This window comes from Pistacia vera, unplaced genomic scaffold (genome assembly GCF_008641045.1).
Source record: "Pistacia vera cultivar Batoury unplaced genomic scaffold, PisVer_v2 Contig177, whole genome shotgun sequence".
NCBI lineage: Eukaryota > Viridiplantae > Streptophyta > Magnoliopsida > Sapindales > Anacardiaceae > Pistacia > Pistacia vera.
In genome coordinates, this window is record NW_022195866.1 from 839,982 (window position 1) to 976,860 (window position 136,879).

A 136,879-nucleotide genomic window follows, 5' to 3' on the forward strand; every position below is an offset into this window, starting at 1 on the left:
ATACAAGTAATGACAAGAGACAATTTTTAAAGTGGTTCTGTAAGTTTGAATCTTGAGCTTATGTCAACTATTTTTCTCATTGAATGAGAATTACAAACGATAAATATTTTCCTAAAATAATTGTCCCGCCTCTTGAAAACAAGTTCTAATGGGTTTATATAGCACCTATTTATATAATAGAGTTGAGATAAGATTCAAATACGTAGGATCAGGAAGTTGTATGATCTTTGGCTACCTTAGTTAGAATCCAAGTCAATTTGAATATCTTCCTTTTAAGTTAAACAAATCTAAATATCTTCTCTCCTGATAGGGAATTATCCTCTCCAAATTCCTTGCACAACATTTTCATTACCTCCATTAGTAACACAGCCAAGTTTTGTTCATACAAATTAGAAAAGGACAATCAATTGTTGTATCCTGGCTGTTCTAAATTAATTAATAAAGCAAAGGAAGTCTACTACTGTTCTTTTATTTATTTTGTTTGGATAGTCAAAATTTCCCATTTGATTAAGACGTGACGTCTAACGAAAATTAAGCAACTGGGTGATTTCCACGACAAAATCCAAAAACAAGAATGTCTAATTCAATCAAAAAGCGATTAAACAAGAAGAAAATCCCTGGAAAAATTAAAAGCAAAACAAAACAAAGGGGAGGGGAAATAGCAGAGCAGCTGCTCATTTTGGAACTTTGATGTGGACCCACACCTCTCTCTCCACCCACGACTTGGTACATACTAAACACCGGCTTTTTGTAATATAACCTGCATCAATATTTTATCTTCCAAATTCCGCTTTAAAAACCAAGGAAGGAGCCCCAGTTCAAAAGTCATCAGATCGAACCGCATACAATAGATATAGGCTCAACATTCAACAGTTATGACGACCACCACCTTCTTGCTAAATCTAACGGTGATGGCAGTCCTCATCACCACAGTCGCATCACAACAATATACCAATCACACCGTCGGTAGCTCCATGGGCTGGTTATTCGACGCCAAAAACAACATCTCTGCCACTAATTACTCCTCGTGGGCCTCCAACCAAACCTTCAACCTCGGAGACTATCTCAGTAAGTTATAATTCTCAGTGCATTTATATCCATTCTTTTATTTTATTTTATTTTTCTTATTGCTTACTTTGTGATCTACTTAGTTTTCAACACGACCACCAACCAGACCGTGATCCTAACATACAATGACACCACATTTAATAATTGCACTACCGACGATGCATCAGATGATGATACCTTCCAGTTCAGCGGTGGTAACAGTGAGTTCGGTAAATCGTTGACAATTGCAGTTCCGTTGACCGTTGTGGGTCCCAACTTCTTCTTCTCGGACGCTGAAGATGGCATCCAGTGCCAGCGTGGCATGGCATTCCAGATCCTCGTCAATCATGGCCTGGGCTTGCCTCCTAGCCTCAATCAACCGCCTCCACCACCTTACGTCGCCCCGCCTAGCCCCGACACTGCTCAGTCGCCGCCGGTTACAATCGCCGGTGGGTCACCGTCCCTGGACAATGGTGCATCAAGTAGGCTTATTAATCTGCGCTTTTTGTTGCCTTCGTTACTACTCTGTCTTGCGAGTGTTCTAGTGTGAAACCGGATTGGTATTTTTGAATTAAGTGAGGGCAGTTTGGACTTTGGATATTGTGGCCATGTCTGAAAGTCAATAATATAGGGGCTATTTTTGAGATTACAGACGTTTTGGTTGGGATATGTTTGGATATAGGATTAGGGTGAGCTTTGCGACGGATGGACTCATATTCATGGTCGGGTGGGTTACAGATTCTTTTGTATTTGGTCAAATAAACATTGAGAAATAAGAGGGGAAATGATTAGAGCCCCTAAAATTTTATTTGTTTTTGATAAATCTGAGAGAAATCAAAAATCAACGCGTGATATGGATATAGCCATCCTTATCAGAGTCTTTAATGGTTTAACGGGTCATTAATGATTTTGACTTGCAAACGGGCGGTTTAATATTTGTTTGTAACGTGGTTCCTGACTTCTTTCACCGTTTATCTCGATCATGTGCGTTGCATGTTCTGTTATCTTTTAAACAAAATAAATTAATGATTCTTTATTGATTAACAATTTATTACAAACAAAAAAAAGAGATTGCCTCCACTTCAAGCCACTTTGTAAAAGTTTGCTTTTGAACGGATAGACTGTAGGGTTTTGTTGCAACGGCCAAACGGATGAAACTAATTCGTTTTGCAATAGCAAGGGTGTCATTCTCACCTTTTTTCAACCGTTATGGAAGCAAGCAAATTGTCTTTAATAGGGTAGTACATAAACGGTCCAAATGCTAGCCCAAAGAAGAAAGAAAGAAATAAGTAATCATATCCGGAGTAAAAGACTTTTTCCCACGTATATAATGGTTTAGTGGTAGTTTTTCACTTATAAACTTTTAAAATATCATTTTATTACTTAAATATAATGGTTTAATAACATTTTTTCATCCATATACTTTTAAAATATCACTTTACTACCAAAATTTATATTCTGTTTTCAACTTCAGTATCGTTACGATCCTACACTATTACTATTCTCTTTTCTGATAATTATTCACCAAAATCTTTCAAACTTTACTCTCATTGATCCTGTCAATCGCCAATAATCGAGCGATTAAAGTTTGCGTAACCGCTCTTACGTCAAATTTCTATTAATTCCAATTACCAAAATCCACTCTACCATCGGTGAAAGACTAATTGGCGTCCCTTCTTCAATGACCCTAACAACTTGGACCATTTAACCCCAAAATATATAAATATACAGTGAAAGGGCTACAAAATCCGTATTTTAATGGAAAATTTAGGATGAGATTGAGATATTTCCAAGTGTACAGTGTACAGTAACGGACAGACGTGCGTTAAGTAAGTAATAAAAGCGGAAAATTCAATGTGACAGACGGACATGTAATTTGGAAATAGAGAGTTTCTATCTGCTCTGGTCTGGCCTACACCACTTGAATGCTTTCATCTCTTGGAACAAATGCCGACGCTTAGAACTAGAAATCCATCCTTATGACGTTCACAATCACAAAAACGTAACGAAACTTTACGTCTAGTGAGAGAAACGTGGATAATTTAGAGAGAGATGGAGACAAATTTATAAAGTGTTGTGGGATCAACGTTTCCTTTACCTGCACTAGTTTAATTTCTGTCTCACATCTGATCCACAAATTATAATTCACTCCTTTACCCTACTCTTCAATCGGGCTGTAACTTCCTCTCTCTCTCTCTCTCTCGACAATACATTTCTTCGATTTTCTTGATTTTGCCTTTTTAATCAAAATTCTGTTTGGATTCCAGGAAAATGGGGTTGATTTCCGGGATTTTAATGGGGACGATCTTCGGGATCGTATTGATGGCTGGATGGCGGCACATGATGAGGTACCGAAGCACCAAGCGAGTTGCAAAGGTACGCTACTTTTTTTTGAATTTTTTTTGGAAACCATTTTATTCCGTTTAGTTTGTTTTCATTGACTGCTTTTTTTTTTTTTTTTTTTTTTCCTTTGGAATTTCTCGCAGTTAGTTAGATATAGAATTAATGTCGTGGGGATTAGAGAATTAAAACAAACATTAGGATTGGCCGACTGATTTTTTCCACCACGTATAGCTTATTTTTCTTGTCTTTTGGTGTCTGGATCAAAACTTTAAATAGTAGAGTAGCAAACACTGTTAGTTTTGCATCGAGTTTTTGAAGAATTATCTTCCAAACGAACATAATACCATTCTTCACATCATCAGAGGCACTTCATCAATGTAAATATTAGTCATATTCTTGTAATCTTAATGAACTTTGGATATTAGAAAGAGTTCTACCCCTTGTTGGTGATTTATTCATATAGGTTAGAACTTTTGACTTGTTTCTACTTTTCTCAATGTCTGTTATTCATCCCGCGTATTTTGCTTCCACAGGCAGTTGATATTAAACTTCTTGGGTCACTCAACAGAGATGATTTGAAGAAAATCTGTGGTGACAATTTTCCTGAATGGATATCATTCCCTGCGTATGAACAGGTTGGCTTCTTCTTTTTTTCTCTTTCTTTATTCTTCTTCTGCTTTTTTTGTTGGTCAAGTGTGTATATATATATAATATGTATTTTTAAGTTGAAACACAAAGGCAACAAAAGACTTGTAAATTATCTTTTGTTTGTCTTAGTAAATTGCCTTCATAAAAGTTTCGGAATATGATCTGAAGACTTCTGGGTTTTCTAAAAGTTGTTTTGCTAGTATACTTTTCTTTGTTGCCAATATTAAAGGAAGAGTATCATCTACTAAATATTTGAGGGATGAAACACTCAATTTGCTTCACAAATTATTTAAGAAAATTTTTCTTATCTTTAATAATGCATTTTTGTGCCGTTCTTTCAAATTCAAAGGCAATTTTGTGGGTAATATCTGGTAAAAATATGCCATCTGAAATTCTTTGACCACTATGTTTTCCTCCATTGTCCAGTGTAGCTTATTATGCATACTTTGGTTGGTTGTCTCAGGTGAAATGGTTGAACAAGGAATTGAGCAAATTATGGCCGTTTGTTGCAGATGTAAGCTCCTTGTTTTTCTTACCATAAAATTTTAAACATAAAATAAGATGACCCAGTGGACCCATTAGTAGTAAACGAAGAATAAAGAATTTTCACTTATGAGATTATGCAAATAAAAGGGTATACAAATGTGAATGAATTACTTGACAGAAGGCATGATTCTATTATGGGATATTGGTTTCTACTTTCTAGGGTGTTTAACTATTTCAGTAGATATTTAAGATATTTTTTGTGAAGAAAAATATTAGTGAAGGTAGAGGAAGACAAAGGATAAATGGATCTAAACATGGAGGGAGAACTAGAGACCAGAGAAAATTAAGCAATATTTATGTGTTTAAATTGTTTTCAGGCAGCAGAATTGGTGATAAAAGAATCTGTCGAACCTCTACTGGAAGAATATCGACCTCCAGGAATTACTTCATTAAAGTTTAACAAGTTGTCTCTTGGCAATGTGGCACCCAAAATTGAAGGTATGCTTCAGTTTATGGTATTTGCACATCTTTTCTGCATTTTTTTCCATTCTCTTTTCTAACTTCTGTATCATATTTCATGGAGATTTCAGTAAATCACAAAGTAGCCTTCTCGGATTTTTACTAAATTTATTTTGAAACATAATGTCTTGAAGACATCAGGGCAGATTTTCTGGAAGTAGGTCTTCTAAGATCATTGCATATTACAAAAACCCGAATTCATATAAAATTGAATTAAGATTCAAATTTCTTCTAAATTTATTGCTGCCATAGGGATACTTAGAGGGGTGAATGATTTCCACTTGTTTTCGATTTCTTTAGTTAACAACTGAGAATTTCATTTCCTGTTTCCTGGAAGGTGCACTTTTTCTTCTTCAATATTAAAAAAAAAAAAAATAATTATTTTCATGTTTATATTTCTCCTTTCCACATTTAGTGAGTTTCTTTGTCTCATGTGCCTATTCTTATATTGTCATTACCAAAATTTGATCATTGTCATGAGTCTTGGGCCATAACATGAGAGTTTTGATGATATTGTCACTGTCGAAGAATGTTTCACTACCTTACTTGATTTTTGGCCTCAGACTTGGGCCATAATTGTGCGAATATTAATGATATTGTCACTATCAAAGTTCGTTTCTTTCCTTTTTTAGTTACATTGGTAGCTTTTGAAGTACTTGTATAATTACTTATCTAATGCAGGTATCCGTGTTCAGAGTCTTAAGGAAGGTCAAGTTACAATGGATATTGATTTCCGTTGGGGTGGTGATCCAAGCATCATTTTAGGTGTTGAAGCTGCACTTGTTGCTTCAATACCGATTCAGGTTAGTGCATCGACTTTGAGTATTTTTATTTTTCTCATTATGACTTTTGCTACATTTAGGTGCCATATTATTTTTTCTTCTCTTTCATTTAGAATTTTGTGAATCAAGAGGTAATTGATTTGAGTATTTCCATGGTGTCATATGCTACAGTTGAAAGACCTTCAAGTTTTCACCGTTATTCGTGTTATCTTTCAACTCGCTGAAGAGATACCATGCATTTCTGCTGTTGTCGTTGCTCTACTTTCTGAGGTACATTTCAACAAATTTTCGTATGGTGTGCAAATATGAAGTGGCTTCAGTAGTTTTTCATCTCTTCTACCAAAGGCCTATGTCAAAGAGGAACAAAAAAATCAAATTAAAAAGTTGTGTGCCACTCATGATGTGAAAAATTAGAATATATTTAAATGTTTTCAATTCATGTCAGTTTTCTTTTACCTTGAGCAGAGCACATCTGTACAAATGAACATCTGCCAACCTGTTAAGTTATATCCAGATTGTTGGGACTGTTGTGAGTCATTCTTAGTGCTGTTTTCACACTCTATCAGTTTTGACTTTTTGTTTACAGAAAACTTTCTCATTTGTAAAGATGAAAGTTGTTTTCACTGGGAACTTTTAAGAAGATAACCATTTTAGTGATTTACTCATAGTTGGTACAAAGCCAATAGATATCTGAGTTAATGGGTTTGAGCACAATTGGGTGTTTATTTGATTTTTTTTTTTTTTAACTATGATTTGCCTGCTTATGTCATATGATTTTAATGGATGAGGATTCCAACATAGTTGATTTTAGGGCTGTCAGAAATTCATACTGCAACGTAATGAGTGGAGCTACTGTTTACTTGTTAAACTGTCATGAATTAGAGTTGTTGCATATTGACTAATTCTCATATACATTTAATCAGCCAAAGCCAAGAATTGATTATACTCTCAAGGCTGTTGGTGGAAGCTTAACAGCCATTCCTGGAATTTCGGATATGATTGATGTAAGTTTTGTCTTGGTATTTGAATAATTATTATTTTGATTAAACAATCCTGTTTGATTTGAGACCGTTGCTTGAACTCATCATTCTGCTTTTATCACATTTCTTAGGATACTGTGAATACAATTGTCACAGACATGCTTCAGTGGCCCCATAGGATTGTTGTCCCAATAGGCGGTATACCTGTTGATACAAGGTAATTCTTAATCTACTGATTCTGGTTGTCAGTTGTTGGGATTCTTTTTTGCTGTGCTCTATGTACGAGTGCAACCCCTAGAAAATATTGAATTGAGCCACAGTGGATATGTAATTTAATTCATTACATATGTTAAGAGTTATTTATTTCATTTCATTACAAAGATACTAGGTAGTTACTTTATTCTGTTTTCTTTAATGGTCTTATATAGCCTTTCTTTTCTGTATGCAGTGAATTAGAGCTTAAACCACAGGGGAAAGTTACAGTTACAGTAGTGAAAGCGAATAATTTGAAGAACATGGAAATGATTGGAAAATCTGATCCTTATGTGGTTCTTTATATTGGGCCACTATTCAAGGTTAAAACACACGTGGTTGACAACAACCTGAATCCTGTTTGGAATCAATCATTTGAGTTGATTGCTGAAGACAAAGAGACACAGTCAATTGTTTTTGAGGTTTCAATCTGCAAACACTTTTTATCACTCATGTAATCTATTTTGTGCTCTTTGCAAAATTTTGCCTCTTGATTTATATATGTGTATGCATGTTAGTATCTTTGCATTCACACTACCAGTGGGGAATTATTATAATTATCATGTGGATTTTGGACATTTGTTCATCCCTAATGCTACACAATAATTTGTCTGAACCGTGAGACACAGTTAGGTCTGCAGTACACAGTCATTCACATAGCTGGGCTTACCCCGGTACATTTGAGCATGTTCTGTGTGAATTTTGTTTTAGTTGGAGATTGATTACTAAGCTCAAGTTAGTGGACCTCTATAATTCAACTCGACAAAGCCTTGATTCCATGTATCCGGTGTTGATTACATCTTTCATTTTTTTTTTTTTTTTTTGGGGGGGGGGGGGGAAGGGGTGTTGAAGAAGAAGAAAATTGTTATGTGTTTCTAGACTGTTGCCTTATTATTGCTCTTAATGTGATTTTAATTATGGTTTAAGGATGGCTAGATCAGTTTCCCTTACTGCAAGTAATATTCTTAAACCTCTCATACAGGTTCGCGATCAGGACATTGGTCAAGATAAGAGATTGGGAATAGTAAAATTGCCTTTAATTGAGCTCGAAGCGGAGACTCCAAAAGAGTTTGAATTGAGACTTCAACCATCACTTGATATGATGAAAATAAAAGATAAGAAGGACAGAGGAACCATTACCGTAAAGGTAGACACTTTGCTCAGCTTGGTTTTACCATTTTGAAGTTGGTGATTTCAGATATAGTTATAACATTGTAGTTTATAATGCGTATAAAACATATATAATCTGTTTCATTCTGTTGTTTATCAGATTATGACATGTCCTGTTTGCTTGTTTGTGTCCCATGTATGTGGGTCAGGCAACCATTAGTGTTTTGTTACTTACCTAAAAAACCACCTTATGATATGTCTTATTTAATTTCTTTTGATTGTGGGGAAGGTTTGCAATAGGAATTTACTGTTATACTGTTGCATGTCGACATGTCGTAGAATGATTGGCCTTGCGTAGCCCATTGGTATTTGTATCCTTTGCCAAGTTGGAGATTTTAATTTAGGATGCTACACTGAACTATATTTTCCTTATTGTTTATTATTTTCAGTTTTAATAATATCTTGGTTGTAATTTCAGATATTGTACCATGAATTTAATAAAGAGGAGCAGTTGGCCGCACTAGAAGAAGAGAAGATGATCCTGGAACAAAGAAAGAAACTGAAAGCAGAAGGTGTTATTGGGAGTACGATGGATGCGCTTGATGGAGCAGTTGGTGTGGTTGGTTCTGGAGTTGGGCTTGTCGGATCAGGCATTGGTGCTGGAGTTGGGCTTGTTGGAACTGGAATTGGTGCTGGAGCGGGGCTTGTGGGCAGTGGTGTTGGTGCTGGCGTTGGAATCGTTGGGAGTGGTCTTGGGGCTGTAGGCAGCGGCTTGAGCAAAGCAGGAAAGTTTATGGGCAGGACTATCACAGGGCAATCCAGCAAAAAGAGTGGCAGCAGTACTCCAGTGAATAGCATCCAAGAAAATGGTGGTGCAAAGCCATTACAGTGAATAGCTATGGAAAGTATGTGAATTTGAATTTGTAGTTATCTTATTTCCTTGTTAGTTTCTGCAAATGCTATTCTTTCTATGAGCGTGGGAATTGGTTGCATAAAAATGTTGGTATTCTCCAACTTAACCCGAATTATCTTTTCTTCTGTTTCGGTCATTGTATAATTGTAACTTTGAATGTGCAATAGATCTTCAAACATTGTACAAAACTCTGTTTGTTAGTCCTAAATCCCGTCATTTGTTTCTGATTCCTAAATCGTTTGCAACTACTTCTGGGTTTTTGGTAGGAAAATTGTTGCCGAAATCATATCACTAGGAAATTCGGTTTCATGTGTAGAAAAAACCTGATGTTGACCAAATTTATTGTTTGTTTGTTTTTATATTTGGTTAAGCTCTCGTTTATATTTTTTATATATAAATAATAAATTCACCAATTTTAATTTCTCTCCATTTCACAGGTCGCGTGTTTATTTAGGTATGTAAAGGTAAGACTTAACACGGTTTGTTAGACGCCGTAGATTACTTCAAAGTCTACACAATACTCTGGGCGACTTTTATTTTTCCTCCGTTTTGAGCTGTATTTTAATTTATAATCTATGGATTTATACATATCAACTGCTGGGTTGCCGATTAATTTATTTCTTTAAGCAGTTTTGGCGTATGGGATGCATCTAAAATTTTTCATTAATAAATTGAATTCTATGGGTGTATATTCCTGATTAAACATCAAAAACAAGAAATTTCTCCCGTGAACTAGAATCCTTTACAAGAACAAACAACCTGTCATGTCTAAGATCTATGTACTGTATTAGACAACACAAAAACAAGCCCCTAGTCAGACGTCAGTACACCACCCAACTGAAAACCACCATAGCATATGGACGATCTAACGTAATTAAGAACAAAACAAATGGAGCGGTGCATTTCTTGTGCCGTATCGTAAACAATCTTTGAAAAGGAATAATGTCATGTTCAAATAGTTGTTTATTATATATAGGCTTAGGGGTCTTGTATTTTAATAGCATAAGCACATTCTTTAAGATCATTATCACACACTAGTCTGGGAAATATCACTCACGGGTCAGCCCCTCCCGACAGGCGTGGGCTGTAAGACTTTGATACAGTCAATAAGAGTTGAGAGAGAACAAAAGTGGGACTCACATGATTTCCCTCACTTCTTCTTCTTCTTCTTCTTCTTCTTGTTTTATTATATAACCTTTTTTTCTCTCGTAAGTTTCACACAGATTCCTTTACGAAGCTACTACTGCACAAAGTCAATTAATTTTACCCTTCGTATTTTACCCAAACACACTTTTTTATATGTTACGTTNTTTATTAATAAATTGAATTCTATGGGTGTATATTCCTGATTAAACATCAAAAACAAGAAATTTCTCCCGTGAACTAGTATCCTTTACTAGAACAAACAACCTGTCATGTCTAAGATCTATGTACTGTATTAGACAACACAAAAACAAGCCCCTAGTCAGACGTCAGTACACCACCCAACGGAAAACCACCCTAGCATATGGACGGTCTAACGTAATTAAGAACAAAACAAATGGAGCGGTGCATTTCTTGTGCCGTATCCTAAACAATCTTTGAAAAGGAATAATGTCATGTTCAAATGGTTGTTTATTATATATAGGCTTAGGGGTCTTGTATTATAATAGCATGAGCACATTCTTTAAGATCATTATTACACACTAGTCTGGGAAATATCACTCACGGGTCAGCCCCTCCCGACAGACGTGGGCTGTAAGACTTTGATACAGTCAATAAGAGTTGAGAGAGAACAAAAGTGGGACTCACATGATCTTACTCTCTTCTTCTTCTTCTTCTTTTATTATATAAACTTTTTTCTCCTGTAAGTTTCACACAGATTCCTTTACGAAGCTACTATTACACAAAGTCAATTAATTTTACCCTTCGTTGGTTACCCAAGCACACTTAATTTATATGTTACGTTTATTATTTTTATAATCATTTGGTACTCTGGTCTTTGCCTTGCCTGAATGGAAAAAGGCACTTTTTACTGTTGGCAAAGAGACTCTATCCTCTAGGTCAAACCTCACATTTTACTACGATATCGACATGCAGAAGAAAACAAAGAACCAATAACTCAATCACGCATCTCCAAAAGCGCGTTGGGAGAAAGCTGCATCATCTCCATGCCCTTCTCAGTTTACAGCTCTAGCCTCTAGATCTTGATCCACATTCTCACTCCACGTTTACCACGCGCATCATAAAGTGCGTGATCACCCTTCTCAACCGCAGAACGACATACTAACCAGCTCATTAAATGATCACTAAATGACAACTAAATCTCTCACATGGCAGTTACAGCGAAGAATAATATTACACCACCCAAGCACCCATCTTCTCTCACAACTTTTCTTTCGTAATCCTCATATGCAATTGTTGATGTTTAGTTTTTGACACCGTTTATGAAATGCTAAATGGACTTAGTGGTTACATGTAATATATAAATATTTAGTTAAATAAAAAATAAATGATAATGTTTAAAGTAATTCGGATACTTAAAAGTAAATTTTACATTCACTATTATTGTATTAATAAGAGGATAGAAGTCAGATTATGTTGAATTACTATTTAAAGAGAGTACAAGAGAGAGAGAGAGAGAGAGAGAGAGTGCTATTTTAAAGTAAAATTAACCCATCCTACAAACAGGAGGGAAGGCCTTGTAAATTCTTCTTTACGTCCCATTACTCATCTATCCGAGTGATTTTTTTTTTACTTTTGTAGGGTTTGGATACAGGGACGATTTTTAACCACTTATTAACCTAGCACTCATCCACTACATTGATAGGGGCATGTCACTTACGCCATTACGCGACGTGACTGCATCTGAATGGTTACAGAACCTTTTTAAGTTCTGACCATCTCATGCTAACAAGACTCTATATCAATCCTGTCTTTTTAGGCATAACAACAATTAATCAATTTACGATAGGTCTCGTATTAGTCTTATTAATTAACTGCGAGTGACACGTGTGGGAGTGGGAGAAAGTTTGTGAGCAAAGACAGTAGGTGCAGTATCACTTTACAGTAAAACAGTAACCAGCCAATGAGATATCACCACGTCTGCAGAAAAAGTCAAACTAATTGCCTCCTCAGCATGCATATCCGAAAGTTCCACGTCACTCAACACTTGTCTTATCCTAACCAATAGAAAAATAAAAAGATTGGGCCTACTTTTGTGTTCAGAACCAAGGAAACACTTATCAGGGATTCAGAGAACATAAAACACTTTCAAAACAGAGTGAGAGAGAGAGAGCTCTCTATTCTTCTTCAGCTAAGTCAGTCACTCATGACTTACTAATATTGTTACACTAACCTCGCCTCCATTTTCCATGCTATTTACAGCCATGCCATCACGTTCCTTGCTCTCATTACTACCCCCACCACCATTGCCGGTGGCGCCACCGCTCATCCACCATCACCACAACCCTCATTTTCATGCCCTTCCCGCAATCCTCGCCGGAACCCTTGTCCTAGTCTTTCTCATCTTGCTCATTGCAACCATTCTCTGTTACCGTAAACTTTCGCGCAACCGTACGGCTCCATCAGACCTCAAATCTCCGAACCACCACCACTGTCGGCGGTTCTCTTACAGTCTCATCCGCCACGCAACGGCGTCGTTCTCTCCATCTAACCGGCTTGGCCACGGTGGCTTCGGCTCAGTTTACAAAGCCATAGTACCGTCGTCTTCACAACCACTTGCGGTCAAAATACTTGACTCTTCAGGTTCACTCCAAGGCGAGCGAGAGTTCCACAACGAACTGTCTCTGGCCTCCTCTCTGAACTCACCTCACATTGTTTCTCTTCTTGGTTTCGCTTCGGATCGGCGTGGGCGTAGGCTTGTTTTAGTTTACGAGCTGATGGAGAACCGGAGCTTACAGGACGCGTTATTGGATCGCAAATGTGAAGAACTTATGGAGTGGAAGAAAAGATTTGAAATTGCTTTTGATATTGCCAGGGGGCTCGAGTACCTACATCATTCTTGTGACCCGCCTGTGATTCATGGCGATATTAAGCCCAGTAATATTTTGTTAGATGGTGATTTTAATGCAAAGATTGGAGATTTTGGTCTTGCGAGGTTGAAAACTGAGGATCTTGTGGAAGGTGAAGGTGGGAAGAAGATGGATGTTGTGGAGGATAATGGGTCGATCTTGGAGGAGACTGAGAGCGTGGTGACTGCTTATGAAGAGAGTGGTGGTGTTTGCGGTGGCGGTGGTATTGATCTGTCGCCGGACAGTTGCGTTGTTAGGGTGTTTGATCCTGAAGTTTCCCCTGAGACTGTTGTGTTGTCCCCTGAAGTTGGGGCTGATAAAGGGAGTGTATCAGAAGCGGGTTTTGATCATGTTAGTATTGAGAGTGGAAAGGATTTGATTGGAAATGGTAAAAAGTGTAGTTCAAGGAGAGATTGGTGGTGGAAACAGGACAATGGAGGAGGGTCAGAGTCGGGGAGAGTGAAAGATTATGTTATGGAATGGATCGGGAGTGAAATAAAAAAAGATAGACCCAAAAATGAATGGATAGCTTCTCCGAGTTCCACTGAAAATAATGGTTCGGGCTCCAAACTTGAGTTAAAGAAGGAGAGAGTTCGAAAGAAAGAAAAGAACCGAAAGCCAAGAGAATGGTGGAAAGAAGAGTTCTGTGAAGAGCTGACAAAAAAGAAGAAGAAAAGAGGATTCAATTCCAGTCATGGTGGTGAAATGTGGTGGCAAAAAGACGAGGAAGTGATGCAACAGAGAAAAAAGAGAAAGAATAAGTCCAGTAGAGGTAGCATTGATTGGTGGCTTGATGGGTTTAGTGGCGAATTAAGAAGTGGAAGAAGAAATAGTCAAGATTGGGCTAGTGGAGACATACCCAAGAGTGGTGGTATTAGTAGTACTCCAAGCATGAGAGGAACAGTTTGTTATATCGCCCCTGAATATGGTGGCGGCGGCTTGTTATCAGAAAAATGCGATGTTTATAGCTTTGGTGTTCTTCTTTTGGTTCTGATTTCAGGACGAAGGCCTTTACAAGTTACAGCTTCCCCAATGTCAGAATTTGAAAGGGCTAATTTGATTTCTTGGGCTAGGCAATTGGCATACAATGGGAAACTTTTGGATCTTATAGACTTATCAGTTCATTCCTTAGATAAGGATCAAGCATTGCTTTGCATTACCATTGCACTTCTCTGTTTGCAGAGATCGCCAAGCAAGCGACCTACAATGAAAGAAATTGTTCAGATGCTTTCTGGTGAAGCTGAGCCACCACATTTGCCATTTGAATTCTCACCATCCCCACCAAGTAATTTTCCGTTTAAATCTCGGAAGAAAGCACGATGAGTTTATTGGATTTCCTGTAACGTTTAATTATCATTGACTGTAGAGTGTGTACTGTGGTAGGTCATTTCTAATTATTATGTTTTTGTAGAAATTGATTTAAGAAATGAAAAAAACAACTATTTGTTTCATGACTTTAGGGTCTATCCAAAATTTTGCTTGGTTGTTTAGATGTTTTCTTGGGCAATTGGGCCTACGATTTCTGTTTCAGTATCATCTTTTTCTCAAGAACAATGATTTTTTTATGTACAACCCCACTTGACTTTTGCTCCCACAAATTGTTGAATTTTAGGAATCCCAAGTTTAACGGTAAATGTAAAGATATATGGAGATAGCTTTTGCTTTCCAGATGTTGATGCCATCTTTCTTTTAAGGCTTGTTGACTGTTGATATATGTATTTGCGAATTGTTCTGGGGCATAAATCAATGCTTTGCCTTTGATGTCTTCTGGACGTCTTGGGCCCAGAAGATATTTCCATTTTTGTTGTCTGCTAGTTTGCAAAAGTCGGTGATTTTTTAGCTGAAGTAACATGAAATTCAGTTGAAGGAACCCAGTTTTGGTCCCATCTTTTATCTTTTGAAAGATGACTATGCAGCACATTAATACTGTATATTTGCAGGCTCTTTGTGAACACAAAACTTCTGTTGGGAACAATAGTGAACATTGTGCTCGACGATGTCATGAATTGCTGTTATAAATTAATGTACAAGGCTCTTATTGATAAGGCCATGAAATAAACATCTTGTAGTTTTAATCAATTTTCTTCTCGGTGAGATGACAGCACTAATTACTGACAACTTGCCAGCGAGCCCTACCACCATACCATCCCTATTACTTTCTATTTGTCAAGCGCCTGTTAAAACATTTTAATGGTGGATGCTTTTCTCTCTTTAATCTTATACAATTATTGTGCTCCATCTGTAAATTGCATGAATTAAAACTTAGCCAGATATTGTACTTTTTATGCGATTCTCTGATCTGTACAACTAAATCTAAAACTACGATGCATTTGAAGAGAAGAAGAATTAGAGTCTGCTCAATAGTGGCTGGACAAGTGGAAATGTAACTTTAGGAGTATCTGAATCACTTGAGCATCGGATTTACTGAGTTTTTAAGTTCAAATTCATATGATTTATGATTTTGAAATTCAAAAGTTGGATTAGTTTTATGGGTTTGATAACATTTTCTTTTAAAAATAATTGGATGGATGGATTGTTTTATTCTATCTGGTACTAATCTAATGAACCTAATTACAAATGACATTGTTGACGGCACGGCGGTACTACTATGCTCCATAAATTTACGGTAAAATTTCAATAAAGATTGGTTCACAATCTAATCTTATTAACTTTTTCTCTTACACAGTCACGTTTTAATTGGTCAGCTCGTAATTGGGTAGGCGGGATCCATTTTTAGACAAGTGAAACCATTACGAGCTAACTAATTACAAACTGTTACGTCAGAATTATGATAAAAAAGTTTATGAGATTAGGTTATAAGTACAGTATTACCTATAAAATTATGCATTAGCCACGGGCACTCGGTACATGCACCTTTGATTCGTTATTTAATGTTTTCGTTTAGCCGCTATCACCTAATTGGGCTCCTAACCAACCTACCCAAGGTTGGGCTTCATTCATGACCCCGAACTTAATAGGCAAACAAGTTCACTGGACCAGGTCCAAATTGTTCATGTTAAAATCATGGTCATGACTCGTGTTTGTTATTGTGAACGAGTTTCAAGTTATATTCTCCTAATAACACGTTTTGGTTAACATTATGATCAACCAAAATAATTAACTTTACACCAACTGAAAGAGCAGCTCATCACAACCGCCGAATACATTTATTACTCTACACCAACCAAGTTTTTATTAAATGCACTTAGTTGATCACTTATTGTCAGCAATTGCTACCACAAAACCCTTACAGCATTCACCTTTCTCATATATAAAATAAAATATGCAAACACACTTGTGTTGTGTGCATAAAAACACTGTCTATCTCTCTCACTGACTCTTCAAAATGGCAGATCAATCTTCTCCTGCAACTGCAACAACTTCCATAGATCCCTATAAACTCCTTAAAATCGTCCCTAACCCAGATGGTTCACTCACCAGACTCCTCACAATTCCCACTGCACCTCCAAATCCAGAAACCACTGATTCAAACTCACCCCAACTCGCCCTCTCCAAAGACATTCCTCTAAACCCGGCCAATAAAACTTTTCTTCGCTTATACAAGCCTGAAAATATTCCCCTCAACACTAAGCTCCCTCTCATAATAGACTTCCATGGAGGGGGCTTCATTCTCTACAGTGCTGCCTCTCTAATTTTTCATAACTCCTGCAATCGCAAGGCAACTTATTTCCCTGCTTTTATCCTGTCAGTTGATTATCGTCTCGCCCCTGAACACCGCCTTCCAGCAGCCTACGACGATGCTATTGAATCCATCATGTGGGTCCGCAAACAGGCGCTTGATATCAACGGCTGTGATCCATGGTTGAGAGACCACGTTGACTTTACACAGTGCTTTATCTCGGGTTCTAGTGCTGGCGCCAACATTGCTTACCATGCATGTTTACGTGCCATCGATATTGATCTTTCACCCCTTCAAATCAAAGGGCTTATGCTCATTCAGCCATTCTTTGATGGAGTCCAGAGGACTGAATCCCAGAAAAGACTGATCAACGATCGGATTTTGCCGTTGACTGCTAATGATCTTATGTGGGACCTATCATTGCCCAAGGACGCGGATCGTGATCATGAATATTGTAATCCAATGATCGCCGCATCGAAAAACAAAATCGAACAATTACCAATGACTTTGGTGAGTGGGCATGAAGGGGATCCACTAATTGACAGACAGAGGGAATTTGTGAAAATGTTACAGACACGTGGAGTGCTCGTGGTCACAACATTTGACGATGGATTTCATGGCTGTGAACTGTTTGATCCTTTGAAGGCCCAGGCTTTGCACAAATTTCTCAAGGAATTTATTAACACTTGTTGTGCAGCTCAGGATAATGCTCTTCCTGCTGCTAACAAATCAACTTTGTGAAGTTTGTTACTTGCTTGTAAGAGAAACAGACGTATCTTGTCTTGTTTTATTATTTAATTTCTCACTCTGTAATCTATATCCTATGTTTAGCTGCTTTCAAAATGAATAAAAATAATATGTTATTGAGAAAATGAATTTTTGGATCCCTGATTTGGGGTGGGAGACCTCTACTGGTCTTGTTCAAGAAGTCGCATAACAGGTGGCCTGATAAACCGTCATGATTGGAGACTTAACACCGAAATAATCCTCTTATAATGTGTCATGCGACTTAGGTAATGATTCAGCTATGAGCCTTACAGTTAAAACAAACCCTGACAATCTTACATAAGAAGCCACCACTTTTGATATAACATTGAAGTTTAAACAAATGAAGTAATATAATACAAGAATCTGAGAGAAAAAAATACAATGATACAACATTTTCATACTTCTATCAGAGATAGAATTTTGGGTAAATGTGATGAGTAAATTTTGAGCAAAATCTTCTTTTAATTTTTTTTATTTTTGGTTTCTAAATATTATAATATAAATGTTTATGACTTTGACCAGACCTAACCTTAGCTAAAGCCAACAAAAATTTAAATCAAGTCAATGTTATATTGGCTTTTGTTGACGCTTGATTTTGAACGCCAATGACTCGCACGTGAGAAGCGCTAAGCAGACTTAGAAATCACACATGATGGATCCATAAGATTTGAATATGGAGCTGAGATTATATATGTTGCAGAAAACATAAATAATAGGCTGACAAGAGAGGTTTTTATAGTGGTTCGGATGTTCAACAAGCGACTCCTACATCCACTGTTATTTTATTGATCTCTGACTATTTCTATGATTTTGTCCGTAAGGCATACAAAGATGAAGAAATACAGTGTTTACATAGAGAGAATGAAATGAAGCTCAAATCTCAGTCCAGCCTCCTTCTTCGAGAAGAGGAGTGCTCATTTATACACCTTTGCACTCAATGTAACGAGTGTTTTGCAAGTTGCTTTGACACATGGAAGGCTTTCGTCCATTCATTTCTTGAAATTAGATAGAGTTGGTGTGAATATCTTTGAGGAGATATGAGATTGACAGCACATTTATTAGGTTGACATAAGCGTGACTTTTGAGGCATAACAACTTTTAATATGAATTAATAAAAAAAAAAAAGATTTTTTTGGATATAAATATAGATAGTAACTCAAATTTCTTTAATAATTTTAAGCAATTGAACGGTGACGTTTGAAATATAGGAAAGTGGTGGGTGAATGATGAAAAATAACGTCATTTGAAATATAGTTAATGTTTTAATTTGAGAAAGCAGATCCATTCTTAGACACAAAACACAAAATAAACTGATAAAACCCATGTCTTTTTCCTTTAAATTAGAATAAAAAACTTCCAAAAAACAAGTATGATTCAATTCTAAAATAAATTAAATTGAAATGGGCAATACACATACCTAAAATTGATAAAACAGAAAATTAAGCTAATTGTAGAATCTTAAGTAGTGAAAACTTTAATAATTTCAGTCTTCAAAAGTTCTAAAAATAAATAGCATGAGAAAAATAATAAAATAGTAAAGAATTTTAGAGATAAATAAAAAGCAAGTAAAATCATAGAAAAAAGAGTAAAAAGAGTTTTTTAATATGACGTAGGTTTAAAATATATATATTAATAACAAATTTTTTTCATCTATTTTTAAACCTGGAAGTAGACCTTTTATATATATTAATAACAAATTTTTTTTTTTATAGATTTATACATATTATTATTATTTTTTTAATCTGAATCAAAGGGATTAGATCACTCCAGGGCTATAGGACACGTGTCAAGATTTCATACCAGTTGAATTTATCGTAGAGTAAACGACATATTGCCACCCAAGGTTTGACGAAATCTCAAGTGAGTACCACAGGTTCAATTTATTCCAGATTCCCACCCTTAAAGTGACGGAAAAACGTTTGATATAACGGTAAAGGGGTAAATTGGTCATTTTACATGGGCGGCGCACGTTAGCAGACCATCGCCTGTAACAGTCCTCTGGCGCACGTTAGCAGACCACCGTCGGTAAACTTTTTCGCTCTTTTTCCGGCGATTTTTCCACCCAAAATCACCCTTGTCACCACCATTTGACTCCTCCAATCCTCGCCTACAAAACCCCTAACGTTTCTAGCCACGGCAGCTCACCGTTTTTCGTCCACCGCTTCATCGAAAAAGGGCCGAAGAACACGAACTCTTGGTCGGCGAATGACGACGAGACGGCAGTTGGGGACATGGGGGTTTTATAGATCTGGATACGGTGGTTTCATTGGTGGTGTCCAATTGGATTTTCACCGCCGGAATCGACCGGAATCCGGTGAAGAACATCAAAACCCTAAGTCTAACGGTGCCGGCGATTGGAGGGGCAAATGAGTCGGGAATGAGAGGGGTTTTGGACGATGGAATACGGGGAAGGTGATGGAGTGACCAGGACGTTCGATGTCGTCGGAAACAGCCCAGATCGGGCTGTTTCCGATGAGGGTGTGTAATTATCGGGGGTGTTTTTGATATAATTTAAAAATAAACTGGTAAGTTTTATAATTCTAATAAATTAGGGGTTAAAACATAATTTATTAATTTAGGGTTAGGGCATTATGGTAATTGCACGTCCTAAACCCTAAAAATTATAACACTGTTACTTTAAGGGTGTGAATCTGGAATAAATGGAACCTGTGGTACTCACCTGGGATTTCGTCAAACCTTGGGTGGGAATATGTCGTTTACTCTTTATCGTATAACAAGGTGTAAGTGAAACTTGTACCTTACTTTTCTAGAGGGAAAAAATAATGTGTCGGTTCGGCAGCAAGTACCAGCTCAGGTTCATAGACATACATGTTTCATTACATTTTCTGTATTCTCCCCGGAATCGGACAGTTGTCCGTGAGTCATTTGTTTGATCAAATATTAAAGAGTAAAGGACATATTCTCACCCAAGGTTTGACAAAATCTCAAGTTAGTACCATAAGTTTCATTTATTCTAAATTCATACCCTTAAAGTAACAGTATTACAAATTTTTAGGGTTTAGAAGGTGCAATTACCATAATGCCCTTAACCTTAAATTAATAAATTATATTTTAACCCCTAAATTAGTAGAATTATAAAACTTACCATTTTATTTTCAAATTATATCAAAAACACCCTTGGTCACTACACACCTTCTTCGGAACAGCCCGATCTGGGCTGTTTCTGACGACGTTGAACCCCCTAGTCACCTCCATCACCTTCCCCGTAGTCTGTCGTCCAAAACCCCTTTGCTTTCCAACTCATTTGCCCCTCCAATCGTCGGCGTCGTTAGGCTTAGGGTTTCAGTGTTCTTCACCAGATTCCGTTCGATTCCGGCGGCGAAAATCTAAATTGGACACCACCAATGCAACCACCGTATCCAAATCTATAAAACCCCTATGTCCCCAGCAACCGTTTCGTCATCATTCGCCGGCCGAGAGTTCGTGTTCATCGACCGTTTTTCGATAAAGTGGTGGATGGCAAACGGTGAGCTGCCGTGGCTAGAAAGGTTAGGGGTTTTGTAGGGGAGGATGCGAGGAGTCAAATGGTGGTAACAATGGTGGTTTTGGGTGGAAGAATCGCCGAAAAAAGAGCGAAAAACGTTGGGAATGCCGACTGCTAATGTGTGTCGGAGGACTGTTACAGGCGGTGGTCTGCTAACGTGTGCCGCCCATATAAAATGACCAATTTACCCTTTTACCATTATATCAAATATTTTTTCATCATTTTAAGGGTAGAAATTTGGAATAAATGGAACCTATGATACTCAATGGGAATTCTTCAAACCTTGGGTGGGAATATGTCGTTTACTCAATATTAAATTGTACTAATTGCAAACAGCTAGCTGAGCATGACCGAGCTACCCGCATTAACAATACCTCACTTTTATTTATGAACAATGCAGTCAGAAATTTTGTGAAGAGTTGTCCAACAACATTATCAAATTAAATGATAATTATATAGTACCCTTCATTTATACTCGGGCCATCAGATGTTACCTAAGAAATTAAAGATACAAAAAAATTAAAAAAAGTCTAGCCTAACTGAAATAAACCAATTATATCATACAAACTGCACATGAAAAATAAATTTAAACATTAGGCAAGTGTTTGGTAAATTTAATAAAATTAGTAAAGAAGATTAAAAGATAAAGTCTTTGGTCATCTTAAGCACCGCAAGAGCTCGTCGCTTGTCTACGACATCCACTGCATGAAACCCAACTTCATTAAATTGTGCTTCCACGTGGACTCCGTTTAGTTCCAGCAATTGCACAAATTGTTGCTGACGATCGATGGTTGGGTCCCCACAAAACCCAATCACCAAAGATCGCGGTAATGAACTGATCTTGATTTTGTGTGGGCCATCTAAAATTGGATTAGAAAATCGATGGTCACGATCAGCCCCTTTTGGCAGTGATAGGTCCCACAACACATCTAGTACCTGCAATGGCAAGACGGGATCCGCAGCCAATTTAATCTCACTTTTTGTTCTTTGGACGCCACCAAACAAAGGCTGATTAAAAAGCAGTCCACGAATTTCCATAGGCCCTAAATTATAATCCATTGCTCGTAAAGCTGCATGAAACACAATGTTAGCGCCATTACCACGACCACCAAGATAACACCGTGAAAGATCTCCAAAATTTTTAATCCATTTCTCGCCTTCTGGATCAACGGCTTGTTGCTTAACCCATAGAATGGCGTCAACGGCGTCCTCATAACAAGCAGGGAGCCTATGATCAGGAGCAAGACGGTAATCAACAGAGACAACAATGGCAGGGATTTCACTTGCCATTAGGGAACAGTTTTGGTTACACACAACATCACAGGCAGAGTAGAGGATAAATCCACCTCCATGGAAGTAAATTATAATGGGAAGGCGAGCGACAGTGTTGTCATTGGAAGGTATCTTGACTGGCCTGAAAATGCGAATGCACGTATTAGTTTTAGGATTGATAATAATATCTTTGGAAACAGTGGGGTTGTCTGGAACAGGATCAGGGTTTGGTTCAACTTTGGGTAAGCTGAGGCGGCGAGTTATGGAGCCATCTGGATTGAAGACAATGCCGAGGTGGGCATAAGGATCGAAATTAGATTTGGACATACTGATGATAGTGTTGATTGAATTAACATAGAGGTGGAGCTATGAGTGTGAACATGTCCGATACATTGTTGACGTTTATGTATTGGTTATGCGTAGGTTGCATGAAATAGTTGTTGACGAAATGGGGTCATGACTTAATTGAAAAAAATATAAGAAAATAAAATAAAAAGCAGGTTGGCTTAACTGAAAGTCCTTAGAACTTGGATTTGTGATATTGCGGTAACCATATAATCATGTTGTTTGAGCAGAATTTCAGGGCTTTTTGTTGACAAGATATGGTGTATTTTAAGGCTTCATTCATTTCAATGTATAGCTTATTAATTAAACTTTTTGTTCCGTTTTCAAAGTACTAGTAAATATATTACCGAAAAGATTATCAAAAGAAAATAAACTGATGAATGAAATTACTAAAAGCATCATGGATGTATCTATTGAATTGATAATATATTATTAAGGAAAAAATAATGAACTCAAATAGTGTAATGCACAATTTTTTTTTTTTGGTGATCGGAGGTCCGGACCAGTTTGTGTATATCTCAACTAATCTAAATACTTATGATCCATTGATGACCCTACAAGCCCAATAAACCAGGTAAGTCACAAACGTCTTAATAATCTAAGATCTTGCCATCCGACTACAAACCAAATGGTTATGTAATGCAAAGTTGCTTAATATTTCTTTCCCTAATTATACTGCTCCTCCATCAACACCTCTTATATTTTTTTCAATATGATAGGGTTAAAATATTTAGGTTGAATGAACTAGACATGGGCTTGATAGCAGCGTCTGGGTTACAATTAAAAACTAGCCCAAAAGAGAATTACCAACAAGTCCATTATGAGACGGATAGGAACAGTTCTGTTATCGGGTCAAACCCAATTAAAGTTGCACTGAGTTGCTTCCATGGTAAGCAAGAAGCAAGGACCAGACAAACTAACAAAACAAATAGTCACATTGTAAAAGGCAATCCCAAATAAAACAGGCTTGTGATTTTTAACGGTTGAGATTTTGATACAAGTAAATATTCCAAATAACTTCCTAAGAAAGGAATAAACAGTAATACGAATACTAAAAGGAAACGGCTTTTCTAAATTCGATAAAAAGGAAAAAAAAAATAAAAATAAAAATAAAACATGAAACACTAGCTACTGATACGGGCTCTTAGTCAAACTTCTAAAACCTCACTCAAGTGGTCGCAACTACCATGACCGGCGGTGGCGGTGACGCGCAGCCACCTATACCTTCAAGTAACGGCGGCGAGTTTCTTCTCTCGTTACTTCAAAAATCCCAACAGCAACAGCAACAGCAACCACAAACACAATCTAATGTTCATCAATTACCCTCTTCACCCATTCCAATTACTCCTCCACAGCAACCGTATTTGCAGTTGCCTAACGATCCGGCCGTTGCGGCTGTGGGTCCTTCTATAAATTTTCCTGTACAGTGGCCATCCAACGGATTCGATCTTCCTCCACCATGGTCCCACACTCTCTCCCCTCCTTTTCCCCACAATTTCCTAGGGTTTCCTCAAAACCCTTGGCAATCCCCTCCGGGAAATCAGAGAATTTTGAATGAAGACTTTGGCAGATTAGGGATTTCGAACGCCAATTTTGCAATTCAAAACCTTGTTCATCAGCAGCAAAACCTTCAAGAGCAACACCAAAATATCCTATTTGGTTCTCTACAAGCCCAAATCCGATCCGAGGGTTTACCTCCCAATTTGAATTCTTCAGATAACTTGAAATATAATTTCCCAAACGGATTAGATAGGAACCGTCAATTCGAGGTGCGAAAAAGTCCTGTTCCAAATCCAAGTTTTATTCAACCTTCGGAGAATTCAGTTGGCAAACAGCATTATAGGTCAGCGCCGCCTCCAGGGTTTTTGAACAAGGCAAGAGAAGGAGGAGGAGGAAACAGTAGGAGGGGTCCTGACTTTAATGCGGATAAGGACAAGGTAAACTACAGTGTTGAAGATGGGAATGGGAGAGTGAGGAGATTGCCATCTGAACGTAGCAATGGACTGGGGCTCACTAGACAGCTTGATCATCCTGGTCCACCCTCAGGAAGTAACCTTCATTCGGTTTCGGCATCTGATATTGAAGAGTCTATGTTGGATTTGCATAGAGAGGATGGAGAAAGGCATAGGATGCAGGAGAAGGTGAGGAGGGAGACTGGTCCTGGGTATGGTCGAGGAGGTGAAGATTTGGATGATTTTGGTGAAGAACTTGTGGATTTTTTATTGCCTGACGATGAGTCTGATTACAAAAATGACCGTAACGACAAGAAACAACACCGTCGGGATAAGGTAGACATTGTATTATTTTCTACTATAGTTTTGGTTCAATGCTTCTTGCCAGACAACTACCTTTTTGAGTGATTATTTATGGAAAAATGTTCACTTTTGCATGGATTGGATAAATTGTTTAAATATGGGATTTGCTTGTCTTGTTTTGTCATCAGGAACTCAGATCAGATAATAGAGGAAAAAGGTTACTTAGTCAAAGGATGAGAAGCTTAAAATGGCAGCTTCAATGTCGCAGTGATATAGGTAGATTGAATGCTCCTTTTCTTGCAATTTACGAATCTTTAATACCACCAGAGGAAGAGAAGGCAAAGCAGAAGCAGCTGTTAACGTTATTGGAGAAATTAGTTTGCAAAGAATGGCCTGAAGCTCGGTTGTATCTTTATGGATCCTGTGCTAATTCATTTGGAGTTTCTAAGAGTGACATTGATGTTTGCCTTGCGATTGATGATTCTGATATCAACAAGTCTGAGGTGTTGTTAAAGTTGGCTGATATCTTGGAATCAGATAATCTCCAGAATGTGCAGGTAAATTGAATTACTTTTGTTCTGCCATTCTTGAAGCATGCTGTATCTTTTATAACATATTTCTATCATGGTTGGTTGGTTTGTTTACCTTTTATGGATGCATTATACTGCTGGTTTTAAATTCTAATGCAAATTTCTTTTACATAAGTTTCTTTACAGGCACTTACACGTGCAAGGGTTCCCATAGTAAAGCTCATGGATCCAGTCACTGGAATTTCTTGTGACATATGCATAAACAATCTCTTGGCTGTTGTAAATACTAAGCTTCTTCAGGATTATGCCCAAATAGATGTGCGACTGCGGCAATTGGCATTCATTGTTAAGCATTGGGCAAAAAAAAGAGGAGTTAATGAAACTTATCAAGGAACCCTGTCAAGCTATGCGTAAGTTATCTATTAAGAATATTACCAATTTTAGCAAATAAATATATATTTAATTAGATGCTAGTCATGTTTGTCATTAGACTGCTTTTTCTGATTACAACTTTTTCTGCTATATTGTAATCACAGTTGTGTAATAGTATTTATGTTATATGTTGGTGTTTTCAGTGAGCATGCATTTTTTTCATAACATTTGTTTTGTATCTGCTTTTCAGGTATGTTTTGATGTGCATTCATTTCTTACAGCAGCGTAGACCTGCTATTCTTCCGTGTTTACAGGTGTGTTTTTTTCCTTCTTTAATTGTGGTATGAAAGACAGCTTTGTCAGTTATTTTCATTTTGGTTTTGGAGCTCTATTCTTATATGTTTTGGGAATTTACTTTCCGTGATAAAGTTATTGGTTATTTGGATGTCGTGTTAGAATTCCGCACTGACACCTCACTCTCCTCCTAGTTGGGGTGGGTTGTGCCTGATTCAGGTATTTGGCGCATTAGTTGATGGTACTGATAAAAGTTCAGAGTATTTTGAACACTGGTATTGATTTTGAATGAAAAGGAATATACAAAAACAGCATGATTCAACTAAATTGTTGAATCACATTTTTTAGTTGACTCAGTGGACTATGTATCCTGTCCAGATGGAATACTTATGTTAATGAAATGTAGTCTCTGTCAAGTGAATGAAATTTCTGTCAGGAAATGACTTGTGAAAACAAAGCTTTTCAGTGCATGAGGATTGGTTTTTCTTTTTTTAATTCAGTTGTAAATCATAGCACTATTATGTATCTATTAATCATGTTGCTAATTGTGTAGTCTCTCTTTGGATTTTGTATTGATTTGATTTTTGCTTCAATATTGGTAAATTGTGTGGAGGACAGCTGACATGATACATTCTTGTCATACTTTTTGCAATTGATGCTAGTATTAGTTTTGAACATTCTTTGTGTATTTTATAATTTTGTGCTTGGTGAATTTTCTCATTAGGGAATGGAGAAAACATACTCTGTGATTGTGGATGATATCGAATGTGCTTACTTTGATCAAGTTGAAAAACTACGCGACTTTGGATCCCGTAACAGAGAAACTATTGCTCAGCTTGTGTGGTCGTTTTTCAGTTATTGGGCATATCGTCATGATTATGCAAGTTCTGTGATATCCGTACGCACAGGAAGCATAAAAAGGTAAGTTGAAATGTCATTCATCATTTTCATGATTGGTACCTCACTTACCAAACATGCTATGCACATATTTCATGTCATTACTTTCACTAAAGAAGGCATGCATGTACAACAGTATTAGCATTTTGTTTAGTATATAATTCTGGTAGTTGTGCTGTTCTTTTTGTTTCAAAATTTTCAAGGCGGAAATGATTTTAAAGTGGATAGCCAAAGTAACGTCTATATTACCTGTTGTGTCACACAATTTTCTTTTTCTCATTTACACTGGTTGATTTCTTCCGTGCAATTAGCTGATTGGTAGCTATTGTGTTTACTGTACAGCAAACAAGAAAAAGACTGGACGAGGAGGATTGGGAATGATCGTCATTTAATATGCATAGAGGATCCCTTTGAGACATCTCATGACCTTGGTCGAGTGGTGGACAAGTTCAGCATAAAAGTCCTAAGGGAGGAGTTTGAACGTGCTGCTGATATAATGCAGTATGATCCAAATCCTTGGGTGGCACTCTTTGAACCCTATGTTCCTGGTCGACTTATCTAAGGCTTGGTTGTGATTGTTAGATGTATTTATGGTTAAAGATTTTGATAAGCTTATAGGCTCTGTTCACTCATCCTTGTGTTCCTCGTTTTCATCCTGCTGTTTATATAGCATTTATGTATTTAGTGGTTCAGGCTTTTATATTTATGCGTTCAGCAGTGTAAACTGTAAAAAACTTTTGATTGATGCACCTCTTTTGAGCAATTTTAATTCGCAATTGTATGCTAATTTCAATTATTTATTTTATTTCGGGGGTTAATATTAATTTCCAAGTGGTTCGTATGTACATAATATGAATCAAAGAAGTGGTGCAGAAATGACGCTGTTAAGTGATAGTTTCAATTCAATATTAAGTGTTTTCTTGTCTCTCTCTCTCTCGGGCCTACGATTTCTGTTCAGTATCTCTTTTTCTCAAGAACAATGATTTTTTTATGTACAACCCCACTTGACTTTTGCTCCCACAAATTGTTGAATTTTAGGAATCCCATGTTTAACGGTAAATGTAAAGATATATGGAGATAGCTTTTGCTTTCCAATGTTGATGCCATTTTTTTTAAGGCTTGTTGAATGTTGATATATGTATTTGCGAATTGTTCTGGGGCATAAATCAATGCTTTCTTTTGATGTCTTCTGGACCTCTTGGGCCAGAAGATTTTCCATTTTTGTTGTCTGCTAGCTTGCAAAAGTGGTGATTTTTTAGCTGAAGTAGCATGAAATTCAGTTGAAGGAACCCAGTTTTGACCCCATCTTTATCTTTTGAGAGGACTATGCAGCACATTAATACTGTATATTTGCAGGCTCTTTGTGAACATAACACTTCTGTTGGGAACAATAGTGAACTTGTGCTCGACAATGTCATGAATTGCTGTTATAATTGTCAGGGCTCTTATTGATAGGCCATGAAATAAACATCTTATAGTTTTAATCAATTTTCTTCTCAGTGAGATGACAGCACTAATTACTGCAACTTGCCAACGAGCCCTACCACCATACCATCCCTATTACTTTCTATTTGTCAAGCGCCTGTAAAAACATTTTAATTGTGGATGCTTTTCTCTCTTTATCTTATACAATTATTGTGCTTCATCGTAAATTGCATGAATTAAAACTTAGCCATATTTTACTTTTTATGCGATTCTCTGATCTTTACAACTAAATCTAAAACTACGATGCATTTGAAGAGACGAAGAATAAGAGTCTGCTCAATAGTGGCTGGACAAGTGGAAATATAACTTGTAGAGTATCTGAATCACTTGAGCATCGGATTTACTGAGTTTTTAAGTTCAATTCATATGATTTATGATTTTGAAATTCAAAAGTTGGATTAGTTTATATGGGTTTGATAACATTTTCTTTTAAAAATAATTGGATGCATGGATTGTTTTATTCTATCTGGTACTAATCTAATGAGCCTAATTACAGATGACTTGTCGATGGCACGGCGGTAGTACTATGCTCAGTAAATTTACAAAAGCTGCCTTACAGTGAAATTTCAATAAAATTTGCTCATGATTAAATCCTACCAATTTTTTCTCGTGTTTAATTGGTCAGCTCACAATTGGACAGATAGGGTCTATTGTTAAGCAAATTGAAACTATTAAAAGTTAACTAATTACATTATTATGTCAGAATTGTAAGAAAAAGTTTGTAAGATTAAATGTAAGTTCAGTATTATCTTAAAATTATGCAAGCCACGGGCACTTTGGTACATGCACCTTTGTTTCGTTATTTAATGTTTTCGTTTAGCCGCTATCACCTAATTGGGCTGCTAACCAACCTACCCAAGGTGGGCCTCATTCATGACCTCCAACTTTATAGGCAAACAATTCACTGGACCAGGTCCAAATTGTTCATGTTAAAATCATGGTCATGACTCGTGTTTGTTTTATGAATGAGTTTCAAGTTATTTCTCCTAATAACACTTTTGGTTAACATTATGATCAACCAAATAATTAACTTTACACCAACTGAAAGAGCAGCTCATCACAACCGCCGAATACATTTAACTCTACACCAACCAAGTTTTTATTAAATGACTTAGTTGATCACTATTGTCAGCATTGCTACCGCAAAACCCTTACAGCATTCACCTTTCTCATATATAAAATAAATATGCACACACCTTGTGTTGTGTGCATAAAACACTGTCTATCTCTCTCACCTGACTCTTCAATGGCAGATCAATCTTCTCCTGCAACTGCAACAACTTCCATAGATCCCATAAACTCCTTAAAATCGTCCCCCCCCAGATGGTTCACTCACCAGACTCCTCAAAATTCCCACTGCACCTCCAAATCCAGAAACCACTGATTCAAACTCCCCCCACCTCGCCCTCTCCAAAGACTTCCTCTAAACCCGCCAATAAACTTTTCTTCGCTTATACAAGCCTGAAAATATTCCCCTCACAACTAAGCTCCCCTCATAATAGACTTCCATGGAGGGGGCTTCATTCTCTACAGTGCTGCCTCTCTAATTTTTCATAACTCCTGCAATCGCAAGGCAACTTATTTCCCTGCTTTTATCCTGTCAGTTGATTATCGCTCGCCCCTGAACACCGCCTTCCAGCAGCCTACGACGATGCTATTGAATCCATCATGTGGGTCCGCAAAAAGGCGCTTGATATCAACGGCTGTGATCCATGTTGAGAGACCACGTTGACTTTACACAGTGCTTTATCTCGGTTTCTAGTGCTGGCGCCAACATTGCTTACCATGCATGTTTTACGTGCCATCGATATTGATCTTTCACCCCTTCAAATCAAAGGGCTTATGCTCATTCAGCCATTCTTTGATGGAGTCCAGAGGACTGAATCCCAGAGAAGACTGATCAACGATCGGATTTTGCCGTGGACTGCTAATGATCTTATGTGACCTATCATTGCCCAAGGACGCGGATCGTGATCATGAGTATTGTAATCCAATGATCGCCGTATCCAATCACAAAATCACGGTTACCAATGACTTTGGTGAGTGGACATGAAGGGGATCCACTAATTGACAGACAGAGGGAATTTGTGAAAATGTTACAGACACGTGGATGTGCTCGTGGTCACAACATTTGACTGATTTCATGGCTGTGAACTGTTTGATCCTTTGAAGGCCCAGGCTTTGCACAAATTTCTCAAGGAATTTATTACCACTTGTTGTTGCAGCTCAGGATAATGCTCTTCCTGCTGCTAACAAATCAACTTTGTGAAGTTTAGTACTTGTAAGAGAAACAGACGTATCTTGTCTTGTTTTATTATTTAATTTCTCATTCTGTAATCTATATCCTATGTTTAGCTGCATTTCAAAATGAATAAAAATAATGTTATAATGCCTAATAAAATGTGTTCTTGTGATATTTCACACCAGCGAGAACTACATGATCCTTCTTAGGGAGTTCGACAAAGGGATTGTATGAAACCATGAATATGATGCTGAATCCGGGGTAGTAGTAATAATAATATGAGAAATAAAATAAAGAAGAGAAATGGTTTTTAAAGCGGTTCAAGATGTAATTCTACGTAAACCTTATCTTATAATAGGTTTACAAAAAAAAAAAAAAAAAAAAAAAAAATTGCTCTTTAAGAGATACAATTGCTTCATAGTTATTAAGAAATGGATTTTTGGATCCCGGATTCGGGTGGAAAACCTTATTTATGTGTTGTATGGGTGGTCTTGTTCAAGAAGCAACCCTTCTTATAGCATAATACATTATGACAAACCGTCTTGATTGGAGACTTCACAGTGAAGTATTCCTCTTATAATGTGTCATCAACTTAGGTAATGATTCAGCTATGAGCCTTACTGTTGAAACAAACCCTGACAACCTTGCAGAAGACAACCTTGCAGAAGAAGCCACCATTTTTTGATATAACATGTGCCCCAAACACTTCAATGGTTATAGTAGCGGCGGATCCAGAATTTTGTTTAGGAGGTTGGCACCGTTATTATTTGTTAAACATTAGTGAAAACTTTAAAAAATTATTAATCTTAAGCAAATAAAATAATACAATATGAAGAACTTATAAAAAATAATGCACACAATACTTTCTTACTTTAATAATTCTATGAAAAGGCAAATTTTAGTAAATATATCGAGTACCTTGAGTAAAACCTTTTTTTTTTTTTTTTTTGGCTTCTAAAGATTATAATATAAATGTTCATGACTTTGATTAGACTAGCCTAAGTTAAAGTCACAAAATTTAAATCAGTCAATGTTTGTTGACTTTTAATATGAATTAATAAAAAAAAATAGAATTTTCTTGGTATAAACATGATAGTAACTCAAATTTCTTTAATATTTTAAGCAGTTGAACAGTGACGTTTTGAAATGTAGAAAGTAGTGGGTGAGAGGTGAAGAATAACAGTCATTTGAATGTAGTTAAAGTTTTAATTTGAGAAAGTAGGTTTTTCTTAGATACAAAACACAAAATAAATTGATAAACCCATATCTTTTTCCTCCAAATTAGAATAAAAAACCTCAAAAAAACAAGCATGATTCAACTTTAAATAAATTAAATTGAAATGACAATACACATACCTAAAATTGATAAACAGAAAACGAGCTAATTGTGATACCTTAAATAGTGAAAGCTTTAATAATTTCAGTCTTAAAAAATTCTAAGCGTGAATAGCTGAGAGAGAATGAAAAGTAAAAATTTTTGGAGATAAATCATAAAAAAAAAAACAAGTAAAGCTATAGAGAAAAAGATTGAGAGAGTTTTAAATTTTAATACGTAGGCTTATATATATATATATTAATAACATTTTTTTTGTAGGTTTATACATATTAAATTTTTTTAAATCTGAAGGTAGGCATAGGCCTATGACCTACCCTCAAAGGGGTTAGATCTGGGCTATAAAACACGTGTCAAGATTTCATACAAGTTGAATTATATCATATAACAAAGTGTATGTGAAATTTGTACCTTACTTTTCTAGAAGGAAAAAATAATGTGTCGGTTCGGCAGCATGTATCAGCTCGAGTTCATAGACATACATGTTTTATTACATTGTCAATAGAGTTACTATACTTACAAAAAATTTTACAAAGATCTTCATACAAAGTGAGATGAAAAAAATGAATGGTAGAATGATTTAATAAGTTTGATTTTTTGTTTCACTCTTCACTCATTTTTTATCATCTCATTTTGTATAAAATTTTTGTAAGATTTTTTTGTAATATAGTATTATTATTGTCAGTATTCTCCCCGGGATCGGATAGTTGTCCGTGGGTCATTTGTTTGATCAAATATAAATTACTAATTGCAAACAGCTAGCTGAGCACGACCGAGCTACCCGCATTAATAATACCTCACTTTATTTATGAACAATGCAGTCAGAAACTTGTGAGAGTTGTCCAACAACATTATCAAATTAAGGATAATTATAGTACCCTTCATTTATATTCGGCGATCAGATGTTACCTAAGAAATTAAAGATACAAAAAGTCTAGCCTAACTGAAATAAACCAATTATATCATACAACAACCATGAAAAAAAATTTAACATTAGGCAAGTGTTTGGTAAATTAATAAAATTAGTAAAGAAGATTAAAAGATAAAGTCTTTGGTCATCTTAACACCGCAAGAGCTCGTCCTTGTCTACGACTCCACTGCATGAAACCCAACTTCATTAAATTGTGTCTCCACGTGGACTCCATTTAGTTCCAGCAATTGCACAAATTGTTGCTGACGATCGATGGTTGGGTCCCCACAAAACCCAATCACCAAGATCGCGGTAATGACTGATCTTGATTTTGTGTGGGCCATCTAAAATTGGATTAGAAAATCGATGGTCACGATCGCCCCTTTTGGCAGTGATAGGTCCCACAACACATCTAGTACCTGCAATGGCAAGACGGATCCGCGCCTTTAATCTCACTTTTAGTTCTTTGGACGCCACCAACAAAGGCTGATTAAAAAGCAGTCCACGAATTTCCATAGGCCCTAAATTATAATCCATTGCTCGTAAAGCTGCATGAAACACAATGTTAGCGCCATTACCACGACCACCAAGATAACACCGTGAAAGATCTCCAAAATTTTTAATCCATTTCTCGCCCTGGATCAACGGCTTGTTGCTTAACCCATAGATGGCGTCAACGGCGTCCTCATAACAAGCGGGAGCCTATGATCAGGAGCAAGACGGTAATCAACAAGACAACAATGGCAGGGATTTCACTTGCCATTAGGGAACAGTTTTGGTTACAACAACATCACAGGCAGAGTAGAGGATAATCCACCTCCATGGAAGTAAACTATAATGGGAAGGCGAGCGATAGTGTTGTCATTGGAAGGTATCTTGACTGGCCTGAAAATGCGAATGCACGTATTAGTTTTAGGATTGTAATAATATCTTTGGAAACAGTGGGGTTGTCTGGAACAGGATCAGGGTTTGGTTCAACTTTGGGTAAGCGAGGCGGCGAGTTATGGAGCCATCTGGATTGAAGACAATCCCGAGTGGGCATAAGGATCGAAATTAGATTTGGACATACTGATGATAGTGTTGATTGAATTAACATAGAGGTGGAGCTATGAGTGTGAACATGTCCAATACATTGTTGAAGTTTATGTATTGGTTATGCGTCGGTTGCATGAATAGTTGTTGACGAAATGGGGTAATGACTTGATTGAAAAAAAATAAAAGAAAATAAAAGCAGGTTGGCTTAACTGACAGTCCTTAGAACTTGGATCTGTGATATTGCGGTAACCATATAATCATGTTGTTTGAGCAGAATTCAGGGCTTTTTGTTGACGATATGGTGTATTTAAGGCTTCATTCATTTCAATGTATAGCTATTAATTAAACTTTTTGTTCCGTTTTCAAAGTATAGTAAATATATTACCGAAAAGATTATCAAAAGAAATAAACTGATGAATGAAATTACTAAAGCATCATGGATGTATCTATTGAATTGATAATATATTAAGGAAAAAATAATAAACTCAAATAGGTGTATTTCAACTAATTCTCATAAACTAAAAATTGTCATTGATGACCCTACAAGCCAATAGACTAGATAAATCACAAACGTCTCTAAACATCTAAGATCTTACCATCTGACCACAAGCCAAGTGGTTATGTAATGCAAAGTTGCTTAATATTTTCTTTCCCTAATTATACTGCTCCTCCATCAACACCTCTTATATTTTCATATGATAGGGTTAAATATTTAGGTTGAATGAACTAGACATGGGCTTGATAGCAGCGTCTGGTTACAATTAAAAACTAGCCAAAAGAATTACCAAGGAGTCCATTATGAGACGGATAGGAACAGTTCTGTACGGGTCAAACCCAATTAAAGTTGCACTGAGTTGCTTCCATGGTAAGAAAAGAAGCAAAGACCAGACAAACTAACAAAAAAACAATAGTCACATTGTAAAGGCAATCCCAATAAAACAGGCTTCTGATTTTTAACGGTTGAGATTTTATACAAGTAATATACCAAATAACTTCCTAAGAAAGGAATAAACAGTAATACGAATACTAAAAGGAAACGACTTTTCTAAATTCGATAAAAAGGAAAAACAAAATAAAAATAAAACATGAAACACTAGCTACTGATACGGGCTCTTAGTCAACTTCAAAACCTCACTCAATGGTCGCAACTACCATGACCGGCGGTGCGGTGACGCGCAGCCACCTATACCTTCAAGTAACGGCGGCGAGTTTTCTCTCTCGTTACTTCAAAAATCCCAACAGCAACCACAAACACAATCTAATGTTCATCAATTACCCTCTTCACCCATTCCAATTACTCCTCCACAGCAACCTTATTTGCAGTTGCCTACGATCCGGCCGTTGCGGCTGTGGGTCCTTCTATAAATTTTCCTGTACAGTGGCCATCCAACGGATTCGATCTTCCTCCACCATGGTCCCACACTCTCTCCCTCCTTTCCCCCACAATTTCCTAGGGTTTCCTCAAAACCCTTGGCAATCCCCTCCGGGAAATCAGAGAATTTTGAATGAAGACTTTGGCAGATTAGGGATTTCGAACGCCAATTTTGCAATTCAAAACCTTGTTCTCAGCAGCAAAACTTCAAGAGCCACCCCAAAATATCCTATTTGGTTCTCTACAAGCCCAAATCCGACCGAGGTTTACCTCCCAATTTAATTCTTCAGATAACTTGAAATATAATTCCCAAACGGATTAGATAGGAACCGTCAATTCGAGGGCGAAAAAGTCCTGTTCCAAATCCAAGTTTTATTCAACCTTCGGAGAATTCAGTTGGCAAACAGCATTAGGTCAGCGCCGCCTCCAGGGTTTTTGAACAAGGCAAGAGAAGGAGGAGGAGGAAACAGTAGGAGGGGTCCTGACTTTAATGCGGATAAGGACAAGGTAAACTACAGTGTTGAAGATGGGAATGGGAGAGTGAGAGATTGCCATCTGAACGTAGCAATGGACTGGGCTCACTAGACACTTGATCTCCGGTCCACCCTCAGGAAGTAACCTTCATTCGGTTCGGCATCTGATATTGAAGAGTCTATGTTGGATTTGCATAGAGAGGATGGAGAAAGGCATAGGATGCAGGAGAAGTGAGGGAGACTGGTCCTGGGTATGGTCGAGGAGGTGAAGATTTGGATGATTTGGTGAAGAACTTGTGGATTTTTTATTGCCTGACGATGAGTCTGATTACAAAAATGACCGTAACGACAAGAAACAACACCGTCGGATAAGGTAGACATGTATTATTTTCTACTATAGTTTTGGTTCAATGCTTCTTGCCAGACAACTACCTTTTGAGTGATTATTTATGGAAAAATGTTCACTTTTGCATGGATTGGATAAATTGTTTAAATATGGGATTTGCTTGTCTTGTTTTGTCATCGAACTCAATCAGATAATAGGAAAAAGGTTACTTATCAAAGGATAGAAGCTTAAAATGGCAGCTTCAATGTCGCGTGATATATTAGATTGAATGCTCCTTTTCTGCAATTTACGAATCTTTATACCACCAGAGGAAGAAAGGCAAAGCAGAAGCAGCTGTTAACGTTATTGAGAAATTAGTTTGCAAAGAATGGCCTGAAGCTCGGTTGTATCTTTATGGATCCTGTGCTAATTCATTTGGAGTTTCTAAGAGTGACATTGATGTTTGCCTTGCGATTGATGATTCTGATATCAACAAGTCTGAGGTGTTGTTAAAGTTGGCTGATATCTTGTAATACTTTGCAGCAAAACAGTAACCAGCCAATGAGATATCACCACGTATGAAGAAAAAGTCAAACTAATTGCCTCCTCAGCATTCATATCCGAAAGTTCCACGTCACTCAACACTTGTCTTATCCTAACCAATAGAAAAATAAAAAGATTGGGCCTACTTTTGTGTTCAGAACCAAGGAAACACTTATCAGGGATTCAGAGAACATAGAACACTTTCAAAAGAGAGTGAGAGAGAGAGAGAGCTCTCCATTCTTCTTCAACTAAGTCAGTCACTCATGACTTACTAATATTGTTACACTAACCTCGCCTCCATTTTCCATGCTATTTACAGCCATGCCATCACGTTCCTTGCTCTCATTACTACCCCCACCACCATTGCCGGTGGCGCCACCCCTCATCCACCATCACCACAACCCTCATTTTCATGCCCTTCCCGCAATCCTCGCCGGAACCCTTGTCCTAGTCTTTCTCATCTTGCTCATTGCAACCATTCTCTGTTACCGTAAACTTTCGCGCAACCGTACGGCTCCATCAGACCTCAAATCTCCGAACCACCACCACTGTCGGCGGTTCTCTTACAGTCTCATCCGCCACGCAACGGCGTCGTTCTCTCCATCTAACCGGCTTGGCCACGGTGGCTTCGGCTCAGTTTACAAAGCCATAGTACCGTCGTCTTCACAACCACTTGCGGTCAAAATACTTGACTCTTCAGGTTCACTCCAAGGCGAGCGAGAGTTCCACAACGAACTGTCTCTGGCCTCCTCTCTGAACTCACCTCACATTGTTTCTCTTCTTGGTTTCGCTTCGGATCGGCGTGGGCGTAGGCTTGTTTTAGTTTACGAGCTGATGGAGAACCGGAGCTTACAGGACGCGTTATTGGATCGCAAATGTGAAGAACTTATGGAGTGGAAGAAAAGATTTGAAATTGCTTTTGATATTGCCAGGGGGCTCGAGTACCTACATCATTCTTGTGACCCGCCTGTGATTCATGGCGATATTAAGCCCAGTAATATTTTGTTAGATGGTGATTTTAATGCAAAGATTGGAGATTTTGGTCTTGCGAGGTTGAAAACTGAGGATCTTGTGGAAGGTGAAGGTGGGAAGAAGATGGATGTTGTGGAGGATAATGGGTCGATCTTGGAGGAGACTGAGAGCGTGGTGACTGCTTATGAAGAGAGTGGTGGTGTTTGCGGTGGCGGTGGTATTGATCTGTCGCCGGACAGTTGCGTTGTTAGGGTGTTTGATCCTGAAGTTTCCCCTGAGACTGTTGTGTTGTCCCCTGAAGTTGGGGCTGATAAAGGGAGTGTATCAGAAGCGGGTTTTGATCATGTTAGTATTGAGAGTGGAAAGGATTTGATTGGAAATGGTAAAAAGTGTAGTTCAAGGAGAGATTGGTGGTGGAAACAGGACAATGGAGGAGGGTCAGAGTCGGGGAGAGTGAAAGATTATGTTATGGAATGGATCGGGAGTGAAATAAAAAAAGATAGACCCAAAAATGAATGGATAGCTTCTCCGAGTTCCACTGAAAATAATGGTTCGGGCTCCAAACTTGAGTTAAAGAAGGAGAGAGTTCGAAAGAAAGAAAAGAACCGAAAGCCAAGAGAATGGTGGAAAGAAGAGTTCTGTGAAGAGCTGACAAAAAAGAAGAAGAAAAGAGGATTCAATTCCAGTCATGGTGGTGAAATGTGGTGGCAAAAAGACGAGGAAGTGATGCAACAGAGAAAAAAGAGAAAGAATAAGTCCAGTAGAGGTAGCATTGATTGGTGGCTTGATGGGTTTAGTGGCGAATTAAGAAGTGGAAGAAGAAATAGTCAAGATTGGGCTAGTGGAGACATACCCAAGAGTGGTGGTATTAGTAGTACTCCAAGCATGAGAGGAACAGTTTGTTATATCGCCCCTGAATATGGTGGCGGCGGCTTGTTATCAGAAAAATGCGATGTTTATAGCTTTGGTGTTCTTCTTTTGGTTCTGATTTCAGGACGAAGGCCTTTACAAGTTACAGCTTCCCCAATGTCAGAATTTGAAAGGGCTAATTTGATTTCTTGGGCTAGGCAATTGGCATACAATGGGAAACTTTTGGATCTTATAGACTTATCAGTTCATTCCTTAGATAAGGATCAAGCATTGCTTTGCATTACCATTGCACTTCTCTGTTTGCAGAGATCGCCAAGCAAGCGACCTACAATGAAAGAAATTGTTCAGATGCTTTCTGGTGAAGCTGAGCCACCACATTTGCCATTTGAATTCTCACCATCCCCACCAAGTAATTTTCCGTTTAAATCTCGGAAGAAAGCACGATGAGTTTATTGGATTTCCTGTAACGTTTAATTATCATTGACTGTAGAGTGTGTACTGTGGTAGGTCATTTCTAATTATTATGTTTTTGTAGAAATTGATTTAAGAAATGAAAAAAACAACTATTTGTTTCATGACTTTAGGGTCTATCCAAATTTTTGCTTGGTTGTTTAGATGTTCACTTGGGCAATTGGGCCTACGATTTCTGTTTCAGTATCATCTTTTTCTCAAGAACAATGATTTTTTTATGTACAACCCCACTTGACTTTTGCTCCCACAAATTGTTGAATTTTAGGAATCCCATGTTTAACGGTAAATGTAAAGATATATGGAGATAGCTTTTGCTTTCCAGATGTTGATGCCATTTTTTTTAAGGCTTGTTGAATGTTGATATATGTATTTGCGAATTGTTCTGGGGCATAAATCAATGCTTTGCTTTTGATGTCTTCTGGACCTCTTGGGCCCAGAAGATATTTCCATTTTTGTTGTCTGCTAGCTTGCAAAAGTCGGTGATTTTTTAGCTGAAGTAGCATGAAATTCAGTTGAAGGAACCCAGTTTTGACCCCATCTTTATCTTTTGAAAGATGACTATGCAGCACATTAATACTGTATATTTGCAGGCTCTTTGTGAACATAAAACTTCTGTTGGGAACAATAGTGAACATTGTGCTCGACAATGTCATGAATTGCTGTTATAAATTAATGTACAGGGCTCTTATTGATAGGCCATGAAATAAACATCTTATAGTTTTAATCAATTTTCTTCTCAGTGAGATGACAGCACTAATTACTGACAACTTGCCAACGAGCCCTACCACCATACCATCCCTATTACTTTCTATTTGTCAAGCGCCTGTTAAAAACATTTTAATTGTGGATGCTTTTCTCTCTTTAATCTTATACAATTATTGTGCTTCATCTGTAAATTGCATGAATTAAAACTTAGCCAGATATTTTACTTTTTATGCGATTCTCTGATCTGTACAACTAAATCTAAAACTACGATGCATTTGAAGAGACGAAGAATAAGAGTCTGCTCAATAGTGGCTGGACAAGTGGAAATATAACTTGTAGAGTATCTGAATCACTTGAGCATCGGATTTACTGAGTTTTTAAGTTCAAATTCATATGATTTATGATTTTGAAATTCAAAAGTTGGATTAGTTTTATGGGTTTGATAACATTTTCTTTTAAAAATAATTGGATGCATGGATTGTTTTATTCTATCTGGTACTAATCTAATGAGCCTAATTACAGATGACATTGTCGATGGCACGGCGGTAGTACTATGCTCAGTAAATTTACAAAAGCTGCCTTACAGTGAAATTTCAATAAAAATTTGCTCATGATTAAATCCTACCAATTTTTTCTCGTGTTTTAATTGGTCAGCTCACAATTGGACAGATAGGGTCTATTGTTAAGCAAATTGAAACTATTAAAAGTTAACTAATTACAAATTATTATGTCAGAATTGTAAGAAAAAGTTTGTAAGATTAAAATGTAAGTTCAGTATTATCAGTAAAATTATGCATCAGCCACGGGCACTTTGGTACATGCACCTTTGTTTCGTTATTTAATGTTTTCGTTTAGCCGCTATCACCTAATTGGGCTGCTAACCAACCTACCCAAGGTTGGGCCTCATTCATGACCTCCAACTTTATAGGCAAACAAGTTCACTGGACCAGGTCCAAATTGTTCATGTTAAAATCATGGTCATGACTCGTGTTTGTTATTATGAATGAGTTTCAAGTTATATTCTCCTAATAACACGTTTTGGTTAACATTATGATCAACCAAAATAATTAACTTTACACCAACTGAAAGAGCAGCTCATCACAACCGCCGAATACATTTATTACTCTACACCAACCAAGTTTTTATTAAATGCACTTAGTTGATCACTTATTGTCAGCAATTGCTACCGCAAAACCCTTACAGCATTCACCTTTCTCATATATAAAATAAAATATGCAAACACACTTGTGTTGTGTGCATAAAAACACTGTCTATCTCTCTCACTGACTCTTCAAAATGGCAGATCAATCTTCTCCTGCAACTGCAACAACTTCCATAGATCCCTATAAACTCCTTAAAATCGTCCCTAACCCAGATGGTTCACTCACCAGACTCCTCACAATTCCCACTGCACCTCCAAATCCAGAAACCACTGATTCAAACTCACCCCAACTCGCCCTCTCCAAAGACATTCCTCTAAACCCGGCCAATAAAACTTTTCTTCGCTTATACAAGCCTGAAAATATTCCCCTCAACACTAAGCTCCCTCTCATAATAGACTTCCATGGAGGGGGCTTCATTCTCTACAGTGCTGCCTCTCTAATTTTTCATAACTCCTGCAATCGCAAGGCAACTTATTTCCCTGCTTTTATCCTGTCAGTTGATTATCGTCTCGCCCCTGAACACCGCCTTCCAGCAGCCTACGACGATGCTATTGAATCCATCATGTGGGTCCGCAAACAGGCGCTTGATATCAACGGCTGTGATCCATGGTTGAGAGACCACGTTGACTTTACACAGTGCTTTATCTCGGGTTCTAGTGCTGGCGCCAACATTGCTTACCATGCATGTTTACGTGCCATCGATATTGATCTTTCACCCCTTCAAATCAAAGGGCTTATGCTCATTCAGCCATTCTTTGATGGAGTCCAGAGGACTGAATCCCAGAAAAGACTGATCAACGATCGGATTTTGCCGTTGACTGCTAATGATCTTATGTGGGACCTATCATTGCCCAAGGACGCGGATCGTGATCATGAATATTGTAATCCAATGATCGCCGCATCGAAAAACAAAATCGAACAATTACCAATGACTTTGGTGAGTGGGCATGAAGGGGATCCACTAATTGACAGACAGAGGGAATTTGTGAAAATGTTACAGACACGTGGAGTGCTCGTGGTCACAACATTTGACGATGGATTTCATGGCTGTGAACTGTTTGATCCTTTGAAGGCCCAGGCTTTGCACAAATTTCTCAAGGAATTTATTAACACTTGTTGTGCAGCTCAGGATAATGCTCTTCCTGCTGCTAACAAATCAACTTTGTGAAGTTTGTTACTTGCTTGTAAGAGAAACAGACGTATCTTGTCTTGTTTTATTATTTAATTTCTCACTCTGTAATCTATATCCTATGTTTAGCTGCTTTCAAAATGAATAAAAATAATATGTTATTGAGAAAATGAATTTTTGGATCCCTGATTTGGGGTGGGAGACCTCTACTGGTCTTGTTCAAGAAGTCGCATAACAGGTGGCCTGATAAACCGTCATGATTGGAGACTTAACACCGAAATAATCCTCTTATAATGTGTCATGCGACTTAGGTAATGATTCAGCTATGAGCCTTACAGTTAAAACAAACCCTGACAATCTTACATAAGAAGCCACCACTTTTGATATAACATTGAAGTTTAAACAAATGAAGTAATATAATACAAGAATCTGAGAGAAAAAAATACAATGATACAACATTTTCATACTTCTATCAGAGATAGAATTTTGGGTAAATGTGATGAGTAAATTTTGAGCAAAATCTTCTTTTAATTTTTTTTANAAAAAAAAAAAAAAAAAAAAAAAAAAAAATTGCTCTTTAAGAGATACAATTGCTTCATAGTTATTAAGAAAATGGATTTTTGGATCCCTGATTCGGGTGGAAAACCTTTATTTATAGTGTTGTATGGGTGGTCTTGTTCAAGAAGCAACCCTTCTTATAGCATAATACATTATGACAAACCGTCTTGATTGGAGACTTCACAGTGAAGTATTCCTCTTATAATGTGTCATGCAACTTAGGTAATGATTCAGCTATGAGCCTTACTGTTGAAACAAACCCTGACAACCTTGCAGAAGACAACCTTGCAGAAGAAGCCACCATTTTTTGATATAACATGTGGCCCAAACACTTACATGGTTATAGTAGCGGCGGATCCAGAATTTTTGTTTAGGGAGGGTTGGCACCGTTATTATTTGTTAAACAATTAGTGAAAACTTTAAAAAATTATTAAATCTTAAGCAAATAAAATAATACAATATGAAGAACTTAATAAAAAATAATGCAACACAATACTTTCTTACTTTAATAAATCTATGAAAAGGCAAATTTTAAGTAAATATATCGAGTAAACCTTGAGTAAAACCTTTTTTTTTTTTTTTTTTTGGCTTCTAAAGATTATAATATAAATGTTCATGACTTTGATTAGACTTAGCCTAAGTTAAAGTCAACCAAAATTTAAATCAAGTCAATGTTATGTTGACTTTTAATATGAATTAATAAAAAAAAATAGAATTTTCTTGGTATAAACATAGATAGTAACTCAAATTTCTTTAATAATTTTAAGCAGTTGAACAGTGACGTTTGAAATGTAGGAAAGTAGTGGGTGAGAGGTGAAGAATAACAGTCATTTGAAATGTAGTTAAAGTTTTAATTTGAGAAAGTAGGTTTATTCTTAGATACAAAACACAAAATAAATTGATAAGACCCATATCTTTTTCCTCCAAATTAGAATAAAAAACCTCAAAAAAACAAGCATGATTCAACTTTAAAATAAATTAAATTGAAATGAGCAATACACATACCTAAAATTGATAAAACAGAAAACGGAGCTAATTGTGATACCTTAAATAGTGAAAGCTTTAATAATTTCAGTCTTAAAAAATTCTAAGCGTGAATAGCATGAGAAAGAGAATGAGAAAGTAAAAATTTTTGGAGATAAAATCATAAAAATAAAAAAACAAGTAAAGCTATAGAGAAAAAGAATTGAGAGAGTTTTAAATTTTTAATACGTAGGCTTAATATATATATATATTAATAACATTTTTTTTTGTAGGTTTATACATATTAATATTTTTTTAAAATCTGAAGGTAGGCATAGGCCTATGACCTACCCTCAAAGGGGTTAGATCTGGGCTATAAAACACGTGTCAAGATTTCATACAAGTTGAATTTATCATATAACAAAGTGTATGTGAAATTTGTACCTTACTTTTCTAGAAGGAAAAAATAATGTGTCGGTTCGGCAGCATGTATCAGCTCGAGTTCATAGACATACATGTTTTATTACATTGTCAATAGAGTAATACTATACTTACAAATAAATTTTACAAAGATCTTCATACAAAGTGAGATGATAAAAAATGAATGGTAGAATGAATTTAATAAGTTTGATTTTTTGTTTCACTCTTTCACTCATTTTTTATCATCTCATTTTGTATAAAAATTTTTGTAAGATTTTTTTGTAATTATAGTATTATTATTGTCAGTATTCTCCCCGGGATCGGATAGTTGTCCGTGGGTCATTTGTTTGATCAAATATTAAATTGTACTAATTGCAAACAGCTAGCTGAGCACGACCGAGCTACCCGCATTAATAATACCTCACTTTTATTTATGAACAATGCAGTCAGAAACTTTGTGAAGAGTTGTCCAACAACATTATCAAATTAAAGGATAATTATATAGTACCCTTCATTTATATTCGGGCGATCAGATGTTACCTAAGAAATTAAAGATACAAAAAAATTAAAAAAAGTCTAGCCTAACTGAAATAAACCAATTATATCATACAAACAACACATGAAAAATAAATTTAAACATTAGGCAAGTGTTTGGTAAATTTAATAAAATTAGTAAAGAAGATTAAAAGATAAAGTCTTTGGTCATCTTAAGCACCGCAAGAGCTCGTCGCTTGTCTACGACATCCACTGCATGAAACCCAACTTCATTAAATTGTGCTTCCACGTGGACTCCATTTAGTTCCAGCAATTGCACAAATTGTTGCTGACGATCGATGGTTGGGTCCCCACAAAACCCAATCACCAAAGATCGCGGTAATGAACTGATCTTGATTTTGTGTGGGCCATCTAAAATTGGATTAGAAAATCGATGGTCACGATCGGCCCCTTTTGGCAGTGATAGGTCCCACAACACATCTAGTACCTGCAATGGCAAGACGGGATCCGCAGCCAATTTAATCTCACTTTTTGTTCTTTGGACGCCACCAAACAAAGGCTGATTAAAAAGCAGTCCACGAATTTCCATAGGCCCTAAATTATAATCCATTGCTCGTAAAGCTGCATGAAACACAATGTTAGCGCCATTACCACGACCACCAAGATAACACCGTGAAAGATCTCCAAAATTTTTAATCCATTTCTCGCCTTCTGGATCAACGGCTTGTTGCTTAACCCATAGAATGGCGTCAACGGCGTCCTCATAACAAGCAGGGAGCCTATGATCAGGAGCAAGACGGTAATCAACAGAGACAACAATGGCAGGGATTTCACTTGCCATTAGGGAACAGTTTTGGTTACACACAACATCACAGGCAGAGTAGAGGATAAATCCACCTCCATGGAAGTAAATTATAATGGGAAGGCGAGCGACAGTGTTGTCATTGGAAGGTATCTTGACTGGCCTGAAAATGCGAATGCACGTATTAGTTTTAGGATTGATAATAATATCTTTGGAAACAGTGGGGTTGTCTGGAACAGGATCAGGGTTTGGTTCAACTTTGGGTAAGCTGAGGCGGCGAGTTATGGAGCCATCTGGATTGAAGACAATGCCGAGGTGGGCATAAGGATCGAAATTAGATTTGGACATACTGATGATAGTGTTGATTGAATTAACATAGAGGTGGAGCTATGAGTGTGAACATGTCCGATACATTGTTGACGTTTATGTATTGGTTATGCGTAGGTTGCATGAAATAGTTGTTGACGAAATGGGGTCATGACTTAATTGAAAAAAATATAAGAAAATAAAATAAAAAGCAGGTTGGCTTAACTGAAAGTCCTTAGAACTTGGATTTGTGATATTGCGGTAACCATATAATCATGTTGTTTGAGCAGAATTTCAGGGCTTTTTGTTGACAAGATATGGTGTATTTTAAGGCTTCATTCATTTCAATGTATAGCTTATTAATTAAACTTTTTGTTCCGTTTTCAAAGTACTAGTAAATATATTACCGAAAAGATTATCAAAAGAAAATAAACTGATAAATGAAATTACTAAAAGCATCATGGATGTATCTATTGAATTGATAATATATTATTAAGGAAAAAATAATGAACTCAAATAGTGTAATGCACAATTTTTTTTTTTGGTGATCGGAGGTCCGGACCAGTTTGTGTATATCTCAACTAATCTAAATACTTATGATCCATTGATGACCCTACAAGCCCAATAAACCAGGTAAGTCACAAACGTCTTAATAATCTAAGATCTTGCCATCCGACTACAAACCAAATGGTTATGTAATGCAAAGTTGCTTAATATTTATTTCCCTAATTATACTGCTCCTCCATCAACACCTCTTATATTTTTTTCAATATGATAGGGTTAAAATATTTAGGTTGAATGAACTAGACATGGGCTTGATAGCAGCGTCTGGGTTACAATTAAAAACTAGCCCAAAAGAGAATTACCAACAAGTCCATTATGAGACGGATAGGAACAGTTCTGTTATCGGGTCAAACCCAATTAAAGTTGCACTGAGTTGCTTCCATGGTAAGCAAGAAGCAAGGACCAGACAAACTAACAAAACAAATAGTCACATTGTAAAAGGCAATCCCAAATAAAACAGGCTTGTGATTTTTAACGGTTGAGATTTTGATACAAGTAAATATTCCAAATAACTTCCTAAGAAAGGAATAAACAGTAATACGAATACTAAAAGGAAACGGCTTTTCTAAATTCGATAAAAAGGAAAAAAAAAATAAAAATAAAAATAAAACATGAAACACTAGCTACTGATACGGGCTCTTAGTCAAACTTCTAAAACCTCACTCAAGTGGTCGCAACTACCATGACCGGCGGTGGCGGTGACGCGCAGCCACCTATACCTTCAAGTAACGGCGGCGAGTTTCTTCTCTCGTTACTTCAAAAATCCCAACAGCAACAGCAACAGCAACCACAAACACAATCTAATGTTCATCAATTACCCTCTTCACCCATTCCAATTACTCCTCCACAGCAACCGTATTTGCAGTTGCCTAACGATCCGGCCGTTGCGGCTGTGGGTCCTTCTATAAATTTTCCTGTACAGTGGCCATCCAACGGATTCGATCTTCCTCCACCATGGTCCCACACTCTCTCCCCTCCTTTTCCCCACAATTTCCTAGGGTTTCCTCAAAACCCTTGGCAATCCCCTCCGGGAAATCAGAGAATTTTGAATGAAGACTTTGGCAGATTAGGGATTTCGAACGCCAATTTTGCAATTCAAAACCTTGTTCATCAGCAGCAAAACCTTCAAGAGCAACACCAAAATATCCTATTTGGTTCTCTACAAGCCCAAATCCGATCCGAGGGTTTACCTCCCAATTTGAATTCTTCAGATAACTTGAAATATAATTTCCCAAACGGATTAGATAGGAACCGTCAATTCGAGGTGCGAAAAAGTCCTGTTCCAAATCCAAGTTTTATTCAACCTTCGGAGAATTCAGTTGGCAAACAGCATTATAGGTCAGCGCCGCCTCCAGGGTTTTTGAACAAGGCAAGAGAAGGAGGAGGAGGAAACAGTAGGAGGGGTCCTGACTTTAATGCGGATAAGGACAAGGTAAACTACAGTGTTGAAGATGGGAATGGGAGAGTGAGGAGATTGCCATCTGAACGTAGCAATGGACTGGGGCTCACTAGACAGCTTGATCATCCTGGTCCACCCTCAGGAAGTAACCTTCATTCGGTTTCGGCATCTGATATTGAAGAGTCTATGTTGGATTTGCATAGAGAGGATGGAGAAAGGCATAGGATGCAGGAGAAGGTGAGGAGGGAGACTGGTCCTGGGTATGGTCGAGGAGGTGAAGATTTGGATGATTTTGGTGAAGAACTTGTGGATTTTTTATTGCCTGACGATGAGTCTGATTACAAAAATGACCGTAACGACAAGAAACAACACCGTCGGGATAAGGTAGACATTGTATTATTTTCTACTATAGTTTTGGTTCAATGCTTCTTGCCAGACAACTACCTTTTTGAGTGATTATTTATGGAAAAATGTTCACTTTTGCATGGATTGGATAAATTGTTTAAATATGGGATTTGCTTGTCTTGTTTTGTCATCAGGAACTCAGATCAGATAATAGAGGAAAAAGGTTACTTAGTCAAAGGATGAGAAGCTTAAAATGGCAGCTTCAATGTCGCAGTGATATAGGTAGATTGAATGCTCCTTTTCTTGCAATTTACGAATCTTTAATACCACCAGAGGAAGAGAAGGCAAAGCAGAAGCAGCTGTTAACGTTATTGGAGAAATTAGTTTGCAAAGAATGGCCTGAAGCTCGGTTGTATCTTTATGGATCCTGTGCTAATTCATTTGGAGTTTCTAAGAGTGACATTGATGTTTGCCTTGCGATTGATGATTCTGATATCAACAAGTCTGAGGTGTTGTTAAAGTTGGCTGATATCTTGGAATCAGATAATCTCCAGAATGTGCAGGTAAATTGAATTACTTTTGTTCTGCCATTCTTGAAGCATGCTGTATCTTTTATAACATATTTCTATCATGGTTGGTTGGTTTGTTTACCTTTTATGGATGCATTATACTGCTGGTTTTAAATTCTAATGCAAATTTCTTTTACATAAGTTTCTTTACAGGCACTTACACGTGCAAGGGTTCCCATAGTAAAGCTCATGGATCCAGTCACTGGAATTTCTTGTGACATATGCATAAACAATCTCTTGGCTGTTGTAAATACTAAGCTTCTTCAGGATTATGCCCAAATAGATGTGCGACTGCGGCAATTGGCATTCATTGTTAAGCATTGGGCAAAAAAAAGAGGAGTTAATGAAACTTATCAAGGAACCCTGTCAAGCTATGCGTAAGTTATCTATTAAGAATATTACCAATTTTAGCAAATAAATATATATTTAATTAGATGCTAGTCATGTTTGTCATTAGACTGCTTTTTCTGATTACAACTTTTTCTGCTATATTGTAATCACAGTTGTGTAATAGTATTTATGTTATATGTTGGTGTTTTCAGTGAGCATGCATTTTTTTCATAACATTTGTTTTGTATCTGCTTTTCAGGTATGTTTTGATGTGCATTCATTTCTTACAGCAGCGTAGACCTGCTATTCTTCCGTGTTTACAGGTGTGTTTTTTTCCTTCTTTAATTGTGGTATGAAAGACAGCTTTGTCAGTTATTTTCATTTTGGTTTTGGAGCTCTATTCTTATATGTTTTGGGAATTTACTTTCCGTGATAAAGTTATTGGTTATTTGGATGTCGTGTTAGAATTCCGCACTGACACCTCACTCTCCTCCTAGTTGGGGTGGGTTGTGCCTGATTCAGGTATTTGGCGCATTAGTTGATGGTACTGATAAAAGTTCAGAGTATTTTGAACACTGGTATTGATTTTGAATGAAAAGGAATATACAAAAACAGCATGATTCAACTAAATTGTTGAATCACATTTTTTAGTTGACTCAGTGGACTATGTATCCTGTCCAGATGGAATACTTATGTTAATGAAATGTAGTCTCTGTCAAGTGAATGAAATTTCTGTCAGGAAATGACTTGTGAAAACAAAGCTTTTCAGTGCATGAGGATTGGTTTTTCTTTTTTTAATTCAGTTGTAAATCATAGCACTATTATGTATCTATTAATCATGTTGCTAATTGTGTAGTCTCTCTTTGGATTTTGTATTGATTTGATTTTTGCTTCAATATTGGTAAATTGTGTGGAGGACAGCTGACATGATACATTCTTGTCATACTTTTTGCAATTGATGCTAGTATTAGTTTTGAACATTCTTTGTGTATTTTATAATTTTGTGCTTGGTGAATTTTCTCATTAGGGAATGGAGAAAACATACTCTGTGATTGTGGATGATATCGAATGTGCTTACTTTGATCAAGTTGAAAAACTACGCGACTTTGGATCCCGTAACAGAGAAACTATTGCTCAGCTTGTGTGGTCGTTTTTCAGTTATTGGGCATATCGTCATGATTATGCAAGTTCTGTGATATCCGTACGCACAGGAAGCATAAAAAGGTAAGTTGAAATGTCATTCATCATTTTCATGATTGGTACCTCACTTACCAAACATGCTATGCACATATTTCATGTCATTACTTTCACTAAAGAAGGCATGCATGTACAACAGTATTAGCATTTTGTTTAGTATATAATTCTGGTAGTTGTGCTGTTCTTTTTGTTTCAAAATTTTCAAGGCGGAAATGATTTTAAAGTGGATAGCCAAAGTAACGTCTATATTACCTGTTGTGTCACACAATTTTCTTTTTCTCATTTACACTGGTTGATTTCTTCCGTGCAATTAGCTGATTGGTAGCTATTGTGTTTACTGTACAGCAAACAAGAAAAAGACTGGACGAGGAGGATTGGGAATGATCGTCATTTAATATGCATAGAGGATCCCTTTGAGACATCTCATGACCTTGGTCGAGTGGTGGACAAGTTCAGCATAAAAGTCCTAAGGGAGGAGTTTGAACGTGCTGCTGATATAATGCAGTATGATCCAAATCCTTGGGTGGCACTCTTTGAACCCTATGTTCCTGGTCGACTTATCTAAGGCTTGGTTGTGATTGTTAGATGTATTTATGGTTAAAGATTTTGATAAGCTTATAGGCTCTGTTCACTCATCCTTGTGTTCCTCGTTTTCATCCTGCTGTTTATATAGCATTTATGTATTTAGTGGTTCAGGCTTTTATATTTATGCGTTCAGCAGTGTAAACTGTAAAAAACTTTTGATTGATGCACCTCTTTTGAGCAATTTTAATTCGCAATTGTATGCTAATTTCAATTATTTATTTTATTTCGGGGGTTAATATTAATTTCCAAGTGGTTCGTATGTACATAATATGAATCAAAGAAGTGGTGCAGAAATGACGCTGTTAAGTGATAGTTTCAATTCAATATTAAGTGTTTTCTTGTCTCTCTCTCTCTCTCTCTCCCAGGGAAATAAGGCTCTGTATGAATTTCAAATGTTTTTTATTTTTCCAGAAGGCTCGAACATTTTATCTCCTAGATCAGGTTTTTCCAGAGTTCGGGGACATGGTCATAAAACTTAAAAGTCGATTGAAGTTAATCCACGAGTTCTCTCCGTTTCCCAGGATGCTAGTATTGCTATCCCTTGTAAAATTCTAGAAGCAGGAATACATATTAACACGAACACCCGGTAATTTCTGTAAATGTTGGTATTTAATATTTTCAGCTTTTATTTCTCTTTTAGTTTTTATTGTTTTGAATCGTGTTAGGGTAAAGGATATGTTGAGGATTTTATGTATTGGGTGAAATGTTGATGGTTTGAAATGAGGATAATTGATGTTTTCAGAAAGATGTCTGCTGCCTGTCGATATGTCAGACAAGGGCTTTGGCTTACCAAAGGCGATTATCCTCTTTGTCCCAAGGTAATCATTTCTCTTTACTCTTTGTTAATTCCTTTTCACGTTTTTATTTAAAATTTATTTTGTTAACAGAATATAAAAGTTTTTGATTCCCTTACAATCGGTTTCTTTTCACGTGAAATGCTATCTGTACTGTAAGAAGTTTGATTTTGATAGATGCGTAACCAAATGTTCAATGTTGAATTTTGATGTCGTGTATTAATGACTTAAAAAACTTTTGAATTTAAGGGAGTAAGAGCTTGCAATGTGACGATATGGAATGTAATGGCAGAAAGGAGATGCTAAATCGCTGATGTCTATTAATGCTGTTATAATTCTATCTGATTTGAGTTTGTGTTGATGACTGACAATTCCAGCTGGGTGGTAAACGAGTTGGGATAGTTTGGATGTGAAGTGGCTTAAAAGGTTTGAGGCGTTTGGGTGATGCATTTCATACAACTCAAGGAAGAAAAACACCAGGAGTTGAATACCCTTTCTAATCAGATGTCAGTGAACTCGCAGCTTGATGCCCTCATAATTTGTTGTGCATTAACTCATCAAACACATCACACGATTAATAAGAAAGGAGTGATTATAAATGTAGGACGTGGAGGCATTACTGATGAGAAGGAAATGGCAGAGTGTTTGGCTTAGGGAGAGATTGGAGGAGCTGGTTTGGATGTGTTTGAGAATAACATTTCTACTGAAGTTGAAAGGATAAAACGTAATGCAGTAAGAGCATTTTATATGTTTTGTTGTCCGTCTTTGCTTTAGTTTAGTTTGAGTCCGCACAACTTATCTCAGTTTCTGATATCTTCAATGGCAGCCGCTGAGGAGCAATCCCAAAATCAAAATGTGCCACAAGTACTACTTTTGAAACCTCCACCAGCCTTTGCACTTTTCGGAGATGAATTCTTTTCCTCCAACAAGTTCCGGCTCTTGAAAGCGTACGAGTCATCACTCCCACTTGACCAGTTCCTCGAAACGAATGCAGAGTCGATTGAGGCTATTCTCTCCTCGGGTGGCGCACCAGTAACAGCCGACATCCTGCAGCAGCTGCCGTTGGTGCGACTGGTTGTCACCACTCACGCTGGCCTAGACCACATAGACTTGGCCGAGTGTCGCAGACGAAACATTGCTGTAACAAACGCCGGAAACATTTTCTCAGAGGATGTTGCTGATCATGTTATAGGGCTGTTGATTGATCTGTTGAGGAAAGTTTCTGCGGCGGATCGCTACGTCAGACGAGGGCTTTGGGTTGCCAACGGGGATTATCCGATCGGTTTTAAGGTCAATATCTTATCCATGTCTAAATCCCAACCCATAATGGGCTGGGCCAACTTTTTTCGGCTAAGTTGGGGGTTGTGGCCGGTCCTTTTTTTATTTTGTTAGGCCTAGCCCGCCTATAAAGCCTAACAAAGAATGAGCTAGCTGGCTGTATCTTAGCGGCCAGAATAGAGAAAACGGGCCAGCGTGGTCTGTCGGATATCTTTAATTTTTTTTTTTTTTGAAATAATGGTAGTTTTTCCTCTTTTTTTTGGGCTTAATTTTCCAATTTCAGCTGCAGAGCAAGCGGGTTGGGATTGTTGGATTAGGAAAGATTGGCTTCGAAGTTGCTAAAAGACTTGAGAGTTTTGACTGCTGTATCTCGTACAACTCAAGGAAGAAAAAAGCATCAGTCTCATTCCCTTTCTATTCAAATGTTTGTGAACTGGCAACAAATAGTGATGTCCTCATCATTTGCTGTGCATTAAGCGAACAAACCCACCATGTGATCAATAAAGAAGTCTTAACAGCACTAGGAAACGAAGGATTCATTGTTAATATTGCACGCGGCAGTATAATCAATGAGCAAGAGCTGGTGCAATGTTTAGTTCAAGGAGAGATCAGTGGTGCTGGTTTGGATGTGTTTGAGAATGAACCTGATATCCCTGGAGAGCTTTTCGCGTTAGATAACGTTGTTCTATCACCACATAGTGCCATCTTTACTCTGGAAACTTTCAGAGATTTGCGCGAGCTAGTGGTGGGAAACTTGGAAGCCTTCTTTTCAAACAGGCAACTGCTTTCTGAAGTTGTTTATGACTGAATGCATATCTTTTTGTCGCTTTGTTTCTGTAACAATTATTAAAAGCATAATAATTCACTCCTCGTTTCCCAGCTTAGTTTCTGCATCATTCTAACATTCTTCCTCTCTTTGAAGTGATTTCCTGGGAGAATAATAATAATAAAAAATTAAACTGACAAAGTCATTATTTTTTTTTTTGGAACCTGAATAATATCATTAGGTTCTATTACTATAGCGATTCATGGGAAAGTATCAGCTTGTGAGACTGACACATCAACACAATAGTAATAATCCTCTCAACAAAGTTACTGGTAAATGGTAATACACAAGCGAAATGAACATACTGCATTTTGATATAAATTGGTAGAAGGGTGAGTCAAATATAAAGCAATTTCACATAGCAAAAATGAAAATTACCTTTGTCCGACGTAATTGTTGTCTTGATCAAGGTGTTTCTAGTTGCAGAAACGATATTAATCACAGCTGAAATGTGGATATGTGCCATAAAAAACCACCCGAAGCGCTCCTAAGAACTACATGTGTTTTCAAGAGCCAAATTTGAAATATAATATTCAGCTTATACGAGGAATCCGAATTTCCAGACAGTTGGGAGGTAAACTAAACTTTTGTCAGTAGTGAAAACAAAAGGCTACAAGTACATGGCTCAATGTTTACTCGATCAGAGGTTAGGGGAAGCAAAGCATATGATTATACATCGAATTGATCCATCTCTGCTCACAAAATTCCAATGTATAGACTATAGAGTACGAGAAAATTGTACACTGACAACAAATTGCAAGGCAAGCTTCCTTTAAGAATAAGCGAGTTCTTTAGTCCTCGTAGATGTGACAACATGCTTGAACACTTGTTTCTACTCTTCTTGTATTGGGTAGAGCAATCAGTTTCTACAAAAATGCAAAGATAAAGACATCCAAATCACCTAGATAATGAAGTCGTAAATAATCGAATATTTTTCTAGTTCACAAATAATTATTCAAAGTAACAAATCTTTTGACAAAATGAAAGTAATATAATCTCAGAAAAAAATTCGAAAGGGATTTTGTCTACACTAATCTATAGCCTAACAACTACAAGGCCTAAAAGATTTAATAATGCTGTTGGAGAAGGGATTTCAGATAAATATATACTTGCCATACACATGCAAATTAAGCATACTGCATATTTTCCATAGCTCAATGCACACTCTCTATGGGGTTGGCGTAAACATGATTACACATCCAATTGATCCATCCTGCTCACAAAACTATTGTATAGTATGAGGAAAATCAATCAAAAGTTAGTTTCCTTCACTAATAGCTAATTGTAAGGCATGCTCTGCTTCCCTCAAGAATAGGCGAGTGAGTTCCTTTTGTCCTCGCCGATATACTATACTTGACCATTTGTTTCTACTCATCTTGTATTGGGTCAAGCCACAAGTCTCTTTGCTGCAGCAATGCAAAAATAAAGTCATTGGGCATCACTTAGCTCAAAATGACCATATAAACCAACTTATTTCTTGAAAGTACCCTATTGAACGGCAATGATTACCTCTTCCCCCTATACGATTAACTGATTCAGAGTTAAAACAAACTAATAGGTAAAGGTTGATACCTTGAGTTATCTTCACAATTTGCATGTAGTCCTGGGCTTTCGGTACTGCACAACTTCCCAAGCAGTTCAGAGTCACAGTCCTCTGTTCCAGAATTCTCTTCTAGATCCGTCAACCTTGCATTCATAGTTTAAGGTAAATAAAAAGGTGTGAGAGGTCTCAGACTACCGAAATTTTTATAAATGCTTTAGCCGTGTGCATTGAATTACGCCATACACTTCAACCATAGTACCTAAAAAACTATCCATACTGGTTGGTATCCAATATTTAACTCATCTTGAAGTTGCATGTGAAAAATAGAACTTTGACCATGCAACCACCCATGTCCCACCAAATAAAAAACTGTTTGTGCGTGAAATTTTTTCTTAATTCTTTTCATTTGATTTTGATTTCACAAAATAAAATGAGTTCCATTGCAAAGATAAATAAATACAAGCAATCAATGAAAAGTACTAAATTAGATAGTAAGTGCACAAGGGCAAAAAGAAGAGTCTGAATTACTTGTATATACCCCACCTAAACCTTTGGCCAAGTTGTGAGATTTGCCAAAAGCTTAAAATTTTATTCAATGCTTATGCCTACGAGTGTGAAACAGGAATAATATGAATTGGAAATGATTATAAAGATGAAGGCCATGCCTACTTCATGATATAATATGCCTCTTAATCAACAGTATGTCAAAAAAAGCATAAGAAAAATCTAGGCGTTCCCAAAGGATTACTTCATATGAAGAAGATCCACAAGCAACTGCAGAGCTCCAGAATCTCCACAAGCCTCCCATACTGCTGCTCTAACTTCTGTATCTGATGGTTGCTCCTCCCTCTCAGACCCAACAAGCTTTTGGCAAAGTGACAGATCCAGTCAGGGCAAATACAAAGAAAATAAATAGACTAAAATGTACACCCATTTGTTGGTCAAGCACCGAATTAATTAAGCATTGTCTCAGGGAAAATGTTTTGCGTATTTTTTCAGAATGAAACATCCACTGAAGAAAAAGAAAACTAGTATATGTACATTTGATTGTTGCAAATCATCGTACATGGCATCTATTCACTATGTACTTTCAGGCAGTTCTCAAACATTAGCATTTGGACATTTCTCATTGAACAGTTTAGAGCATTGAGCAATAGATCAAGACCAAAAAGGCACAAATTCTAACAGAATATCCAAGTGTATCAAACAATTACATTAAGACCTAATTGCCAAAGCACACAACAGAGATGCTATCCCCACTGACATCAATAAGCATCTCATCCCCATTCTCAAAAACAGATATTAAATTGTTCTATATATTTAGATAACATCATCACTTAAGATTGTAACAGAGAAGCTACTGGAAAAAGATATTTGGAGGAGAAAAAATTATTTGTATGATATTATTGGAAAGCCAATTTTTTTTTTTTTTTTAAAAGCTCATACAACTGAAATGACTTGAGCATTTGATGAGGATAAAGCAGAAGGAACACAGTAGAAAATAAAAATAAAAGAAGTTGCCAGAGAGAAACTGTACCTCTTCAAGCAATAAAGCAACCTTAGAATGTTCATCTTCTTTCATAGCAATGGTTCTCAATGCACTTAAAAAATTTCCCGGAAACACCAGCTTATTTATATAAGAAGGCATGTTTCGCTGACCACTCCAGCTAAAATTGCAGATGTGATCAACTTTGCATTCATTATTGTCTTCATCCTTTTGGGAGCCAGGTGGAAAAAACCCATGATCCAACAAAGCTTTTGGCAATAGGCACCGCATTTCAGCTTTCTGAGAACACAATCACAACATTTCATCAGAGCAAAGAAGAAAAGAATGCAGGGAAAAGGAATATCCTTTAACATACAGGAAAAAAACAGAAATAGCTCAAATGGCATGTCTCTCCCCGACACAAAAAATGACCAGTGATTAAGAAATAAAGAAAACTTACCTGTATTTCAAGAAGCAGCGCTTTGGAGTCAGAAAAGGGCATGCTCTGAATTGCCTCGACAGGATAATGGACCTGTACATGCCACTCATCCAGTAAAATATCAACTACCACCAGAAAAGCACATATTTCTGACTGAACTAACTGAAAAGACACCATATAATATAAAAAAACTTTGTTGTTAAAAAAGAACAAAAATTCCTATGAATGCAATTACCATCAGATAGTCATCTGGGTTATTGTCAATGACGAAGCCATACAGGTACAATAATTCCTGCAATAAATAAAAGGTAAATGCTATCTTTTAGACTAGGGAGTAAAACTTGCGCCCCTAACAGAACACAGTATAGAACCACGATGTCTGAAACAGAGCATAATTGGAAAGGTTTCATTCAGCACATATACTAAGCATCTTCTCAGCCAATTTATAACAGTCAAGTCAATGCCACATCAAAGCATAAAAAAATCCAACAATTATCCTGAATCAAACACAAATTATGTGCAATTAATCGGAAAATATTTCAATCTAAGAAGTAATCATGAACAACACACAGATGCCTCTAGAAACGGAGATTTTTACAGTACATATAGTATAAAATGATTTAAAAGGAATATTCTAAAAGTAACCGAGATGCCAAGATATGGTTATAGATTGGTGTTACAAGTTAAAAGTACCTCATTTCCTTTGTTACCGTAACTGATGGAAATCTCTTTCTCATCTGGAATGGGCTTTTGTGCGGCTTCAAGTTAGAAAAACAAAATTGTTCAAATTAGTCAGATCCCAACTACTTAAAGAAAAAAAAGAAAAAGCAAAGATAACACCAAGACTTTCATTAACCAGAGTTTGTCACAACCATATTAATTTGAACATAGCTACCAGATAAAATAAACATTAGAACTTAGCAAATATATAAAATATAAACTGAGAGATGATGATACCAGAAAGAAGGTACATGGAGGGACGAACTCCAGTCATTAATCCTGTTCCATCAACTTCCCATGTTGCCAATGCCTTTAAATCTGAATAGCCATGTCAGGAATGAAACCATTACATCAAGTTACACTCTCAAACACAAAGAATCCAGCAAGCAGGCCATGAATGTATCAGTACACATTTACAACTGGTTTTGATCAGATACACCAAGAATTTAGTCATCATCTAAACACAGAAAAAAGAGAATTCACTTTTAATTGGGTAACTCAATTAATTTTTTAATTCAGGCACAACTAGTGTAGTTTAAATGAATTTTGTTTTGGACCTGCAAAAGTAACATTCATCCGATTGCCAAGTTTCAATGTTAATCCGCAAATCTTTCACAATATTGCTTTAAGAAAATAAACCAGAAACTAAATTTGGAGTCAGGAACACTTCAATGCAAATTCAAGGCTGTTATCTGAAAAAGGAATACATGGAGATTACATGATAAGCAAGCAGCACAGTAAAAGTGCCTTTCACGGAACATTTATTTGAGGTTTGCTTCAGAAAATTTTAAAATAAAATAAAAAAGAAAGAAAATTCTCTTGAATAAGGTCAAAAATTATTAAAAAAAAAAAAAAATTTGAAACAAATCAATGCTGAGCCATAGAATCTCCAATTTGGAAAACAGTTATACCATGGTTACAAAAGTCAATTCCAGGGACAAGACCCTCTACCCAAATAGTCTCTCTTTGATTTGATGTCGGACTGGAAGCCGCTCCATTGACTTGATCATTAACCCCACGCACCTCACATTCTATCAGAAGAAAGCCCAACCTTAGTTCAATAAAAAACTGTGACATCATGTATCCAACAACACAACAGCAATTTCATTTTAAAAGAAAGAAGTATGCCAAAAGAAAAATGACTAAGAACCATGGCCTCACTTTTTTCATTTTGTCCATTAAGCAACTCTCTAGATGAAATATGATTAGTGGAAGCCTCAGAACTTTCATTAACTGAACTGCAATTATCCCGACTCTCTTGAATTGGTGGAAATACATAGGAATGTGGAAAAGGAATGTTCAATGCACGGCTCCAAAATATAGAATTTGCCCTAGCGTGATGGCAGATAGGACATCAAAATTTGATGCACCATAAATAGACTTATATCAAGGAGATGCACAGAAAATAGTAATATTAAAGTAGCTTTACTAAGGATATACTTACCAAAGGAAATCTTCAAAAGAGACCTCACTGGCAAAAGAAGCAATCACATTGGTTAAGTAATGAGTGAAACTTTGAATTCATACATCTGTACATAAATAATCACAATATTATCACTGAACCTGTAAAAGAGACCATTTGACTGGATGAAGGTCCCAGAGATCACATGATCAACACAAAAAGAGTTGAAAAAAACACTTGTCTACACCAATCTACAACTATGACAACTACACGGTCTAAATTTTTTGAAGCGCTTTCCTTATGAAAAAAGAGCTCATAGATGAAACCAATTACAAATTACAGCATAACACATAATCAATCTTAGATTTTGTGAAATGAATATGCTTGAATTAATAGTAAAATTCACAGTATGTCAGGAAATTCATGAAGACCTACTGATTGGACCGCATCTACTAACACTAAATAGTAGACCTAAATACCAGTAAACATGGCAAACGATTCCCAGTAACAAAATTCTTCTACTTAATTGATCAAAACTGCACTATAACCAAACTTATAATAACATACAACATATTGATACTAGTGAATCAAACACTTATTACGCAACAAACTCGAAGTTTTTACCTCATATAAAAATAAAAGCAGACCAAGCGTGTGTGCGCATCCTTTGCACTAAAGAACATGTAAAAGTACATTCATACTCCTTAATTGTTAAAATAAAATAACACAATTACCTTTCCGAATCCCCATCCAGAATCAGTAGTTTCTTCACCAGATCCTTCACTTTGTCATCATACAAAGACAGCAACTTTTGTTTCTGTAACACAATTGTGTTTGGAAATTCTATTAATCTAAATGTGATACAATAGTGTTATCGAAGACAATCATCAATATTTGAATTTATCATGGAATTGATTTTCTACCATGATCACAAATCATTGTCGGGCAAATCCATTGTCTTGAAGGGAAAAACAAAAGTTTACCACAGCATTTCTTATATTCTTAAGTAGTCACAATTTGACTGATATTACACCATCAAATGCCACATATAAGAAATTTAACCATCCAACTTATTGAAGATTAACCTGCAATTGTGTAGCACGATACAATGTTGTCCCCTTCAGCTCCAAAAGCTCATCATCAGTAAACCATAATGAATTCCCAAATGTGGTAGGAAGCATATCAAGGTACCTGATACGATTTTTCAGCCTTAATAAAACTCATTCACAGAAAAACAAATAAGATATTAACTGAAGACTGAAAACAGTTTAACTAATACATACGGCTTCCATGAAGAATTCTTACGGAGACGCTCTAATGTTAGGAACAAAATCATCAAGAACCTATCATCTACTTCTCCCTCTTCAAACATTGCTCTACACTCCGGTCCAAGAAGAGGATCTTGCAGAACTCTCATTGGAGTAATAGCCAAATCCAACGGAACAACGAGTAGAACCCCTGTAATTAGGACCAATAAATGATTCCTTCCATTTCTTTTCAGAAAAAGTAAAATAGGGAAAACTGAAACCAATTCAAGAGATGCTAAGTTTTACGTTTCTTTTTCCCTCAATGTATTCTCAGTAAGAAAAACAAAACATGTGTGAAATGTGGATAGACTAAACTAGCAAATATTACCATCAGAAACTTCACTAGATGAAAATATTCCGAAGCCTTTATTTTCGTCAGAGTACTTGATTTTACATCCACGTAATTCCACTTTATTGACCTAATTCAAATCCCCAAAAAAAATTAATTAGCTTCCAAACATGACAACGGTATGAAGCCCTTACTTATATTATCGAGAAGCAAACAAAATTCCTGAGAAATGGACCTGTAACCACTGGAGAAACAGTTCCAGTTTTACTACTTTTGAAGTCGCCATAGCAGAGCAGCAACAAAGCCACAGCTGAGGTTTTACTTTTGGCCAAATATATAGGCATCACTGCTCTTAGCATCCACGCCACCCGAGCGTAGGACTAACGAAAATAATAACAAATAAAATTCTGCCACGTCACTTATCATTATACAAATACTGTACTTAAGACTTCTTTTTCTTCCACGTCATGCATAGTTTTACAACTGAAAAGTAGACGATCTCTAAAAAGATCAGCTGCAAGTCACGTGATTTTTTTCAAAACTTAATTACTCCAAGTGGCCGTCCATCATGTCTCAGGAGTATTCTTTCGTAACTAACACATTCAAACTGAATGAATCGTTTCCAATATTCCATTAATTAACAAATCAAACGGTCAAATCTTTCAACAGCCAGACGTCTTCGCTTTAGTTCCCATGTACTCACTAATTTGCAGGAACCAAACATGGAAGCTCATAACAAGGAATCCGAAGACCTCCCACAAGTACTGCTCCTCAAACCACCGCCAGACTTCATACTGTTTGGAGAGGAAGCCTTTCCCTCAAAAAAATTTCAGTTCTTGAAAGCATGGAAGTCAACGCTCCCTCTCGACCAATTCTTGAAAACACATGCGCAATCAGTTGAAGCCATTCTAACCTCGGGCAGTTCCCCCATCACAGCCGAGATTTTACGACTAATGCCAGCGGTTCGATTTGTGATCACCACTAGCACCGGCGTGAATCACATAGACATAGCCGAGTGCCGATGCCGCGGGATCTCTATTGCCAATGCTGGAACCGTTTTCTCTGAAGATGTGGCGGATTTGGCCGTTGGTTTGTTGATTGATGTGTTGAGGAATGTCTCTGCGGCAGATCAGTATGTTAGACAAGGGCTCTGGACTACTAAAGGGGACTATCCTCTCGGTTCTAAGGTAGTCACTCGTCAGATTCACCTCTGTTTGTTCAGTTAATTTAGAATTCGTTAGTGATTTGAAACATTTGGAATGATGCATGTATACTTCTGACATTTATTTGATTTTTCTATTTATAATTTCTTTCCAAAAGTAATATATCCAATTTGGAGCTTTTCATCAGTTTACATTGACTAGATCCTCTAGGAATTATGCCCTTGGCAGTTGGCATCAGTCGACCGGTAGCTCTAGATGGAAAATTCACAATAAATATATTTTCACTTTTTATTGACACTTCTATTAGTAATAACTTGGATACCCACAGAGGGTGAGATGCCTATTCACAATGATTATGACATGGTTAAAATTCATCAAACTATAACCAGTTACAAGACATTAGCTTTCTTGATTAGTTCTTTGTGGTGTTGATGACTGCTAATTTTTCAGCTAGGTGGTAAGCGAGTTGGGATTGTTGGATTGGGGAGCATTGGCTCATTAGTTGCTGAAAGACTAATCGCTTTTGGATGCCATATATCATACAACTCAAGAAGCCAAAAACCATCTGTTCCATACCCTTTCTATTCGAATGTCCGTGAACTTGCTGCTAATAGTGATGTTCTCATCATTTGCTGTGGATTAACTGAAGAAACACACCACATGATCAACAAGGAAGTTCTGTCAGCACTGGGAAACGAAGGAGTCATTGTTAATATTGGACGTGGGGCTATTATTGATGAGCAGGAATTGGTTCGGTGTTTAGTACAAGGAGAGATTAAAGGTGCAGGTTTGGATGTTTTTGAGAATGAGCCTAATGTTCCTAAAGAGCTCTCTGCATTGCAAAATGTTGTTCTGTCTCCTCATTGTGCTGTCGCTACAACAGATACTTTCAAGGATAGGCAAAAACTCGTGGTGGGAAACTTGGAAGCTTTCTTTTCAAATAAACCACTACTCACTCCAGTTGCCGATGACTAGATGGATTTTGTTCATCTTCTTGAAAACCATCATAGTGTGAGTTTTAATTTCTGTAACATTATTTGTTTGTGATCCTTCTAGAGGATCATATCAGAAACAATTATCTTGCCGAGCTGATTTTTCTCTCTATTTTTCTCCATTTTTAAACTATTGGGATTGTTACCACGATGATTTTTCCCTATCAATAATAATTTACTTATACCTAAAATGTACAACCAAACAAAAATTTTATAAAATATAAAATGATTATTATTATTATTATTTTTTCTAATTGTATAATTCAATTGTAATTATAACATTACTCTATTCCTATAAACACTAGTTGAACGACACAACATCTTGGCAGTTTCGTTAATACTGTAAAATCCTATTTTACCCTATGAATTCACTGTACACAGTAATTAGTGTACGGAGTTTTATGTAAATGGAAAATGTGGCAGTTAGATAGGGAGTATAATGGTACAGAGGATAAAATAGGTATTTTTATCTTTTAGTAGTCAAAATGGGTCAATCTTAAACGGATATTAACAGAAGATGGATTGTTGATAGTTCTCAAACATATGGGTGGAATGTTGATCGATTTCTAAACTAAAAGGGATAGCAAAGTGTTATTTCGCCGAACCTGGGGTAGGAATATGTGATTCGGCCAAAGCAAAAGGTCAAAAAGCCCAAATCTTTCAACAACCAGATATCTTCGCGTTTAGTTCCCAGCTGATCGCGAACCTGCGGGGACCAAACATGGAAGCTCATGACCGGGAACCCCAAGAGCTGCCGCAAGTACTCCTCCTCAAACCACCGCCTGACTTCAAACTGTTTGGAGAGGAAGCCTTTCCCTCAGAAAAAGTTCAGTTCTTGAAAGCATGGAAGTCAACACTCCCTCTCGATGAATTCTTGAAAACACATGCACAGTCAGTTGAAGCCATTCTATCATCGGGCGGCGCTCCCGTAACAGCTGAAATTTTACGGCTAATGCCAGCGGTTCGATTAGTGATGACCACTAGCGCTGGCTTGAATCACATAGACATAGCGGAGTGCCGACGCCGTGGCATATCTATAGCCAATGCTGGAACTGTTTTCTCTGAAGATGTGGCGGATTTGGCCGTTGGTTTGCTGATTGATGTGTTGAGGAATGTCTCTGCGGCAGATCGGTATGTTAGACAAGGGCTTTGGACTACTTAAGGAGACTATCCTCTCGGCTCTAAGGTTGTCACTTGTCAGATTCACCTCTGTATGTTCAGTTAATTTAGAATTCGTTAGTGATTTCACATTTAGAATGATGCCTATATACTTCTAACATTTATTTGATACTTTTTATAATTTCTTTCCAATAGTAATATATATTTTGAAGCTTTTCTTCAGTTTACCTAGACTAGATCCTCTCTAGATGGAAATAATGCATTTCTGGTTAGGAATAAGGTTAACAGGATGCAACAAGGAAATTAACAATTAACAATTAACAATGCCACTTTATATTGACACTTTTTGTAATAACTTTGCATACTGCTGGTTGCCACAATTTGTCTACAAAACTACATTATTTTTTTTTTCTTCTATTTTTCATTTAACTAAAATGAGAAACAAGGGCATGATTAGTATTGTAGATACTCAGAGAGGTTGAGATGCAGATGCCTATTATTTCTGTTCTGACCTTGGAGGGGTAATCATTTCATAATGCTTCTGACATGGTTAAAACTCGTCAAACTATAATCTAGTTACAAGACATTAGTTTTCTTAATTAGTTTTCTGTGGTATTGATGACTGCTAATTTTTCAGCTTGGCGGTAAGCAAGTTGGGATTGTTGGCTTGGGGAGCATTGGCTTATTAGTTGCTGAAAGACTAGTCGCTTTTGGATGCCACATATCATACAACTCAAGAAGCCAAAAACCATCTGTTCCATACCCTTTCTATTCAAATGTCCGTGAACTTGCTGCTAATAGTGATGTTCTCATCATTTGCTGTGGATTAACTGAAGAAACACGCCACATGATCAATAAGGATGTCCTATCAGCATTGGGGAAGGAAGGAGTCATTGTTAATATTGGACGTGGGCCTATTATTGATGAGCAGGAATTGGTTCAGTGTCTAGTGCAAGGAGAGATTAAAGGTGCAGGTTTGGATGTTTTTGAGAATGAGCCTGATGTTCCTAAAGAGCTCTTTGCAATGAACAATGTTGTTCTGTCGCCTCATTCTGCAGTTTTTACATGGGAAACTTTCAAGGATAGGCAAAAACTTGTGGTGGCAAACTTGGAAGCTTTCTTCTCAAATAAACCACTACTCACTCCAGTTGTGGATGAGTAGATGGATTTTAGGTTCGATTTTATTTTGTTCATTATATATCTTGAAAACCATCTTGTATACAACAGTCGATGTCCTTTTGGAAGTGATTTATGGTAAAAGTGTGAGTTTTAATCTCTTTAACGTTATTTATTTGTGATCCTTCATGTATAGTATCATATTTAGAGACAATTATTTCTTGCCATTAATCTTGCATGGTTGTTAGAGTTTTAAGCTAATCTTTCATCAAATTCTCTCTATTTTTCTCCCTTTTCTCTGATTGGGATTGTTTCCCTGGGGATTATTCATATAGAATTTTGTTTAATACTATCAAATCCTACTTTATGCTATGCAATTCAGCCTGCACACTACTTATTATACGAGTTTTATGTAATTGGAAAATTTGGAAGTGAGACTGGGAGTACAGATATTGCTTTAAGTGCTAAATGGGCTTTTAAGTGAGACGTTCTATATTGTTCTGTTAGCAAGAAAGAAGAATCTTAAAAACAAAGACGTGGGAATATTTGGGACACAAATTCATAACTTTTGATTCAATGTAATCCAATGGATTTGGATGAGAAGTTAGTTAAATTTTAATGTCAACTAAGTAAACAATGGTCATAAATTTGTGTCACAGATCTTAGTACAATAGCCTCATCCTGTTGTTTTGTTAACTTTCCCACTTAATTCATTGGGAATGCTTCTTTCTATTTTTTTTACTCCACCATTATATAAAATTTTCCTTTAAACACTCACGTGACTGATCTACAAATATTCTCTATTCTACTGTTCAGTTTCAGTATCTAAGCCCTGAAAACCATCAATGGAAAATCATAATCATGAAGCAAATATAAACCAAGATTACCTATGCAATGGCCTCCTACAAGTTCTAGTTCTTGAACCACCACCAGTATTCAAATTTCATGGTGAGCAACTATCAAAAATATTCCACTTCTTGAAAGCATGGGAGTCACCACTCCCTCTGCATCAATACTTGACCATCAATTCACAATCAGTCAAAGCTGTCCTTTCCGCTGGAACCACTCCTATCACGCCTGACATTATCCGGCTAATACCATCTTTGGGAATCATCGTCACCACAAGCGCTGGCCTAAACCACATCGACCTGCAAGAGTGTAGACGCCGCCAAATATCCATTGCCATTGCTGGAACCTTGTATTCTGAAGATGCTGCAGATCTGGCTGTTGGACTGCTCATCGATGTATTCAGAAAGATTTCAACTGCTGATCGATATGTAAGACGCGGGCTTTGGGCTAGTCAACGGGATTATCAGTTTCCTCTTGGTTCTAAGGTTCTCTTTTGCATCTCTATTTACTCGTCTGTTGAGGGAAATAGTTTCTGTGATAATTTTATTCAGAAACTTTTAAGATTTTTGTTGGAATTTGTACTACTTACTCAAACGCTTGTAATTGAGTTTGTAATCCATAACTTGAACTTGATACTTCAATTTGATCCAAAAACAAGTAAAAAGTCCAACATTAACATCTATAGCTAACTTTGTGTACCATGTTGTAATGTTAAAGATGTAAATATGGAATATCAGAACTTTCAGACCCTAGATAAATCATTAAAAATTAATTTCCTAACACTTTATGATGTTCATAATTGGTATTTCAGTTGGGAGGCAAGCAAGTTGGCATTGTTGGATTGGGAAGCATTGGCTTAAATGTGGCAAAAAGACTGGAGGCTTTCGGCTGCAATATATTGTACAACTCGAGGAAAAAAAAGCCATCTGTTCCATATCCATATTATCCAGATGTTTGTGATCTTGCGACTCATTGTGATGTTCTCATCATTTGTTGCGGATTAACTGATGAAACCCACCATATGATTAACAAGAAAGTCTTATTGGAATTGGGGAAGGAAGGAGTCATTATTAACGTTGGACGTGGGGCTGTCATTGATGAGAAGGAGATGGTAGAGTGTTTGGTGCAAGAAGAGATAGCAGGTGCTGGTTTGGATGTGTTTGAGAGCGAGCCTAATGTTCCTAAAGAGCTATTTTCATTAGAAAATGTTGTGTTGTCACCACATAGAGCTGTCCATTCAGAGGAAACATTAATGGCTTTGTGTGACCTTGTGGTGGGGAATTTTGAAGCTTTCTTCTCAAATAAACCCTTACTTACCCCATTGGTGGAAGATTGAATGTTGGATTTCTGTCTGGAAGATACTTCCTTTTGTCTTGCTCTCACAAAGTACTGTAATTGGCAAAATGACAGCGTTATATTAATTATTCCTTGCTGAACTGATTTCCATGACCGACATCCATGACATAGTTTTAGTAGTTATAAACCAAATTTGCATTATTCCTCTCAAAATTCCCAACCCTTTCTTTTTTCCATTTGATTGTTTCCACTGGAATAATTCACATAGAAAGTTATCCAATAACAGAGCATTGGTAATTTTGTTTCATCCCATCTCATGATCCAGCACACTAATTTTGGAGTGACGTGAATAACACGTTTTTACTCTCTGGCATGCGTTTATTGAATATTCGGGAGGATGGTCGGTTATGAGTGCCTATAAATACAACCCTAGCCATCGACTTGCTTGACTCATCTCCAGAGATTCTCTATTCATCTTCTTTGGTTTCAGCATCCAGGCCCTGTAAACCATCAATGGAGAATCATAATCACGAAGCAAAAGCAAACCAAAATTACTTGTGCAATAGCCTCCCAGAAGTTTTAGTTCTTGAACCACCACCAGTATTCAAATTTCATGGTGACCAACTGTCAAAAAGATTCCACTTCTTGAAAGCATGGGAGTCACCACTCCCTCTGCACCAATACTTGACCATCCATTCACAATCAGTCCAAGCCCTACTTTCCTCTGGAAGAAATCCTATCACGTCTGAAATTATCCAGCTACTACCATCTTTGGGAATCATCGTCACCCCAAGCGCTGGCCTAAACCACATCGACCTGCAAGAGTGTAGACGCCGCCAAATATCCATTGTCACTGCTGGAACCTTGTATTCTGAAGATGTTGCAGATCTGGCTGTTGGGCTGCTCATTGATGTATTCAAAAAGATTTCAACTGCTGATCGATATGTAAGACACGGGCTTTGGGCTAGTCAACCGGATTATCAGTTTCCTCTTGGTTCTAAGTTTCTCTTTTACATCTCTATTTACTCGTTTGTTGAGGGAAACTATTTCTGTGATAAATTTTACTGAACAAAACTTTAGAATTTTTACTGCAGTTTGTAGTGGGTATTAGTTTCAGACAGTTGAAGAAATTGGCCATTTAGTAAATTAAATAATCTTGCATTTTTATTCTAAAATCATTTATCAACACTTTTTGAAGTTCATAATTGGAATTTCAGTTGGGAGGCAAGCAAGTTGGCATTGTTGGATTGGGAAGCATTGGCTTAAATGTGGCAAAAAGGCTGGAGGCTTTCGGCTGCAATATTTTGTACAACTCTAGGCAAAAGAGGCCATCTATTCCATATCCATATTATTCAGATGTTTGTGATCTTGCGGCTCTTTGTGATGTTCTCATCATTTGTTGCGGATTAACTGATGAAACCCGCCATATGATTAACAAGGAAGTCTTACTGGCAATGGGGAAGGAAGGAGTCATTATTAACGTTGGACGTGGGCCTATCATTGATGAGAAGGAAATGGTAGGGTGTTTGGTGCAGGGGGAGATAGCAGGTGCTGGTTTGGATGTGTTCGAGAATGAGCCTTGTGTTCCTAAAGAGCTCGTTCAATTAGACAATGTTGTATTGTCACCACATAAAGCTGTCCATTCAGAGGAAACATTAATGGCTTTGTGTGACCTTGTGGTGGGGAATTTTGAAGCTTTCTTCTCAAAGAAACCCTTACTTACGCCATTGGTGGATTATTGAATGTTGGGTTTCTGTCTGGAAGTTATTTTTTCCTCCATTCTTATTTGAAAGCTTTGTTTTCCTTTTGTATGTGGAAGTGAGAGTATTAAATTGCTCTCACATAAAACAAGCAGTGGTCATAAGTACTGTAACGGCAATTTGAAAGCATCATGTTAAGAAAATTATTTCTTGCTGAACTGATTTCCATGAATGAGCCAATCTAGCGTCATTCCTCTCAAAATTTCCCCCTGCTTTTTCCATTTTGATTGTTTCCCCTGGGACTATTCATATAGAAAATTTCCAATCACAGAGTATTGGTAATTTTGTTTCATCCCATCACTGTGATCCAACTCAATATATATTTTTGGAGTGCAGTAATACTATACTTACCGACCCAAATACCAATTTTTACATACCGACCCAACTATCCAACAACCCAAATCTCAAAATTTGACCCAATTCACATGAGTCAGTATGTCAGATCGGTAACTGGGTCGGTAAGTCTAGCATTACTGTATGAGAAGAGTTTACGGTGGGGCAGGGGTTATACATGTGTTGGGGAACATAAATAATATATTAGATTTTTTTTTTTAAATAGTGGTTCAAATATTTTGAAGCGAATTCAATATAATAAAGATCATTCTCATAGCCTAGTTAACCCTTTTTTCATGTAGAAATATATATATTTATACTTTTGAGATAAATACAATGAATGCTTTTATAAATTATTTTGATTCGTAGAGACTATTTTTTAATTATTATCATAAAATAAAATATAATTGATATAAAATATATGTTGGAGGCAGTTTGAGTTTTTGATAATTAATATCACCTTATTTTAAATTCTTATTAAACTTTGATCGGTGGTGATGCTGATGTTAGAATGTATTTTGAGCACAACAGTTTTCGTATTGTTATTATTATTATTTTTAAAATTTTTACTTTTTATTTATTTATTTATTTTTTCTTGGCATTAACTAGGGTATTGAAATAATTAAGTGGTGTGCGGGCCGAAAAAGGTGTCTCTGGTTTTTGGATGTTTCAATCGCGAACAGATTTGTAGTGTGGGTTAATGAAGGGTATCTCGGTCTTCTTACTTCCAAATATGGACGAATTTTTTTTGTTTTTTCTATCCAAAATTCTTTGTAGAAAAATGTTAGGACAAAAAATCCTCTTAGACTTGACGATGCCCAATAATGAAATAAAAATGTCACAGTTCAAGATCTCAATCTAATTTCGATTAGGCTTATGCTTAAAATCACTTTGTGAACTACTCACTCTATGAGTTATACTATCTTATAAGTTAAACTAAACTTGATTTTAGCCAATTAGCTTGTGACAGTCTATAAATAGGAAATTAGAATCTCATTCTATTTCCTCTTCTACTAAGATTATAAATCTTATTCAAACTATTAAACTTGATCAGATAAGGTCAAGAAATCATATCTCTTTTATGATAGGGATTATCTCCCAAAATATGACTTATTGTTCTACTAAGATTCAAAATCTTATTTAAACTATTCAACTTAATCTGATAAGGTCAAGAAATCATATCTCTTTCAGGATCGGGATTATCTCTCAAAATAGAACTTAGTGTCCTACTAAGATTCCAAATCTTATTTAAATTATTAAACTTAATCTGATAACGTCAATAAATCGTATCTCTTTCATAATAGAGGTTTTATCCCAAAATAGGATTTAATATCCTACTAAGATTCCAACCCCTTGGGTTCACTATAAAAACAGAAGCTTGCCCTCTCATTAGACATGCAATCTCTCATAGTCAATTTACATTACTCAAAACCATCTATTTGCTCATAAATTCTTGCTCCCAAGAACCCGACGCCTATGCTGTAGTCCTAACCTCTGACAAGACTCCTGGTAATTCTTCATCTCCTTAATTCTTATCAAATAATCTCTTTCAATCTCGCTAACTTGAGCGTCGAAGTGCCTACATCAAACACCACTCCAGTATTTTTCGAAAGCTTTACGCTTGCCCTTTCATGTATACAGATCTAGTAAATTATCAGTGGCCTCAATCTTACAAGATCAGACCCTATTTTCATGACAGTAGATTTTTTACATCTACAAGAAACATGACATCATAAGTCTTAACCATCGGTGCGTAATCAAGTGACAGGAGAGAACTTCTTAGACGTATTATTTTAAACAGTAATACTATACTTACCGACCCAAATACCAATTTTTATATACCGACCCAACTATCCAACAACCCAAATCTCAAAATTTGACTCAATTCACATGAGTCAATATATAACATCGGTAACTGGGTCGGTAAGTCTAGCATTACTGCTTCTCATATATAATTTATAAGAGCAGTTGAACACTTTACACGTATCGGTGTAAAAACCAATAACTAACAAAAACCAATCAAATGTCCTCCATTCTCCGTGTGCTTCGCAATCACGCATTGCGTGGGATAAAGGTAGTTTGGTGGAATAACGAAGATAATCATCAATAATGGGAATTGGCGAAGATCTCCTACCCAAAGATCTGCCAGAAGTCCTGGTGATTAAACCTCCACCGCCCATGATCCTTTTCGGGGACGAATTCATTGCAAAGAAATTCAAAATCCTGAAAGCATGGGAGTCACCACTCCCTCTAGACCAATTCTTGACTAATTATGCACATTCAGTTAAAGCCGTACTCTGCTCTGGGGCCTCTCCCATCAGTCCCCAAGTACTCAACTTTCTTCCATCACTGCGACTTGTTGTGACAGCGAGTGCCGGCATAAACCACATTGATTTGCCTGAGTGTCGCCGTCGTGGAATTTCTGTTGCTAACTCCGGCAACGTGCTTTCTGAAGATGGCGCTGATGCGGCTGTGAGCTTGTTAATTGACGTGTTCAGAAGGATTTCGGCTGCTGATGGTTATGTCAAACAAGGACTTTGGGCTTCCAGAGGAGATTATCCTCTTGCTTCTAAGGTCATTATCTCTCTCTTTATATATTTATATATTTGTTTAATTCTCTTGGTCTTCTATTCTTTCCGGATTAACATATATTTATGTTCCCCGGAATTTACTTTTACAAGAAAAACACTAAGAAATTTTGAGTTATATGGTCATAGATATTAGTCAACAGGAGACATCAGTGATTTTAATATAATATTGGGAGAAAGAAATTCTATGGTTCTTTTCTATAAATACTCATTGACTTGTTGGTATCTAAGCGATTCATCCAGAACTCGATTGTTGACTGAACATTATCTAAAATAATGAAATCAATAAGTTTAAGTACAAGAATCACATGAGTGTCTAAGATGTCAGAGAATGTATATTAGTTATAAGTGAAGTGATATTCTTATAAATTAGTAAAAATCTGAGTGTCCATCCAATGTAGTGTGATTATTTGAATTTTCAGTTGGGAGGCAAGCGAGTTGGGATTGTGGGACTGGGGAACATTGGCTTACAAGTTGCCAAAAGGCTGGAGGCCTTTGGCTGTAATATATTGTACAACTCAAGGAAGAAAAAGCCAGTATCATACCCCTTCTTTTCCGATGTTTGTGAACTTGCAGCTAATAGCGATGCCCTCATCCTTTGTTGTGGATTCACTGACCAAACTCGCCACATGATCAACAGAGAAGTTTTATTGGCACTAGGCAAGGAAGGTGTAATTGTTAATGTTGGACGTGGGGCTATTATTGATGAAAAGGAAATGGTGCAATGTTTGGTGCAGGGAGAGATTGCAGGTGCTGGTTTGGATGTGTTTGAGAACGAGCCAAATATCCCTAAAGAGTTCTTTACAATGGATAATGTTGTGCTGTCGCCACACGCGGCTGTATTTACCTCAGAATCATTCCTAGATTTGTGTGAACTTGTGGTGGGGAACTTGGAAGCATTCTTCTCAAATAAACCATTACTTTCTCCAGTCACAGATGAGTGAATTGTGTTTCTATTTACATGTTTCTCTACTATATTTCATAGCTCTTTTCCTCCACTTATTGGATAACCTTTGCCCTTATAGTAGAAGTTATGCGGGGTCTAAGGCTATCCTGGGTTTAGGTGATAAGGATAAGCCACATGGGCAAATCAAATCAAAAGGATCTACTCTATTTCATAGCTCTTTTCTGGGAAGTGTCGCTTATAAGTGCCCTAGCTCGCATGATGCAGTGGAGCTGCGATTGCAATGTCAACTAATCCGACAGAATGCTCAGGTTTGTAACTATTATGGTTAACTCTGGTGCTTAAACAATTCTCTGAATAACCAAATAGGAGAAGAAAAGGAAGATGATAGATGTTTAATTGTTTGTATTGAGAAGCATTATGTGTTTGTAGAATTGCCTAAAAACCACTGTTAAATGCGGTTATACGCTCAAGTATTTGGCTCAAGATTCTGACATACATAATGTATCCAAATGCCTACCATGCGAGCAAATTTACTTACAGCTATGATAAATTGTTAAATAAGAGGAACTGAGACAACAGTAGTCTAATGGGCCTTAATTTATATGGTGGGCATTAAGTTATTTGTGAAGAAGCTCTGGCATGGGGCAATGGTGGGCATTAAAATATGACCAAATTATATTTTAGTAGCAACAGTATCTAGCACAGCTCGATTAGATCCTGCTTCTACTATGCCAAATGCCAAGTCGGCCCAACACATTAGAGAAATTGGACTGACTATATTTGATTAAAATGGAATCATTATCTCTGAACAAACAAATCCAATTAACTAATGACTAGAGCTACACAGTTTTGTCATTTCTTTGTTTTATAAAGTTATGAAGATTGCTTTATATATATATATAGGTAGACTAAGGTTGTTATATATTGTTGGAGGTGTATAAATAAAACAATTTTGGATAGCGATTAGAGTGAGTAAAGGGACGTTTAGATTTATTTTATTTTAAGCCCATTGTAGAAACCGCTGCTGATGTTAATTTTTGTTGCTTCTTTTGTTCTTTACTTGCATGTAACACGATGCCCATGTATGCTCATTTTTTTTTTTTTTTTTGTAACCGGGGTGTCTGGATCAATTTATACGCACTCCAACTAATCCCTAAGGTCTATTAAATATCTTACACACTCAATGAACCGGATAAGACACAATTATGCATTTAGATAGATGACCCTAAAGTTTGAACCCAATAAGTCAAGGAAGAGAGTATACCTCCTTGACCATCAGACCAACCCTTTGTGGTTCATGTATGCTCATTTTTCACACGCTGCACTTGTGTATTTACTTTACTCGGAAATGAGATTGGAAAGGAGCCACCATGGCATTCTTATCTTTCCCAAAACTTTTGGAATTACTATTTAAAGCTATTTTATTAATTGTATTTCTTTGTTCGTTGGTGAGGCATCATGGATGATGGATGCATCATAGCATGAGAGGCTCTATATATAAAATGAGTGAAATCCAGATGGAATGGACGATACCTATCTTTAAGTTGTGAAAAATTTAAAAAAAAAAAAAAAAAAAAAAAAAAAAAAGCCATCATTTTCGAAACGAATACGGCAATAATTGCCACATTGGATGAAAATGATACAAGCTTTCTTCTTATAACTCTTATCGAAAATGGGTGGTTCATGCAACAGCAACTACAATAAGATTTTATAATATTATTGTTCGTTGTTGTTACTACTGTTATTATTGCTGCTGTTGTCACTAATGCTGTATTTTAGCTTCAGACCTTTTTCATCCCCAAAATTATTCTCAAAGTTATTAATTAATTAATAGTACGTAAAGTGATTTTTTTTTTTTGGTGGAGGGCAATTAGGTTCAAAAATGGAAAAAAAAAAAAAAAAAAAGGAAAGGATACCAAAATGGGTGAAATTAAGTTGATGTCTAACCAAGAGGGTAGATGTCCAAGAGAAGTGGTATGCCAGTTGCCTAGTTTGCTTCTTTTCACATGGTAAAGCTTAAATAGTTAGTCGTCTTGGCTCTATCGATGATGGACCAAATATTTCACTGTGGCTTAGCTACTCCACCACTAATAATAAGTGCTCACATTTATTTCACTGTGGCTTAGCTACTCCACCACTAATAATAAGTGCTCACATTTTATGTATTATATGTTTCCTTTTTTGTTGTTGTCATCTCATTTCCACTAAAAAAATCTCTTCAATTTCATGGGGCCGACTTTCTGCAATACCATCATCCATTTATGACGTAAATAATATACTTAATCACTAGGCCTTGTTATGAAAAGACGTATATATTTTTACTGATGAGGTAAGGTAAATTAAATTTAGGTTAAAATTGATGAATAATACAGCCTTAATTTTAACAAAATATTGGAGTACAGATGCTGAATTTAATGCTTTGATAAGTTGTTAATGGAAAAAAAATTAATTAACTGATAGTGCATTGCATCTGCATGCAAAACTGGGGAAAGGAGTCAACATCATTAGAAAAGGTAATTAATGAAATGAGTGAAATAATTGATAAAATTTAACGAAACAAAATGTACTGAAGCAATTTGATGTCCAGGAAATGCTAAAATTTGACATGAACTCCCAACTTTCTTATCAAAGCATTTTCATGTGATACAGATCTTGGCCTGGGCGGAGATTGCCTCTAATATATTTATTGTTGGCCTTTGTTTGATATATTTTGGTGAAGGTTTTAATGAATGGTACCAGTATCTCAATTAGTCTGTAATTAACAACAGATTTTGATTTTGTTTCCATCATCCTCTACCTCTTGGAAGAGGTCAGTGGGACTCGGAGAACCGATCTCTGAATTCGTTCAAGGACTGGCCAATAGTATAGGGTTCTACTGTGATGGAGACACGCTAGAACACGAGAGAGTAATTATATAAAAGATTAAGCTTCGTTGGTGGCTACTGCTAGATCATATTCACATGTATGCTTAGAAATTAATATTAAATTGACATTTATATATACAAGAGTAAGGGCACAGGTCCAGGTCCATGTTTGATTTTGATGATGAGTGTTAACAAATGAAAGCAGAATCTAGTTGGTGGAGATCAATTGGCATCCGAGAAAGAGAACCTTCATCTTCATAGGTCCACTTATTTTAAAACACACTCACTCAAACATTATTATTGTAATTGTAGAACCCCAAGTATTAATACACAATTTCTGTTCTTAATTTCCATTAAGATTTCTTTTCTTCTTTCTATATATTGTATTAATATTTAAAACACGCAACAGTGATACAATAAGATTCTCAATAAATTTGTTCACCGACCTCCCCAATGAACGGCCTTGGCTTTTTTCTTTACTCTTTTCTTTCCACTTCTTATTAAACCCTCTCCTCTTCTACTTAGCTATCAACCCTCTCTCTCTCTCTCTCTCTCTCTCTCTCAATTCTCAAACCAAAACTCTCCTTCTAAGTTCTACTGGTTCAATTAAGTGAGAAAAGACAGTGCACATTTATATATTTATGTCAATAGATTGTCGAGTTTCTTCAAGTAGGCCAATGCCACCTCCTAATAATCCTTCTTTGCAGACAACAAAGGATGAACATCAGCCTTTTGTTTTTGATGCATCAGTTCTTCAATTTCAATCCACCATACCTTCAGAGTTTGTATGGCCTGACCATGAGAAACCAAGCCTTGAACCTTCAGAATTGGTGATTCCTCCTATTGACTTGGGGGATTTCCTCTCTGGAGAACCTCTTGCCATCTCAAAAACATCATGTCTTGTCAATGAGGCATGCAAGAAACATGGATTCTTTCCGGTCGTAAATCATGGTGTTGATTTAAGCCTCATAAAAAAGGCTCATCAGTACATGGACTTTTTCTTTGGCATGCAAATCTCTCAGAAGCAAAAGGTTCAAAGACGGATTGGAGAACACTGTGGATATGCTAGTAGCTTCACTGGTAGGTTCTCTTCTAAACTTCCATGGAAAGAAACACTTTCTTTTCGATACTGCGCTGACAAACAGTCCTCAAACATCGTGGAAGAATATTTCTCCAACACAATGGGCGAAGATTTCAGGCAATTCGGGTAAGAACATGAACAAAGTCATTTTATTTCCATAGCTAGCTAGCTAGGAGAAAAAGTATATATATATATATATATGTGTCATCAGATAAGCATAAAAACCTTACTGCAAAGTAAACGTCTATGCACCTCGCATCAACACTCTAAATGATTAGACAGCTGATAGTTGGCGGCGAATATAGGCATATCGCTCGATACGTTAGAATTCATCTACAATGTATAAATTCAAACAAGTGTGTGCTTTTGTATAGTGTAATTTGGATTAAAGCGCTACAATGTTAATTAAGTTTCTAAAGTAATTAAATATTGCTAGCAAAACAACTGTCTTAGCTAATTAATTATAGATATCTTTAATTTACATGAATATGTTTGATGTGCGCAGAAAGGTGTACCAAGAATATTGTGAGGCCGTGAGTAATCTCTCCCTTGGGATTATGGAGTTGTTGGGAACTAGTCTAGGCGTTGGGCGAGCATACTTTAAGGAATTCTTTCAAGGAAATGATTCGATAATGAGACTGAATTACTATCCCCCTTGCCAAAAACCTAATTTGACTCTAGGAACTGGACCTCACTGTGATCCCACCTCGTTAACAATCCTTCATCAGGACCAAGTGGGTGGACTTCAAGTGTTTGTGGATGGAAAATGGCAGTCCATTACTCCTAACCCAGAAGCTTTCGTTGTTAACATTGGCGACACGTTCATGGTAAGTTGAAGTAACTTATGACTCATGAATATTTAATAATTAATTAGAATAAAGTGTGATTAAGCCGTTGTTGTTTTGATGTTTCTGCAGGCTCTATCAAATGGCATTTACAAGAGTTGCTTGCATAGAGCGGTGGTAAATAATAAAACTGTGAGGAAATCTCTTGCTTTCTTTCTATGTCCAAAGATGGACAAGGTGGTGACACCCCCAAGCAGTTTGGTTGATGCTAATAATCCAAGGATGTATCCGGACTTCGTATGGCCCAATTTACTGGAATTTACGCAGAAATATTATCGAGCCGACATGAAAACTCTTGATGCTTTCTCGCACTGGCTTCATGATCAGCAGCAAGTATTAAGAGGATAAACACAAAAATTTAAGGGTTATATTACCGTTAATGAGTTAACGTGTTTATTAATTATCTGTTTGAGGACCACATATGAATATGAAGGGAGAGATATATAATGTGAAAAGGTAGAGGACTAAGAGGCTTGGTGTTGGTGGTTATATTATCAATGGTGAAAATACTAAAAGAAAAGGCAACAGAAACACCAAAAAGAGAGGTCAGTTTCTGTAATTATCTGTTAGTGGGTTAGTGTTGGAGAATCATATATGAAAGAACCATATTTAGGAATAATTAAAGAGCTGAATGCATGGGCTCCATAGCGGTTCATATTTTAATGCTGTTTTAATACAAAAATGGGTACTCGGCGTACTTTTGTTTCTGTCCACCAGCAAAATTTCTAGGCTCCTCTCCTCTCCCTTTACGTACAATATATTCTGCATGTAAAGTCTTTTCTTTTACGAATATATATATCTATAAATTTTATGCCCAATCATCACCAACAAAGACAAGATGCTCTCAATGATATTGTTTATCTAATTATGTTACTCTTTAGTCTTAGATTCATTCAGTGTGCATGAATTTGTTATTTAATAACAAGTTAATGTTGCTATATTAGATCAAAAATAGGCATTAGTCCATTAATTAATTACTCAAAAAAAATATAAAATAAAAATGAAACAAGAATATACTATACGGATTCTCTCCCATAGATATATTGCATATGAAATGGGAAGCTAATTAATTATTATTTATTCTCATTGTAAAGAGTAGTCCCAGACAAGCGATGGGCTTCTTTCCTTCAGTCGCAAATTAAGAGACACAATAAGATCCAGTGAAGAAGTTAGAAGTAGAAGAGCTGTCTCCCACAGTTATCTCTCAACTTTTTTTCAATTTCTATTACATTATTTAAACAAGTGAATGAAGTCAGCTAAAACAACATGGTTGTGATGGAGGATGTATTTGGTATGGAATCTCTCAGTTAAATGTTTAATAAAAATTTGAGCAATGCAATGGATTGGATCGTACAAAAATGGAAGATTTTTTTAAAGGAAATGAAACGTGTTGTCAAGAGGAGGGATAACATGGAACCTCTGTCAAGCTTAGGTTAAATATGCAATAAAGATTAGTTTGATTAGATAATTAAATAAGAGAGAGTGAATTAAGTAGCAGTAAGCTCTAGAAATGATGATGATTTTTTTGACGATATTTTATGCATTCAGGGAACAATGAGCTTTTCCCATTATTCCAAGTTCCCTTTAAGAATCCATTTAGTCAGTGGGGTTCTTGCAGTTCCCCAACATAACTTTGTAAAGAAGATGGACCAAATCATTGAATCACAATCACCTTACCAATAGTTGTTTGGACTTTGGATCTCGCTGCTTTATATTTAGCTAGCACAGGCTATTTATCATATGGTGCCTGGACAGCCACGTCATCCCTCCCCATTGTCCAATCAAACCAACTTTACACAGGAATATATGTTAACCCATGTGAGCATAGTTTATACACGTAACCACGATAAATGTATACCACATTTACTTTCCATCGTTCAAGAGAATATTATTTTTAACTACAGGCGTAAAGTATAATTAAGCAAAATGTAAATATCACACTGCTTCACTGGGACTTAAAATTATTGCGTGGTAACTTAAAGCAAATAATAAATATATAGAAAATTAAAGAATATGTATAATAAAACACCAAGATCTTTTTAATAGCATTGACCAGTCCACAGGAGACCACTAAAGGCAACCATTACCAACAAGTGGTGGTTTGTCAAAATGCCCTGGCCCTGCTAATCAAAGTTGTTGCACATGCTTTCTATCCTTACTCTATGCGCATACATCTTTTACATACACAAGAAGATTCTGAAGACAAACAACACTTTATATTTACTCTCTTTTTTTCACCCGATAAAATCGTAAGACCCGTACCAATTGGCATTGACAACGCTTTCACTGTCTATAAAATAATTATAATGGGGAGCAGAGAACTGATTCTCGAATTTGTTGGAAAAAAACATTCATCCATCCATCTGCATTTGTGTTTTGAGTTTGGATTCAATTGAAGAGTAAGACTATGATCCTGATATTGATTCTCGAATTTGAAAATTTTCAGAATGGGCAGGTTCATGTACCAATCACATCCAGAGCAAAGGCGGGACCGGCAATCCTAAAATGGCAATTCATNCTTCAACACATTCTTAATTCTTAATTTATTTAAAAACAAATTGATGTTCAAAAATTAGAAAAAATTGATTAATAAAGATGGTAAAGAATTGAGATAATGAGAGTTGAGTCATGAAAATTCGTGATAGAAGCACAACCTCTCACACAGGAGGATAAAATTAATCATGTAAGGCAAAGACCTTGACTTGATGAGTGTCAAATACATATACCTCATTTTCTTATCCGAAGGACAAGGCAAAATTAGTGTCCACATTAAGTGCTATCATACTGGCAAGTTGAAGTGGTCCATACAAGCACATATAATTTTCAGAAATGAAGGCAAGACAAATGTTTTCAAGTCAAGTCAAATGCCAAAGGGACAAACAACATTAGCGAAATTTTCTCAACAAACAAATTTACTCAGCTTCTGAAAATCGATGAAGGCTTTTGAAGCCTTAAAGTACACTGTATGAGTTGCATGTATATATATATATATATATATATATATATATAGAGTTATAACATGCATTAAGAAATAAGAAAAACAATGGAGTGCTCAATCTTGAAGAGAGAATTTTCACTTGTTTCCCTACTCTTGTTGTTTGTTTTGCCAAATTCTTCACTTGATGTTGCTTCTAATTCCACTGAAGAAGGACTTGCTCTTCTCAAATGGAAAGCCAGCCTTCAAAACCATAACCATTCTCTTCTAACATCGTGGACTCTTTCTTCGGTGAATTCTACTACAATAAGTCCATGTACTTGGCTAGGAATCTCCTGCAACCATGTTGGAAGTATCAAGAGTATTAATCTGACTAGTACAAGTTTAATAGGTACACTTCTGAATTGTCGTTCTCATTCTTTCCCAATCTTCAATACCTTGATCTAAGCATGAATGAACTCTTTGGTACTATTCTTCCTCAAATTGGCCGCCTAACACATCTAGAAATACTTTGTCTTTATTCAAATCAATTCTCAAGCTTTATTCCTATGGAGATAAGTAACCTAAAGTCTCTTTCAGATCTAGAGTTAAGCATAAATCAATTGACTGGTTTTATTCCACCTTCCATTGGTAATTTGAGTAACTTAAAAATATTGTACCTCCACCACAATAAACTTTCTGGTTCTATTCCTATGGAGGTAGGTAACTTGAAGTCTCTTTCAAATCTAGAGTTTGGCACAAATTAATTGGTTGGTTCTATTCCTCCTTCCATTGGTAATTTGAGCAACTTAAAATTATTGTACTTCAACGAGAACAACCTTTCTGGCTCTATTCCTATGGAAATAGGTAACTTGAAGTCTATTTCGAATCTAGCATTCAACATAAATAAATTGAAAGGTTCTATTCCTCTTTCCATTGGTAATTTGAGCAACTTAAAAGTATTGTACCTCGACGAGAACAACATTTCTGGCTCTATTCCTATGGAGATAGGTAACTTGAAGTCTATTTCGAATCTAGCATTCAACATAAATCAATTGACAGGCTCTATTCTTCTTTCCATTGGTAATTTGAGCAACATAAAATTATTATACCTCCATAGCAATAACCTTTCTGGCTCTATCCCTATGGAGATAGGTAACTTGAAGTCTCTTTCCAATTTAGCGTTGAACACAAATCAATTGACAGGTTTTATTCCTCCTTCCATTGGTAATTTGAAAAACTTAAATTTTTTGTACCTCAAAGAGAACAAACCTTTCTGGCTTTATTCCTATGGAGACAGGTAACTTGAAGTCTCTTCTCAGTCTATCGTTAAGTATAAATCAATTAACTGGTTCTATTCCTTCTTCCATTGGTAATTTAAGCAATTTAAAGTATCTATACCTTAGCCATAATAACCTTTGTGGTTCCCTTCCTTCTCCCATGGTTAGTTTGACCAATTTAGTAGAGTTGCACCTCAACAGTAACTACTTTTCTGGTTTTATTCCTACAAAATAAGTAAACGGAAGTCTATCTCGTATCTAGGAATGATCAGAAATCGAAATGGGTTCTACATATTCACGGTTTCATTGTTGTTTTAAGCAATTTAAAAGTTTTGTATCCTTGTAATAATAACTTCTGTCATTATATATATTCCTTCTTCTAGTTGTAATTTGAGCAAAAATTAAATAATTGCATCTTAGTGACAACAATCTTTTTGGTTCAGTTCTCATGAAAATAGAAATTTCTAGAATGGATTGAAATAGAGTTGTCTTAAAACCACTTGCGGCCTATTAGTTAGATTTTAATTGGAGTTATTTTCTTGGCCGGGAATGAATTATATGAAGAAAGAGAAGGACAAACAACTCCTAACTATATACAATATTTAACATGAATTTTTAAATCTTTAGTTTGAAGATAATATTTAGACATTAATATGACAATACAAAGTTTATATCCCAATTAATGTAACTCCTATATATATATATATATATATAGTTCTATCATTTATTATACCAACTCTTTATTAATGTAATTCGACGATAAAGCTATGCTATACATCAATTATATATTTTATTATAATAACTATATTTATTTCCCGACTTTGTAAATGCTTTTTCATAAATTAATACCTCCATTAAGGACTAGCACATGTACTATATAACAGCATAATGTAAGTTTTTTTTTTTTTCCCCTCAATTTAATTAATTCAGATATTAAAAATATTTGAAAACAGAGAATTGCATGAAGGAGGGACATAAAAAGGTTTTGTAAAATGTAAATCTAATAGTCCCAATAAAATAATTTTATAAATTAAAATAATATTCAACCTTACCTAACCATAATCTCTTCCAATTCCATTTAATAATGTAAAACATATGAACTCTTTATTCAGATTATGTGGCATGCAGACCCTTTTACAATTTATATAAGTTAATTTTTTTTATTCACACACAAATTTTACTAGAATATAATTTTTATATTTACAAATTACAAAAATAAAAAGTTGGTGGGAGTAGAACTGTAGATTACTTATTTTTAATTTAAAATTTTAAAATTGATGAAAAATATTATGTAAAATTAAAATAATGATAAAAAATCAACTCTGCCACCTCCGCTTTCCAAGTCTCTGTAGTGTGATTCTATTATGCACACCATCTGCTCTATGTAAATTCTCCATTTAAAAAAGAATTAACATCTCCCATTTTATTTCTTAAATTATTTTTTCTTAGCGTAAATTTGAGAGTAGGATAGTGGTATTGATCACAAGGTTAGATTTATTATGATGGCTTTGAGGAAGAAATCATTTTATGGATAAACGTTTTGGGAGAGTTGGTTGGGCTTCGTTTTTACAGTTGTAAATTCGACTTGATCAAGAAGCTGAGACCCGTGATTCTTAAGAGAACTGAAAATCGTTCAAGAACAAGAACTCGATAGGACTGTGACAAGGTGGCGGTCGACGGACAACCGGCAGTGCCGCCTCCTATAATTATATAGTCATAGGAATTCTCCGATGGAAAGTTTGCGGCGTTGAACAAAAACTTTAGAAAACTTCGGTCTGGTGTAGAAATTCAACAAAAATGATTGGTTTCTATTTGGTTACCAAGAAAAACTGAAGCAAAACAGGCGACAAGAAAAGATAATTTATATGTCCTAATGAATGTCGTTTATAACTGTATTTAATTAAGTGGAATTTCTTTCTTTTCTTACAATTCAATGTTCTAATGAAACAGCTATTCGCTAAGCTCCTGACTTTGTCACCTATTCAATTGTTTCAGGGTCGTGGAGAATTTTTGTTCAATTCCCATAGTCATAGGTAAACTTTCCGGTGACTGCTCGTCGATTGTTTCGCCCTTTTCTCCACTGATTAGTCGGTGATTACAGCTCCCTACTGATTTTCTGTTTGTGTGTAATTACCTGGTCGCCCATGACTCTGCCTCTTCTTAAACCTTCCCACAGCCAACTCGTCCATCTCTTGTTTGACAAAATTCGTCACTCAAAGCCATTTTTCCCTTTGAGATGTGGACCGACTGGGGAGGGTTGTTTTTAAATTTAGTGCTTCTTTAAAAATGAATTCCTGAAAATTAATTATCCTTTTGATTGTTTTTGTCATCTCAGTGGCCATATTGGCGTATGATATGTAGAATTAGATGAGTGTTGATTTTGGGAAAATAATGTTAAACAAAGTTTGTGCATCCCATTTTTGTAATGTGATAATTTATTTCATATAGTTATATCATTTATTATATAAATTATTAATAGAGGTAATGTTCACAAAGAAGCTGTGATATACATATTGTAATACTAAATTTTGCACCCCCATTTTTGTATTTATAATTTAGCATTATATATATATATATATATATATAATGCCAAATTATCAAATAATCACTGCTCAACGGCTCTCTGCAACAGTTTCCGTTTGTTTTTCAAAAGTGTTCACTGTTCAACGGTTTGAGTAACAATTTAGTAGAACGCTAGGTTTTCGTTTTTGTTTCAGCTGAAGTTCATCAAGCTGGAGAAGAGATCAACGGCTGAAATGCTGTCATTTGTGTTTTCTTTTGAATCTATTGTGTTTGTTAATCTGAAGGGTCACACGGATTGCCAACATGGACTCATTTTTCAGTATAAAAACAATTCAAGAATCAGTCTGTAGCAGCAGCAGAAGTTAATATAAATTTAGTTCTGGAAATTTTTGTTTTCTCTCAAGTTTCTCTGTTTGTTTCTTGGGAAAGTGTTATAACTTTCTGGATTTTTTCTGCAATCGATCCTAGGATTCTCACAAACAGAAAATGGATTTCAAAAAATAATAAATATTTTAAAAAACCGCATAGAAATATTATGCTGGTCAATTTTTTTTTTTTTAAATATAATATTTATTGAATTGAATTGAAATGAAATGCAATCAACTTGAAAATTAATTGAATTGGATTACACTACCAAATTGTGCTCTACACAATAGCAGATGAGTGAAAGCTGATTTTCAATATAATACATATTCAAATGCAATCTCTCTTGTATTTTTGTTTTATCAAAATATTTCCAGAACCAAAAAAGAAGGTAACCAGCTGATTGGCAAAGCGGGGTGACGTTCTATTTTAAATCTCAAACTGTTAATTTGATTTCAACACTTTCTTAATTCTTATTTTATAATAAAAAATAAAATTTGAGATATGATATTCAGAAATTAGAATCATTTGATTAGTAAAGATAGTAAAGAATTGAGATAATAGGAGCTGAGTCATGAAAATTCATGGTAGAAGCATCAAGCATGTGAGAAATCGGAGGAGTGAAAAATAAAATCTAGACTTGAAAAATGAACACTTGTGAACTGAAGAAAGAAAACTTTTATTTCAACATAAACTTCATACAATCTCCACCTGTCTCGGTGACATCCCACAAATCTGCAGCTTGTAAAAAACCTTTCATTTTCACTACCTCAATGTGGTGGCAATGAAGACCTTGACGAAGCCATTACACAATTTAAGCTTTCTTCTACCCCTTCTTACTCTCTAGTTTATCCTCACAAATCTAAACAACAAACACTCCCATAGATCCCTTAAGAAAACTCCACTTTGATACCATTTGTTGGAAATTGGAAACCAAACAAATTAAGTCTCAGGCTTCCAATTTCATAAAGATGGACACATGTTTGAGTTTTTTATGAATAATGTTTATCTTTTCTCATGCATGCGCTCATTTTTATGAAATTGGAAGCCTGAGACTTGATTTGTTTGGCTTCCAATTTCCAACAAAACACAACACTCACACAGGAGGATAAACTAAATCATGTAAGGCAAAGACCTTGACTTGATGACTGTCAAATAGATATACCTCATTTCTTATTGGAACGACAAGGCAAAATTATTGTCCACATAAAGGGTTATCATATTGGCAACTTAAACTGGTCCATACAAGCACATATAATTTCCAGAAATGAATCCAAGATAGACACTTTCAAGTCAAGTCTAATGCCATAGGACAAACAACATAAGCGAAATTTTCTCAATAAACAAAATTACTGAGCTTGTGAAAATCGATGGAGGCTTTTGAAGCCTTAAAGTATATTGTATGAGTTGCCTATATATATCAGAGTTCTTAATTATGATATTCATTAAGAAATAAAAAAAACAATGGAGTGATCAATCTTGAAGAGAGTATTTTCACTTGTTTCCCTACTCTTGTTGTATGTTTTGTCAAATTCTTCACCTGATGTTGCTTCTGATTCTACTGAAGAAGCACTTGCTCTTCTCAAATGGAAAGCCAGCCTTCAGAACCATAACCATTCTCTTCTGACAACGTGGACTCTTTCTTCAGTGAATTCCACTAAAATAAGTCCATATACTTGGTTAGGAATCTCATGCAACCATGTTGAAAGTATTAGGAGTATTAATCTAACTAGTACAGGTTTGATAGGTACACTTCATGAACTGTCGTTCTCTTTCTTTCCCAATCTTCAATACCTTTATCTAAGTGTGAATGAACTCTTTGGTACTATCCCCCCTCAAATTGGCCACCTAACACATCTAGAAATCCTTTATCATTATTTAAATCAATTCTCTGACTCTATTCCTATGGAGATTGGTAACTTGAAATCTCTTTTGAATCTAGAGTTGAGCACAAATCAGTTGACAGGTTTTATTCCTCCTTCCATTGATAATTTGAGCAACTTAAAAGAATTGTACCTCCACAGGAACAACTTTTCTGGCTCTATTTTGATGGAGATAGATAACTTGGAGTCTCTTTCAGATCTAGCGTTGAGCATAAATCAATTGACTGGTTTGATTCCTTATTCGATTGAAAATTGAAGCAACTTAGAAGCATTGTACCTTGGCAACAACAACCTTTTTGGCTCTATTCCTATAAAGATAAGTAGCTTGAAGTCTCTTTCGGATCTAGAGTTGAACAGAAATTAATTGATTGGCTTTATTCTGCCTTCCATTGGTAATTTGAGCTACTTAAAAGTATTGTACCTTGACAAGAACAACTTTTCTGGCTCTGTTTCTGTGGAGATAGGTAACTTGAAGTCTTTTTCGAATCTAGCATTGAGTAGAAATCAATTGAGTGGCTTTTCTCCTCTTTCATTGGTAATTTGAGCAAGTTAAAAGTATTGTACCTCGACGAGAACAACTTTCTGGCTCTATTCCTGTGGAGATAAGTAACTTGAAGTCTCTTTCAGATCTCACATTAAGCATAAATCAATTGACTGGCTCTATTCCTCCTTCCATTGGTAATTTAAGCAACATAAAATTATTGTACCTTCACAACAACAACATTTCTGGCTCTATTCGTATGAAAATAGGTAACTTAAAGTCTCTTTCTGATTTAGGGTGGAGCACAAATCAATTAATAGGTTTTATTTCTCATTCCATTTGTAATTTGAGCAACTTAAAATCATTTTACCTCCATAACAAAAACCTTTCTGGCTCTGTTCCTATGGAGATAGGTAACTTGGAGTCTCTTTCAAATCTAACGTTAAGCATAAATCAATTGACCAGTTTTATTCCTCCTTCTATTGGTAATTTGACCAACTTAAATTTTTTGTGTGTCCACAAGAACAACCTTTTTGGCTCTATTCCTATGGAGATATGTAACTTGAAGTCTCTTCTCAATATACCGTTAAACATAAATCAATTGACTGATTTTATTCCTTCTTCCATTGGTAATTTGAGCAATTTAGAGTATATATTTCTTAACAATAATAACCTTTTTGGCCCTATTCTTTCTTCCATTGCTAATTTAAGCAATTTCATAGGTTTGCACCTCAGTAATACTACCTTTCTGGTTTTATTCTTACAAGATAAGTAAACGGAAGTCTGTCTCATGTCTAGGATTGATCACAAATCGAATTGGTTCTATATATTCTTTTCAGGGTTGTTTTAAGCAATTTAAAAGTGTTGTATCCTTATAATAACAGCTTTTGTACATATATTCCTTCTTCTAGTTGTAATTTAAGCAATATTAAATAATTGCATCTTAGTGATAACAATCTTTTTAGTTCAGTTCTCATGGAATTAGAAATTTATTGGAATGGACTGAAATAGAGTTGTCTCAAAACCACTTGCCTTATACTACTAGTTGAAGTGGATCACTATTCACTAATTTGAGAAAACCTACACTATGACAGGGTTACTAACTCAACTTCCACTACAACAATATACACATATAGCTATGAAAATTAGCTACGAAAAGAAAAATTATAGCAAATACATATTTACAGCTATAAAAGTCAATATTTATAGCTAATTGAAATAATTTTAGTCATAAGAATTTCTCCCTCGAAGCTAATATTCATTTATTGCTTTAACTTATTAAAATTGTGGCAATAGCTATTCATTTAGCTACAATGTATTAGCTATGGTAAAACATTGTAGCTAATTAATGTATTTTAGCTATAAATATTCATTTACATGGCATATAGTATCATTATTTGCTATGAGTTTTAACTATATAGCTATTATTTGTGCATTAGCTATAAAATATTGAGATTTGTAGCAATTAATGTATTTAGCTATAAACATTTTATGTACGTGGCATTAGTATCATATTAGCTAAATTTTACTTATATAGCTATTATTTAACATTAGCTATAAAATATTAAAATTTGTAGCTCATAAGGTATTTAGCTATACAAATTATTTTCATGGTAGTGACAACATTTTAGTATCATTGTAGCTACTAGTCTCAATATATTTAATATGTGTGTATTGCTATAAATTATTTGAATTTGTAACAAATAAAGAATGTGAAAATTAATTTGCTACAATCCTATAGTATGCAGCTATAGATATTCTAATTTATCTTGTAAGTAATATATCTTATTACTTATGAATTAATAGTTATAGTCAAATATAGTGATAACCACACCACTAAGATCAATAGTAAATGGAACCTTAAACCAATAGCTAACTTAAAAGAACTCTTCAGCGAGCTAAGAGTGTGAGCTTTTGTAAAATAAAAATTGTATTTTAAAGGATCTCTAGGTTTTGTCTTTTCTATGATGATTTAAAACTAACACTTTATAAAATGTAAGTGATTTTAGGTATGAGATATCAGATTTATAAAAATTGATAATGTTACATATTTTATATATGAACTTGTATGTATATTTAAATGACGAGATGACAGCGTTAATGAAACTATTTAAATTATTAACATTTAATAAAAAGAATATTTGGTTGTATGGAAGATAAGTTTTATATAAAACTTGGGTATATATAAAATAACCAAAACCACCATTAATATATTATCAAAACCTGTCTCACTTCACAAAGTATTAATATGAAAAGCAAAAATTGATGTATAACTATAAAACTTATAAAATTGAAACATAATTTGTAAAATAAAGGGATTGAAAACATAGGAATCTTCTTGCACTCTTGTTAGGATTAATCGCATTCTTCTCAACTGATTTCCATAGATTCACCACAAATCAAACAATTTTCATCATTTGCATTGCCTTCCAGAAAAGAACACAATCATTCTCAAGCATCTATTTTTTCATAGTGAAGACCCAGATCTCTTATAAGCTTTCTTGCGTCACAAAAAGATTTTGGTAAATTTTCACCACGCGGAAGTGCTTTTTTAAGCAATTGCATTATGCAGTCAACTGCTATCACTTATTCCATAAAGACAATAATATGAATATTCCACAATAAATGACAACTTTGAGAACTCATCACAACCGGTAAAGTTGTTGTTGGGCATCTTCTAATAGCTTAAGAATTTAAGGGCTTCTTTATTTGGAACCAATGGGTGAAGCATCAGGTTCAACATTATTAGGATTGTTAGGCTCGATAGTGTCTTGCACACAAACATCTGCATTATAGCATCCATTAGGTTAGGTCCAGCTGCATCATGAATCATCCCAATTATATCATCTTTTTCTTTGTTTTTAAGTCATTAGGGACATGTTTCTTTTTAGCGATGAATTCACCATGATATAACCAACGAGTATATCCTTTGACTATTCCATGCATTAACAAGTGACCATGTACTTCATCTTTGTTTTGTGCAAAACATTATTACACTTATAAAGGGCATGGGATAACACCACCTAAGTTTGTGTGACTAAAGCAAAGTCAAGAAAATTTGAAATCCTGTCCTATACTCATTACACAATCTATTGTACATTGCATCCATGTTTGTCCATTGCAATCCTGTTTAAGTATTAATATATAATAATTAAAATGAAATAACTACTTGATCCAAATAAACAAATGAAGAATAACTAATGTAAAAAATAGACAGTAATTTAGAAGTCATCCACTCAAATCTACGTTCTACAAAGAAGATTTCAACATACTAATATATATTGTTTTGTTTATAGATGAATGCTAGTATGGCCATAATAACTAAATGTTTGATTGATAGAAAGGAAAACATGTACCTGAATAAGAAGAGACTTCGTTTTGCTAACTGGGGGAGGAGACAAGAAAAGGCAGACCATCAAGGTGTAGTTAATGAGCTGCACAGTAACTTCAGTCTGGTTATCAATTGCGTTTCTTATCTTCCTCACAGTGGCGGGATCAGTTTCAGGGCCTTGGAGAAACGTGTGATAATTGTAAATTACAGTAATCTTATAAATCGTATCTGTGTGGAATGTTATTCAAATCAAGAAAACCTGCCTGCTTTCACATGCATTCTAGTCAGAATTAATTCAGCAGTCCCTGAATAGTTACAATTTCCCATGTTTGTATCTGTACCAAAAATAATTTTATAAACAACAGAATGATCAATCCCCTAAGAGATGAGTAATTACAATAAAAGCAAACAGCAAAAAAAAAAAAAAAAAAAAAAAAAAAAAAAAAAAAAATAACGATTTCTACAACTGAAAAGACCTCCGGAAGCTTTTTACGAAATTCATAAATGCTGCAAACATATTCTACTTATTGCTATACAGGTTAGCTCAGTCAGACCACTGTTTATATCCAAAAACCAGAGAGTCAGTCAACATATAATAACACTCATGTCTGTCTTCCACCTGCCCCTAGCCATTATAATGCCCATGGTCCACACTAGCAAATTTTTGTCGGTTGAATTTGAGAAAATAGCTAGATTTCCTTAGCATATCGTTTTATTTTTGTTTCATGTTTGTAGGCTGGGCAAACCTCAAAACATAAGCTCCTTTGTATGAATTTGTTCTAAAAATTTCCAAATAGACAAAAAGATTATAAATGTGAATTAATTCAATTAGAATAATGAATAATGTGTAATAATAAATAAATAATCACGAATTTGTTCTAAAGTCATTAGACTCTACCAATTTTTATATATTTTTTGGACACTTCTACAAACAGATGAGAGCTTGTTATTAATATAAAATTCAAAAATCAGAACAAAAAAAAAAATTCACCAATATAAAGATAATGCAAAAAGAGATTGTTATTAACTAACCATTTTTCTTGAAATCAACTATTCAGATAAGAAACACTAGAAAATAAAACCTCAATGATGTTGTATTGGTTCCAAAAAAAAAAAAAAAAAAAAAAAAAACTAACCTTTGAAGTCTGAATATTGTCTGGGAACTCTTCTGATAGTTGTAATTGTTTGCCGCCCCCTTGTTCTTGATAGTTGTAATTGTGCCGCCCCCTGTTCTTGATTGCCCCAGGTTTATGATAAATAAAAAACTTCAAATAAACCCTAAAAAAAAAAAAAAGCGCCATTGAAAAGACAGAAGGATAACAGTGCCGCCAGTTTTACTTTTACAATTTGGGAAAATATTACTCTTTATCCTATTAATGTAAATATATTTACTTATTTTAATTATTTTAGATAACTGTGTCAAAAAAAATATAAAAGCTTTCTATTTATTTAATTAAATTCTTAAATAGCCACCAAACCGGTTATAATCTCAATAAACAATATGCTACAGACACAAGTATTTTATACCGAAATTTTGTACCAGCCTACGTGTCCCGTGATCACACAACAAATCAAACACATTCACGTTTATAAATTTTTTTCTAGTGAACGGTCGTTCATCAAATATGGATGATCGTTCATTAATAAATGGAACCGTCCATATAAATGGACGGGAGTCCATGTAAGTGAACAGTCGTCCATATTGATAAACGGTCATTCACTAGAAAAAAATTTAATAATGTGAAACTTGTTTGATTTGTTGGTTAAATTACAGGACACGTAGGCCAGTATAAGATTTCGGTATAAAATATCAGTGTCTGTATAATATATCAAAATAGTGATTTAATTGAGCATATATATATGGTGGTTTAATTGAGCAACAATGCTAAAGACACTGATATTTTTACACCGAATCTTATACTGGCCTACGTATCCGTGATTCACACCAGCAAATCAGACACATTTCACATTATTAAATTTTTTTCTAGTGAATGACCGTTATCAAATATGAACGACTGTTCACTTACATGGACTCCCGTATATATTATATGGATGGGGTTCCATTTATTAAGTGAACGATCATCCATATTTGATGAACGGCCGTTCATAGAAAACAATTTAATAACGTGAAACGTGTCTGATTTGCTGGTGTAAATTACGGGATACGTAGGCCAGTATAAGATTTCGGTGTAAAAATATCAGTATCTTTAGCATGTTGCTCAATTAAACCACTATTTATATATATATATATATATATATATATATATATATATATTAATATATATATATATTATATTAATGTTCAATTAAATCACTATATTTGATATATATATACGGACACTGTTATTTATACCGATCTTATACTGGCCTACGTGTCCTGTATTTATACCAACAAATCAAACACGTTTCACGTTATTAAATTTTTTTAGTGAATGATCGTTTACAAATATGGACGACTGTTCACTTACATGTATTCCCGTCCATATTATATGGACGGGTTCCATTTATTAAGTGAACGATCATCATATTTGATGAACGACCGTTCACTAAAAAAAAATTTAATAACGTGAAATGTGTTTGATTTATTGGTGTGAATCACGGGACACGTAGGCTGGTACAAAATTTCGATATAAAATACTTGTGTCGTAGCATTATTGTTTAATTGAGATTAACCAGTTAGAGGTGGCTATTTAAGAATTTAATTAAATAAATACAAAGCTTTATATTATATTTTGATACGGTTATATAAAATAATTAAAATAAATAAAATATATTTACAATAAATAGGATAAAGAGTAAATATTTTCCCAAATTGTAAAAGTAAAACTGGGCGGCACTTTTATCCCTTCAATGGCGTTTTTTTTTAGGGTTTTATTTGAAGTTTTTTTTTATCATAAACATGGGGCAGTCAAGAAAAAGGGGCGGCAAACGATTTCAACAATCAGAAGAGTTTACAGACAATATTCAGGTTTAAAAGGTTAGTTTTCTTTTGGAGCCAATACAACATCATTGAGGTTTTATTTTCTAGTGTTCTGTGCTATTTTTTCTTTTGCAAATTATTTTACTTGCAGTTTCTTTCTCTTCGAGAATCAGTTTCTTTGAAGGTAAGTTTTCTTTTACAACTTACTTTATTTTTTTCCATATATTAAGTGTTTATATTGAGATGAAATCTCATAATTTTTAGGGTTTTAAAAAATACACTATTTGATATTTATTAAATTTTTTTTAATGACACAATTATTATAAAAAACACATAATCAAACACACACCAAACACATAATATCAAATTTTGTGAAAAAATAATATTATACTATCATATTAAATAGGCCATGCGTCACACATCAACCACATAATGCCAAAATTTAAGAAAAATTGTATTTATAATATATATTAAATTACCCATGCGTCAAACATATAAAGAAGTAAGAAAAAAGTCATAAAAAAGTCATGACAATAATACTTGATTACATGTTTAATATCCTGTACAGCACCTCTGCTTTTTATTAACTTGATACTTGCTACTTTAGCTTTCAAAGGCTTTTCATGTTCCATATATATATATATATATATATGGTGTCATCAGAGTTTGCTAATATATATATATATATTTGGACATTATTGATTACATTATTTAATTAGCATTTTACAACCAAGAAACCAATCTTAAGGTAGATTTTTCTGAGGCACTCACTCGCTAAAATACCCTACATAAATATATCACAATGTACTCTTTTCATGACCCACTTTATCTTTTTATGTGCAGTTTGTCTTCATTCATAACTAAGATTTGCTTTCAAATATTCGATTAAGTTTAATAATTCACATTCATCATTTTAATCATATGTTCATAACTTTTATTATGACAGCAAAAGAAAAATGGATATGTCCTTCTCGTGTTGAGTTTGGATAGAATCTCGCAAAAGAAAGAAAGATAAGCAAGTTGAATCCATTAAGAAGACATTATTGTAATAGCTTTGTATTCTCTTTAACTACTTATTGATTTTTTATTACGCACACACATCCAAGCTATACCATAAATTTGTTTGTAGTCACAGTTTGATCATTAAAAAAGCAACAAGTGAAAGACAAATCTTATTGAATGATGATGAAATATTTGAAGAGGTCCTTGGTCCAGAGAAGAATGGCTATTTGCGTGCTTATGGTCAGGAAAAAGTATTACCGAATATTTTGGAAGTAGACAACTAAAGCAAACTTATGAAACAAGTACAAACAACTAGGAAGGAAGCAAATGAAGGGTGGAGGAGGCAAAGAGGGAAAAAATGAGAAATTAGAAGATGTGAAAAAGCAAATGGAGGAGATGAATAGACGATGGGAAGAGAAGTTCATGACGATGCTTACAACTCAAGGTCAACATCTTCAATAAATAACCAAATCTCTTTGGATGAAATTGTAAGTTATTTTGAAAATTGCATATATACTATGAAAACCATTTTGCTTTTACATTAATCATAAAGTGATAGCAATGATTACATTAATCTATATGATTAATCTAAGTTCTTTTTCAAATTTGAATTGCAGGTTGGTGGAAATTCTTAAATGGTCAGGAAAGATTGCTATGACATTGAAGATTCATATTTGTAAAAGAAAATTAGTTGATAACATTAAATGACTAGGATGAAGGATTTTATGAGTAGACAATTATTGGTTGGAAATGACTTTGCTAATGTATAACTTTTATGTTAGAAATTTTCGTATGACTCATATTATCATTTAATATAAAAGAATTCCTATAAATTTGTAATTATTATTAAATTGTTAATTATAGCAATATTTGTACAATAATTTTAATTGAAGCAATAAATTATAAATTTTTATTTAAATTATTTGTTCCATAGCAAATAATTATAATATTTAGCTACAAATTAAAGTATTATAGCAAGTTATTTCAATATTTAGCTATGAACAAACTATGTCCATAGCACTGAATTTCACATATAGATATGACTTCAATATGTCCATAGCAAATAATTATAATATTTAGCTACAAACGAAAATATTCATAGCAAGTAATTCAATATTAGCTATTAACACACTATGTCTATAGCAATATTTTTTCATATACAGATATGACTTTCATATGTTTGTAGAAAAAAATTAAAATTTAGCTATAAATTCACTATATAGTGGCAAATGATATTTTTATTTAGTTAGGATTTTTAGCTGTCACGTAGCCAAAAAGTTAATATATTTGCTATGGATATTATTTTTGTAGCAGAAATTTTCAAGATTTAGGTATAAATTTATATTTTTGTAGCTAAAATGCTAACATAGCTACACAGACTATTTTCCGTGGCTATAAAGGCAAAGTTTTTGCTACAAGCTTATTATTGTTATGGCAAAAACATTTAAGTTTTTAGTTACATATTAATCTCATTTATAGCAAAAAATATAAATTGTTTGCTACGTAAGCAAAAAGTTACATGGCTAAATCTTAGCTACGCCACTTCTAGCTACGATAAGCTACAAAAGATTGCATTTGTAGCTAAACTATTTAGCTACGTAAATTCATACTTTTAGCTACAATGAATGCCATGGCTAGAAATGCGTAATGTTGTAGTGTTCCTGATTTGGTATCATAAACCCACTAGAGACTGACACATGTCAAACTTATTAATAGCTCTCTTATTTAATCCCTTTTTTTTTTTTAATTTTAAAATTAAAAACCAAAACTTTCTTAGCTCATAGGGGTGAGCACGGGTAAGGGGTAGAACTAGAACTTGCGGGTAGAACCAAAACTGGAACCTACCTGGAACTGGCATTATGCGAGTAGGTTTCGGTTCCATTTTTTTGGAACCGACACTGTACAGTTTCGACTCTAGTTCCTTCATGTGGAGGAACTGGAACCGGAACCTAGAAAAAGAACCCGAAGCGAGTATCCGGCTTGGAACCTACTTGGAATATTTCTTGGTTATTTTGAAGTTCATCATTTTGAGATAGTGTTAAATCTACTGCTTCTTAATTTGTTTTAGTTGTTCTCTCATTCTTCTTTTTCTTATTTCAACAAGTGTTTGTGTTTTGGTTTTGATTGAGAAATTTTATGTGAATTGTGATAAATTGATTGAATTCAAGTATTGTCTAGAGATTAGAGGATTTATGAGTCACATTGGACAGAAATGAATAAATAATAAAAAGTTGAAAACTACTAAGTGTAGGTTTTCTTAATTTGTTAGAAGTGTATTTGTAAACTTTAAAGGTATTTTTGTCATTTTTAAACTAATAGGGGATAATTGATTTTTTATAGGATACCCTGGTAACTAACCGGAACCTGTATTTCAGGTTCCAGTTCCTTGAATTCAAGAACCGGAACCAACAAGTTCCTTTTTTGGGAACCTATACTGTGCGGTTTTGATTCCAGTTCCTCGAAAAATGCAGGGTACCCGGAATAGCTCACCCATATCAGCTTACCAGAAACCTACAGGTCACACACTTAGAAGATAATTTAAGAATAAGTTTGTTGTATTTTGGTAATCTCACAGTGCAATTAAATTTGCTCAGATTATTGCCTGTATTTAATTTTAGTATTAAAATTAAAATCAGTGAGATTATATTTAAATATATATGCGTAGGTATTTAAATAGATTAATATTATTCATTAAATGTTAATATATTTAATATATATATAAATTGATTTTAATTATAATAATAATTAATTAAAATTAAAATATCATAAAGGATGTGTTTGGTTGAAATGATGGATTAACTTGAGAATCCATGGCTATTCCTATTGGTATTAGGGTTTTAATTAAATTACACTATATAAGTGAAACTTAATTAAAACATAACACACAATTTTTATTCATTGATTGAAAGAGGGAAAAAAAAAACAAAACAAAAAAAAACCTAGCCACCTTCACTCTCCCTCTCACGTTTCCATAGAGAAAATCAAAGAATTTTTTATTCTTTGATTTTATTTGATTCTTGAAGCCTTCACTTGTTCTAGCAAAACACTTATCAGTTCTTCGGATTATCTTCCTGTGGATCAACGTTCATGCAGTTCTATTTTGGATCGAGAAGTGAAATCAAATCAAAGACATTTGAAGGAACCTCCAAACGTACGTAAGTAAATCTAATCCTATATGGATTCACTATTATATTGTTTTTAATACAAATTTTTATAAACATATAAACATTATAATCTATACCCAGATTTTGGGATTAAGCAATTGATCGGTTTAAGTTTTTGAATCTGATTTTTCCGCTGCGTATATCTGATCACTTGCTAACACAAGCAAAATTAGCAAAATTTCCTCAAGAAACAAATTTACTGAGCTCATGAAAATTTTTGGAGTCTTTTGAAGCCTTAAAGTATATTGTATGAGTTGCCTATATATATATATCAGAGTTCCGAATTATGATATGCATTAAGAAATAAGAAAAACAATAGTGTGCTCAATCTTGCAGAGAGTATTTTCACTTGTTTCCCTACTTTTGTTGTATATTTTGTCAAATTCTTCACTTGATATTACTTTTGATTCTACTAAAAAGCACTTGCTCTTCTCAAATGGAAAGTTAGCCTTCAAAACCATAACCATTCTCTTTTGACACTGTGGACTCTTTCTTCAATGAATTCCACAAAAATAAGTTCATGTCCCTGGTTTGGAATCTCCTACAACCATGTTAAAAGTATCAAGAGTATTAATTTAACTAGTACACGTTTAACAGGTACACTTCATAAACTGTCGTTCTCATTCTTTCCAAATTTCGAATACCTTGATCTAAGTGTGAATGAACTCTTTGGTACTATCTCTCCTCAAATTGGTCACCTAACACATCTAGAACTCCTTTATCTTTTTTCAAATAAATCCTCTGGTTCTCATTCTTCTAGTTGTAATTTGAGCAATATTAAATAATTGCATCTTGGTGACAACAATCATTTTGGTTCAGTTCTCATGGGATTAGAAACTTCTAGGAATGGATTGAAATAAAGTTGTCTCAAAACCACTTGCTGCTTATTTATAATTGATCACTAATTTGAGAAAAGCTATACCACAACGAGGGTACCAATTTAGCTTGTTGAGTTGACACCATAAACCCGTTAGAGACTGACACGTGTCAACTTTATTAATAACTCTCTTATTTAATTTTTTTAATTAAAAATTTAAAACCAAAACTTTTTCAGCTCACACTCTATCTTCCACGTGCTTTTTCAACTTCAATTCCTAAAATTGTATCCCTAAACATGTCCAGTCTCTATCGGATTTGTGTACCCCTGTTGTACTGTAGATTTTCTCAACTAATTGATGCATGCATTAATTAGATTTTAATTAGAGTAATTATCATGGCCAGGAATGAATTATATGAAGAAAGAGAACTACAAACAACTCCTAACTACATACAATATTTGACATGAATTTTTATCTTTAGTTTGAAGATAATATTTAGACATAGTTAGAGTTAGATGAGTACTCTTCATTTTGAAAAGAATAATATCACACATACAAAGTTTATATCACAATTAATGTAATTTATTATTATTATTATTATTATACCAACTCTTTATTAATGTAATTTAACGAAGAAGTTATGCTATACATCAATTATATATTTTATTATTATACTAAATTTATTTCCCGACTTTGTAATTGTTTTTCCATAAATTAATACCTCCATTAAGGACTAATACATGTACTATATGATAGCAGAATGTAATTTTTTTTTCTCCCTTAATTTAATTAATTCAGATATTATCCTTAACAAGCATCTAGCTCACATATTTTGCAACAGAAAAAAAAAATTTCGAAAGCTAATGGCATAACAATTAGATAAGCTCCGAAGTTGAAGAAGATGCTCTAGCAATTTACTTGTAATATCAGAGGTTTGAATTTCACTGGAAACTGCTCATGGCCAAGGGCATTAACCCTGACCCCATTAAGGGATTAGTCTCATACCTTCGGGTGTGGGGATAACCTTCGTATTTCAAAAAAAAAAAAAAAGTTTAAAAATTGGCATAGAAACGGATACAATTTTTTTTATGTCCAAGTAGTTTGGTGCACAGAAAAGAAAAATATTGTTACCTTTTAGGCATTTGATTAAAATATAAATTTGTTGCAACGTATTTAAAGACGTTAATTGACCTTACGTCCGAATAATCTGATTAAACTCAGTCAATATTTTTTAATATAAGTAAAGCGAATTGCTTAGTGAAGGATATAGTCTTAACCATTTAAGACGGTATCAACATTTAATTAACATAATCTCATTTTCTTAGTGGAAGGATAGGCAAAATTAGTGGAGGATATAGTCTTAACCATTTAAGACGGACCATGACTTTTTGAACTGAAAATGACAATTTCTTAACATAACCACTCACACAAGGTGATAAACTTAATCATGTAAGGCAAAGACCTTGACTTCATAATCGTCAAATAAATAACCTCATTTTCTTACCCGAAGGACAAGGCAAAATTGGTGTCCACATAAAGGGCTAGGATTTCTCACCAAAAGCAACGAATACAAAATAAAGTTCGTTTGGGCAATTTAAAAAATCCAGAATACCAATGTGTACCTCGACATTCATGTTAAAATTCATTATATTAATATGTTATATAGTTTGGAAAAACTTTTTATGCAATTAATTTGTTGACTAGAGCTGCTATCACACTAGCAAGTTGAAGTGGTACATAATAAAGAAATGAATTCAAGACAGACGCTTTTAAGTCAAGTCTAATGCCAGAGGATAAGTAAATTTTCTCAACAAACAATTTTACTGAGCTTGTGAAAATCGATGCAGGCTGTTATACTTGAAAAGTTAGGGCTGACGTGGATTGACTGGTTTTATTCCTCCTTCCATTGGTAATTTGAGCAACTTAGAATTATTGTTCCTCCACCAAAACAATCTTTCTAGCTCTATTCCTATGGAGGTAGGTAACTCGAAGTCTCTTTCAGATCTAGAGTTGAACACAAATCAATTGCTTGGTCAGATTCCTCATTTTATTGGTAATTTGAGCAACTTAAAAGTATTGTACCTCTTCGAGAACAACCTTTTTGGCTCTATTCCTATGGAGACAGGTAACTTAAGTCTATTTTAGATCTAGAGTTTGGCACAAATCAATTGGTTGGTTTTATTCCTCCTTCCATTGGTAATTTGAGCAACTTAAAAGTATTGTATCTCTTCGAGAACAACCTTTTTGGCTCTATTCTTATGGAGATAGGTAACTTAAAGTCTATTTCAGATATAGCGTTTGGCGCAAATCAATTGGTTGGTTCTATTTCTCATTCCATTGGTAATTTGAGCAACTTAAAAGTATTATACCTCGACGAGAACAACCTTTCTGGCTCTATTCCTATGGAGATAGGTAACTTGGAGTCTCTTTCAGATCTAGCATTGAGCATGAATCAATTGATTGATTTTATTCCTCTTTCCATTGGTAATTTGAGCAACTTAGAATTATTATTCCTCCACCAAAACAATTTTCTGGCTCTATTCCTATGGAGGTAGGGAACTTGAAGTCTCTTTCAAATCTAAAGTTGAACACAAATCAATTGATTGGTCAGATTCCTCATTCCATTTGTAATTTGAGCAACTTAAAAATATTGTATCTCCACAACAACAACCTTTCTGGCTCTATTCCTATGCAAATAGGTAAGTTGAACTTTCTTTCGGATCTAGACTTGAGCATAAATCAATTGATTGGTTATATTCCTCATTCCATTGGTAATTTGAGCAACTTAAAAGTATTGTACCTCTATAGCAACAACCTTTCTGACTTTATTCCAATGGAGATAGGTGACTCGAAGTCTCTTTCCGATCTAGAGTTGAGCATAAATCGATTAATTGGCTCTATTCCTCCTTCGATTGGCAATTTAAGCAACTTAAAAATATTGTATCTTGGCAGTAACAACCTAATTGGCTCTATTCCTATGGAGATAGGTAACTTGAAGTCTCTTTTCAATCTATCGATTCAAATCAATTAGTTTGATGGTTTTATTTCTTATTCCATCGGTAATTTGAGCAATTTAAAGTATCTACACCTTAACAATAATAACCTTTGTGGCTTTATTCCTTCTTCTATTGCTAATTTGAGCAATTTAATAGGTTTGTATCTTAATACTAACTACCTTTCTGGTTTTATTCCTACAAGATAAGTAAACGGAAGTCTATCTCTATCTAGGATTTATCACAAGTCGAAGTGGTTCTATACATTCGTCGTTTCATTGTTGTTTTAGGCAATTTAAAAGTTTTGTACTTATATTCTTTCTTCAAGTTGTAATTTGAGCAATATTAAATAATTGCATCATAGTGACAACAATCATTTTTGTTCAGTTCTTATGGAATTAGAAATTTCTTGCAATGGATTGAAATAGAGTTTTCTCAAAACCACTTGCTGGTTATTTATCCTAATCTATAGTAACTCTTTGTAGTGGTCCTAGTGGATCACTAATTTGAGAAAATCTGCTTTACACAGAGGCGCCAACTCAGCTTGTTGGTTTTCTACCATAAACCGGTTAGAAACCGACACATGTCAACTTTGTTAATAACTCTTTTTTTATTTTATTTTAAAATTATAACCCAAAACTTTCCCTAACAAATATTTTAAAATTAAGAAAATAACAACTCTAACAAATATTTTCTCTAAATGATAATGATAAAAAAAATCAACCTTCACTCTAATTTAAACAAACCAATTTTTACTATTTATTAGAAAGTCAACAAAATGAATTCAATTTACAGATTTTTCCAACAAATATCTATTTAAATCAAATCAATAAATACTTTCTTTAGAAAAAATAAAAAAATAACCTCATCTATTAGACTTTTATTTTATGGGTTTATTTTGTATAGTTTTGGTCAATTTTCTACCTAAATTAAATTGGAAATTGTTCCTAGATCATATTGTAAAATTCTACACATTCACAAAAAAAAAAAAAAAAAAAAAAAAAAAAAAAAAAAAAAAAAAAAAAAAAAAAAAAAAAAAAACTTGAAATTGGATATTGTTTTGATATTATTAATTTGCATTTATTGAAGAAAACAACTATATTTATTTATTTTTTAACCGAGATCAATTATCATTGAACCTTAAAAGTATAAGATTTCTTACGGCAACAATCATTCACTTAAGCTAATTTATTTGATATGATCACCTAGATGCTAACTATTGTCATTTTTATCACACTCCCCCCGATTACTAATTAAAAATTCATCACTCAGCACCCACAAGCCTAACATTGCAAAAGTAACATTAACACTTCATGGTTAATGTTGAAATTTCACATTGATTTAGAGGATAGATCGGAATTTTGAAACAACTGGCGGAAATATAATCTGGCGCCCGGTCGTTAATGAATTTCGTGCATCCGGTACCATTTGCAGAGGTTATTCAACCTATAGATAGATCACCCGCCGAGGAATTGAAAGTAACTGAAGGTAGATTCAGTAACATCTCCATTTGGCAACAATAAGAGGCCCTGTTTCCTCTGTTTGTGTCCTGTACCGGTAAGGAAATCGGTGGCAATTGCTATCAACATCTAGCTTGAAGGATTAAGCGGCCCAAAGCAAGCATTTTGAAGCTGTCTGTGTCAACAACACACACTTCATCAACTGTTGTGTGCGGCGGCCCAGCCAACAAGAAGCGTAATACTTTTTTAGCCAAACATTTTTTAATATTTTAATGTTACTGTTTTATTTATTAAAAAGATAATTCAGTATACCATTGTTAACCTAATTTTATCAAATATTTGGAAAATATAATATTCGCTATCTAATGTGGATTTAATTTAATATAATTAAATGTTATATTATATTTTTAATGAGAAATTATATAAAATAGCACTATTTTGGGAAGGGAATTGAAAACTAGCACTTTTCATAACTATGAGGAGTATTTTATTTTTTTACCCAAGATAATTTTATACTATCCGAATTGGGTGTTGGCCAGGTTAAATTTCGATACCCCCATCAGCTACAAGTGTTTGATACCCCCTTATAGTCAGAAACATCAAAATCCTTCATTTTTCAACATCCCCATCTAAAAATTAATCAAAACAACCAATATAGACCATCCACTGCATAAATATCCTTCAATTTAGAAAGAATTGTAGCTATGGAGATGAGTTAGATGGGTTTTAAGGGTTGAAGGATGACTTTTAATTTAAGGTTGAAGAAAGAGTCAAAAGAAGCATTTCTGTTCCTAAAATGGAACTATGCTATATTGTGAGAGACTTTCCAAAGAGTGTTAGGTTTCAACTCAAACCTCAAAATAGTGCTATTTAATATAATTTCTCATTCTTAATTTTTCAATTTAATATATATTTTATTTCATATATAACATAGTTGAGTATAGTAACATAATTATTAGATTAAAAAAAAAATATTATCTTTATAGTAATATCTATTTGATATTGTTCAAAAAATTTATTTAGTATTATATTAGTTACATCGTTGACTTTATTGAAACTTTTTTTGTACATTTTTAAATATGACTAAAAAAATATTCAAAATAATTTTATGTACTTTAATTATATTATAGAGTAGTTTAAATTCCTAATAATTAATATCATTTAACTTAATATATATTGTTTTACTTCATCGCACATAAAATGGTAATTTTATAAATTAAAAGTAGTGTAATTTGATCTTGGTGGACTGCATATTAGTTTTTCAGCCTGCATGACTAATTCAAAGCTCCCTAGTCAATACGTAAGCAATGGGTCGAATGTCCACCGGAAAACACTCACTGATATTCTTCAAATTAATAAGCCAAGATAAGTCCAAACTCCAGCAATTTAGTGCATCCAACTGAGATCAAAGCTTCAACTCAATTCAAATTAATAAGCCAAGATAAGCTTAAAAAATGAATTCCAGAAAATTAAGCATCCTTTTGATTGTTTTTGTCGCCTCAAGAAATGTGACAGTTATTTTAAAATTTTTTGACAAATGGCAGTTTTTAAAAAATGTTTACTGTTCAATGGTTTGATTAACCGTTTCTGTTAAGTGGCATTAAATTCTTATAGTAGAACGCTGCCGTTTCCTATCAAAGTTGCTGGGTTTTCGCTTTTGTTTCAGCTGAAGACAAGTTCATCAAGCTAGAGAAGAGATCAACGGTTGAAATGCTGTCAATTTGTGTTTTCTTTTGAATCAATTGCGTTTGTTAATCAATTTGTGTTCTCAAGATTGTGCGCTACACAATATCAGATTGAGTGAAAGCTGAATTTCAATATAATATATATTAAAATGCAATCTTTCTTGTATTGTTGTCTTTATCAAAATATTTCCGGAACCAAAAAGGAAGGTAATAACCAGCTGGTTGGCAAAGCGGGGTGATGTTCTATTTTAATTTAAATTCAACACTTTCTTAATTCTTATTTTATAATTAAAAAAAAAAATTGAGGTATAATGCTCAGAAATTATAATAATTTGATTAGTAAAAATGGTAAAGAATTGAGATAACGAGAGCCTAATCTTGAAAATTCGTGATAGAAGCACAACCACTCACACAAGTGGATAAATTTAATCATGTAAGCAATGACCTTGACTTGATGACTGTCAAATACATATACATCATTTTCTTACCGGAAGGACGGGGCAAAAATAGTGTCCACATAAAGGGCTATCACACTGGCAAGTTGAAGTGGTCCATACAAGCACATATAATTTTCAGAAATGAATGCAAGACAGACGCTTTCAAGAAAAGTCTAATGCCAGAGGACAGACAACAGTAGCGAAATTTTCTCAACAAACAAATTTACTGAGCTTGTGAAAGTCGATGGAGTCTTTTGAAGCCTTTAAGTATATTGTATGAATTGCCTATATATATAAGAGTTCTGAATTATGATATGCATTAAGAAATAAGAAAAACAATGGAGTGCTCAATCCTTGAAGAGAGTATTTTCACTTGTTTCCCTACTCTTGATGTTTGTTTTGCCAAATTCTTCACTTGATATTGCTTCTAATTCCACTAAAGAAGCACTTGCTCTTCTCAAATGGAAAGCCAACCTTCAAAACCATAACCATTCTCTTCTAAGATCGTGGACTCTTTCTTCGGTGAATTCCACTACAATAAGTCCATGTACTTGGTTAGGAATCTCCTGCAACCATGTTGAAAGTATCAGGAGCATTAATCTGACTAGTACAGGCTTAACAGGTACACTTCATGAACTTTCGTTCTCTTTCTTTCCCAATCTTCAAATCCTTGATCTAAGTGTGAATGAACTCTTTGGTACTATCCCTCCTCGTATTGGCCACCTAACACATCTAGAAATCCTTTATCTTTATTCAAATCAATTCTCTGGCTCTATTCCTATGGAGATTGGTTACTTGAAGTCACTTTTGAATCTAGAGTCGAGTAGAAATCAATTGACAGGTTTTATTCCTCCTTCCATTGGTAATTTGAGTAACTTAAAAGTATTGTACCTCGATAGCAACAACCTTTCTGGCTCTATTCCGATGGAGATAGGTAACTTGAAATCTATTTCAGATCTAGAGTTAAGCACAAATCAATTGACAGGTTTTATTCCTCCTTCCATTGGTAATTTGAGCAACTTAAAAGTATTGTACCTCTACATCAACAACCTTTCTGGCTCTATTCCGATCGAGATAGGTAACTTGAAGTCTCTTCTCAATCTATCGTTAAACACAAATCAATTGACTGGTTTTATTCCTTATTCTATTGGTAATTTGAACAATTTGAAACATCTTTTCCTTGGCCATAATAGCCTTTCTGGCTGTATTCCTTCTTCCGTGACCAATTTGAGCAATTTAATAGGTTTGCACCTTAACAATAACTACTTTTCTGGTTTTATTCCTACGAGGTAAGTAAACAAGAGTCTATCGATATCTACTATTGCCCACAACTCGAAGTGGTTCTATATATTCATCATTTGATTGTTGTTTGAAGCAATTTAGAAGTTTTGTATCCTTATTATAATAACTTTTGTACTTATATTCCTTCTTCTAGTTGTAATTTGAGCAAAAATTAAATAATTGCATCCTGGTTACAACAATCTTTTTGGTTCGGTTCTCATAGAATTAGAAATTTCTTGGAATGGATTGAAATAGAGTTGTCAGAAACCACTTTGTTGTTATTAATCCTATCCTTTGGCAGTCGTTGAAGTGGATTACTAATTTGAGAAAATCTACGCTACAATACGGGTACTAACTGAGCTTGCTGATTTGATGCCATGAACCCATTAGAGATTGACACATTTCAACTTTATTAGTAGCTCTCTTATTTATTTATTTATTTTATTTTAAATTTAAAAAACCAAAACTTTCTCAGCTCACACTCTATCTTCTCATGCGCCTTTTAAACTTCAATTCTTAAAATTGTATCGCTAAATATGTTTAGTCTCTGTCGGTTTTGTGGTACTAATGAAATAATTCTATAAATTAAAATAATATTCAACCTTACCTAAACATAATCTCTTCCAATTCCATTTAATAATGTAAAACATATGAACTCTTTATTCAAATTATGTGGCATGCAGACCCTTTTCCAATTTATGTAAGTTGTTTTTTTTTTTTTTTTTTAAATTATTCACACGATTCCATTCACACACAAATTTTGCTGTAATATAATTTTTATATATACAAATTGCAGAAATAAAAAGTTTGTGAGTGTAGATTACTTATATTTAATTTAAAGTTTTAACATTGATGAAAAATATTTTGTAAAATTAAAAGATAATAATAAAAAATCAACTCCGCCACCTCAGCAGTCCAAGTCTCCGTAGTATGATCCTTGTATGCACACCATCTGCTCTATGTAAATTCTCTATTAAAAAAGAATTAACATCTCCCATTTTATTTCTTAAATTATATTTTCTCGTAAATTTGAGAGTGGGATAGTGGTATTGATCACAAGGTTAGATTTATTATGATGGCTTTGAGGAAGAAATCATATTATGGATAAATGTTTTGGGAGAGTTGGGAGGGCTTCGTTTTTACAGTTCTAAATTCGACTTGAAGAAGCTGAGATCCATGATTCTTAAGAGAATTGAAAATGGTTCAAGAACAAGAACTCGATTGGACTGTGACAAGGTGTCGGTCGACGGACAACCGGCATGCAATGCCGCCTCCTACAATTATATAGTCGAAGGAATTCTCCGATGGAAAGTTTGCGGCGTTGAACAAAAACTTTAGAAAACTTTAGTTTGGTGTAGAAATTCAACAAAAATCATTAGCTTCTATTTAGTTACTAAGAAAAAGTGAAAAACTGAAGCAAAACAGACGACAAGAAAAGCTAATTTCAATGTTCTGTTGAATGTCGTTTGTAACCGTATTAAATTAAGTGGAATTTCTTTCTTTTCTTACAATTCAATGTTCAAATGAAACAACTATTCACTAAGCTCTTGACTTTGTCACCTATTCAATTGTTTCGGGGTCGTGGAAAATTTTGGTTCAATTCACATATTCATAGGTAAACTTTCCGGTGACTGCTCGTCGATTGTTTCGGCCTTTTCTCCACTGATTGTAGCTGCGTACTGATTTGTTGTTGTGTGTAATTACCTGGTCGCCGATGACTCTCCATCATTTCCAACCTTCCGACAGCCAACTCGCCTGCCACTGGTTTGACAAAATTCCTCACCCAAAGTCACCAGCCGCACTTTACCCTTTGAGATGTGGACCAGTGGCGGATCCAGAAATTTCACTTAATGGGGAAAAAAATAAACAAAAACAAAAAAAGAAAATTAAAACTAATCATATTCATACATTTTTTTTTTTCATTATGATGAGTTTCAACAAAAAGTTATAAAATACTAATAAATATCTTTAAAAAACACAATTTTTGTAAAAATAAAACAATTTTTCTACAGTTGTCCTCGACGAGTTTTCATATTCTAAAAACGTTAGATAATTATCTCATCATCAATTGTATCAAATACATCCTTCTCAATATAGGTGACCAAGCAATCATTCATCTATTGATTTCCTATTTGATTGCGTAACCAACTTTTCATAAGATTCATTGCAGAAAAAGTCATTTTAACAATCACAATCGCAACTAGTAAAACCAATGTAAGTTTTACAAGCTTATACACCAACGGATACAAAATGTCTTTTTTAAACTGAATTAAAATCTTAGCCAGACCACAAATTCCTTCTAACTCAGCAAAATTCATCACAAGAACGTCTATCAATAACACAAGTCCTAGTATGGTTCTCAAGTACCATCAACTCAAGTGTAGAAAAATCAGTTAGATAAAATTGGGCAAAACGGATCAGCTTATGCTTGTCAAAAGCAAAAAATGAAATACTTGGATCTAAACATGTCATACAAAGAAGCAGCTCAGTATTAACCTTAGTGAAACGAGTCTTAAGTTCTTGAAGTTGCATATCTATCAGTGTATAAAACAATTTAACTCAATAGTGATGCAAATTTTTCATGTGCTCAACTCTTCATCGTGGCCGCCTTCGAATCACAAACATATCATCCATCATCCATTATCCATATTCAAAATGGCAATATCATGTTTTTGACAAAATGAAGAAATTTTAATCAACAAAGATTTTCATCCTTCATCTCTCAACAATTGTAACCGTTGTTTTGGAGACTTTGACTAGGGCCATAGCATTTACAACGTCTTGATCTTTTCTCTGCAATGCTTGTGAGTTGTGACAACTCATTAGTAACTGCCAATATACTTTTCATCATATGCAAGCTAAATTCAAAATCAAAGGAATAGATTACATCTAATAGATTTAGGGGTGAAATCGAATCAAGTCGAGTATTTGGTAAATCGAACTCAATCTCTATAGTACCGAGTTTGAGTTCGAGTTCAAGCCTAATCGAACCTAAGAAATCAACTTCAAACTCAAACTTGGTACTTGAAATTGGAAATCGAGTTCAAATTCAAGTTCTTATAGTTGAGCTTTTTTTCGAGTTTTAGTCGAGTTTTATTCGAGTTCAAGTTTGAACTCGATTTCAAGCTGATCTAACAGGGATGGGTTTGCAAATTTTATAACTTCTAAATTACATATGACCCATATTACTTTAAAAACTGTCAACTTAATCATCGAGCTTGGGAATACTCGCGAATATATTGAGTCGAGTTTTACTCGATTAACTACTCGAACTCGACTCGACTAATGCGGAGTTGAGTTCAAGCCAACATCAAGTATAGTTTGAGTGGCTCGTGAGTGGCTCGACTTGATTTTCACCCCTAAATAGATTACATGCTTCACCTATTTGTTCAGGATTTAAACCATTATGTGCAAACCCAACTGCTCTTATTCCTTTCATTTTCACTCCTAATAAAATTTTTAAAAACTAATAGATCCCATTGCATAAAAATAAAAATCACAAATAATATGTAATAAATATATTAGAATTAAAAACGGAGTTTTACAAAAACAAAATCCAAACTTACTGTGGGGACCGGCTATTCCATTCTCAAAATCTCAAATATTTATAAGGATAAAATATAAATAAATAGAAATAGAAATAGAAAATCTGAAATTTTTAAAAAATTGAGTGGGGGCCATGGTCCCCACTCGTCATTCATTCAATCCGTCCCTGATGTGGACTGTGAAGGGTTATTTTTAAATTTTTATTTTCATTTAAAATTTAATGTAGTCCAAATGACTACTTTACCTTAGATGGTTAGACTAAATGATTTTCTATGAATTTAAGGGTGAAAACATAGAATTTATGAAACCAAGGGTGAGAATTTGCCCTAAACCTTGGGTAGGAATATGTCGTTAACTCATTTTAACACACACATATTTTAAGCTTTTTTACTAAATTTAATTCAGATATTTGAAGCTAATATATTTTGCAACACTCAAAAAAAAAAAAAAAAAAAAAATTTCAAAAGCTAATGGCGTAAATTACAACATCAGATTGTGCAATATATATTCAAATGCAAGCCATATGTTGTATTTTTGTATTTACATTGTATTTATGGAATCCCTAGCAATTAGGATGTTCTATTAAAAATAATTATCCAAATTGAAAAGTAATTTTATATGATGCTAATGTCAAATCTCAAATGTTAATCAGAATTCAACAATTTCTTAATTTTTATTATTATATGAATAAAAAAAAAAAAAGATATGATGTAGAGAAATTAGAGTCATTTGATTAGTAAAGGTAGTAGCGAGAGGTGATTCATGAAAATTCGTCGTAGAAGCACAACCACTCTCACAGGAGGATGTAGTCTTAACCATTTACCTCCCCAAGTCCCAATTCGAAGAAGATTGCCTAGTTACCCACATGAAAATAGTTAATATGAGTAGATTGAATTTCAATATAATATTTATTGAATTGAATTGAAATGCAATGGCAATCCACTTGAAAATTAATGGAATTTTTTAGTTCATGACAGAGAGCTGGATGTTTACATCTTCCAGTTTTCAGTTCTCTGTTTTCCGGTTCATACTTCATACTCAAATTTCCAGATTTATATTCAAAGCTTCCAATTTTCAAATAATTACTGCTCAACAGTCAACGTTCACTGCAACAGTTTCCGTTTGTTTTCAGAAATGTTCACTGTTCAACGGTTTGATTAACAGCTTCTGTTAAGTGGCCTTAAATTCTTTTAGTACAATGTTGCTGCAGTTCTCATAGAATTAGAAATTTATTGGAATGGATTGAAATAGAGTTGAAGTGGATCACCAATGTATGGTCCTACCTCAGCTTGCTGATTTGGTATCATAAACCCATTAGAGACTGACACATGTCAACCTTTTAATAGCTCTCTTATTTAATCTTTTTTGTTTTAATTTTAAAATTAAAAACCAAAACTTTCTCAGCTCACACTTATCTGCCCAAGCGCTTTTTAAACTTCAATTCCTAAAATTGTATCGCTAAACTTGATTAGTCTCTATCGGGTTTGTGGTACCAATGAAATAATTCTATAAATTAAAATAATTTTCAATCTTACCTAAACATAATCTCTTCCAATTCCATTTAATAATGTAAAACATATAAACTCTTTATTCAAATTATGTGGCATGCAGACTCTTTTACATTCTGATTCTCATTAAACAATTTATATAAATTGTATATATACAAATTACAAAAAGAAAAAGGTTGTGAGTGTGAATTACTTATTTTTAATCTAAAAATTTAAAATTGGTGAAAAATATTTTGTAAAATTAAAAGCTGTTATTCTTCTTCTTTTCTCTAAATCAGCCTTCATTCTAATTCAAACAAACCAATTTTTTATTATTTAATAGAAAGTCAACAAAATAAATTCAATTATTAGGCTTTATATCAATCTTGGGTTAAATTGTAATAAGTTGGGTTCATTTTGTAAAAATACAAACTAGTATCTAATACGGGGCATTTTGTAGCAAATGTATATAAATACTCGGTAGCTTCTTCTTCAATTCAGTTAATGAAAAACTTCATTGACTAAAATTCTCTTACGTCTAGTTTCTTCTTTCTTCTCTGTATTTTTTCTTCTCCATTTTTCTTGGCTGGTTGAAACTTCTTCATGGTACCAGAGCTGAAGACAAGCGTCAATGGCTACTACTGGTCTTGAAATAGTGAATCTTGCTTCGAAAACTGGAAGTATGAACATGACTAGCTCAATTGTGCAATCGTCACTACCGTCTCTTACTGTGAAGCTGGGATAGCGAAATTACAACTACTGGCGCTCTTAAATTCTACCAGCCTTAATCTCTCATGAGCTCGATGGCTACATTACAGGTGAAATTACTTGTCCCTCTACGTTTCAAATTGAAAAATCGGAGGATGGTGAGAAATTGATAAAAATACCAAACCTTAAGTACTCTGAATGGAAGAAGACAAATCAATGTTTAGTTAGCTGGTTAATTTCCTCAATTTCTGAATCTATGTTGAGACACGTAGCAAAATGTACTAGTGCCTATGAGATTTGGAACACTTTAGAGTTACACTTCTAATCTTTCTCAAGGGCTTAGACATTACATTTGAGGAACTTGTTACAGACCACGAAAAAGAAGGGTTTAAGTATCAATGAATATGTTTTAACAATGAAAGAACTAGGATATGAATTGGTTGCAAGCAGAGTGTCAATTGGAGATGAAGAACTGCTCTTATACATCCTAGATTGTTTGGGACTTGAATACGACGTTGTGGTAGCTAACTTAGTTGCCAATAGCAGTAATGCCACTCTTCAAGAAGGTTAGTTTTTGCTTCACAAATATGAGATGCATTTGGAGGGACAGAATAGTGCGTTATTGAATTTTCATGAACACTTGAACTCAACACTACTAGCCTCAAAACCGGGAGTAATTGACACTCATTTATCTGCACGTCAGAATTCTTATACTCCTATCTCTTTTGGAACTGTGATTCAAAGTAATATCCTAAACTACCAGAATACTATATCCTATGTTCAACAACCTACCACTACTATGCCCTATGTCCAACAACCTCCCAATGCAAATTTTAATCAAGGATTCTTTCCTAATGTCCCTGGCTATGGTGGTAATAATATGATGAGAGGACGAGGCAGAGGTTACTACATACCAAGATTGGTATGTCAAGTCTATAGTAAACCTGGTCACTCTGCCTTATAGTGTTATCACTGCTTTGACCAAGATTTTCAAGGTTTTCCAGTACAAAATTTTAACTCTCAAGTGCAGAATTAAAATTCCCAAACTCCTTCTGTCTCATATAACATCTCTGGCTCCTCTCAATTTATCGGGTTAGGAGCTTCTATGGAAACTGCTCAAGTTATGTACGCAGCTCAACAAGGCTCCTTTAATCTTTTTTATACCAACTCCTTTACACAACAAGGCTCATTTAATCCCTCTCATGTCAACTCCTTTGGCATGTTTCATGATATCACAGCTGGTGCTAACTCAAAACAACCTCAGCAACAACTTGTTGGGTCTCCTTACAATTTTCAATCTGATAGGAATGTCACTGCACCCTTGCCTCTACTCTCGACTACTTCTGGTTCAAGTGGTAATACTTCACAAACTCTCCCTGATCAATCTTGGTTCATGGACTTAGGGGCCCCTAACCATATGACCTCTTATGTAAAACCCCATTCCTGATTTTAGTTAGATCATGAATTGTATTTAAGTTAATTAATTCTTTTTTTTTTAATTTGATTTTTGGTATTGTGGTAAGATAGGGGTATTTCTGTCAGTTTTTAAAGCTGTGTTAAGGGGGTGAAATCGAAGAAATAAATCCTGATGGGTTTGCATGTATCAAGAGGGAAAAATTTGGACATTTTGCTAGGGAAAGCTTATGTGGTGGGGTTAAACTGGAAATTAGAGAAAATGGGGGGCAGAAATAATTTTAGAAAAACTGTTTTTATTTAAAGGAAGAAACTGGGCAGTTCGCCCAAAGGAAGAAGGAGAAAACGAGAGCAGAAGAAAGAAGAGAAAGAAAGAAGAGAGGAGAGAAAGGAGAAAGAAAAGAAGAAAAGAAAAGAAAAAAAAAAAGGGAGAGAAGAGAAGAAAGAGTGGTTTGGCCGAGAGATAGAGTGAGAGAAGAAGAGAAGAACAAAGAGAAAGGGAGAGTATATTAGTTTTAAGTCTGTGAACAGTGCATCATCAAATCGTGATCTGGAGCTCATTCGCCGTCCGATCGTTCTGATTTTCGGATATGTTGTTCATGAAACACAGCTCTACATTCTGAACGGTGGAGATCGAAATCTAAGCACTGTAATAGGCAGCCAATTATAGGATAGAAGAGTGAGTGGCAAAAAAATCAAACCCTTTTCTCCATATTTCAAGCGTGCATGTGTGATTTGTTGAGTTTTGTTTCTAAGATATGAAAGATTTTACATGCATGGAGATACATTGCATCCAAATGCTTGAATTCATGTCTGCATGTGTAAGTTGTGTTTTCCATATTAATGTTTTGATGATGTTTGAGCTAAATGTGAAGACTGCTTAAATTGTTTTCTTTTACATGTTTTTGGACGAATTTTTGAAGTGCCTGATTGAGTTTTTAAGTGGGATGCATTTGCTTGTTAATTGTAACCACGTGCACTCGGCTGGATACATATTAGGATGATGGTTGACTTGTGTTTTTGATGAAATTATTGCTGGGTATTAAACTGCATACTTGACTGGACAGCATGTTAAAGAAAAGACTGAGATTGGTGATGTTGGTAAATAATTTTCTCGGTAAAAAGGGCAAATGGGGTGCTTTTCGTCAGTTTTGAAAGTATGCTTTAAAAACCTGCATTTTTCCCCCCCTATTTTCCATGAAATCTCACATGTTGGCATGTCTTATCCTTATAGGAAATATTCATATATTATTATTATTATTTTGCTCTTGGGTTTAATTATAATTATAATGTGTTATATGAGTTTTGACTTTTAACGGTTTATGTTTGCTTATGATTTGTATCGGACATATGCTAAGATCATGTGATGTTGAATTAATTTTCAATCTGAGTTAAACCGTTAGTTTCTAAAACATATTTAGAAAATTGCAGTTTCACCCCTATATGTGACTTTTGAATATTATGTCATATATGTATGATTTATAAGTACATATGAAATATGCTATTGACTTACATGTTACATGAGATTATGCATGAGTATGTTGTGGTGCAAAAACCACCCTACGAAGTACCCATCCCCCAGAGATACAGATTTTTGGCTCTGCCCGAGCGATGCAGGATTCCGCTGGGTATGACAGTTTCAGATTTTGGCTCTGCGCATGCGTATGACAGATTTTATTGGCTCTGCCTGGGCGTTGAGTGGTCCGCCAGGTATGACAGTTTTTGAGGCTCTGCCCGCGCGATGATAGACCTTGCCGGGTATGACAGGTACGTCCCTCGCTCTGCCTGCGTGTGGGACGCCCACCAGGTATGACAGATTTCCCCCAGGGTACTAGTTGTGGTGAGAGTTTTAATAATAAATGTTGAGGTTTTATACAGAATCCGATACAGTTAAAGGAAGTAAGTCAGAGTACAGTTTACTGAGTGCAGGATGATTAGAAATAAATTGTATATTGTATGCGAGAACGGGGTGGTTGTTCTATTGCATATTCATAAAGTTACATTGTTGCCATGATTTGCTTGAAAATTGTTGTATGTTAGCATTATTCTTTTTTTAAGAACTTTTATAAACCTCCCCCTTTTTCCCCACTCACTGAGTATTTTTAGCTCACCCCTTTTTAAATGTTTTTCCCCCCACCAGGACCTTCCGGAGATCGTGCCGAGCAGTGAGCCTCCGCTCAGGGTTGTGCCACGCGTTGACATCTTTTATGTGGGTCTTATATTTATGTCGCATTGTAAATCTGGACTTTCGTTTCAAGAACTCATGTTTTCCATGATATATTTCCTTTTGTTTCATATTTTGGAATGTGTAGTATAAGTGGAAAACCTGATACCAAAAGTTTCCCTAACTATTTTCTTTTGTAAAACGAAAGATGATGCATGTCTCTTTGAGATGTTTGGAGATGGAAATACTATGATGTTATTCAGGAAAAGTATGTCTTTAAACAGGTTTTCGCAGTTTTTCTACATGGCACGTCTCGGATAGCCGAGTCTTGTGGGAGCGCCCGGATCCTACGGGATGAGGAAATTCGGGACGGGTTGTGTCATCTTATGCTTCAAACATGATGGTAAAGTCCAACTACTCAGGTAGCTCTAAGGTGCAGGTTGGCAATGGAGAATCCATCCCCATCACACATACAAGTATGCTACTAGTGTTCTCTTGAGTCTAATAGAGTATTGAAACTACAAAATATCTTGTGTGTACCTCAAATTGCTAAGAACCTGTTAAGTATATTTTAGATTACAAAAGATAATCATGTTATCATTGAATTTCTCTTAGATCACTATGTGATAAAGGATAAATATAGCAAAAGAATATTGCTCCAAGGGACAGTGAAAGATGGACTGTATCATTTGGCTTTTCCCAGTAATACTCTTAATCTGCCTGGTTACCCAATTGGGGGACACCCATCCACACATAGTCTCTCAGCTTTGGAAGATTCCTGTCAGAATAATACTACTATTGTTTTTAATACTATAGTAGATGATAAGTCTAATTGTATGATAAATAAGCACTCTTCTAAGCCTATTATGCTTTGGCATGATCGATTGGGTCATCCCAATATTAGGACTCTTCATGCTATACTTAAACAATTGAATGTAAAACTTTTTGTTGATGAGAATAAAGAGTTTTTCTATGAAGCTTGTAAACTTGGGAAATTACAGCAGTGCAACTTTCCAATATCTACTTTGAGGGCCCAGGTTTCTTTGGGACTTATATACTTTAATTTGTGGGGACTTGCCCTTGTCATCTCTAATGAGGGTTTTCAGTATTACATTATTTTTGTTAATGAATTCTGTTGACACACCTAGCTTTATCCCTTAAAAATGAAATCTGAAGCACTCACTATTTTTGCTCAATTTCATCTGTTTGTTGAAAAACAATTAAGGACTAAGATCAAGTGTTTAAAATAGATTGGGGAGGAGATTTTAGACCATTTACTAGGTATTTACAACAGTTTGGAATTCAATTTAGGCATCCATGTCCATATTTGCATCAACAAAATGGCTAAGTAGAGCACAAACATAGGTCTATCACAAAGTTTGGCTTGTCCATGTTAGCTCATACTTCAATACCTCTTAAATTTTGGTGGGAAGCTTTTAGTGTGATTGTTTGTCTACTTAACAGACCCCTCAGCAGTTATTGATTTTGCTTCACCATTTGAGACTTTGTTCTAGCAGCCACCTAACTACAATTAGCTTAAAGTTTTTGGGTGCAATTGTTACCCATATCTATAGCCATATCAGAAACATAAGTTGGCCTTTCATTTAGAAAAATGACTTTTTCTTGCCTATAGTCCAATCATAAGGGGTATAAATGTATGTCAAGTTCTAGCAGAATTTTTGTAGTAAAAGAAGTTAAATTCCATGAGACAGACTTCCCTTACAGGAATGGTTTTCAATTTACAGCCCCTGCCGATGTTGCATTACCTTATGCCTCTGCTAAGCCTTGTTTTGCTCATAACCTGAAGGGATGGTCATTATCTTATCATCCTAAGTCAGATTCTACTAATGTTACAGATGTTTCTTCTTCTGCTATAGAGATTCATACCAATTCAGTTGATTCCTCCTCTGCTAAATCAGTTGATCCCTCATTTGCCTAGCAGTCTCTCTCTCATACCACTCCTCCTTTATCAAATAGTGGTGTTGCTTGTGAAGATGGTTGTAATTCTGCTTCAGTGTCTTCTTCTCAGAATGGTTGTACTACTATAAATGTTCATCATATGCTTACACGCTCTAAGACCTCAACCTCAACCTCAACCTCAACCTCAACCTCCACCTCCAACTCCACCTCCACAGCCTTACTCTCCACTCACCATATTTTGAAAGAACCCAAATCTGTTGTTGAAGCTCTAACCATTCCCAAATGGAAGGATGTTATGTGGGTTGAGTACCAAGCTCTTTTGAATAATAAAACATGGGAGTTAGTTCCATATGAACACGGCATGAATGTAGTCGAAAGTAAGTGGGTTTTTTAAACACAACTTAACTCCAATGGCTCTTTGCAGAAGTTAAGGCTAGGTTGGTGGCTAAAGGGTTTTGACAGACCCCAAGGCTTGACTATTTTGACACATCTCCTATAGTCAAATCTACACCATAAGCATTATGTTTGCCTTAGCAATCCACCAAAACTGGGAGATTCAATAGCTCGATGTAAACAAAGTCTTTTTGAATGGGGACCTCACCGAACAAGTTTATATGCTACCACCTGAAGATTTTCTTCCATCGCACAATCCAAAACAGGTTTGTCATTTACACAAGGCTTTGTATGACTTTAAACAAACTCCAAGAGCTTGGTTTGACAAGCTCAAGAAGGCTCTAATTAGCTGGGGTTTTAAGAACTCCACATCTGATGCAAGTTTGTTCTTTTACACTAAAGATTCTCACATCTTATTTTTATTAGTTATGTGGATGATATCTTGATTATAGGGAACAATCCTTAGCTCATTACTCAGATAATAATAGATTTGAACAATCAATTTGCTTTTAAAGACTTTGGGGGCTATTAACTATTTTCTTGGTTTTGAAGTAAGGAGAAATGAATCAGGCTTGTTACTCACTCAATCAAAATATGCTCAAGAGTTATTACAAAAGGGAGGAATGATAGATTCAAAGCCTTGTCTCACTCCTATGGTCGTTGCTGTCAAACTTGGCAAGGAGGATAGTGCGTTATTTGACCGGCCCATATTATACAGGAGTATCATTAGTGGATTGCAGTATTTAACTCTGACTAGACTTGACTTGCCTTATGTAGTTAATAAGCTAAGTCAGTTTAATTAGAATCCCACTATTGCACATTGGACAACTTGCAAGAGAATTCTATGGTACATAAAAGGCACTTTAATCCATGGTTTGCTGTTTAAAAGACAAGAAAATTTCTTGTTGGAAGCCTATGCAAATGTAGATTGGGTGAGTAATGTGGATGCTCGAAGATCTACAAGTGGATACACTGTTTTTCTTGGTGGAAACCTGGTGCAATGGAGCTCTGGAAAACAAAAGGTAGTGTCTCTTTCCTCAACCGAAGCCAAGTACAGATCCTTAAGTCATGCTACCACTGAATTGGTATGGTTTCAGCAACTCTTTAAGAAACTTGGGGTTAGTATTAACAAAGCTCCAATAATTTGATGTGATAATACAAGTGCTAGAGCTTTGTCATTTAATCTCGCGTTTCATCCCAGGACGAAACACATTAAGATTGACATTCACTATGTCAGAGAATTGGTTGTTGAAAAACAACTAAGTGTTCAGTATGTGGCTTCATAATATCAAATAGCTGACATCCTCACTAAAGCTCTTCTTGGTAACAAGTTTCATGAGCTTAGGGAGCGTCCGAGCTACCTACATCACCATTGACTGCATGATTTTTTTTTTTTTTTTTTTTTCAGTTGCATTCATCATGGTTACCCCAGTGGTTGCCATCTTACATGAACTAGCAAATGGCCAATTACTAGTAGAGTGGAACCAACAAGAAGGTTCAAGTCCAAGGGAAGTATTAGACTAACAAGAAGTTTGAATCAGCATGAAAGTCAAGTTTTAGGGGAAATATTAGACTATAGAGAGGCATGAACCAGCAAGAAGGTCAAGTTTCAGGGGAAATATCAGGCTTTATATCAATCTTAGGTTAAATTGTAATAAGCTGGGTTCATTTTGTAAAACTAGTATCTAGAATGGCGTGTTTTGTAGCAAATGTATATAAATGCTCGGTAGCTTCTTCTTCAAATTAGTTAATGAAAAACTCCATTGTCTAAAATTCTCTTACGTCTAGTTTCTTTTTTCTTCTCTGTATTTTTTCTTCTCCATTTTTCTTGGTTGGTTGAAACTTCTTCATCAATTAACACATTTTTTCTAACAAATATCTGTTTAAATCAAATCAAGAAATACTTTGGTTTTTAAAATAGAAAACAACCTTATCTATTAATTTTATAGGTTTATTTTGTATAGTTTTGGTCAATTTTCTACCTAAATTAAATTGTAAAATTCTACACAGTCATAAAAATTATTTAAATTGGATATGATTACCTAGATAACAAGTAACATTAACAATCATTTACTTCCCCTAATTTATTTGATATGATCACCTAGATGTTAAGTATTGTCATTCACATGGATTTAGAGGGTAGAATCGGAATTTTGAAACAACCAGTGGGAATATAATCCGGCTGCCGGTCGTGAATGAATTTCGTGCATCTGGTACCATTTGCAGTGTTTATCTCACCTATAGATAGATCACCCGCTGAGGAATTGAAACTAACTGAAGGTAAATTCAGTAACATCTCCTATTCTCCTTTTGGCAACGATAAGCGATAGATTCCATATATTTCTCCTGTTTGTGTCGTGTACGGGTAAGGAAACCGACGGCAATTGTTTGTCAACAACTAGCTTGGAGAATTAAGCGGCCCAAACCAAGCATTTTGAAGCTGTCTGTCTCAACACACACTTCATCACCAACTGTTGTGTGCAGCGGCCCAAGCAACAGCTAGCTCACTACTTTTTTAGCCAAATATTTGTTTTTTTAATTTTTAGCCCAATATTAATTTAATGTTATTGTTCTATTTATGAATAAGATAATTCAATATATGATTGTAAACCTAAATTTATCAAATATTTGGAAAATATATTATTCCCTATCTAATGTGGATATAATTTAATATAATTAAATGTTATATTATATTATTAATGAGAAATTATATAAAATAGTATTATTTTGGGTAGGCAATTGAAAACTAGCACTGTTTAGAAACCTTCTCAATAAATAGCACAATCTCATACTTTTAAAGGATGAAGATGCCCGCATGTATATAGATAAACACTAAACATTCCCTCATCTTCTTCAAACCCTATCATGATATTTGTCTAGAATCTAATTTGTATGCAAATCACAAAAACTTAGTACTATTATTCTTGTTTTTAATCTAAAGATTTAAAATTGATGTAAAAATATTTAATAGCACTTTGATACCAAAGTAGCTTAGCATACATTAGAATGTTTACTCGGTTGAGTTTAAGAATAGTGTTACATTGCCATTGCCACCACCCACATAAGTAAACCATTCACAATCTCTTTTCTTCAAATTATAATGATAAGAAATCATCCTTCAGTCTAATTCCAACAAAACCTTTTCTTACGGGTTATAATCATTATTTGAACAATGGGCCTAAATTAATATTATATTTATTAGATGGTCAACAAATATAAGTTTTTTTTTTTTTTTTTTTTTGATCGAGGGTGTCCAAACCAGCTTATGTGCATCTCAACTAATCCTCCAGCACCCTAAAACTACTGACTAGGTAAAACCTTCAGTGGCCACCCCTATTAGGGGTTGTAGGGATTCAAATTCGGGAGATCATATTAGATCCTCTTGTTTCTTTACCATCAAGAGGATTCGAACTTGAAAGATCATGTTAAATCCTTATTTGCTCTTTTACCATTGGATATATAAGTTCAATTAACACATTTTCGTAACAATTAACTATGGCAGTCAAATCAATAACTACTTTCTTCATATTTTTTTTTTTTAAAAGAAAATATGGACCTTATCTATGTATTAGACTTTAATTTATGTGTTTATTTTGTACGGTTTTGCTCGATTTTCTACCTAAATGAAATTGGAAATTTATCCTAGATCATATTGTGAAATTCTACACTTTCATAAAAATTATTTAAAGTTCGAATGGTTTGGATAAAATTTATTTGCATTTATTGAGGCTATTAATACATATATGAGTCAGTTGACATATTCAAACGTAAGTCATGCTATTAACTCAATCCATTTTGTCTTTAAGGTTATTAAAGTGGAAGATATCTTACCAATAGACTACCAAAATTTAATTTCACCTAATTACCCAGCAACAAAAAGCTCCATATCTTTCAGCCTGCTGCCTGCAGGACTAATTCAAAGCTTCCATAGTCAACACGTAAGCCATAGAAACCCACCAGAAAATCCTCGCCAATAATTTTCAACTTAATGAGCTATGATAAATTCAAACTCTTTGGGCTATAAATACCTCACAACAAGTTCATCCTTGCATCAAACACATATATACAAGTACCAAATACTCATATACAAACTCAACTTCCAGCAATTTAGTGCTTCTTTAAAAATGAATTCCAGAAAATTAAGCACCGTTTTGATCATTTTTATCATCTCAGTGGCCATATTGAGCCATGTTGGCGTTGAGGCTACAAGGGTTTTGCAGGAGGATTTTGCCAATTCAAATCACCTAGAGATTCATTCGACGTCTGTCTATGAGAAGGCGAAGTTGACAATGGGTTGTTGGCTTCAACGGCTAGCATCGGGTCCTAGCCCCAAAGGCCGAGGCCACTAGCTCAAAATGAAAGTGTTAGAAAGAAATTAATCCAGAGAAATCTTCCTTAATTTATTTGTTTAGTGACTTAAATTTCTCTTAAATTCTTTTGTAAGATTTAATTATTCAATTAACACAAACGTAGTTAAGAAAAATAATAATTTTATCAATTCCATCTTCGGATCAGCTTTTACCAACTTTAAGAAATACTGGAGAATTATCGGGTTTCAACAAGGCCACACGTACAGCTGTCACCAGCTTCGGATCATTGTTTACTTGACTATAGTTATACAAGCGAGAGTTTATAAATCTTCAATATCAGAGTTAGAAGATTTAACTTCCTCATTTGTAGTGGGCTGCAATATAGTAAGATTGCATATCGCTCTCTCACTAAGATTCTAAGAGCTCCTTAATTATGATCAATTCCATCAACTTTCTGGGTTAAAGAGTTAAGTTTTTTTTTTTTTTCTGTTATCACGTCCATCTTGTGGCTTAAAGCCTCTAGATTTTGAGCAATTGATGTCAACATCTCACACTGCTCAGCATATGTTCCGAGTGTAACTGTGTATGTGTTTGGAGTTGAAAATAACTTACGCTTAGACATCAGAGAAAGCCCTACTATTCATAAAATGGAGACAGAATTTGTTATAGAGGAAGAAAGCAAGTAAAAAGAATTTGAACTTTGAAGCTTCCAATCTGAGCATTTGAAGGACCTTTCATATATCAATGAATTTATTGTTAATTTAATCCATCTCTACAAATGGAAGATGAAAGAAACTGAAAACTTTTAACTTCTTCAAGCTTTCAATAATGTTAACATTAATTGATCGAACTCTTCTGCAAATGGAGGAAGAAAGAGTAATAAACTTAAAACTTTCATGGGTTCTACTGTAATTAACAACATTAATAAAAGAATGCAGAAATTAAAAACAAAGATTAATAAAATATAAATAAAAAAAATTGTACAATAATTATGGGCCTTGAGGTCTAACTATTATGGGCCTCCAAATTCATGTAACTTCTAAGAAGGCCTCCCGCAAGTTTTCAACAGTGAGCATGTGAAAGCTAAAAGCTTTATGGTCGTGAGCCAACTAACTCAACTACTCAACTGAAAGTGTAAAATAAAATAATTGTAATTTCAAAATCTCCCGTATTTTAATTAAGAGTTAAAATCAAACAATTTTCTAAAATTCTGAATAAGCAACAGTCAAGACCAGCAAATTTTCTTAATACGAAACTATCAAAATCAACTTCTTTTACGTAAATTCACGTCATAGTAGATATTAACAGACAACCAAGAAAGCATACCAAAATTGAATCAATAATTTATTTATATTTTCTCAAAATTTTATTTGAGAATGCATTATACTTATACTTTGATGTGACACAGAATAAATTATCAAAGTGTGAAAAAATAAATTCAACTTAATTATTAAAGATGAATAATATTGACTATAAGCAACAATCAAAACTTCTAGGTGTCCGAGTGATCGAATATGGGCTGTTGGGTGTAAGTCTTGAGTTCGATTCTTTTTAATTATCTTAATAGAGTAGTAAAATTGTATTTTGAAATGTTTTGAGTGAAAAAAATGTTATTAAACCATTATTTGGGTGAAATTAAGTCACTATATATTAGCGTTCTAATTATTTATGTGATCATTTGTATATAAACATCATTATTATAATTCTATTTTATTCATCAACTATTTCATCTTATACCTTTGGCCTATATAATCCACTAAGAATTGGTTAGCCATAAATTCAACAGAAAATTATAAATTAAATTCATTGAACGATACATTAGATTAATAAAATTTTGAAAAATTATACACATAGATTAATTTTGATCAACAACCAAAAAATCCCAAAATCACCCTTATCTTATACCAACAATATCCCACATAACTAAGGGCATTCAAGTAAATTCTGACCATCAAAACCTTACACGTGTTGACATTTTCAAACTTGAAACAAATAAACCTTTAAAATTCCCCAATGTTTCAACTTCACCTAACAAACGAAAACCTGCTCGTTTTGAAGCTTGCATGAGTTGACTCCTTCAAGTCTATTAGTCAACACGTTACTCAAAATGGAATTACATTTTTGTCCTTATAATTTCAGTCTACCAGTTCATGACACTCATTATAAATACTTACAATTTGATCCCTTGACATAACAGAACTTTGTTTAATTGTAACTTGAATGTTAATTAATTTGAAATCAAAATGACGAAAATACCCCTCTATAACATAATATAAAATACATTACACAAACGATACCACTACAATCCAAACCATTTCTCTTATAGTAATTAGATAAACACATTACATACACACTATTACCATTTGTGGATAATATCTTGATTACAAGGAACAATCCTCAGCTCATTACCCAGGCAATAGCAGATTTGAACAATCAATTTGCTTTAAAGACTTTGGGGGCTACTAACTATTTTCTAGGTTTTGAAGTAAGGAGAAATGAATTAGGCTTGTTACTCACTCAATCAACATATGCTCAAGAGCTATTACAAAAGGGAGGAATGACACATTTAAAGCCTAGTCTCAGTCTCATGCCGACTGGTGTCAAACTTGGCAAGCAGGACAATTCGGTATTTAATCAACCCACATTATACAAGAGTATCATTGGTGGATCGTAGTATTTAGCCCTGTCCAAACCTGACTTGGCTTATGCAGTTAATAAGCTAAGTCAGTTTAATCAAAATCCCACTACTGCACATTAGACAACTTGCAAGAGAATTCTACGGCACATAAAAGGTACTTTAAGCCATGGTTTGCTGTCTAAAAGACAAGAAAATTTCCTGCTGGAAGCCTATGCAAATGCAGATTGGGTGTGTAAAACCCCTCCATAGCCGAGTATTTCCTAAGTATCCCTTGGCCATTGAGAACCTAGAAAACGCATGCCTAGGAAAGAAGTTTATTTTAAAATCCTATTTAAAGAATAAAGTTGTAGTTTAAAGCATATATATAGATATATGTGTTTAATTTTTTTCCTTAACTATAATAAGATCATTGTATAATCAAAAAAAAATATAGTTTCCTTTCTTGGAGTAAATTATGAAATTCATAGTAATACTTACTAGAACATACACACTTTTATAAAATTTACTAGCAATTTGATTTCCTTTATTAATACAACATATTTACTCCATTATAGAACATTGACATAATTACTACATTATGAAATATGAACATAATTACTACACTAAATATTAGCAAAACCATTCAATAGTCATCATTAAATCATCCCCTCATGCTCATAGTGTCCCTTGGAATCCTCTCCCAACTTCATGCCTTAATCCGTACCTGCAAAACATATTAAAACATTTCTTGGGGTGAGCGCTAATCACTCAGTAAGGAATATGGTCATTTATAAACTATTAAGGTTCATTATACAAGTAAATTACTTAGGACTTTACCTAGTCTACAAAACATGACCTTCATTCTTTGACATAACAAGTTCGTAAAACATTCATACATTTGGACTTTTTCTCATAAACATAAGTCATAACATAACCATACATAATATACATAGAACATAATGACTTATGAAATATTCATGTACATGACATGCTTATTTGTTTTGTCTATATACTTGACGATTTCATTAGTCTTTGTTATCCATCGGATTCATTTGAACCATTACCTTGTTCTTGGTCGTCACCTCAAAGGACTCATGTTTCCATAAGAATTCCATTCCTCTGATCTTGTTTATACCTCAAGAGACTCATGGAATTCATTCTTTAACATTTTATAAATTTTTCATAAGACAACTAAATAAGCTATATGCATTACCATTATGAATGCAAACATATGCTAACATCTCCTATGCTCAATCATACTATATTCTTCTACTAAACCTTTAACTTAATTCATTCAATTTCTCATACAATTCAAGGAATTTGGGTATTAAGTTTATTCAGGGGTTTATTAGAATTAGAAACAATGGGAATTTCCATTAAGAAGTTGGATGCCATATAGTTCATCATTTTTCAAGCAATTTTTACCTTATCTTCCAATTCGAACTAGTTCTTACCTAAACACAAAAGTTTTAGGTCTATTTCTCAATTTTTAACACTTCAAGAATCAACTCAATCGGACTTCTATAACTTCATTTAGACTGATTCAGTGAAGCATATCAGTATAAGTCTTAAAACAGCCAAATCCAATTCTATTCATTTTAACCATATCACCTTCATTTGCACATTCATATTATTTGCCATATCATCTAAGTATAAAAGGTCATAAAACCTCCCTTTTACAGAACCAAAAAGTGCCAAAACATCGTCCAACTACAAATCTCTTAATTGGCATAATCATCCTCCATATGCACACATACACCAATCAACACACCCATTTAAACAACTCATAACCAAAACATATCACACTCATATTAACATAAATAATTGTAAGTTTCATAAACCTTAGGTGTTATCAATTGTATCAAAGGGAGATTTTTTTCCTTACCTCAGTATTCAAAGCACAAAGGTACTCCTCCTTGGCTCCAAAGTTTCACCTTTCTACCTTACACACATAACTACTTATGAATTTCTCTTTTAACTAAAAAAATCAGAAAAACTAGGTTTTTGAAACTCACCTTTAACCCTGAAATTGAAGTTCTTTAAGGGTGGATGGTGATCTCCTTTGAAATCAACTTGAAATCCTAAGAAATTTGAGAATAAAAGCTTGGATTGTGGCTTTTATGTGGTTTGAGAGATGAAGAAGAAGATGATACATTTGGGGTCTCCAAGGCCGACTACTCTCTCTTTAAACCTTGTAAATATTCATTCCATTGATACTTTAATGTGATTGGTCAATAAAAGTTAGATATAAGGTCATTTGGCATAAATTTTTCACATAAGGTTTTTTGGTCATTTCTACCACAACATAAAGATAAGTACTCATTAATGCCATTTGACTTCTTTAAAACACTTAAACATTAAGCATTTCTATTAGGTAAATGACTAATTTACCCTTGGTGCACTTTTATGGACACTTAAATCATATGGTTTTGTATGAAAAGACCATTATACCCTTGGTTACCGTTTATGCCATTTACCTTATCAATCAACTTTATAACCTTCTACCCTCATTTCTCTTCAATGACATCACCCTTTACACTTTATAATGGCCACATCTCGAATTACATGTAAATTGACAATTTTACCCTTCCATTCAAAAAAGAAAATTACTTGAAAAGGTAAATTTCATACCTTAGGGTATCGGAATAATAACGTGGGGTTTATAGGATGAGTGATGTGGATGATCGAAGATCTACAAGTGGATACACTGTTTTTCTTGGTGGCAACCTGGTGCAATGGAGCTCTAGAAACAAAAGTAGTGTCTTTTTCCTCAACCAAAGCCGAGTACAGGTCCTTAAGTCTGCAACCACTGAATGGTATGGTTTCAGCAACTCTTTAAGAAACTTGGGATTAGTTATCAACAAAGCTCCGTAATTTGGTCTGATAATCAAGTGCTGGAGCTTTGTCATCTAATCCCGTTTTCATGCCAAGACGAAATACATTAAGATTGACGTTCACTATGTCAGAGAATTGGTTGCTGAAAAACAACTAAGTGTTCAGTATGTGGCTTTAGGATATCAAATAGTCAACATCCTCACTAAAGCCCTTCCTGGTAACAAGTTTCATGAGCTCAGGGAAAAGCTGAATGTTGCGTCTAAGCTACCTACATCACCATTGATTGCATGATTTTTTTTTCAGTTGCATTCATCATGGTTACCTGAGTGTTGACATCTTACATAACCAGCAAATGGGCAATTACTGGTAGAGTGGAACCTGCAAAAAGGTTCAAGTCCAAGGGAGTATAGACTAACAAGAAGTTTGAATTAGCAGGAAAGCCAAGTTTCGGGGAAATATTGACTATAGAGAGGCATGAACCAACAAGAAGGTGAAGTTTCAAGAGAAATATTAGGCTTTATATCAGTCTTGGGTTAAATTGTAATAAGTTGGGTTGATTTTGTAAAATACAAACTAGTATCTAAATGGTGTGTTTTGTAGCAAATGCATATAATGATGCGTAGCTTCTTCTTCAATTTAGTCGATGAAAAACTCCATTGTCTAAATTCTCTTACGTCCAGTTTCTTTTTCTTCTCTGTATTTTTTCTTCTCCATTTTTCTTGGTTGGTTGAAACTTTTTCATCAATTAACACATTTTTCTAACAAATATCTGTTAAAATCAAACAGAATACTTTTTTTTTTTTTTTTTTTTGTTTACAATAGAAAATAACCTTTTCTATTATACTTTAATTTTATAGGTTTATATGTATAATTTGGTCAATTTTCTACCTAAATTAAATTGTAAGAATACTTTTTTTTTTTTTTTTTTTGTTTACAATATAAAATAACCTTTTCTATTACTTTAATTTTAGGGTTTATATGCATAATTTTGGTCAATTTTCTACCTAAATTAAATTATAAATTCTACATATTCATAAAAAATTATTTAAATTGGATATGATTACCTAGATAACAAGTAACATTAAAAATCATTTACTTTTGGAAAAAATCATTTACTCCCCTTATTTATTAATACTTTATCTAGATGCTAAGTATTGTCATTTTTATCATACCCCCCCTATCACTAATTGAAAATTCATCACTCACCACACACCACCCCACAAACCTAACATTGTAAAGCAACATTAACACTTCAGGTTGATACTAAAATTTCACATAGATTTAGAGGAGTAAATCGGAATTTGAAACACTAGTGGGAATATAATCAGCACCGGACGTTAACGAATTTTGTGCATCCGGTACCATTTGCATTGCTTATTCACCTATAGATAGATCACCACCGAGGAAGTTAAATTCAGTAACATCTCCTATTCTCCTTTTGGCAACAATAAGCGATAGATCCAAATCTATTTCTCCTGTTTGTGTCTGTACGGGTAAAGAAACCGGTGGCAATTATTGTCAACGACTAGCTTGAAGAATTAAGTGGCCCAAACCAGAGCATTTTGAAGCTGTCTGTGTCAACACACACTTCATCACCAACTGCTGTGTGCAGCGGCCCAAGCAACAGCTAGCTCACTACTTTTTTAGCCAAACATTTTTTTTTAAAAAAATTTTAGCCCAATATTAATTTAATGTTATTGTTCTATTTATTAATAAGATAATTCAATATTGATTGTAAACCTAAATTTATCAAATATTTGGAAAATATATTATCCCCTATCTATGTGGATATAATTTAATGTTATTACATTATTAATGAGAAATTATATAAAATAGCATTATTTTGGGTAGGTAGTTGAAACTAGCACTTTTAGAAACCTTCTCAAGAATAGCCACAATCCCATATTTTAAGGGTAAAAATGCCCACATATATATGTAAACTCTAAACACTTCCTTATCTTCTTCAAACCCTATCATGATACTGTCTAGAATCTAATTGTATACAGATTACAAAAACTTAGTACTATTATCCTTGTTTTTAATCTAAAGATTTAAAATTAATGTAAAAATTTTAACCGCACTTTGGTACCAAAGCCTGAGTAGCTTCGCATATATTAGAACTTTTAATCGGTTGAGTTTAAGAACAGTGTTACATTGCCATTGCCACCACCAACGGAAGTAACCATTCCCAATCTCTTTTCTTTAAATTATAATGATAGAACATCCTTCAGTCTAATTCAAGCAAAACCTTTTTTTTACGGGTTATAATTATTATTTGACTATGACCTAAATTAATATTATATTTATTAGAAGGTCAACAAATTAAGTTTTTTTTTTTAACGACCGGGGTGCTCGTACCAGCTTGTACGTACTTCAATTAATTCCCAATATCTTGAAGCTACCGATCAGATGAGAAACTCCAGTGGCCATCCCTATCAGGGTTGTGAAGATTTAAACTCAAGACCATGTTACGATCCTCATCTTACTCTTTTACCAGCACTCGAACTTAAAAAGACCATGTTAAATCCTCATTTGCTCTTTTATCATCGGACTACCCAGTGGTGACTCACAAATAAGTTTAATTAACAGATTTTCGTACCAATTACTATGCAGTCAAATCAATAACTACTTTCTTCATATTTTTTTAAAAAGAAAATATGGCCCTTATCTACGTATTAGACTTTAATTTATGTGTTTATTTTGTATGGTTTTGCTCGTTTTTCTACCTAAATGAAATTGGAAATTTATCCTAGATCATATTGTGAAATTCTACACTTTCATAAAAATTATTTAAAGTTCAATGGTTGGGGATAAAATTTATTTGCATTTATTGAGGCTATTAATACATATATGAGTCAGTTGACATATTCAACATAGGTCATGCTATTAACTCAATCCATTTTGTCTTTCAGGTTATTAAAGTGGAAGATATCTTACCAATAGACTACCAAAATTTAATTTCACACATTACCCCACACACAAGCTCCAATCTTTCAGCCTGCTGCCTGCAGGACTAATTCAAAGCTTCCATAGTCAACACGTAAGCCATAGAAACCCACCAGAAATCCTCGCCAATAATTTTCAACCTAATGAGCTATGATAAATTCAAACTCTTTGGGCATAATACCTTACAACAAGTTCCTCTTGCATCAAACACATATATACAAGTACCAATACTCATATACAAACTCAACTTCCAGCAATTTAGTGCTTCTTTAAAAATGAATTCCAGAAAATTAAGCACCGTTTTGATCATTTTTATCATCTCAGTGGCCATATTGAGCCATGTTGGCGTTGAGGCTACAAGGGTTTTGCAGGAGGATTTTGCCAATTCAAATCACCTAGAGATTCATTCGACGTCTGTCTATGAGAAGGCGAAGTTGACAATGGGTTGTTGGCTTCAACGGCTAGCATCGGGTCCCAGAGGCCAAGGCCACTACCTCAAAATGAAAGTGTTAGAAAGAAATTAATCCAGAGAATCTTCCTTAATTTATTTGTTTGGTGACTTAAATTTCTCTTAAATTCTTTATAAGATTTAATTATTCATTAACACAAACGTAGTTCAGAAAAATAATAATTTTATCAATTCCATCTTCGGATCAGCTTTTACCAGCTTTTAAGAAATACTGAGAATTACCAGGTTTCAACAAGGCCACATGTACATCCGTCACCAACTTCGGATCATTGTTTACTTGACTATAGTTATACAAGCGAGAGATTATAAATCTTCAATATCAAGTCAGAAGATTTAACTTCCTCATTTGTAGTGGGCTGCAATATAGTAAGTTGCATATTGCTTTCTCACTAAATTCTAGAGCTCCTTAATTATGATCAATTCCATCAACTTTCTGGGTTAAAGAGTTGAGTTTTTTTTTTTTTTTCTGTTATCACCGTCATCTTGTGGCTTAAAGCCCCTAGATTTTGAGCATTGATGTCAACATCCACGCTGCTCAGCATCTGCTCCGAGTGTAACTGTGTATGTGTTTGAGTTGAAAATAACTTACGCTTAGACATCAGAGAAAGCCCTACTATTCATAAAATAGAGACAGAATTTGTTATAGAGAAGAAAGCAAGTAAAAGAATTTGAACTTTGAAGCTTCCAATCTGAGCATTTGAGGACCTTTCATATCTCATGAATTTATTATTAATTTAATCCATCTCTACAATGGAAGATGAAAAAACTGAAACACTTTAACTTCTTCAAGCTTTCAATATGTTATATCAATTGAGCGAACTCTTCTGCAGATGGAGAAGAAAGAGTAATAAACTGAAACTTTCAAGGGTTCTATTTAATTATCAATTAACAACATTAATTGAGCCAGCGACCTTCAATCTGCTTACTATTCAACACTGAATAATACTGTTAATAATTCATACTGATTTTGTATTCAAATCTTTGGTATAAATTTGTTATAAATTGATATGATATAAATAAATAGAAAGCCCGGATAAAAAACATTTTTTCCCTCTCTATTTTAATGAATTTATCTCCATCCGTCAAAGGTTATAAAAAAAAAAATATATATTATATATCCATTAAAATTGTGAAATCTCTATTACAAGATTAAATAAAGAGTGCAGAAATTAAACAAAGATTAAAAATAAAAAATTGATTATGGGCCTTGAGGTCCAAGTATTTTGGGCCTCGAAATTTGTATAATTTTTAAGAACGCCTCAAGTTTTCACGTCACATGTGACAGCTAAAGCTTTGATCGTGAGCCACCTACCTCAACTACTCAATTAAAGTGTCAAATAAAATAATTATATATATATATATATATATATATATATATATATATATATATATATATATAATATATGGGCAAAGATAACCAAATTTCAGGTGACCACAGTTTGCTTATGAGGGTCTATTTTAATGACCCCCCATCATATGCCATAACTTTTGGATCTGATCTTTAAGAACTCAATAATCTTCTATCGCATAGGATAACTAATGACCCGATGAATTAGCAGTATTTGGGATCTTCTATTCGTCCCACCTCATCCGTCTCTTAGGTTCGGGAAACTCGATCAACCCTCGCTTTAATAAAGAAAAGATGTGAAGAAATCTTCAACATTCTCATTTCATATAATATTATAGAGTTACATCAATCCATTATTCTAAAATTCAGAATCTTGAACTTCATTAATTATCAAGCAACCATTTATTACTACAATAAGCAACAGTCAAAACCAGCCAATTTTCTTAATATGAAACCATCAAAATCAACCTTCTTTTACTTAAATTCACGTCATAGTTGATATAAACATACAACCAGAAAAGCATACCAAAATTGAATCAATAATTTATTTATATTTTCTCAAAATTTTATTAGAAAATGTATTATACTTATACTTTGATGTGACACACAATAAATTATCAAAGTGTGAAAAAATAAATTCAACTTAATTATTAAAGATGAATAATATTGACTATAAGCAACAATCAAAACCCCTAGGTGTCCGAGTGATCGAATATGTGCTCTTAGGTGTAAGTCCTGAGTTCGATTCTCCTTGATTGTCTTAGGGGGTGTTTGTCTGAGCTTATGAAAATTAGTTTATAAGCAATAAGTGCTTATAAGCTAATTTTTAGCTTATAAGCATTTAAAATTTTAAACAATTACGCGTTTGGTTAAAGTATTTATAAGTGACTGATAAGTAGTTGACGTGTTTGGTAAAATGTAGCTTATAAGTACATTTTATTATAAAATAACTAAAAAGGGTACTACATTAAATAAAGGTATACTATGAAATTTTAAAATTAAACAAGGATAATGTGGTAATATATTTGGTCAAACTAGCTTATAAGCAAAAAAAAAAAAAAGTACCTCTTCCCCCTCTACTTTTTTTTTTTTTTTTTTTACTTATAAACCAATGTTTTAATACCCGACCCGGGGTGAAACCCAGCCAAGAGACCGGATCCTAGGTTGGGCGGTTGAACCCGTCTAACCTGTGGTCAGACTAGTGCTGATGTCAACATAACTTTGAAAATTATAAATCCTAAAATAAAACAACCAGTCTTCTTTTAAACTAGTGGCTGCTTCTTCCTCCTTCTCATAATCCAACTCCCTCACAATAAAACAAACAGTAGCCTACTTTATTCTAATCGCAAAAACCAGCAGCCTCCTCCCAAAAACTCAGCAACCTTCCCCATTCAAATCCCAAAATCGACCCAAATCACAAAAACCCAACAGCCTACTCCATTCAAATAAAAAAAAACCCAGCAATCTCCTCCATTTAAATTGCAAAATCAATCTAAATACCAAAAACCAGTAGCCTCCTCTCAAAAACCTAGCAACCTTCTCCATTCAAACCCCAAAATCGACCCAAATCGCAAAACCCAGCAACCTACTCCATTCAAATCGAAAAAACCTAGCAATCTCCTCCATTCAAATCGAAAAAACCCAGCCATCTCCTCCATTCAAATCGCAAAATCGATCCAAATAGCAAAAAGCCAAAAACTAGCAGCCTCCTCTCAAAGAACCGAGCAACCTCCTCCATTCAAATCACAAAATTAACCCAAATCGCAAAAACCCAACAGCTTACTCCATTCAAATAAAAAAGAACCCAGCAGCCTCCTACATTCAAATAGCAAAATCGACCAGAATCGCAAAAATTAATAGCCTCCTCACAAAAACCCAACAGCCTGAAGTGAAAGTATGAAGAAGTAACGAGATGAAATGAAGAAATCGACAATGGAAGAGAGAAATATATGGGTTAGGGCTTGAGAAGGAATAAAAAACTGGGGAAAAGCAGAAAAGAAACCCACTTTTTGGAATTGAAAATTGGGTATAAAAGTTCACTCGGTTTTCTCCCAAAACTGGTTGGACCGACAAGTTGCTACAGTAAACCGGTCCAACCGCGGGTCAAACCAAGTGGATTAATATCCCCAGTTTTTAAGCTGCCTGGCCCGGCTCAGTGGTCGGGTCCTGGTTAAACAGGTTGGGTCGGACCGGGTTTTAAAACATTGTTATAAACTCAATTTATAAGCTCAAAAAAGTTATAAACAAAAATGTCAGCTTAATTTTAAAGTTTATAAGCTAATTTGACCAACTTATAAGCTTAAACAAACACTCCCTTGATAGTGAAAAAAATGTTATTAAATAATTATTTGGGTGGAAATTAAGTCACTATATATTGACGTTCTAATTATTTATATGATGATTTGTATATAAACATCATTATTATAATTCTATTTTATTCATCTAATATTTCATCTTATACCTTTGGTCTATATAATCCACTAAGAATTGGTTAGCCATTAATTCAACAGAAAATTATAAATTAAATTCATTGAACGATACATTAGATTAATAAAATTTTGACAAATTAAACACATTGATTAATTTCGATCAACAACCAAGAAAATCCCAAAATCACCCTTATCTTATACCAACAATATCACACATAACCAAGGGCATTCAAGTAAATTCTGACCATCAAAACCTTACACGTGTTGACATTTTCAAACTTTGAATAATGAAACCTTTAAAATTCCCCAATGTTTCAACTTTACCCAACAAACGAAAACCTGCTCGTTTTGAAGCTTGTATGAGTTGACTCCTTCAAGTCTACTAGTCAACACGTTAGTCAAATGGAATTACATTTTTGTCCTTATAATTTCAGTCTACCAGTTAAGGACACTCATTATAAATACTAACAATTTGATCCCTTGACATAACAGAACTTTGTTTAATTGTAACTTGAATGTTAATTAATTTGATACCACTACAATCCAAACCATTTCTCTTATAGTAATTAGATAAACACATTACGTACACACTATTAATTTTAGAAGGATATGAAATAAATGTCCTTAATTGGAAGTAAATGAAACCACAAGGATCTAAAGAATCTCTCCATCGACAGTTAAAGCCCACTAAGAGATTTTGCATCACTCAACTTTATTCAACAATGCACCGCTTTTAAGTCCAACTAAACCCGCTAACTCCTCCATTTCCACTATAAATACACCAACCAAACCTCTCATTTTATCCATATTTTCTCAAACTACTCTTATCAAACTCAGTTCTAAGACTGAAAAACTTGCAGTTTCCAGCGGCAGCGTAGAGTGCTTTTTCGACAATGAATTCGAGTAAATTAACCACCCTTTTGATTGTTCTGGTCATCTCTGTGGCTGTGTTGAGCCATGTTGGGGTTGAGGCCAGTAGGGCTTTGCATGAAGATTTCGGTGGCGCAAATCATTTGGAGAATTACTCTACGTCGGCTTATGAGAAGGCCAAAGCAACGATGTCGTTTTGCGGCTTAAAGATTAGCTTCGGGACCCACGCCCAGAGGTCGGGACTTAGGAAGCATACAGATACAGATACGAAACGGAAATTAATTTACAGAAAATTCTTTATTTGTTTATTCATTTAGTTAACTTTTTTTTCTTAGTTTCAAGATATAGTGTTAACTTCTAAAGAAATGATACAATACACTTGTAATGGAGAAGCTAATAAGTCCTTTGTTTCATTACCACTATTTCCTATTCCGTTTGTAATTATAATGAAAAGTTCAAGGGATCGTCGGCATTTATTTTTTACAGGTTTTATTCAATAAATATAATGATAGACCTGACATTCTATTGTAAAGAGGCTTCTCAAATTTGTTTTAGGATTATGAGCAGGGTGCATGAAATTCTGATGAGATTTATTCGGACAAATTATTTGAATCGAATGGATGAGTTGAGACTGATGTAAACATTACTGGTGGAGGCCATCGGTCTGAAATTTCAGTTTCATGCTCGATTCTAGATCGTGCCTATGTTCTTGCTTCCTTCTTTGTGTTTTAGCTGGATCGATTCTCCTGAAGTTCGATTTCGTATGAAGGAATCCAACTATGATGCCGGGTTCATTTTAAGCACTTTAGTGAACAATCAGACAACTAAAGGAAGAATTTCAATCCAAGCTAAATCTTCAGAGAAAAGATCGTTATTAAAGGAAGAATCACATTCATCAAAAGGTACAGTGGGGACATCACAGCAAAGTTCTAATATGCTATCCTTATGTGTTCTTTGTAAAAATCAAATTATAAACATCAGATCGCTATTCTCGATTCAAAAAGGTCAAATCTAGTCACATTAAGAGATTATCTGCAATGATCATACTTTTGCTAAGATAACTCCGAGTAACTAGAATTAAGATGATATATTTGCATAGCAAAACAAAACATAAGAATAAACAAAGACTTAAGTCTTTGCGTTGAACACGGAGAATTGTTGAAAATTAACCTATTTTGGTGCGTGCAACATGGTCAAGTTGAAGAAACAAGAAGAAACGAGGAAGTCCAAACATGGCTCAAGTTGAAGACCAAAAGAAGAAACAAGGAAGAAGTAACACATGCGCGGCACAGGTTAACCCATGCCGCAGCACAGGTCACGCATGCCGCAGCACAAGCGTGATGTGATAAGAAAATGAAGA

General features: G+C 34.8%; 18 protein-coding genes and 2 pseudogenes across 20 annotated transcripts; 16 read left to right on the forward strand and 4 right to left on the reverse strand.

The window, feature by feature from the left end:
• The first annotated feature begins 734 nt into the window (after positions 1-734).
• Positions 735-1,743, forward strand: LOC116126224 (cucumber peeling cupredoxin-like). The gene is made up of 2 exons (XM_031411930.1): positions 735-1,068; positions 1,152-1,743. The coding sequence occupies exons 1-2, from the start codon at positions 876-878 to the stop codon at positions 1,595-1,597; spliced, it is 639 nt and encodes a 212-aa protein (XP_031267790.1). The 5' UTR covers positions 735-875; the 3' UTR covers positions 1,598-1,743.
• A 1,182-nt stretch (positions 1,744-2,925) lies between these two features.
• On the forward strand, positions 2,926-9,660 carry LOC116126198 (synaptotagmin-5). Of its 2 annotated transcripts, XM_031411905.1 has the most exons (13): positions 2,926-3,223; positions 3,315-3,423; positions 3,924-4,025; positions 4,502-4,552; positions 4,902-5,022; positions 5,725-5,846; positions 5,997-6,095; positions 6,749-6,829; positions 6,937-7,022; positions 7,254-7,479; positions 8,040-8,204; positions 8,646-9,072; positions 9,518-9,660. In XM_031411905.1, exons 2-12 carry the CDS (start codon positions 3,319-3,321, stop codon positions 9,057-9,059), a joined length of 1,572 nt encoding a protein of 523 aa, XP_031267765.1. In that variant the 5' UTR covers positions 2,926-3,223; positions 3,315-3,318; the 3' UTR covers positions 9,060-9,072; positions 9,518-9,660. The 2 variants fall into 2 exon arrangements, with proteins under 2 accessions (XP_031267765.1, XP_031267764.1); XM_031411904.1 differs by lacking the exon at positions 9,518-9,660 and having other exon boundaries at positions 8,646-9,315.
• Positions 9,661-12,299: 2,639 nt separating this feature from the next.
• On the forward strand, positions 12,300-14,547 carry LOC116126184 (receptor-like serine/threonine-protein kinase At2g45590). The gene has a single exon (XM_031411889.1). It carries the CDS (start codon positions 12,434-12,436, stop codon positions 14,414-14,416), a length of 1,983 nt encoding a protein of 660 aa, XP_031267749.1. The 5' UTR covers positions 12,300-12,433; the 3' UTR covers positions 14,417-14,547.
• Positions 14,548-16,399: 1,852 nt separating this feature from the next.
• On the forward strand, positions 16,400-17,590 carry LOC116126185 (probable carboxylesterase 8). Its single transcript, XM_031411890.1, has one exon. The coding sequence runs from the start codon at positions 16,440-16,442 to the stop codon at positions 17,472-17,474; it is 1,035 nt and encodes a 344-aa protein (XP_031267750.1). The 5' UTR covers positions 16,400-16,439; the 3' UTR covers positions 17,475-17,590.
• Positions 17,591-21,642: 4,052 nt separating this feature from the next.
• Positions 21,643-22,605, reverse strand: LOC116126214 (probable carboxylesterase 9). Its single transcript, XM_031411920.1, has one exon. The coding sequence runs from the start codon at positions 22,603-22,605 to the stop codon at positions 21,643-21,645; it is 963 nt and encodes a 320-aa protein (XP_031267780.1).
• Positions 22,606-23,711: 1,106 nt separating this feature from the next.
• On the forward strand, positions 23,712-27,789 carry LOC116126178 (UTP:RNA uridylyltransferase 1-like). Its single transcript, XM_031411882.1, has 6 exons — positions 23,712-24,911; positions 25,067-25,435; positions 25,595-25,818; positions 26,031-26,094; positions 26,799-26,995; positions 27,314-27,789. The coding sequence occupies exons 1-6, from the start codon at positions 23,811-23,813 to the stop codon at positions 27,531-27,533; spliced, it is 2,175 nt and encodes a 724-aa protein (XP_031267742.1). The 5' UTR covers positions 23,712-23,810; the 3' UTR covers positions 27,534-27,789.
• A 2,112-nt stretch (positions 27,790-29,901) lies between these two features.
• Positions 29,902-30,691, forward strand: LOC116126215 (annotated as a pseudogene).
• Positions 30,692-33,148: 2,457 nt separating this feature from the next.
• LOC116126216 (probable carboxylesterase 9) lies at positions 33,149-33,764 on the reverse strand. Its single transcript, XM_031411922.1, has 2 exons — positions 33,759-33,764; positions 33,149-33,643 (listed from the first exon to the last, which is right to left on the reverse strand). Exons 1-2 carry the CDS (start codon positions 33,762-33,764, stop codon positions 33,149-33,151), a joined length of 501 nt encoding a protein of 166 aa, XP_031267782.1.
• Positions 33,765-36,946: 3,182 nt separating this feature from the next.
• On the forward strand, positions 36,947-39,109 carry LOC116126179 (receptor-like serine/threonine-protein kinase At2g45590). Its single transcript, XM_031411883.1, has one exon. The coding sequence runs from the start codon at positions 36,996-36,998 to the stop codon at positions 38,976-38,978; it is 1,983 nt and encodes a 660-aa protein (XP_031267743.1). The 5' UTR covers positions 36,947-36,995; the 3' UTR covers positions 38,979-39,109.
• A 1,854-nt stretch (positions 39,110-40,963) lies between these two features.
• LOC116126180 (probable carboxylesterase 8) lies at positions 40,964-42,154 on the forward strand. Its single transcript, XM_031411884.1, has one exon. The coding sequence runs from the start codon at positions 41,004-41,006 to the stop codon at positions 42,036-42,038; it is 1,035 nt and encodes a 344-aa protein (XP_031267744.1). The 5' UTR covers positions 40,964-41,003; the 3' UTR covers positions 42,039-42,154.
• Positions 42,155-44,622: 2,468 nt separating this feature from the next.
• LOC116126217 (probable carboxylesterase 9) lies at positions 44,623-45,585 on the reverse strand. The gene has a single exon (XM_031411923.1). It carries the CDS (start codon positions 45,583-45,585, stop codon positions 44,623-44,625), a length of 963 nt encoding a protein of 320 aa, XP_031267783.1.
• A 1,107-nt stretch (positions 45,586-46,692) lies between these two features.
• On the forward strand, positions 46,693-50,768 carry LOC116126177 (UTP:RNA uridylyltransferase 1-like). The gene is made up of 6 exons (XM_031411881.1): positions 46,693-47,890; positions 48,046-48,414; positions 48,574-48,797; positions 49,010-49,073; positions 49,778-49,974; positions 50,293-50,768. The coding sequence occupies exons 1-6, from the start codon at positions 46,790-46,792 to the stop codon at positions 50,510-50,512; spliced, it is 2,175 nt and encodes a 724-aa protein (XP_031267741.1). The 5' UTR covers positions 46,693-46,789; the 3' UTR covers positions 50,513-50,768.
• Positions 50,769-51,260: 492 nt separating this feature from the next.
• Positions 51,261-53,490, forward strand: LOC116126201 (glyoxylate/hydroxypyruvate reductase HPR3-like). The gene is made up of 3 exons (XM_031411907.1): positions 51,261-51,350; positions 51,704-52,616; positions 52,894-53,490. Exons 2-3 carry the CDS (start codon positions 52,146-52,148, stop codon positions 53,410-53,412), a joined length of 990 nt encoding a protein of 329 aa, XP_031267767.1. The 5' UTR covers positions 51,261-51,350; positions 51,704-52,145; the 3' UTR covers positions 53,413-53,490.
• Positions 53,491-54,134: 644 nt separating this feature from the next.
• LOC116126187 lies at positions 54,135-60,923 on the reverse strand. 2 transcript variants are annotated; one of them, XM_031411892.1, is made up of 16 exons: positions 60,852-60,923; positions 60,656-60,746; positions 60,304-60,478; positions 60,106-60,211; positions 59,755-59,837; positions 59,063-59,089; positions 58,780-58,949; positions 58,530-58,649; positions 57,856-57,936; positions 57,592-57,656; positions 57,134-57,190; positions 56,920-57,060; positions 56,511-56,759; positions 55,722-55,837; positions 55,003-55,116; positions 54,135-54,836 (listed from the first exon to the last, which is right to left on the reverse strand). In XM_031411892.1, exons 1-16 carry the CDS (start codon positions 60,900-60,902, stop codon positions 54,689-54,691), a joined length of 1,794 nt encoding a protein of 597 aa, XP_031267752.1. In that variant the 5' UTR covers positions 60,903-60,923; the 3' UTR covers positions 54,135-54,688. The 2 variants fall into 2 exon arrangements, with proteins under 2 accessions (XP_031267752.1, XP_031267753.1); XM_031411893.1 differs by having other exon boundaries at positions 54,137-54,836; positions 56,920-56,991.
• Positions 60,924-61,217: 294 nt separating this feature from the next.
• LOC116126208 (glyoxylate/hydroxypyruvate reductase HPR3-like) lies at positions 61,218-62,960 on the forward strand. The gene is made up of 2 exons (XM_031411915.1): positions 61,218-61,803; positions 62,230-62,960. The coding sequence occupies exons 1-2, from the start codon at positions 61,339-61,341 to the stop codon at positions 62,752-62,754; spliced, it is 990 nt and encodes a 329-aa protein (XP_031267775.1). The 5' UTR covers positions 61,218-61,338; the 3' UTR covers positions 62,755-62,960.
• A 219-nt stretch (positions 62,961-63,179) lies between these two features.
• LOC116126188 lies at positions 63,180-65,225 on the forward strand (annotated as a pseudogene).
• A 591-nt stretch (positions 65,226-65,816) lies between these two features.
• On the forward strand, positions 65,817-67,249 carry LOC116126230 (glyoxylate/hydroxypyruvate reductase HPR3-like). Its single transcript, XM_031411936.1, has 2 exons — positions 65,817-66,340; positions 66,667-67,249. The coding sequence occupies exons 1-2, from the start codon at positions 65,852-65,854 to the stop codon at positions 67,189-67,191; spliced, it is 1,014 nt and encodes a 337-aa protein (XP_031267796.1). The 5' UTR covers positions 65,817-65,851; the 3' UTR covers positions 67,192-67,249.
• Positions 67,250-67,552: 303 nt separating this feature from the next.
• Positions 67,553-69,047, forward strand: LOC116126202 (glyoxylate/hydroxypyruvate reductase HPR3-like). The gene is made up of 2 exons (XM_031411908.1): positions 67,553-68,153; positions 68,369-69,047. Exons 1-2 carry the CDS (start codon positions 67,665-67,667, stop codon positions 68,891-68,893), a joined length of 1,014 nt encoding a protein of 337 aa, XP_031267768.1. The 5' UTR covers positions 67,553-67,664; the 3' UTR covers positions 68,894-69,047.
• A 2,206-nt stretch (positions 69,048-71,253) lies between these two features.
• LOC116126189 (glyoxylate/hydroxypyruvate reductase HPR3-like) lies at positions 71,254-73,148 on the forward strand. Its single transcript, XM_031411894.1, has 2 exons — positions 71,254-71,818; positions 72,255-73,148. Exons 1-2 carry the CDS (start codon positions 71,354-71,356, stop codon positions 72,774-72,776), a joined length of 987 nt encoding a protein of 328 aa, XP_031267754.1. The 5' UTR covers positions 71,254-71,353; the 3' UTR covers positions 72,777-73,148.
• A 3,023-nt stretch (positions 73,149-76,171) lies between these two features.
• On the forward strand, positions 76,172-78,340 carry LOC116126204 (gibberellin 20 oxidase 1-D-like). Its single transcript, XM_031411911.1, has 3 exons — positions 76,172-76,810; positions 77,190-77,511; positions 77,602-78,340. Exons 1-3 carry the CDS (start codon positions 76,245-76,247, stop codon positions 77,875-77,877), a joined length of 1,164 nt encoding a protein of 387 aa, XP_031267771.1. The 5' UTR covers positions 76,172-76,244; the 3' UTR covers positions 77,878-78,340.
• Positions 78,341-136,879: the final 58,539 nt, after the last annotated feature.

Bases quoted from the DNA above. Each gene is read 5' to 3' on its own strand.
- LOC116126224 (XM_031411930.1), top strand. From the start codon at position 876: ATGACGACCACCACCTTCTTGCTAAATCTAACGGTGATGGCAGTCCTC. The intron at 1,069-1,151 runs GTAAGTTATAAT...TGATCTACTTAG, and splicing joins CAACCTCGGAGACTATCTCA to TTTTCAACACGACCACCAAC.
- LOC116126198 (XM_031411905.1), top strand. From the start codon at position 3,319: ATGGGGTTGATTTCCGGGATTTTAATGGGGACGATCTTCGGGATCGTA. The intron at 4,026-4,501 runs GTTGGCTTCTTC...TGGTTGTCTCAG, and splicing joins CATTCCCTGCGTATGAACAG to GTGAAATGGTTGAACAAGGA. The intron at 7,023-7,253 runs GTAATTCTTAAT...TTCTGTATGCAG, and splicing joins GGTATACCTGTTGATACAAG to TGAATTAGAGCTTAAACCAC.
- LOC116126184 (XM_031411889.1), top strand. From the start codon at position 12,434: ATGCTATTTACAGCCATGCCATCACGTTCCTTGCTCTCATTACTACCC.
- LOC116126185 (XM_031411890.1), top strand. From the start codon at position 16,440: ATGGCAGATCAATCTTCTCCTGCAACTGCAACAACTTCCATAGATCCC.
- LOC116126214 (XM_031411920.1), bottom strand. From the start codon at position 22,605: ATGTCCAAATCTAATTTCGATCCTTATGCCCACCTCGGCATTGTCTTC.
- LOC116126178 (XM_031411882.1), top strand. From the start codon at position 23,811: ATGACCGGCGGTGGCGGTGACGCGCAGCCACCTATACCTTCAAGTAAC. The intron at 25,819-26,030 runs GTAAGTTATCTA...TCTGCTTTTCAG, and splicing joins GGAACCCTGTCAAGCTATGC to GTATGTTTTGATGTGCATTC. The intron at 26,996-27,313 runs GTAAGTTGAAAT...TTTACTGTACAG, and splicing joins CGCACAGGAAGCATAAAAAG to CAAACAAGAAAAAGACTGGA.
- LOC116126179 (XM_031411883.1), top strand. From the start codon at position 36,996: ATGCTATTTACAGCCATGCCATCACGTTCCTTGCTCTCATTACTACCC.
- LOC116126180 (XM_031411884.1), top strand. From the start codon at position 41,004: ATGGCAGATCAATCTTCTCCTGCAACTGCAACAACTTCCATAGATCCC.
- LOC116126217 (XM_031411923.1), bottom strand. From the start codon at position 45,585: ATGTCCAAATCTAATTTCGATCCTTATGCCCACCTCGGCATTGTCTTC.
- LOC116126177 (XM_031411881.1), top strand. From the start codon at position 46,790: ATGACCGGCGGTGGCGGTGACGCGCAGCCACCTATACCTTCAAGTAAC. The intron at 48,798-49,009 runs GTAAGTTATCTA...TCTGCTTTTCAG, and splicing joins GGAACCCTGTCAAGCTATGC to GTATGTTTTGATGTGCATTC. The intron at 49,975-50,292 runs GTAAGTTGAAAT...TTTACTGTACAG, and splicing joins CGCACAGGAAGCATAAAAAG to CAAACAAGAAAAAGACTGGA.
- LOC116126201 (XM_031411907.1), top strand. From the start codon at position 52,146: ATGGCAGCCGCTGAGGAGCAATCCCAAAATCAAAATGTGCCACAAGTA. The intron at 52,617-52,893 runs GTCAATATCTTA...TTTCAGCTGCAG, and splicing joins ATTATCCGATCGGTTTTAAG to AGCAAGCGGGTTGGGATTGT.
- LOC116126187 (XM_031411892.1), bottom strand. From the start codon at position 60,902: ATGGCGACTTCAAAAGTAGTAAAACTGGAACTGTTTCTCCAGTGGTTA. The intron at 60,479-60,655 runs GTAATATTTGCT...TCCTAATTACAG, and splicing joins ATCTAGTGAAGTTTCTGATG to GGGTTCTACTCGTTGTTCCG. The intron at 58,650-58,779 runs GTGAGGCCATGG...TTCTTCTGATAG, and splicing joins TAATGGACAAAATGAAAAAA to AATGTGAGGTGCGTGGGGTT.
- LOC116126208 (XM_031411915.1), top strand. From the start codon at position 61,339: ATGGAAGCTCATAACAAGGAATCCGAAGACCTCCCACAAGTACTGCTC. The intron at 61,804-62,229 runs GTAGTCACTCGT...CTAATTTTTCAG, and splicing joins ACTATCCTCTCGGTTCTAAG to CTAGGTGGTAAGCGAGTTGG.
- LOC116126230 (XM_031411936.1), top strand. From the start codon at position 65,852: ATGGAAAATCATAATCATGAAGCAAATATAAACCAAGATTACCTATGC. The intron at 66,341-66,666 runs GTTCTCTTTTGC...TTGGTATTTCAG, and splicing joins AGTTTCCTCTTGGTTCTAAG to TTGGGAGGCAAGCAAGTTGG.
- LOC116126202 (XM_031411908.1), top strand. From the start codon at position 67,665: ATGGAGAATCATAATCACGAAGCAAAAGCAAACCAAAATTACTTGTGC. The intron at 68,154-68,368 runs TTTCTCTTTTAC...TTGGAATTTCAG, and splicing joins AGTTTCCTCTTGGTTCTAAG to TTGGGAGGCAAGCAAGTTGG.
- LOC116126189 (XM_031411894.1), top strand. From the start codon at position 71,354: ATGGGAATTGGCGAAGATCTCCTACCCAAAGATCTGCCAGAAGTCCTG. The intron at 71,819-72,254 runs GTCATTATCTCT...TTGAATTTTCAG, and splicing joins ATTATCCTCTTGCTTCTAAG to TTGGGAGGCAAGCGAGTTGG.
- LOC116126204 (XM_031411911.1), top strand. From the start codon at position 76,245: ATGTCAATAGATTGTCGAGTTTCTTCAAGTAGGCCAATGCCACCTCCT. The intron at 76,811-77,189 runs GTAAGAACATGA...TGATGTGCGCAG, and splicing joins GAAGATTTCAGGCAATTCGG to AAAGGTGTACCAAGAATATT. The intron at 77,512-77,601 runs GTAAGTTGAAGT...ATGTTTCTGCAG, and splicing joins ACATTGGCGACACGTTCATG to GCTCTATCAAATGGCATTTA.